Source organism: Thamnophis sirtalis, unplaced genomic scaffold (genome assembly GCF_051295495.1).
Source record: "Thamnophis sirtalis isolate CommonGarterSnake01/CBP01778 unplaced genomic scaffold, rThaSir2_p1.2 scaffold_2, whole genome shotgun sequence".
Taxonomy (NCBI): domain Eukaryota; kingdom Metazoa; phylum Chordata; class Lepidosauria; order Squamata; family Natricidae; genus Thamnophis; species Thamnophis sirtalis.
In genome coordinates, this window is record NW_028261382.1 from 129,590,889 (window position 1) to 129,735,067 (window position 144,179).

Genomic DNA, 144,179 nt, shown 5'->3' on the forward strand with positions numbered 1-144,179 from the left:
ACATCTAGCCAAATCAAAACAGCAGATGGTAGAAAGCAATTTAAAAAAAAGTCATTATGAAGTGTGATCAACACTATTCACCATCATATAACCCAATCCAAATCTGACTAAGTAATATTTCAGGACATACCTCATTGATTCAAAATCAATGGTTTTGAAGGGAAATTTTAAAAAGGAAAATGACAAACCTTTGGGAGATGTTTCCAGAGAAAGACAAATTTCAATTGAACCAGGTACTGGTATAATGGCACCACAGAGCTAATGATAATGGACCTAGAAAATGTTGGAAAATATATTATTTTCTGATCCCTATTTTTTAAGTGTAATAACACAAATTTTTCAGAATTTTTTTTTCCTGGTGAAATATACTGATATATTGTTGACAAGAAAGCCTTGATCTTGGAGCCTCAGACACCCTTGATCTCCAATGAGATTCTAGACCACACTTTTGTTAAAAAAAATGATACATGAATGTGAACTCCCTTAATCGTAGGAATGAAAATGGTAAAAAACCTGATGGGGCTTCAGAAATGGTTCTCGAATGTCAAGTTTTTTCAACACTTTTGCAAAAAAATGTTTTGTTCTTTTTTATGGATTGAACATTTTTTTAATGTTTTGGTTAAACATGGACCACTTTTAGAAGTCACAAAGCTTATTCTAGTAGAACAATTAAATGCCTTTCTTAAGTACAGGTCATTCTATAATAATACTTGTTTTAGTGAAGTAACACTTTATAAGTTAGACATTTCTTTATAGCAATACATTTAGTTTAAGTCCAAGCATAGACAGACCTGCGGTCTTGATTGAGAAATATATAAAAATCCTGTTTTAAATTCCCTACATAGAGTTTCCTAAATCAAGAAAAATGTTCTATACTTTTCTCTCTTCCCCCATTCACCCCAAGATATAAGTTCTTTATATGTGTGTCTGGAATTTATTTATTGGATGTCTGTGATTCCAAGCACATATCTTTAGAAAGAAATATATCAGCCACAGGACCAATTTTATCTGGACACTGTCTATATTCAGTGGGACAGTCTTTTTTTACCTAGTGGCTGCCATGTGATTATGCATGTTTCTTACTTGTCCATAATATTTACTTTTCATTTGTTTCCTTTTCAAGAAATAAACTGATGGAGGTGTCTTATTAATTTTTGTTATGGTTATTGAAAACTGGCAGTTTAGCTATGCAAGACATCTAGAAGTTAAAAGTGACGTGAGTTGTGACAGTGCTGAACAAGGGTACATATGACTGGTTCTTGGAGTTCTGGTGGTCATATGAACATGAGTTGGGTTCTTAGGGAATCTGGTTCACAATTATTCCTCATTGTGAGGTCACGTGGTCACCATTTGTGACCTTTTGCTGGCTTCCAACAAGCAAAGTCATTGGGAAACCCAGCAGGAAGTCAAAAATGACAAACAAATGATGACCTCATTTAATGAGCCATAGGGACAACAATTGGGACTGCTAGAATTGTCATTGCTAAGGGTGCAGTCACATGAGTTGGCATAGAGGAATGTACTTCATCAATTGTTAATCATACATTTTCATAGGTATTTATATGTGATTTACAAAATGTGGTGTTTTCCATGTTTGGATTAATATTAGTTAAACAGATCCTCTCTAGTCATGTTATTGAAAGTGTTTGTTGATATAGCTTAATGTGAAAATAATAACTTACTTCATATAGCTTAATGTGAAAATAATAACTTACTTCAATTCTTGGGACTAAATGAAACTAAGAGCCAGTTTGATGCAGTAATTTAGGTCAGAATAGGAATACAGAGACATAGATTCAAGTTCATCAACTAGGCAGGCTCACTGAATTAATTTGGGCCAGTAACCCTTCTCAGCTCCTTGCAGAGTTGCTTAAAGGAGAACATATAAGTAAAATTGGATGGAAATCAAATTAACCAATCAATAGATCCCATTTTTATAATTGCCTTTTTCCAGAACATAATTTTTTACTTCTGATATTTCATAATGACTTCTCAATTATAACTCATCTAGTTTTCATAGCTTTCTAAGGTCAGATGTGTATGTTTTCATTATCAACTGCTTTTAAATATTTATTAAAATGAAAAGCAATCTATAATTTCACATTTCTATACATCAGTGAGGCTGTTGGGTAGTTTCAATTTATTATTAAGTAAAATTCTGGTTCTTCCAAAGAGAACAGAGAAGAAAGGCTTTCATAAGAGATTTATTTCTATCCCCTCACCCCCCAAAAATGGATTAAAATTTGTTTAACTTGTCCTCCACTATCAAGTTCTTTTCTCCCATAGCTATCGATGATCATTTGTATAGCAGTTTTAAACATTCATAAGTAAACTTCAAAAGGAATTTCTTGAACTTAAAAAAAATAATTGGAAGAAATAACTGGAAAGTTATTTACAGTAGTGGCCAAAATTGTGGAAACCCTTTTGGGAAAAGTACAGTATTTTTGAGGTTTGATGGCTATTAACACCACTTTGTTTCAGAGTAGAACCATACAATTATATGTCAATGGAAAGATAATTTAATCAAGAATATAATGCAACAAAGTTTATTCAATTATCTATATACCATGAAAAGTTATAGCCAAATATAGCCAGCAGTAAAAGCCAGTTAATAGAAGCAATCATTCAATCTTGGTTTCACATTATAACAGCTGTAGTAGTAAAAAACTTGGTTCACTCCATGGAAAGATGTTGTAAGGCCATAATTCATGCTAAAGGTTACCCAACTAAGTATTAACTGACATGGTGATAATTTTTGTATATCTCATTTTTTCTATGGTGATAATTTACATACAAACATACATACATACATACATACATACATACATACATACATACAGACAGACAGACAGACAGACAGACAGACAGACATAGTACAATTTCTAGGTCATGTATAAAATTTCTATATTCACGATAACAGTATAATGTCTGGGTACAATCTCTATTGAATACAGATAGTAAATCTTATACACACAATAGTTGTAACTATTATCTTTCCATTGATACATAATTTTATGGTATTATTAAAAAAAAGTGGTGTTATTTGCCATCAAACTTCAAAAATACTGTACTCTTTTCCCAAAAGGTTTCCACAATTTTGGCCACTACTGTAGATGTAGCCACAGGACTTAAAAATTTGAAAAACTAAGAGCCAATTCCGTGCAGTGGCCACGTTTGATAAAATGAGATACCATGAATTCTAATCAGCTGGAGGACCTTGAGCCATTTAATCTTTCACATCCAAAGGCAGGAGACAAAAACAAAAAACTTCCAAAAATCTTTCCAAGAAAACTGCAGGGACTAATTTCAGCAGTCACCAAGAGATAACTCTACTTTCCCACAAATAAGGTAAAATCTAAAAAAATAATATTGCAAATACTATTTAAAAAGAGAAATCCACAAACTTTCAAAAGATAATCCTTCAGGAAGAAAACTACTTTCAAATATGAGCATTTAATCAAAATCCACATTAATTATGTTTATATTAAACATTTGTATTATATTTGTTTTGGTTCACTACTGTTCATGTTGCAAACCAAACATTTTGGAAATGGTTCTGAAAAGTAAAATATCCACCTTGTAATGATTTAAAGATAAGATTATACTGAAATGTTTTCTTCTAAATTTATGCTTTTACTGTAGCCCTTAACATATTTTTGTCCTGTGTTATAATGAAATGACATTCTTTTAAGGATCTAAGTAATTCTGGCTGTGATTGGATATTCAACAACCTAATGCTATTAATTTCCTGATTTTTTTTTCCAGCGAGAGAGACAAAAAAAGAGACTGCACAGGATGGTTTATTTTGCACAAATATCTCAATATCTCTCCCTAGTAAAGCTTGTTTGAAAATGACAAAGGAAGCCTGATAATATCTCACATTGCTAAGCAGCACTACAAACAGAGAACAATAATGTACTTTTAACTCATGAATATGAATGCTTAGCACTGTGCCATCTCATGTTTTTCTAGGGTACAAATTAAAGATAGATTATTATTCTGGGCTAAAAAATAAACAAATGAGGTATATTTACTCTGAATAATTGAACATTGATGACATCCTTAATCAAGCTATTTGTTTTTACATTTTAAAGAATTAATATATTCATATTAATATATCACCCCAAAAATTCTGGGATATCTGCATCTTGCATAGAAAAGCAACAGGCCAAAAGTCCATGAAGATTTTGCCTTCTAATGTGATATACATTTTGCATCCACCGAAAAGTTAAAATTGTAGATGTGTAAAAATTTGTAAGTTCTATAAAATAAATGTACAGCCGTAGTAGTTATAAGAGCCAGTTTGGTATAATGGTTAAGCATCAAGCTATACATCAAGAAACTGTGTATTCTAGTCCTGCCTTGGGCACAAAATTCAGCTGGTTAACCTTGGGCCAGTCACTCTGTCACAGCCCTAGGATGGAAGGAGGAATGGCAAACTACTTCTGAAAAACCTTGCCAATAAAATTTTAGAAACTTGACAAAGGTTAAAGGTAACATATGTGCTAGTTGTTCCCGACTCTAGGGGGCGGTGTTCATTATCAATTCAAAGCCGAAGAGCCAGCGCTGTCTGAAGATATCTCCGTGATCATGTGACCAGCATGACTAAATGCTGAAGGCCCACAGAACACTGTTACCTTCCCACCAAAGGTATTTTTCTACTTGCATTTTATGTTCTTTAGAACTGCTGGGTTGGCAGAAGCTGGGAAAAGTAACGGGAGCTCATTCCATTACACGGTGCTAAGCATTTGAACTGCTGAACTGCCAACCTTTTTGATTGACAAGCTCAGCATCTTAGCCACTGAACCACCTGTCCCTCTTGTCTGAGGTTACTAGGAGTCAAAAAACTGGCTCAAAGGAATAAAGTAAATAAAAGTAAATTACAGTATATTGTATATTTTAAGGCGCTTATCTGACTGTTTAAACAGTGACATCAAAATAAATAAACAAGATCCACCACATAATGTTTTCTACAAGTTATGATGTGTTTAACATAAACCCTTTAAGAAGAAGAAAAAAATTAAACCAGTCTGTCTTATCTTTTCTAAAAGTTCTAAAACTTTAAGATATATAATTGGCCAGCTTTTTACCAGAAAGCATATGTGCACACAGAGAGAGACACATACACACATGATAACACGTATTTTTGAATCTATTTTGTATGTAGATATTTCTTTAGTCCATTAACCATCTATTAGCAGGCTTCAACGTTCAGCATTTTCAAGTAAACTCTTAAACTCCATTTAATACTCTTCATTCTTGGAACTAGCTATTAAAAACTACTAAACTCAACGAGAGCCCAGTTATATTTTACTTTATATTTGAAAAAATTAATATATTTTTTGTTTTTTGTGATTTCTTTTTTGCTCTATTTAGTTTGCCTTAGACTTATTCTTATATTTAACATTTTAAATAACAAAGTTTACATATAAAATTTTAATTTTTAGTAATGTTTTATGTTGTAGCAATAAGAACAAATACAAAGTATATTTAAAATTCAAATGATTCTTCTTTGTTTTTATCTAAATGTATGTTAACTTTGTGGAAAGTTGTAATTCATGGTAGAATAAAGGCATTTCTTTCATTTTAAAATGACATAAACATGGTTTTAGTCTTCACCAGAGAAACACTTAAAAATAATCTCTAGAAGACTATCAAACACATTTTATTTCCATTCAAGAAATGCATCATAACTGTCAAAAAATGTAACCTACATGTGATAATATTCATTTTATCAGCATGTTTATGTTATCCAGTTAGAAGTTCACATATTAGCTTGCTGTAATTCTTGCTCCTTTTGATAACCTCAAACTGAATATTTTTACAGATTTCACACTTCCATTGGTAACTGTAAAATGTATTCATTTCTTACTTAGATTTATATATGGCCTTTCCTTCTAGAGCTCAAAGTGATTTCTATGAATAACTCCTTTAATTTGTATCTCTATAACATCAACATAGTGCTACATTGAGCTTAGAATAAGAAAATTCCCTAGTTTTCCTGGTCATAGTAGACAGAGTACATCTAAAGCAGTGGTGGGTTTCAACAAATTTTGGAATCTCTTCTGTAGGTGTGGCCTGATTTGTGGGAGTGGCTTGCCAGCCATGTGACTGGGTGGGAGTGGCTTGCCGGCCATGTGACTGGGTGGGAGTGGCTTGGCAGTCATGTGACTGGATGGGAGTGGCTTGCCAGCCATGTGACTGGGTAGAGTGGCCAAGACGATGTCACTGAATTCTTTGTCCCAATGAATGAACCACAGTAAGATTAAAATACATACACAGAACAATAAAAGTGCTACTTACAGAAGGAAGATGACTGTCCCTGCCAGTATCACTGACTTCAATGAATGGCCTGAACAAAGAAGAGACACAGAAATGAACTCTTCCATTGCATGCACTGCATTAGGATGAAACCAGCACACAAAACAATAAAGACAGCTACTTACAGTGGGAAGATTACTGCCTTGCCGGTCTTCTGCACCACCACCTCACCACCTTGCTCCAATAACCTGCACAAAGAAGAAACACAGAAAGGAAGACTTTAATTGCATGCACTGCATTAGGATGAAACAAGCATAAAAAATAATAGAAAAAGAAATTACTGTCCTTTTCTGCGTCTTCTGCCCCACCACCTTGCTCCAATAATCTGCACAAAGGAGAGACACAGAAAGGAAGACTTTAATTGCTTGCACTTACTATATTAAGGATTAAACTGAGCACACCCAGAAATAAAGGCAGCTACTTACAGAGGAAGGATGACTGGCCTTGCGGTCTTCTACATCACTAAACCACACTTGCTCGGCCTGCACAAAGAAGAGACCCAGAAAGGAAGACTTTAATTGCATGCACTTACACCTTACATAAAAATAACACAATGAAAGAGATACATTCAAGTACTTACTTATGTTATTGATTTTCTGGTTGTTGATATTTCCATATTGTTCTTAGGCTTCCAGACTCCTCAGTTGCAGCTTTCTTGGTCTTTACTCATGGATCATCAGCCATATGGTCGTGAGCTTTGAGCCACTTTTTTACTGCAGAAATTGGGTCCCATCTCTCAACAGGCTTGCCAAGAACACTTATCCCATCAAATTACTTACGTTTGGAATAATTAGGTGGGTTCTTTGCTCTGAACATATGAGGTTCATTTTTGAGAACCCCCTTTCCGCCTCTGCTGAACTAACAGCAATTGTCCTGACAATATCTCTAGCTTTTCTGATACCCTCAGGAATTTTGTACTTGTTTGGATTTTTGAGCCCATTTTCCAAAAAATCTCTGTAGTCATTCAAATTAATTTTGTAATTAAAAAATTCACCAAATTCAAACAATGCTGCGTCTGCCTCAGCCCATGGAACGACTACATCTTCAATGTTCCAGTAATCTGGCTCCAAATATGTGATAAAGTGTAGCTTGTTTGCGCTGGCAATTGGTTACCTGTTTTAGATGGTTGCAATCCATCAGCCTTTTCTTCAAATTGGTGATGATGCTTGACAGAATCTTGTCACGAGGGAGGGCAACAAATTGTTGATTTGGAGCTAAATTGATGTTTATGAAGGCTTGTGTTTGTAGCATTGCTTCAAGGTTTGTTTCATAAGTGCCCTTTCTCTATCTAAGCACTTCAAAAGCTTTGATTGTTCTCAATACTAACTTTTCGGCATTGCTGATATCTGTGTCTCTCCCCTGCAGGGCATTTGACAGAAGAGAAATCTCATTTAGAATATTGATCATAAAGGCCAAATCCTTCAAAAAATTTAGATTTTCAAAATGAGAAGCCATGCCTTGGAATCTTTCATTGCCCATAAAAAACTGATGCAGCACTGGATAAGCACGACACACAGCCATGGTTGCCCTTAAACTACAGGCAGCCCATCTTGGTCCCAAAACTCTGCCAACCTTCAAAATTTCAATGCCCAATTGTTCAGAGATTTGGAAAAGGTCATTTTGCAGGATTTGTGGAACGTGGTATGTATTTTATCAAGGAAGTTCTTGAAGTGGTTGAGTTGCTTTATTTCTCTTATTGCATTATCCAGCACAAGTTGGAGGCGGTGGTTCAAGCAGTGCCAGATTACAATGTTTGGGAAGTCTTGAGCTATTCTGGTGCTGACTCCAGATTTTCTTCCAAGCATAACGTTGGCACCATCGGAGCAGAAAGTGATTAAATTCTTCTGCAGATAGTCGGTGGTAAACCCAACTTTACGCAAACTTCCTATCGCTGCAGAATACATGGCCTCCACATCTTGTTTCTCTAATTCCAAAAGCTCAACAAAAATGGCTGCTGTGCATTCTGGATCCTCAACTCTAACAAAAACTATCAGCACTGCTTTCATTGAAAGTGAGGCTTCATCAATTATTAGCCACACCTTTAGATTCTTTGCAATAATCCTGGAAAACACGATGGTTTTGATTTTGTTCACATGAATTCAACTATTTTCACTGCAAATCTCCATGAATACAAGCCAACTCCCACATCCACTCCAACCATAGTTAGCAAATTTACCTGCGCTTCAATGTCTGAGAATGGATTACATCTTTGCGCCAGATCGTAAACTGTACAAAATATTTTCCAAGTACTGGATAAATGTTTGTCAGTTGACTTATCTATGGATTTGGTTAAAGCATCCTGCTCCCGTTGTTTACTGCTCTCCAAACAAATAAGGTGTTAGTGTTCCAAATACCATGTAGAATCAAATCAAGTCAAAGGCAAAACTATGCTTAAGTTCCAATTTAATAAAACAGGCATGTTGGCACATAGTTGTAGGGATTCCAACTCTGGAAGTTACATCAGAATCCCATCCAGTTAATAGTTCATAATCTTGCCCCCACACCCACAGTCCATCACATGGTCCAATCTTCTTCTTCCACACTGGCATCTACGCCTAACTGCTTCCGGTCAGGTGTAAAGGTTTGGGAGACAAAAGATGACCTTGAGCTTCTAGGAAGGATTTTTTTATTTTGAAAACAACACATTCTACCCTTTGCTAAATCCCCCCCTTAATAAGAATGTGGCAAGCCAAAGATGCTTAAAGGAACCACTGCAGGCCTGACATAAGGTGTGCTTTTGATTGAAAATGTTCCTTTAATTTTTTTCTGAGTGATGCCTGTTGATTCTTCTTAGTTGACTCTGCTGACACAACCTGAAAACGTTTCCACTCTCTAGAAAAATGAATGTCTTTCTCTAATGAGAACATGGGTTTTGTACAGTACTCACAACATAACTTTTTGTCGGATACTTCCAGTCCATCATACTTGTCCTTGAAGTGTCTGTATTACTGCAAATTCCAGCAGTCAGGAAGTTGTGGAACTTCAGTGGAGGAGATGGACTTGCTGCTTTCTCCGACCTCAAGTGGTGGAAGTGGTTGTGCTGATGGTGATGGTGATGGTGCTGGTGCTTGTGGTGCTGGTGCTTGTGATGCTGGTGCTGGTGTTGATGCTGGTGACAGCTGCTTGGAAACGAGAAAGACTGTTTCAAAAGAGGAATGTTGACCATTGGTGCCGCGCTTTTAAATGGGTGTTAGAGGCAGGTGGGTTGACTCCAGCCTGCTCACTGTTTGACTGGACTCCAGCCAATCAGTGAGCGGTGGGCTGAGCTAGTTTAGTGTAGACGGGCGGGGGAGAGAGCGAGTTGCGACGGAACAGATGGGGTGAGCGATCGGGAACTTCTGGGTCTACCGGTGAAACCACTTCTGACCGGTACAGTAGATTTGTGGAAGCTCTTTTACTGAACCGGTCAGAACCGGCAGAAACCACCGGTTTGTTTGTATCTAAAGGTACAAACAAAATGTGGAATTTAAAAAAAAATACTTACAAGATATGGATTTGCTTAGTTGGGCAGAGGTAAATACAGATAAAAATTGTTCTTTATTGATCTAGAACTAATATATGAAAATATTAGGGAAGCAGAATTAGCAAAACAAATAAACTTCTAAACAAGACCTATTGTAATGGAGTACACTGTTCAAACAATGTTTTTTTTCCTTGCGCAATATATTTACATGGTATCTGTTGACTTCACCCCGTTTCCTAAGAAGTCTGTCGGGAGAGTGTATAAGTGCACCAGTGTGCCTAAAGTCCCTGTCCTACTGTCTCCATTTATTCATACCCATTTACTGTGTTCATACTTAAATTTATACTTATACCTGTTATATTTTACATGTTTGACAAACTAACTAAATAAAAAAAAATATCTGGACACTATCATGAATGTAGAACCTGCACCCTCTACATAAAGAATGGGAATAACCAGGTAATTTCAAAAGTCCTTTTCCATTCTATAAATCTATCTTTCTGTCAGAAACATAGATTTATAGAATTATATCTCATTACTGTTGTCCTCTGATTGGATCAGCCAGTTCTCTCTCACTTGGGAATATAAAACTTCTGCTTAATTTGTTTCTGAGATAATAAGAATTAGAAAAGATATTTAATATATAACAGTATTAACATTTAATCAACATTTAGTATAATGCATTATTGTTACTAATATTAATAAGAATAAAGATATATTAATTTAGCAATAAAAATTAGGCATTCAATACGTCAGATTGTTTCAAATTTTGTATTTTAAACATTTGCTTTATATATTTTTATGGATTTAAATTGTTTAGTTTTATGTTATATTCTTGTAGAAATTTCAAATCATGTGGTGTTTACCTTCTTTCTGCTTCAGAATATATGCTGTTATTGCATTTACAGATTCAACTGTTCCTTTTTTATTTTTTATGTATTTATTTTATTTAAAACATTTAGATAGCTGCCCATTTTATATCAAACTCTGTGCCCAATCAACAATTAAAACAACATCAAATACAAAACAAAATTATAGAGTGACATTGCTTCCTACAGTGAAAATACTTCAAGGATATGGATCTCTTTCTTGAAAGAAAAATTTACTGTATATAGAAACAAGTGAAAGAGTTCAGTACAAGTCCTGATAAGACTCACTAATTTTGTTTTTCTTAGTTTCTTATGGTCCATTCACAGTTTTAGCTTGCATTATCTCCATAATCGTATAGGATTATATTTTTTTGTACAGCTCACATCAAAATATAGAACTAAGGAGAAATTTCCTGGCAGTGACAACAATTAACCAGTGGAATAGCTTGTCATCAGAAGTTGTGGGTGCTTTATCATTGGAGGTTTTTAAGAAGAGACTGGACGGCCACTTGTCTGAAACGGTGTAAGGTCTCTTGCTTGAACAGGGACTAGAAGACTTCGAAAGTCCCTTCCTGCTCTATTCTGATTGATTGATTATTTTTTTATTGTTGAACAGCATGTTAAATTTCAGAAAATTTAAACTTCTAAACATAACTGAATGCTACTTCATGTATTGATTTTAAAATATGTAATTACATACATTTTGCCTTCAGATATGACCTGAATCAATTTTCCTCCAGGCTCTGCTAGACTACAACTTCCTATTTTCACACAATTGTAACTTTTTTTCCCCTTTCAAATTACACTCAGGTTGAAGCTTTCCAGCTCAAGGTAGGCATTTAAGCTCTGGTAGTCAATTTTTACAAAGCAATCATCGACACAAATCCTGGCAAGCATGAGTCATCCCTAGAAAATTATTTGTTTCTCATAGAAAGAATCTGAATTTGTTTGGTTTTTATCAGAAAACATGCAATCATTCTAAAATTAATGACTGTGGAGACAGTGCAATGAACTGAACTCATACTCTAAACAAACAGAAGTTGCTATCAAGCTACCACTGAGAGAAGTATTAACGTGGCTGAAAATGTCTTTTTATTGTGATCATACCAGATAGCTGATAGCAACTTCAGCAAATGGGAACTTAGAATTTAAGAATTTAAGCTGGGTCAAACCCTCCTTTGTGCTCTCTTGAAGCCATGTTATTTCACAAAGAAAGATTTGACTTTCATTTTATCTCTAATCCTCATGGTGTCGGTTGATGATTGATGCTTGTTTATATTATCTGTGTTCTTGCTATCCTATTCCAATAAATCTGATACGTTAGCTGAAATATTCCAGATGCTAACTAAGTCCTGAAAGTTGATGGCACAGACAAGTTCTTAATATGTAATTACGTTGTCTGTGTTCTTGCTCTCCTCTTCAGATAAGTCTATTAGGTGAGCTGATATATTCCAGATGCTAACTGAGCCCTGAAAGTTGCTTTGCACTGACAAGTTGTTAATCTGTAATATAAGATGTAAAGCTTCATATGAAGTGAGACAGTTTGTGGTTACAGGTAGGCATTGTGAAAATTGTATCCATCTCCAAGTATTACAAGCGTGAAAAATGAGAGAGAGCCAAATATTCAAATTGACAGAAGTCTCTTTTTATCTTCCTGTTGAATAATGGATGTTTGCATGCCTCAGTAACAACTCCCAAAGCTTTCCAATGTTCAAAAGATCCCACCCAATTGGACTGGTTGGGACCTAAGGAGTTAAAAGGAACCATTCACAAAAAATATTTCAGAATGATAAATGGAGCAGACGTTGCACATCACCTCCACTGCCATGTTTCCTTTTTTTTCCTCCCCAAAACAGCTATACAGCATCATAACTCTGAAGAAGATGTAGGTATAGGAAAGAAGCATTATAAGCTGGGGGTGAATATAATGTAATAGGTATAATAATAACCTGATGGGAAAATTTCCATGTCTGGCATGTAGTAATTGGAAGATATAAGTCAGTGTTTCTCAACCTTGGCTATTTGAAGACGTCTGGACTTCAACTCCCAGACTTCCACAGCCAGCATTCGCTGGCTGGGGAATTCTGGAAGTTGAAGTCCAGACATCTTCAAGTGGGCAAGGTTGAGAAACACTGATATAAGTTGTTCAAAAACAACAAAGCAAAATTTACTTCTGCTCAGAAATCTGGAATATAAACTCGGTAGCACAACTGAAGCATGTACTTTAAAGTAAGTGTAGAAAAGCCAAAAGGATTAAAGAAGTAATGAAAGAATATTGTAGCTAGAAGACTTCTGGCAGTTACTTTAGGATCTGATCTGGCATATCCATGATGGGATCAAAGTCAAAATCATGTGCATGATGTTTCACTTAAAGCTCTGCTACTTTTCTTTTTTTTTACATCCATCACGCATATAAGCTGTGAAGTTTTAATTGACAAGTTATGGGCACCTTTCTGACTTTATATTCCCACCGCCATCCCATAGATATTCTGTAGATCTAAGCCATATCTATTATTAATTTGGGTTTGTTTGCACAAGAGGTGGGATGCTAAATTTTTTACTACCAGTTCGGATGTGCGACGCTTCTGCAGGTGGGTAGGCGGAACCTCCCGCCAGCACTACTACTGGTTCTGCTGATCCGGGCCAAACAGGCAGCAACCCTCCTCTGGCTTGCACACATGCCTTAACAATGAAATCATTCTAAGCCAAACTGAAAGACATTAAAATTAAAGAGTTCCAATTTATTGAAATACATGTGTGGATATATCTTCTTGAATAAATTATTGGACTATGTGATTATAAACCATTGATTTGTAGTCACCTGATAAACTATCTGAATAAACATAATGGATTTTTTAAAAGTTATGAATGCAGTAGACATTACCAGTGGCCTGTGAGATAAGGCCACCTTTGTGTGTAATTGATGAACAATAACTTAAGCATTGTGGAAGATAAGTTGAAACTGCAAGCATAATTTTAAAAAAGGAGAAGAAAAAAGAGGGGAAGGGTAACAATGATTTCCTTGAGATCTGAAGTCATACAAAGTGCTAATCTATTTTTTTTAAAAAAAACTAGGTAGGAAATGAACACAATTTCCAAACAAATATTAATTTATGATATCTCTGCCCAGGATTTTATGGAAAATTATAAAGTTTAATATGTCTAAAAAATATAATTCTTCGTCCAGTAATCAAAAATCTCTGTGAATAGCTTACAGAGAATAAATTATGGAAAAATTCAAAGGATGACTAAATTTCAATTCAAGCTAGATAATCTGTGAGCTGTTGAGTCATTCTTTCAAACAGATTTACCTAATATTACCTGAGATCATTACCTAAACAAGAAAACAGGATGACCACAGGCAGGCAAAAAAGTAATGGGATTCAGTCCAATTCCTAGTGGCTAACTCGCTGGTGCTGGTGCTGGTGCTGGTGCTGGTGCTGGTGCTGGTGCTGGTGCTGGTGCTGGTGCTGGTGCTGGTGCTGGTGCTGGGAAGCCGTCAGCTGTGCAAAACTCTGTGTTGACCCATTTTTGAATCAGGGAACAGAAATTAGAATGTGAAGTGGTAAATATGAAAGTGCAATATTCTACTCCAAAAACTCCTGGGTATTTTCATGTACATTTTTCATACATGTAAATTCCCATATTGATTTGTATATGTTTCCTTGAATGAATACACATTTTACACTAGAGACTCATTAGAAATACTCTGCATTCACCAGTCCAGATGTAGATCTTAAATAAGGAATCCCCACCCAAATTCGAAAATGGTTAGCAAAACCTCATAGACATTGTGAAGAGTAGCCAATTATTTTATTGACACACTCTGTTTTCAATTTTATTACACTGCATTTATTTCATATGCATGCTTGTCATACTTTTTAAAAAATAAACCACAAAGTTAATATAAAATTAACTTTGAATATAACTTATGTGCTTATTAACCTAATCAATTTTAGGATTCTTTTGCTGTGATAAAATAGCAGGCACAGTTTCCTTCTCTGATGAAAGTTGCATATATAAGGTGAAATGAAATATTAACATCCCTTTAACATTCATTGTCAACTGAGCCAGAAGATGCTTTGACTTAAGGAAATGTCTCCTTAATGGATTCAAATTACAGCATGAATTCAGTGCAAAACTACTGCTATCATTTGTTCCATTTCTAACGGAAAAAATATAAATTAATAAAGTGAAGCTTAATTAATCTAAATAGGTGATTAAAAAATAAAATAAAGTTAGATGCCAGCATTGCTGTATCAGATTATTTCTGGAATATTCATATTTCAAATAAATAATTTGGTTCATGTCAGCAATACACCTAGAAGGGAGTTGAATTATAGTGCAGTTAGCAATTCTAATTAAATGCACATTTGTGTAGTAAACAATTAATTTCAACTGCAAAAATATGATGAGCATGTAAGGAATATTAAGGGAATGTAGCAATGCTTCAAACTTATCTTTTATAAAGTATGCATAACTTGAAAGCTTGTGCATTTCAAGATACATTTTTAATTATATTAGCCAATCTTTCATTAAATTATTCTCAGTGTGTTAAGGAAGAATGCATAGTTGAACAATCATTTATCTGACCAGTTTGGGGGAGCACAGTTCCAGTCTATTGTCATCTTTTTCTATTTTTTTAAAAAAAACACGAATACAAAATACAAAAAGAAAAAGTTGTCAGACACTATTTAGCTTTGAAGCAAGGACATCAAAATTCATGCCTAATACATTTGAGCAGATGTGGGGATTGTCCCTAACTCAATGCAGCAGCCTATATGTGGATGTGCCAGGGGACTTTCAAAATTGGCAAAATGATAGGTGAAATGTTGATTTAAGACCTTTTATACGAGCTTTGATATTGCAAGTATGTTCAGAAGGGGCTTGGCTTCAATACTTCACACCTCTTAGCAATTTTGATTTCTCCCTGCATATCTCACTGGCACTACTTTAGTAAATTCCAACTTCATTGATATTAAAAGAAAGATAAGGCTACAGAGGTGAGACTGCAGGCCTTTGAACTATGGTGATGAAGAAGACTCCTGCGAGTCCCTTGGACTGCAAAGTGATCAAACTGGTCAGTCCTACAGGAGATCAAGACTGACTGCTCTTTAGAAGGCCAAATCCTGAAGATGAAACTCAAATACTTTGGCCATTTAACTAGAAGGAAGGCCTCACTGGAGAAGAGCCTAATGCTGGGAAAGATTGAGGGCAAAAGAAGAAGGGGATGACAGAGAATGAGGTGGTTGGATGGAGTCCCTAAAGCAGTCAGTGTGAGCTTAAATGGACTCCAAAGTACAGTAGAGAACAGGAAGGCCTAGAGGAACGTTGTCCATGAAGTTGTGATGGGTCAGACACGACTTTGTAACTAACAACAACAACAACAACAAGACTACACTTGGAGACATGATGGCTTAGTGGTTACCTAGCCTGTTGACTGGAAGGTTGGCACATCAAAACCCAAGCATCGCATTATGGAGCGAGTTCCCATCCTTGTTCCAGTTCCTGCCAACCCAGAAGTTCAAAAGTATGCAAATGCAAGTAGATAAATATGTACCATTTTGATGGGAAGGTAACATTCTGTGCTCCTTGGCAAATAGTCATGTCAGCCACATGACCATGGAAGTATCTTCATACAACACAGACAACTACAAAGTAGAGCTAAGCATGGCCCCCTAGAGTTGGACATGGACTGGACAGCGAAAACCTTTATCTTTTTTTTAAAGACTACACTGCTACATACAAAGTACAAGTGGATTAATTTCTGGTGTAATCTAAAACCTTTTTTGCATAAAGATCTCCTAGCCTTCTGAGTGCTTTAGTAATAATATTGTCACCTCCTGACTAGTAAGTCAGTTCCATTTTTTATTCCTGCCTATTAGTGGGGCAAAGCAAGCAAAACATGAAGTGTGTTACTGAAACTGTATAATAATGACAGGTTCCTAATGACCTCTTTTTAATTATTAAATATAGAGCTGAAAAGTAGGTCATTATTTCTTAAGGGTTACCATAACCCCATATTAACCTGCATACTAATTGCAACTTTCAGAATAGATGTGAGAAGAAAAAAACCTTTTCAATTACAGTTCTACAAACAGACACTTCTTACTCCCTTGTTAACTGAACATATATTTGCTGTAGTGTTTTGTGATTTTTACTGGAGGAGCCAAAAGTGGCTGGTGTTGCTTTTGTTTATAGCTGGTTTAAACAAGTTTACCATTCAGGAATATCTGAATACATCTTGTGTAGACACACAGGGTGGCAATGATTTGGACCTTACATGGCAGTAGTTTGGTGAATACATTAGTACTTTTGGTAGTCTGAAAACATTAGTACTTTTGGTAATCTGCATTCAATACATACATTTTATTCTCTCTTAAAGAAAGTATTTCTGTAATAGATTTTAAGAACAATGAACAGCAAAGTTCCACTATTATATCCAGAGGTGGTATTCAGCTGGTACACAGCTATTCGCCCCTGTGCCTGTGCCCAGGTCTTTGGGAGCCCACTTGCAAGAGAGCAGCTGCCCACCAACCCCCCTCTTCAGCTGGACACAGTGCTGCTCACCAACCTAGCGGTATCCCAAAGGCGCCAAGCAATGCAATCACCTTTGCCTCCCGTGCACAGCTTGGCACCTTCGGGATACCACTTGGTTGGTGAGTGGTGTTCTGCCTGGCCAGAGGTGGGGGGTTGTCCAGGGGGCTTATTTGCAAGGGGGGGTTATATTTTTGCCCACCAGAAAAATGTGGCATGGCCTTATTATCCGGACATGTCGTATTTTCAGGGAAACACGGTAGAAATAAGTGAAAGCCACCATTGATTATATCCTTTCTTATATGTTGCACATGTTGATGATTTAAGTATAATTATTATCTGTATCCCCCGCAGTTCTATTGTTAATTCTTTACTGTCACGATAGTAAAAGCATTTTAGTGGACAGCAACGGTGTATTCAAGTAGGCTGAATGACCTTCAGTAAATGATTAATTCTGCACCATCTTGCTGTGAACAATATTCTCCTTTCTCATGTGGGGGTCTTTTTGTTGTCTTTATGGATTTAAAATCAACTCTCAATAGGATTCATACAGATAATCTCTGAAAGAAACTTTTATTAAGAACTACCTATTACCACTCATCAATTGGCTGTATGAAAACTAAAATTCATATGCAACTTTCAGGAGGATCAGAAAAGCAATGATCATCTAGAAAAAGATGATTTATGACTGTATATTAGCATTCATATGTTATATATTTAGCATTAACTCATTAGTTAAAATGTTCACATATTCTGTTTTCCTTGCCCAATGCTGGCCAACTATATGTTTTTTTTAAAATTATAAGCAGATGTTACAGCCATTCTTTCTATAATATTAGTAGACATGAGTAGAATACTACATGATTTGGCCAGCTATTACAAAACTGAGATATACATTATTTAGCCAACCAAAATTATATTTTGTCAAAAAGAAGAAGAAGAGAGGAGTCCCTCTATGTGGCAATTAGATGGAATCAAATTAAACAAACAAAGTGCTTGAAATACTTGGATCGATTTTATATTGGTCTTGATCAAAAATTTGGATTTGTCTGGAATTAGAGGTTGCTGTTAGGTTTTCTTTTTTCAATTTTGAAGAGATTATTGTGGGTCTGTATATGATACAAATATGCTATCTCAATTGCTATACTATTTATGAAATAAATAAACAAAAATCTTTCCCAATAAATTTATGAAATTTAGAAATACTTTCCCCTTTCAAGAAATTTTTCGGTGCACAAATATGGTGGAAAATTGTGAAAGGCAATCTGTGCTGAGTTCCACCTAGCACACTGATAATATTCAGATATTATCACATACATTGGTTCTTGAAGAGCGATTCTGGTCTGTGAGTCTGTCTATATATCTTAACTAGTATATGGAGATTTCGCTCATTGAAATAACTCCCCAAAATAATATCTCATCTGAAGTCTTCCAGAAAGTTCCATGATCCTGAAAATTTGAAGCTGTCTTTTCCTGATTACAGTCTAGTACCATAATCAATCCCTTTCCATGTTGCTCAGATTGCCTATATATAGCAAACTATTATGGATAGATGAACAGCCTTTTTGACTTGGATTCAATTATTCATGGTGATTTTTACTAAAGGCATACCAGTCAGTTTGTCTGACCCCTAGGATTTAGGCAATGGCAAGCCATTTTGAAAAACCTTGCCAGGAAAACTACCGGGAGTTGTCCATGCCGTGTCTGAGAATCAGACAGGAATGAACTGAAGAAAAAAAGTGTTTGTTATATACAGCTTAGATTTTCTATTGAAATGAATGTTTTATAAAAAAAAATGTGCAACAAATCATATTTCAAGAATTTTGCCATAGATTCTATAATACTGATTCCTCCTTCAAAAAAATAATTTCAATCTAAAAACTGATGCATGCAATATTTTCTATGCCTTCAGAATGGCAGATTTGACATTTTTTTAAGGTTTAGTAATGGCATAGAAAAGGTCTTTGGGAAGACCTAAAATCTCTCCAAGGAGAAAAATAACATTTTTTAGTCAATGGTCCTTGTATAGACAGTGCTGACTGTAAGGATTATGTATGTCTAAACCTCTGGAGTTAGATCTGAGTTAGCCTCAGATCTTTTCCATATTGTAACTTTAAGATACTTGATTCCTATGCGTAAAATGGTTGGAAATGAAGGTGACTTCAGAAATTCTTTTCCTGAATTTTTCTCATTTGTCCATATAGATGAAGTGATGTTCTAAGCAGATTTGGTTTACCAGGGACCATATTTGTGGATTGTCCAGCTTCTTCACTTTACCTAACATATTGAAAAAGCAATAACCTTTTCTTTCTATGGGTCTTTAAGGATGTGTAGTTTTTGACGATGGATCTTTTGTATGCACTCCCTCCTTTCCCTATTGAGTTTCACTTGTAATTTGACATTTTCCCATATGTGTATCCACCAGTGGACCAGAAAATGACAAAATAAAGAAGAGAAAAAATTATCATTATTCCTCTCATTGTTAGAGAGAGCTTGTAGCCTGTACCCTTCACAATTCATGTTTGGAAACAAAAAATAAAGTCCAGCATTTCACTAGTCCAGCAGCCCAGGATAAAATGGCCACAGAAGCAGTGACTGCATTTGGGATGCGTATATGTGGATATGACCCTATTATAGCAGACAGTAGCCAAGTGTAACAAAGGGACTTGTTTTCAAAGAAATAAATTGCTGAAAATGAACTGAACAACAGCGTCTGGACCAACTCATAAAAATCCTACTTTTTATGCAGAAAAGGAAAAAAAATAGGAAGAGATTGATCAGATAATTAAGGTATGCTATTTTGTGTCCTTACATTGGTAAATGATTAGTAAGCAATACTTACAAATTCCAAAAAAAATTCTTAAATTTTCTTCCTATGTTCCCATTGTTTTTGTTTGTTTGTCTTTTATCCTGTATTGGATAACAAGCAGAGGTGAGTTGCTTCTGGTTCAGCCTGGATCTGGCGAACCATTAGTACCGGTGGCAGGAGGGTCTGCCCACCCACCTGGATGCTTCTGTGCATTCACAGAAGTATTGCGCCTGCAGACAACCACGTGCAGGAGTGCACCCGAAATGGTAGTAAAAAAATTAGCAAACCACTTCTGATAACAGGTAACATAATAGGTTGCATAAATTTTAGAACGTTGTTTGGAAATAATTACTGGAAACAACTACTTTGCTTGGTAAAATGTTTTCCCGATATTGTAAAAGGATGTCAAAACTTTTATCAAACTAATTTTATCTCAGCCATTAATTCCTCTCCCATTTCCATTGTAAGGACATCTTATGTTTGACAACTGCAGATCCCCCCCCCCCATACACAGACTCTTCTATTCTAATCTCAGTTTTCCAAGGTACAGCTAGGAAAAGTGAGGTAATTTAGTTAATTGCTTTTTCATTGATAAAATTTATTGCTGATAAAGCTTATTAAATTGTTTTATTATGTGAATGCCTTTACAATTTGCACCAGCACTCTGTCAGATAGGTCATAAGAAGAAATAAAAAGCAAGGTAATAACTCACTAAGGCTATTAGAGATGGCAGGACTGAGGTAGGATTAGAAAGTAAATTTCCAACTTTAAGTCCAGAAAACTTTTTAAAAATGTACTACAAGGATTATGACTTCATTAACTGAGTTATGATAAACCTTATCTATACTCTCCTTCTCCAACTTGAGCCCATAATATTGACCCGTTTACAGGAAACAGATGCCTGTTCAGCATACTAATGAAGTTAAGTCATGTTATTCTATAGAAATAATAAAAAACAAGAAGTTTGCACAGTACACTAAAAATATAGCTTTTATTTATAGCATGGGACAGATGGCCTATCTAGTAATTACACAATGCCTCCATTTAAAACACAGTGGATTTGACTTAACACATTATACATAAGAGCAAAGCATATCTGTTGTCAAGACTGTCATATCCAGGAAAAAGTGATATTAAACAAATAAAGATGTAAACAATGAATGCCATTAGATTAACAGTTAATGTTCCATTTCTCTAATATACTCTTCCTGGGCTCAAAGGAAACCAATACTATTATAGAAATAAAGTGATTACATTGTGTGAACTTCTTTCAGAGTATATATGTGTAATCAAAGCTACTTTCCTGAAAGAAGGAATTCTTCAAGCTTCCATCTGCTATATGTTACTTACTCAGTTGCTTGAGGGAATGAATATTATGCATAAGAGAATAGACCCAAAGTTTGCCAAACCTTTAAAGCTAATGAAACTAGTTCTAACTGAAATCTCATCGAAGTCAGAATCTACCCAAGAAAGTGCAAATCAGATCCTACTTAAAGGAAGAGTCTTATGGAATTTTGACAGGTTACCTATTTTTCTCTAAGGACGCCAAATTCACATTTCTTTGATCTTACCTAACAATTAGTACTAGGGTGGAAAACACAGAATTCACCCCCACAGCCTCCAAGTAGGTTGTTTCAAATCTTGGAAAATTATTACCTGTCATGAAAGAAAGTACTTCCCTATGTAGTGATTAATTATTGTCCCAATAATTAATTTCTTCAGTATATGGGAAAGATTAAACTAACATATCAGCCTAGATTACTAATTTAAAACTATAAAGAAACCATACTTAACATTCCAGGTACCAGACGAATACCTGTTGCTGCTGGTTGATACACTTCTGTTTTTATGAAATGGAAAACAAGATAAAAATGCCATTTTTATGGGTGTGCTTCTTTCTCCTTTTCCTGTCTATTTCTGAAACATTATATTTCACTGTGGCAGCCAGTTGTGTGTCCCTGCTAAATAACTAACTTGTGAAGAATGAAGCTGGTAATTCACAACCAAGACACAATCACATTTTCCCACAGAATAAAACACCCTAGCTTGACTACCAGCTATGCCAAAATTCCTGGCACCTCAAAAGATATAATTTTATGTTGGAATAGACTATCACTTGCAGCAGAAATCAAGTTCCTTGCTAGACACTTAGAGGTTGATATGCCATCTTTTCCACTACTTTTTTATCTAGGCTTTAAAAAAGACAGATGGAATATTTCAGACATTTGAATGTGTGTGTATTTGTGAAATACATTCAGCTTGAATGTATGAATTACCTGCTTCATTCAATGTTGTGAATTACCAGCTTCATTCTTCACAAGTTAATTGCTGAATTTTGCAATTTAACGATCTCTAATGGACCAAGAACCCTGGGATTTTTCATCCCATTCTGCTGAAAAATAAAAATTAAACAGCTGCTGACATATTAATGCTTAATCTTGAATTTTGAAATAAATCAAACTGATTTGGCCTTCAATCTCAAATCACAGACTTTGATCAACTCACTCTCTTTGCATATAAAACTTCCATTTGCATTTTAATTAGGGTTGATTTGGACAGGTCTATTAAATGTGTTCCAGAATACATTTCTATGGATTTTCCCCCCATACTAGCAGATAAGTTCTGAACTAATATTATTTGTTAAAATATTTATGGTCAGTTGCATATCAGTATTTTCAGTAGAGGTTCCAGAAGGTGATATGATTCAGAATGAAAAGAAAATATACAGCGAACATAATCATCCATATAAAATCAATAATGATAAAATAACTAAGACGTATCTAAGATGACATAAAAGCATAATAAAAGTCAGGTTTAATTTGATGCCAAAACAGAGGCAGATTTAATACTAAAACACTTATTCTTAAAATAAAAATCTAACTTAAAAAACAGTCTTTAAGAAAGTAAAAATCTGGGGTGGGATTAGAAATTGTATGAACTATTCTAAATATCCAGAATTCAAGGAATAATATGGAAAGCACATACTGTACCTCATATCCATATAGATTGACAGACAGAACATTGAAAAAGACTTATCAAATGGTTAACTGTTAGAAAGAATAGGAGCAAATACATTAAAGTCTAAAATACTTTTTCTTTGTCATAACCTGTTGCTGAATAGGTAGAAAGCTTTGGGTGGCTATAATCAGAAAGCTCATGTCTTCCTACTTTTGGTTTTATTTATTCTGGTTATGAAAGCTATTACAGAGATCTCTTTAATGCAAACATATTAGTGACACCAATAGTCAAAGTACACATACTGTATTACTGGCAATAAATATTTAAAATGAACATTTCTTTAAATTTGCAAATTTCATTTCAAGTACCTTTTCTGTCACTACTGTTTTTAAAAATAGAATCTTTTTTAAAAAAATACATCACAGCTATTCAAACTAGAAGTTGCTTCTTAATGTAAACTGATAACATGGACCTTGAGCTATAATGTGCTCTTGAGCTATCTTCTCGTGACAAAGATAAGTAAAGCATTAATTTGCCAGCAAACAAAACTCACTTTATCAGAAATCAGAGTATCTCTGAAGTAAACCATGAGCCCTAGGAGATCTGAAGTTGGACCAGAATCGAGTAATGAGAAATGAGTGAAACATTGCTTCTATCCTAAATAATTGATGGATAAAGAACATGCCAAACTGAAAACACTTGGTGAGAAAACACAAATAAAGTCCATATGGATATAAATTTCAAGGCTGAACTTTCTATCCTGCTCTTATTTACAATTGTAAAAAGCAAGTCACACTGAGATATTTCGGGCGTTTCTTTCACTTACTGATGAGTTAGGAGTGTAAGAACATGAAAGAGTTCTTGTTTCACAGTGAAATTAAAGTTGATCAAATTCATTATATTATTTTTGCAATGGCAAACCAGAAGGACCTGTGAGAAGGTAATTAATCTTTGATATCAGGATTATAAATTATTAGCCCCTGTTTTCTTTTCACACACTGCCACTGCAGTTTGAGTGACTGTTCAAAATTCATGATATAAAGAATAATGAGGAGCAATCACCATTTAACATTGTTGAAAAAAGAAATGCCACTCTACACATTACTTGCTATATTAAAATAATATAAGGGAAAATAGCCTAGTGTCTTCAAATAGCTTTCCTTTAAAAGTCCAATTATCTCTTGATGTAATGCTAAGAGAGACTAATAAAATGAAAGGATTGAAAGTGATCTTGGAGAAGATCTAATCTGCTTCAATGGCTACAGTGGGTATTCCAGACAAATTAGTATCCAGACTATCCTTAAACAGCTCCACAATAATGGTTACCATTAGTATTTGTTATGATGTTCAATGAAAATCATTCCTTGTAACTTATGCCAATTATTTCTTTTCCTGTCTTCTGGTAGGACTAAGAAAAGCTTTCATGTAATAGAATATAACCATATTATTTCTTTGTAGTCTCCCTATTCTCTAATCACCTTCAGGTGTCCCTCATAAGTCTTTCTTTCCAAGCTTCCTATCATCTTTGTTGCTTAATTGTCATAACTTTGTAATACTTTGTGTTTGTCTTTGTTGAAATGGATTTTTCTGATTTTAACAGATATTCAAGACTCTTGGCATCTTGATCTTGATACAGATTTGATAGAATCTATACATCCAGTGGTTCAGTTCCAATAGTCTTCTCTCTCTTTTTGGGCTGTTCCTTTGAAAGGCAAGACTCAAGAAACACTATCTGTGCTCCCAGCTCAGTCACCCTCTTGCCCTGCAATTCATAATCTCGTACAATGATCAAAACCCTGTCTGTAGTGTTCGCTCTCATGTGGATTAGTCAGGAGAAGTATTTATCAATGGACCTAAGGACTTATGGAAGTCTTTTCTTCAAATCTAAAATGTCTTTCAGGAAGGCAGTGCACTTTTCTTGATAAACTATCTAGATGACAATCCCATTCAGTAGGGTATATCCAATCATTTACTTCCCTTACTTCTTTTTTCTTCACAGCTCCCACAGAATTCTTTCCTCTGATGATGAGCCTCTAAGACCTTCCTCAATCCCTGAGGTTTGTCATAACTGCTCTTTATCCAAGGCTGGCAACAAGAGCTCTTTGGATTTCTGGGAAGATGTTTTGCTAGTGGGTAATGTAACAGAATCTTGAAAGCCTGACAGAACAATTATCTGGCTCAACTGATACCTAACATGATTAAGTCAGAATGTATTTCTCACATTCCCACCTCCAACTTCCCTGATAGGCAGTTTTTGTCTCAGACTGTTCACCTTTATAGTTCTTGACAAAAGCAAACATGACACATCCACTGCTGGCCAGAAGAAAAGGTCCCTCTATTTCCAATTACCTCTGAAGACAAATTCATCTCTATTTTCTCTGCGAGTTTGCTGAATGAGTTACTCTCTGGGCTGCTTCATATGTTCCTTGAAACTGCCACAGCAAAATCAGTGCCAAGGAATATTCCAGTCACAAATAACTGGCAATCAGCAATAGTCAGGAAATAGCCAGCAACAACAATAAGTCAGGAGCTTCCATTTCATTGGCTCTCCAAACTTTTAATAATTAAAATTATTTTAATTATTTTAAAATAATTAAAATAATTTTAATTATTTTAAAAGGTGTGATTTTTAAAAGAGAAATCTCAAAATTAATCCTCAAGTTTCTGAACTGCTTCTCCAACAGAATGGTGATTGCATCTTATTAAGTATTCTCTGAAATATCACACACAAACACACACACACCATTTCTGCTATTAATTCTGCTAATTAATATTTACTATATGAATCAGATGAGGTGTTGTTAGCCACCCAGAATCAATATAATGAGATGTACAGGTATATAAATTGAATTAAATACTCTAATTTTAAGAACCTGAAAAACTAATATGTTATTTAAAGTAAGCTTTCATTGGTTTACCAGAATAATATATTGGCACTTAGCAATAGCATTTGGACTTATAAACCACTTTACAGTGCTAAAACCTCTCTAAGTGGTTTTACATAGTCAGCATATTATCCCCAACAATTTGGGTCCTCATTTTACCTACCTTGGAAGGATGGAAGGCTGAGTCAACCTTGAACCTGGTGAGATTTGAATTGCCAAATTGCAGGCAGCCAGCAGAAGTAGCCTGCAGTACTGCACTCTAACCACTGTGCCACCGTGATTCTTCAAGTTGTCAGCTTCATCAACTCCCCAGTATAATATGGCCAGTTCCTTTTAGGTGATAGTTAGGAAGAATCAAGTCTCTACTTTTTGTGTCAACAGAATTGAAAATAGTTTATTTTCAGTTTCTCTGTCAATGGGATTGGCTGTTACTAAACTGAAGAAAGGTCAAAGATACATAGTATTTTAGCAACAAGGAGGGAGTAGCATCTCTCTTCATCTTCTGTCATCTTGGAAACAACTATAGAAAACAAATCACACTTACTAGATTGGCGCAAGTAATTGATATAGTTTAACACTGGAACTCATTATGAATTTGTTCCAGGAGGCATGATGACTACCAAAAGCTACAAATACCAAACAGAAATAATGTAGAGAGTCATAAGGCAGCCAACACTTACAAGTTCTAGTTTGTGTGTTGAGTACCAGGCAACAATGCACTTCATGTCAAAACGCTTTGAATACCAAATTTTATGAATTTCAAAGCAGTTGAATACCAAGGTACCCCTGAATTTCTGAAATAGTGTAATATGGTGCAATGATTTCTAGAACATTTGTGGGGTATATTTTATTTATTTATTAAATTTATATACCACCCATCTTATTGTTAAATTACATATACATGAAGCCTGTTGCATGTAATATTCCTTTAATTTTGTTTAATGCAAAGCAACCTCAGCACTTACGGAAACAAAAAAAAAATTATAGATGAGTCACTTAATTCCTGCTAGATGTCTGAAATACATATCCCCAGGATAATTTTCTTCCCAGCACCTCCCATCTGCAACTGTCCAGTGAGAACATCTGGGAATAGCAAATTTTAGCTAAAATAATAGTTTTACTTTCCAAATATTGTTAGAGAAGCAAAGATACAAAAAAAGAATCACTATGAATCATGAAAATGTATCAAATATTTTTAAAAGAAAGATATCTGCGGGAAGAAAGCCCAACTTGATATGAACAGCCAAGCACCAATAAAATGATTCAGGTACCTAAATCAGGCCAGGTGACATTTGTTGCCAATAGAAACAAATGAACAATAGAAATAGTTGTTTGGCAGAAAAGAAAATATGCATTAGAAACTGCTGATGCAATTCTGTTTCTACATTCTGATCAGAACCTAATATGTATATAGTGCACTGGCTCAGTGAGAATGGCATCTTCATTTACCAACAGTCTATGAAGTTATTCTTGGTCCATTTATAATCTGGCACTTTGCACAGAATTCTTTCAGAGCTTGTCACTGATTATAAGTCCTTTCTGCACTGCCAGCTCAATGTCTATCTCAACGTATTTTGCTTCATTTAAACTTCCCTTTCAGCCGTGTGCAGCAAAGAAAGCTCTATTGAAATGCTTTCTCAATACGCATAAATAAGAATGCAGTCGTTTCACTTCTCGCCTCTTTCCATGCCATATTTCTGTCTGCATTTGAAAAGAACTAGGACCCATCCTGTCTTGTTCACATTTACAGAAATATGTTAGGGGAATGAATAATGAATTGTGCCCATTCAATGAAATCTAAGATTCATAGCAGAATGGCTCTATATCAGTGGTGGGATTCAACATTTTTAACTACTGGTTCTTTAGGCGTGGCTTGGTGGGCATGGCATGGCTTGGTGGGCATGGCAGGGGAAGGATACTGTAAAATTTCCATTCCTACCCCATTCCAGGGAAAGGTTACTGCAAAATCCCCTTTCCCTCCTGATTAACTGAGACTCGGGAGGCAGAGAATAGATGGGGGCAGGGCCAGTCAGAGATGGTATTTACCAGTTCTCTGAACTATTCAAAATTTCCGCTACCGGTTCTTCAGAACTGGTCAAAACCTGCTGAATACCACCTCTGATCTATATGTATGATTAGAGGGCAATCAAGATCCCCAATCCTGGTTACAAAACTTTTGCATGTAATTTTACGTTGACCATGTGCCTTAAGACATATTTTAAAGATCTGGCTTAACTTGAGATCTTTCTTAAGATCTGGAATCTGTAATGCAAAGCTGATAATAAGATGCTTTTAACTGGGATCCATAATCACTGCAATAAGGTACTCAATCTTTTGATTTGCCAATTCATTCAAAGAAATAAAATATCATAGATGTGCTGGAGCCTTATCATAGTCATCCAAGGGAATAATAATTTCTTTTTGCCAATAGAGTTAAATTTCCTGATATAGAGTAATGTGACAGTAGTTCTTCTGCATTCTTCAAAACAACAAATGGACACAAACAGAAAATCAGAAAAAGCAATATTCAGAATATTTCAGCCTTCCAAGGTGTCTTATCATAAATGAAAATACCATTTCTGTTTCTCTATTGACAAAAAGTACTTTGAAATTTTGTTTCCCTTAGCAGACCATGGAGATTACTTCGAACAATGGGCTCTAACTTTGCTTTGTTGCCAAAACTTGCTTTGCAGTCTTTATTTAGATAACTTATATGGCCAACTATCTCATACAATGATTCCGGATGGCACACAACAAGTAATTAAAAACAGGATAAAACAAAACCACTCTTTTTCCCAGACCCCAGACCAATAGCCTCCCAGCTTAACCCTAGTCCAATGTTTGTGGAAACAGTCAGATATTCCCAAAAGGTTAAAAGGTAGGGATCACTCATATCTCATGTGGGAGGCTATTTCAAAGAGTTCTGACAGCCATCAAGAAGGTTCATCTTCCAGATCCCATTAGGTGACAATATTTAAATAAGGGGACCTGGAACATGCTCTTCTTGTCTAACCTAGCATGATACATACCTTCTATCCATCTTTGCAGGAAGAGGCTGTCCCGCAAATAATCTGGTCTTGTGCCATGAAAGTTCTAAAGATTCTAAACTACATGGGTCACTGCATTCTAGAATAGTTGCATCTTCCAGATGGTCTTCAAGTATAACCTCATATTTAGTGCACTGCAATAATCCAAACGGATTGTGACTTACTTTGACTAAGGTATGAGTAACCATGAGCAAGTAGAAAAAGAATTGTTAAATTTTGTCTTCTTTCTCATTATACTGTAGATGACCAATCTGAACCCGAGGGACGTGACAAATGCATCATCAATCATGAATCCCATCACACCCACAAGGCATCTAAGTCCAGTCCACCTTGACTTCCTTATCCACTGCCAAATTGTTTTGACCATTAGGAATTCAGATTCTTGTAGAGAGATTAAGCTTGCAATAAATCTTTACACCCATTTGAACTGCCTGGATCTCCTGATTTCCCTGGAGCTTGGTATCTAGTGGACAAAAAAGTAGTTCTGTTAATGAAGTTATTTCACTTCTGATAAAATATGGCAATTATCAGTTTGGATCCTGATATAATTTTTAATCCTTTTTAATTTGTTGTGTCCCATTGTTTTAATAATTCTTTTTAATTCTTTTTTTCATTTCTGTAAGCCGCCCGGAGTCCTCCAGGATTGGGCGGCATAGAAATTCAATAAATGAATGAATGAATGAATATAGTCATGCCTTGAATACCCTTAATGACAGTTAAGTTAGACATGACTACCTGGTTCAATTACTTTAAATGGTAATACTCTAGACCAGGGGTGTCAAACGCAAGGCCCAGGGGCTGGATCCAGCCCATGGGGTGCTTAGATCTGGCCCTTGGGGACACCCCGGAAACAATGAAGAACTGTCCCACCAGTGAAATTGGAATTTGGCAGGGCTGCACACAGCTACGTTTTAAACTGACAGAGGATTGTAGGAGACTATCACAACTGAAAATGGAGCTCACGAGGGCATTGTGCAGCTTTCCCAAACTCTGTTTTCACTACAGGAGGCCATCACAGCCGAAAAATGAATCTTGGGAGCCTATTTTCACTGGCAAAGTGCTCGGGCTACCACAGGTGCCCTCAACATGAGTGCCATTGAGCCATGCCCACCCTGGCCACACTCCCTCACTCCTGAGGTCAACACAACCCAGATGCGGCCTTCAATGACATTGAGTTTGACACCCCTACTCTAGACACAACTAGTCAGAATCCAGTCCATAAACTTTAATTAAATGTGGGTGTTAAATATTGGTGGAGCATAGGCTAGGTAAGTAGTTCCATAGTATACTGCTATCTGAACAACCTACGTCACTGCTACATATAAAAACAAAGCAATTCATTTATATACAATGAAGATAAATGAAAAATAAAACATTAGGATAATAGAAATTGTTTTACTGTATGTTGGCTTACTTTATACTTTTAAAGTGGTTTATGCTTTCCACCACCACTAAGTATATTTATTACATCTCCTCCAGATGCACCTTTAAGGATAAATAGTTTGTGATGATATTTATCTACATTAGATGTTTCCTCTAGGACAATATGTTTCAATATTTGTCAAAGGTCTTGTAGTAATGCCTTACCCTGATGCACAATATATCAGTATCTTAAGAGAACAAGAAATGGTATTTTAACAACAGATGCATTTAATGCTGAACTCAGAATATTGCAAAGGTAACTGTTAATGGAACATGTTTAAAAAGGAACCCATTGCTATATGGATTCAGTAATTATATTTGCCACTATGCATTATTATGAACAGTCTTATGCAAGTAAGACTGGATACTTGATTCCAGTAGTTTTAAACAGAACTGTGAATTTTTTTCAATGACCTATCCACTCACTATTGAATTTATCATCTGATGCAATGAAGCTATTGTGGCAGCTCTATCACATCACATTCACTACAACAGTTGTGCAATCACCATTGCAATGTCTTTAAGGATTTTTTTTTTCTCTTCTAAAAGAAGGCTTGGTATTTTTTACCACATTATCACTTACTTTTGAAGTACTTAAGAATTTTCTTCAATTTTCTCTTGATGATATATTTTACTGCTGGTGGTGACAAAAGTTGTTACTGCAGATGTTGTTGTTTTCTATGATATATCCCTAGCCTACCTTGTTGCTCACAGTTTCTAATCTGGAAAGGTCTCATGGGAGGAATTTCATTACAATGCCTGCTCTTGGGATATTAGATGATTGCATAATGCTTACACACATAAACTTACACACAGATATACCTTGATAACCATATTATTCAATAATAAATATTGAAACACCATACACTTTCAGGAAAATTTCACTGGTTTTTTCTATGAAAGACATTTCAAAAAAAAATTTCTTTCAATGGACAACAAGCAACATAACAAAAAAGAGAACTTCCTGAAGAAATTTTCCACATTATTTCAGCCTATGCTAGCTAAAATAATACCATCACAACTAATAGCTTAACTGTAATTCAAGATAGCCAAAATTTCAAGGCCAACTCAAATGGTACATTGTTTCTTTTTCTTTTTTTGTGGTTGACAGAATTTTCTTTCTATATTCCCAAATAATAACTTACAAGACAGATACCTCTAATATATTTGTTGATGGTCTCCTGGTAATTTTGCATGTCATTTTCTATTATATGTAAAGAGAACAAGTTGGCCAGGATTCTTGACATGTTTCTCAGTTCATGGAAAAGAAGAAGCTATCTGCACAAAACCACACAATTTTTTATTGAAGTGTACTTGTAGTGTAATTGATGCGCTTTAAAATGAAAGACAAAAAACTGCAATATGTCTCAGATATAGCCACATCTTTTCTTTCCAGGTCGAATATGTATTAGAATCAATATATATTCTGCTAGGAAAGATGCAGTTAGAAAGATGAGCTGCCATCCAGATTTGGACTGAAAAGCAAGCAAACAACCTTACCATTATTCTTTTTAGGAGACTGAGAATGGGTAACACCAAAAAACTCATTACCGGAGTACAGATATTGTAATGCATTGCAACTCTGTTCTAATTTACTTGAGTCTTATCTATATCTATATATACTATTATACATAAACATTGAAGCAGAAATGTGCTCTTGAGCCACAAACTCTTGGGTTTGTGTGCTTTGCTATTTCTGCTTCCAGGGACAATGACTTTTACACAAACCCTCTCCCCAACAGTTACACATTTACTGTGATGGATCTGCATATTCCAAATATTCACCCTGATGGAAAATATACAGCTATAGGAATTAGTGGCAAATTAGTTCTGAAAATGGTGCTAAGAAAACTGCATGAAGTTAACTCAAGCAGTTGTCAGTACTTAATGCTGACTAGAAGACACATACATCTTTGTACATTGCATTGTAGGAGTTGTTAAGGCTAAAGCAGCTTATAAACATAAACAAAATGATTATTTCTATTTATTTTGCATCTTACCAAGATAAGTCCAACTGAGCAGGTTCATTGCAGGATATTTCAATGAGGAATCAAAACTCTAAATACAGTCAAATGTTACTCAAACATTGTTCAGAGCTGTAAACTATGTGTCTTGGGAGAAGGAAATTTTCAGCACAAAATGCAGATCAGTTTTCAGCTGTTTTACTTTGTTAGGTGAAAAGAGATTTTCAATAGTATTTGAGATAAACTTTGCTATACCACAGTTGCTAGTTTGATTGTATTAGTCCCTGTGAAATGCGCAAAAGGCATCTACTGAGTAAGAAACCCATTTCCCTAGGAAGTGGTATCAAAGAGTTCTTTCAAAAGTAATCTAGCATGCTGTCATTATCCTCATTATTGTGTGCATTAAGTTGTAGAGCTGGAAAATTGGGAATGAGCTTTAGATGACTTCCTTTTTGGTCATGGCTTGTCTGGGAGGAAATTTATTCCTTAGCAGCAATGATACAAAAGTGTTAACTTAAGAGGGATTTGCAATAAAGGCAGCAATAATTTATTAATGCATTCATCAGATTAAATGCGGTACGGTGCAACTCAGTGTATATTCACTTGAAACATAAATATATTCCATTGTGCTCAGTCAGCCTTGTGACTAAACTCTGCACACAATTTTAGCCTATGCATTTTAATTAAATAAAAATTAGATTAATATAGCAACAAAGCATTTTTTAAAAAAAATCAATAAACTTGGTTGGCAGATACATTTATGTTGGCTACAATAACTTGATAGATTCAATCCTGATGTCTTCAATTAGAAGATTGGGGTAGCCAATTATATGAAAGATGTCATGTTCTGTGCTTGGAGAATCATTAACATATAGACTAAAAACAATAAAAAATAAGGTCTTGCTGTGCTTTTGATTCAAGGACAAAAGGTGCTTTTGAGTATTATAGTGAAATGAATATAGATCCTGTCTGTAGTTCCCTAACTGGAATCTTTTCTCAAAGATTTAATTGCAATTGCAAAAGCCAGTCTAATAGTTATGTGGGAATGAAGTTGGGAGACAGGAGGAACAGCTACTAAACAGTCAGGGGAACAAGCACTAGCTAGCACTAGCACTTAGATTTATATACCACTTCATAGTGCTTTTACAACCCTCTCTAAGCAGTTTACAGACTCAGCATATCTGATAATAATCTGATAAGAGGCAGCTTTGTTTGCAGAAGGAATATGGGCATGGCAAACGACTCAGTAGGGTCCGTCCCTAGTTTCTTGGGCAATTAAAGTGATGGGGAAGATGTACTTTCAGAAGTACATAATGGTATTAATATACCCTTACAAATATGGTAGAATTGGTTCGCCTGGGTGTGCTTCCTGTATGTACTACCTGAAAAGGCTGGCATCAATCTTGCAAGTCTGAAAGTAAATTTCTCCCCTATTGTCTTTCAGCCCAAGAAACAAGAGAGAGTCCCTTCTGAATGTTAAAAGATAAAGATAAAAGTTATCCTCACACATATGTACTAGTTGTTCCCGACTTGAGAGGGCGGTGCTCATCTCTGTTTCAAAGCCAAAGAGCCAGCGCTGTCCGAAGATGTCTTTGTAGTCATGAGGCCGGCATGACTAAACGCCGAAGGTGCATGGAATGTTGTTACCTTCCCATCAAAGGTGGATCCTATTTTTCTACTTGCATTTTTACTGCTAGATTGGCAAAAGCTGGGTCAAGTAATGGGATCTCACTCTGTTATGCGTTGCTAGGGATTTGAACCGCCCAACTGCCGACATTTCTGATCGACAAACTCAGTGTCTTAGCCACTGAGCCACCATGTCCCATTATGACTATAACTTTATGAATTTAGTATTATGAATTTAACCTTGTCCATATTCCTGCTTCAGGTTAAGTTACCTGGCTGTAGCTCTTCCCCTGATCTCTCAAGCTCATTCCTGCATGTAATTATAAGCGAGCCCACAATATGCAAAATGCAGCTGCTTTTAAAGGTTGCAAATGAGTGTGGCCCATGGCCCTATGCTTTTTGTTGTTGTTGTTGTTGTTTCACAACTAAAGCGCACCACCAAGGAAATAAAAAATGGAGCCCCAAATAAAAATCAAGACTGCCCGGCTGCTGCTGCAGATGGGAAGGTCTTCGTTGGGGGAAAAAGTATCTTTATTTCAAATAACAATTATGAAAGATAAAGGACATTATTTTAATTAAAAAAGTTTTCAGTTCAGTTGACAGAAAAATCAGCAGATGAGTTACTCTGTAAAACTGTATATTAGCAAATGCTGATGTGCATGAATGCTCATCTTAATTTGTATACCCAAGTTTCTTGTATTTAATTACATTTTGGATACTTTGTAAAAATTAATCATCTAAACCAACAGCTATCTTTTACCTAAAAACAGTGAAGCCTTCATTTCTTTATCAACAATAAGTAGCTTGTGATTGCTTGGTATAGTAGGACTTTAATTATAGATTGGCAAAACTTTTTAAATGCTTTCACAAAACTGATTTTTCTCTTTCACTCTTCCTTCTCTAGAAATATCCTTTTTATGGCTTCCTTTGAAAATCCATTTTCTACATTCGCACCCTATTACTTGGGAGTGCACAAATTCTCTTGTCTATTAATTTTTTCATTGCTCAATTTTGAATCCTTGTTGTTATTTCACATATAGGAAATCCTGGTGCATTACATTTGAAACACAAAATATCATGGATATTTGTGCTTTAACACTGCATTTGTATTAATAAGCTATTTGTAGCACTAAAATTGGCTAAATATTTGAAAAGCTAACCAATGCATATTCTTAAAATACTATGTAGAAATTGACATCTGAGATTTTTATAAACAGTGTATTACCTAAAAATTTTTGATAAGGCCAGAAATAGCATTTAAGAATTGATACATAGCACATGTTACATACTATATTCTGTTTTGATTTACATCTTCCATAACTATATATAAGAATAGAAACACCATAAATGCATGGCATTAAGCTTAATTGGCATTTTAAACAATCAGCAAAAGAAAAAAGAAAGAAACAGCCATGTTAGTTCAAAATTAGACCAATACATGACCATGGAGTTATCCTAACTCATATGGTGCCCACAGATGGAAACAAATAATTAGAAAGGGGAATGGCATGGTTTTCACTTGAAATTAACTGTTCCAAGAGGGACGTGGTAGTTCAGTGGCTAAGACACTGAGCTTGTTGATCAGAAAGGTTGGCAGTTTGGTGGTTCAAATCCCTAGCAGTGAGTGAGCTCCTATTACTTGTCCCAGCTCCTGCCAACCTAGCAGTTCGAAAGTATGTAAAAAATGTGAGTAGAAAAATAGGAACCACCTTTGGTGGGAAGGTAACAGTGTTCTGTGCACCTTCGGCGTTTAGTCATGCCGGCCACATGACCACAGAGACGTCTTCGGGCAGCGCTGGCTCTTCGGCATTGAAATGGAGATGAGCACCGCCCCCTAGAGTCGAGAAGAACTAGCACATATGTGCAAGGGGAACGATTACCTCTACCTTAACTATTCCAAGTTAAATAGGATGTGCTAAATGTCACAAATATGATCAAATTATCACATCATTAAAATCCAGCCAAGTATATGTGCAGAGATGTTCAAAGGTGTGTACTGTTTAAAAGGAACAAAAGCCAGATAGAAAGGTGTAAAAATGTAACATAAAAGGAATCATTTTATAATATTAATAGTAAGGGGAATTTAGACTGGAGTGAAAGCAAGACTGCAGAATTAGAGACTGGATTATTTCATCTAAAGAGTTATTGTCTAGAAACCTAGGATCTTTGTTTGACATAGTTCAATAAAAAAACTTTGCTTTTGATCTTTACTGCTTTGATTCATAATATAATGGGTCACTTTTTCCACAACATGAAGCTTTGATTCCTAGAATGAAAAATCATGAAGTAGAATCTCACACACGCGAAAACTCTACTAGAGAAGCAAAATGGCTGGTTGAGACAGAACTTGTTCCATCTTTACTTTTATACTGAAGTAGAATGATGATGAGCTTGTCAAGATACACAATCTACTCTTGTCTAGTCCAGAACATCTGAATTGGACCCAAATACCCTTTAAATTTTGCACCACATCTGCAGACTGACAAATCTCACAAAAGGGAATCCGAATAGTGTTCAAGTGTGTATACAAGATAAATACATCAGCAGTCTAAGCAGTAGATATAATCTTCCATAAAATAATACATTGAATAAGTAATTTGTGGACTAAGCAACAAAGTTGTCCCTTTAGATGAGCTTTGTTTTCTTTCTTTCTGGCACATTGTGTGAGATCACATTCTAAAATGGGAATTCTTTTCTCATGCTGGAATGCTAATTAGAGGTTGGGACATGTTTGATCACCCTCTGATAACAAGAAAAGAATTACAAAATATGAGTGGGATTTATAGATTTCAGGTAAATAGAAATTAGAGAAAGAGTCATACCTACACGCAAAGACATTTGTTAACCAATCTGTGTTTTAAATGTTTTAGTTATTCAGGGCAATGCTTAGACTAAATTAAGAATACAACAAACATTAATATGGTCTCTTTACTTTGTCTGTGTTATTGGCTTTGTCTGTCTGTCTGTCTGTCTGTCTGTCTGTCTGTCTGTCTGTCTGTCTGTCTGTCTGTCTGTCTGTCTGTCTATCTATCTATCTATCTATCTATCTATCTATCTATCTATCTATCTATCTATCTATCTATCTATCTATCTATCTATCTATCTATCTATCTATCTATCTTTTTGCCTGTCTGCCTATGTATCTATCTATCCAGTCTATCATCTTTCTATCTATAAAATTCATTGACCACCTATCTTATCTCATGGTAACTATCTATGATAGATAGAGCTGTGTGGAATCAGCCCTTAAAATTCAGTATGTACAAGTGATAGCATATAAACTCCTACTCTTCCCCTAAAGTAGCTTTCCATATAAAACAAGCTTCTGTTTTTCTGCCTCAGTCATCAGTGCTGCTTTTCATGCCCATGTTTTGAGTGGTGCAGTGCTGCTGTTGCATTCATCCTGACCCCCTTTTATATTTACAGATCTTACCTTCACTTCTTTTCCCATGAAATTAAAGGACAAAGTTGGGGGTGGGCGGAAAGAATTTTTTAGCACAGAACTAGCAGTAATTGGTGTAAAACCTGATAACAACAATCATGTATCACATTTGTGATATGGGCCCACAGCTTGCACCTCTCCTAGTTCTGCACAAAAGATTTTTCAAGGACAATTCATACAAAACCTTTCTGCATATATAAATTATAATTGGCTTTGGTGCAAGGGAAAATGCCAAATACGGAACTGCAATAGTTAAAGGTGATGGAAAGATCTGATATGCCTCATTTATTTTTTTTGCCTAAACATTTAATATCCTTCTGCTTTACAAATTTATGGGTCTTAGGTTCATGTTTTGTAATCAAAGACTAAAAAAATGCCTCTTATTGTTGTAGACAAAATGTCAGTTTGATTAAATCCCCTTTTTTGAAATCATACTTGGCTAACCATACCTATTATTTCAGCAAAGACTATAGTCGTGCTCTCCATAAGTAATATAGGTTTCAGATAAGAATAGACACCATTGCAGTTGCCTATGAACTATATAAATGTCAAATGCAGCATGACATGAATATTATATTCATCAACTTTCCTATTTTTACTTTGAAAATTAAAATCCTGGGGTATAGCTAATATTTAGATTAGGTCTTTTCTGGAATTTGTGAGTTCCTAATTCATTTAGATGCATGTTGCTAAACGCTATAAAATTGAAATAAGCATAACATTTAGGAAATACCTATAGATAGGAATTTGGCATAATAGAGTGGATGCATGATCCATGAGCTAATATACAGAAGGAATGAAAATTACAGAAAGAATGGGAGCTAGATATCATATGTCTTAAAAGTCTCCATTAAATGGCTGAGTTTTTAACATAGTTCTTGTACATCATAGGGTCTACATCATGCCATCATGCACCAAAGTTAATCACTTTGTCCCCAATCCCCAACTTCCCATGTCTGTTATACATATATTCTTTCATACTGAAAAGGAAATGATAAACCACTCTAGTATGTTACCAAGATAGACTAGATTGTGATTAATGATCTACTGTTTGATGAAAATCTTTCAGGTCAGAGGACAATCAACATGCTAATGAACATCATTGATGGTGAACCAAGGAGACCAAGATATGAAATTTTAAAAAATGATTAAGGATATAATGTGGGGAAGGGAGTCAAAGACCAAGACATAGAAAAAACCCATCCAAAATAGCTGATCAAATAAATGGAAATTGCCAAGAAGAGGAAAGAAGCTAAAATAAAACAAAAAAGAAGGCAAAGGACAGAACAGAGACATTTCAGAGACAGATGTTACAAGAGGCTAGTAGCAGTATTATAATGATATCTATAAATGCATTAAAGATGGAAACAGAACACAAAAAGAAGGAAAGTCTTCCAAAACTCAGAAAAATATTTCAACCTCAACCTCCTATGCTAAAAGATGCTGCTAGAGAGACAGTAACTGATTTAAGGAAGATCAAAACAAAGAGAGGAGGAGTATACTGAAACTCTATGTTGTAGAAATTATATACAAAAAAGTCTTATAAGATATTCCTTATTTACAAGAATCTCTAGCACTAGACAATGAATTTATATCAGCATTTTACAGAAATTGATGGAATAGTTACAGAAATATGGCAAGCAATAAAAGAAGGCTCAATAAACATTGTGTACAAACTGAAGAACAACACAGTGACCAAGAGGCTGGAAGAAATGAGGCTATATGCCAGTACGGTAGTAAAGAAAGGAGATGAAACAGATTGTGCAAACTATCACAATATCCTTAATTTCACATGTAAGCAAATTAATGCTTAAGATCATTTGATACAGATTGGAGCCCCACATGGAAAGGGAAATGCCAGATGTTCAAGTTCATTTTGAAAAAGGGTGAGGAATAGGAGACATTATTGCTGATGTATGCTGGATAATCAAAACAGGAAAAAAATAAAGGTAAGTTAATATGCATTTCATTGCTTACAAAAAAGGCTTTGGTTGACTATATGAAGCAGTGGAATGTCCTTAAGGAAATGTCCTACAATATCTCACTATCATCATGTGAATCATATACAGAGAAAAAACCCAGTCCAGGAAGTATATGGTGAGATACATTACTTCAGATGGATTTTAAAAAAGGAGACAATGCAGTATGCTTTATCCTTATTTACTCCTCCTATATATTGAATATATATTGATGGTGGGTAGATTGGAACAAGATTAACAAGGTTTTAAAATGTGAAGAAGAAACATTGAACCCCACTATGCTGATGACACTACTATGTTAGCTGAAACCACAATATATAGACCAGTAGCTGCAAGCTGTATTAATGAAAGTGAAGAAGCACATGAAAAAAATGGCTAAGATTAAATATAAAGAAGGCCAAGCTAATCAGAACAAGTAAAGCAACCAGCTTTGGAATTGTCAATAAAGATTAACATTAAGCAAGCCTGAGACTTAGATTCAGATTTTTAAGTTAAGTCTTCAAAGAAATCTGCCGGTAGGGATGTTTCTACTAATTTCTTTTTCAACCGCATTATTTAAAAAGAAAATAATACCAGTTTTTTTTATATTTCACATTTATTGGAGTGGGGGAGTTGATAAATGCTTTTAAAAAGAGAGAAGCAAATAACATTGAAATGTCTGCAGGAAAAGAAACAAACTCAGAGAGCAACAAGGACTTTTCAAATAACATTTGAATAATTTGGGAATGACCAAAAGCACCTTCTTGCCATACAATGATGAGTTTGACTTTCTTGCCATTCAAAACTGGTTGTCCAACCTTGCCATCTCTCTGCTCTATGCAATATCCCAAGCATTTAATCAGCCAATAGAACAAATGATTATAATGGGATGTGGTGGCTCAGTGGCTAAGACCTTGTCAATCAGAAAGGTCAGCAGTTCAGTGGTTCGAATCCCTAGTGCCATGTAACGGAGTGAGCTCCCATTACTTGTCCCAGCTTCTGCCAACCTAGCAATTCGAAAGCATGTGAAAATGCAAGTAGAAAAATAGGAACCACCTTTGGGGGGAAGATAACAGCATTCTGTGCACGTTCAACATTTAGTCATGCCAGCCACATGACCACAGAGAAGTCATCGGACAGTGCTGACTCTTCGGCTTTGAAATGGAGATGAGCACCACCCCCTAGAGTCGGGAATGATTAGCGAGGGGAACCTTTGCCTTTACAGTAGGAATGTTTTGCTGGAAATACAATTATTTTAACTTCACAAACTTTCTGAGTGCAGGAGAAAATACTCCATAGATGATCTGAACGTTCTTCTCATTTTATTTTTAAATGAGTCTTTCATTTAAAATGCCAGCAAAAATGGGACCACACTCAGTTTTTGATCTCTGCTAGAGGCTCTTATCACCCATACTGAATCATTCAGTATGGGTGATACTGGAGCAGTGTTGCTCTAGTGTTTCTCTTGACTTCTCTTCAATATTGGTGCTATAATAATGGAAATGCACCTTGTCAGATTAACACTTCTGAGTAGAACCATATCCATACTTCCAAGCTAAAATAAGATCCTTTTCAATATAAAAAATAAGGTTGTGGTAAGTCATCAAAAAATAAGCCACAATAGGAAACATGGAATATACAAGCTTGCTGTAGGGATTAAGGTGTTGGACTTGGACAGAAGTGGTCTTATAAAATTCACTGAACAGATTTATTATTTATTTATTATTTATTTATAGCCTTCCTTTACAAATAACTCAATGGAACAAACATAACTAACACACCTTCCTCACAAGGTGGATTGGACCAAGAGAGACTGATTGGCTCTAAGTCACCACCACCTGGCTTTAACAGTTGGAGCAGGACTTGAACTCATGAATCCCACTTTCTAGTCTGGTGCTCTAACTACTTGACCAAACTGGCTCTAAGATGTTGACACATTGCTCAACTTGAATCTTGTTTAATTGGAACTGTTTTTCATTCTCTGAGACAGTATTGGAAATCTATCTATCATTGCCTTTGAGATTCAGTTTTCAATTTGATTAGGAACAAAACCAGGTAAAGGAGAATATTTATAGTTTAGGGTTGAAGTAAGAGCTCCTTGATGCTCTCTGAGCTTGGTTGTTTTCTTGCAGACATTTCATTACCTAAACTAGATAACATCATCTATGTTAGACTACCACTGATGATGTTACTTAGTTTAGGTAATGAAATATCTGCAAGAAGACAACCAAGCTCAGAAAGAAACAAAGACCCCTCAAAAAAAGCTGACTTATAGTAACCTACATTATTAGTACATATTTCAGCAAAATAAATTAATGGAATTCAGTAGTTTAATTCCATATAAATTTGTTCAGAATTGTTGTGGCAGAGTCAAACAAACCAAAGTTAAGAGATTGAAATTGTTTAATGCCAGAATGAGTCTCTTGGATACAGCAATACTTCACCTCCATTTCTTTCCCTATATTACTTTCTATTAGTTGCTTTGAAAAGTATTTCTATTTTTACCTTTTCTTTCATTTTTCCCAAAGGAGTGAAAACTATTAATATGCCCTGAATGTGCTGTAGGCAGAAAACTTATGGAAGCATGAAGAGACTTGAACTCAACTGACATCTATAGAAAGTTTTTGGAGGGGACCCATCGTTATTTGACAAGCTATCACTGTTCCTATCATTGTCATGAACTATCCATGGTACATTTATATCTGTGAAGTCTCCAAGAGGCGTGTGATATTTTCCAAATACAGACCATATTACAATCCAGTTTGTTCAATAAGCAAACTTAATGATACAGTACAATAATACTTTAAAAACAGTTGTTGTGGCCATCTTCTTACATTGCTTCCTCTTATGGCCTTTCATTTCTCCTGTTTCATTCTGTCTTTTCTATTCCACTGAAGTACAGTCACTCTTGACTTATTGGCATTCCTCTGTTCCCATTCATTGTACACTCTTTTTTGAGTTGTTAACATAGTTCTTGTACATCATAGCCTGTGCATCATGCCATCATGTGCTAAAGTTAATCGCTTTGTCCCCACCCCCCAACTTCCCATGTCTGCTATGCTGCCTGGTTGTGCCAGAGGGATGTTTCTGGGAAGAATGGTGGAAAACATGGTAAGAGTATATAAAGTCAGCAGAATCACCCAAGGTGTAAAAATCATCCCAGCTGCCCACCTAAAGTAATCAGGCACCTTTATTAGGTGGCGGCAATATAGGCAGATGACTATATTGGTAATAATACTGTGTATGTCATTTCATACTGAAAAAGGAATGATAAACCACTCTAGTATGTTACCAAGATAGACTAGATTGTGAGTAATGATCTACTGATCGATGCAAACCTTTCAGGTAAGAGGACAATCAACATGCTAATGAACATCATTGATGGTGAACCAAGGAGACCAAGATATGAAATTTTAAAAAATGGTTAAGGACATAATGTGGAGGGGAAAAAAGTCAAAGACCAAGAAATAGAAGAAACCAAACCAAAATAGATTTGATTAACTCATGTTCAAAGTGTAATGAAGATGATATTCTTCCTTTCTGACTTTTAATCAACACTTCGGCTACAAAATCCTGGCTCTGCTTTTCCACTCAAGAATCCCAGTAGGGTGTTCGTCTCACTACGCCAAAGTCTGTTATTTGGCAATGAGGCTAATTTCTGAGGCAGATGAACCAGGCTAGCAACAGACAATGTTATCTTATGGGAGCAAAAGGGCCAGAGCGCTAGTTCCCAATTAATGACCCATTCATCCATTTTTTCCTGCTGCACTTTTTCCTCCCAGACATTCTCTATTAAAATTTGCATGCTAACTTAAGGAGACAGAGAACAGACATGGTGTATGTGGGGGAGGGGGAGGATATATCATGTTTTGTGGCCATCATTTTGTTCTTTAAAAAGTAGGTTGTCCTCCTAAGCTACCTCATCCATTAATCATCTTCATGATTCTTATTACCAACCTCATTCTTTCTCTCTTTAAAATAGGCTCTTTAACAGGAGTGCTTTCTCAGACCTCTTGGGGCTTGGAAAGAAAAACAAATTAATTCTTTTTAGTGTTATTTCTCCACTTTTACAATCAATTAATTAACCTAGCCATATTACAGACTCTGCCCAGACCTCTCCTGTGATCTTTTGCTCTTTGTATAATAGGAGAAAATTGTGTCACTTCTCTGAAACTTCTTGTGCAATTTACATTATATAAATTGTATAGGCTTCAGAGTAATCAAATCCCACATTTTCTAAGGTGGCTTAGAAGTCATATCTTGCATACTCTGTATTTTGATTGTGACACAGATTCAAAAGACCTGTTTGCAATGCACAGGAACTTGAGTGAAATGTCTTTCTTCGACATTTTAAATCAGCTGCATCTTTTTCAGGTTTATACAGCTGCTTCATAAGCTGTTTCCAGATGTTTCCATATGTAGCTCACAGCCACTTTGCTTCATTTTTTGTGCAGCAATTCTTCACTGTTTCTGTATGTAAGTGTATCACTTACATACAGAATGTATCACTTACATGCAACAACAATAACTTCCTTTTAAATGAAGCAAAATTATTGTGTATACATTAGGGGTGGGTTCCTGCCAGTTCTAACCTCTTCTATAGAAGAGGTTCCACAAATCTACAGTGCCATTTAGAACCGGTTCCAACTCCCTACCCCCGCCATCCGCACATCATCAAGATGAAAAGTGAGGGGAGGAATTCTGGGAGTTGAAGTCCACAAGTCTTAAAGCTGTCAAGTTTGAACACCCCTGGGGTTTTTTTCTCTAAATGGTTAGGGGTGCAAGGGTCTTATAACTTGACAGCTTTAAGACTTGTGTGCTTCAAATGCCAGAGTTTCTGAGCCAACATTTTGGTTGCTAAGCAAGAGTGTTAAGTGAGTTTCACCACATTTTATAAGTTGGCCACACCCACCCAGTCACATGGCCGGCAAGCCACTCCCACCCGGTTACATGGCTGGCAAGTCACTCCCACCCGGTCACATGGTTGGCAAGCCACTCCCACAAAGCAGGCCACACCTACAGAGGAGGTTCTAAAAAAATTGAAACCCACCACTGGTATACATATACATGCAGAGGCAGCTGGGAGCCACTTTTGAGGATGCCACAACAGTGCAAAAAAAGACATGATTCCTTTAATGATTGAAAATGATCTGTGTCACTGGTTGTTTCACATTTGTACAACAAATCCTTCAAAGCATTTGTACAATTCTGCTGACTTTGATTTTGAATCTTTTTCATTTTCTACAAAACATTGTATTTGGGTCAACTATTTTTAATGTTCTTCCAGAAGTATTTCTTTAAAACATGTGTTATAAATAATAACTGAAATCAAACTTGATAAATAAAATGAGAGAAATAGCAGGACAACATGCTTTGTTTAAGTAAGATGAAAACCATATTTATTTATTGTTTAATTCCCTCTGCTTCATCCTGTGCAGATAAGCAGTTTTGTATTATGTCAACAAATGCAATGATTAATTGATTCCTCAAAATAAATATGGGAGAAATCTTTTTAATCAAAATAATGCATAGGCATAGTCACTGGATTCATCTTAACAACATTGTTCAAACCATTTAAATGTATAAAAAATCATTCACAATTATGCCATATCAAGTTCTCATTTTAAATTCTGGATTATAAGTATTTTGCAAACTATATTGAGAATGATCAGGCCTTATGCTAGGATAAATGTAGGGCTTGTATATACTTTCAAGATTGCCATATTTTAACTAGAATGCCCTAAAGAGGAACTGATGACAATGATTATTAAGCTATGTTTTATTTTACTTTATATTTAGTCATGTGAATACTGCTGCATTTGTTGCTATAGGATTTTTTAGGATGATCAATTATTGTCCTCATTTCAGCAAAACAAATATCTGGAAATGTCCTATAAAGTAATATATAATTAAAAGTATCTTTATAAGATTAACACATTGCTGAGAGACTGATGGGCAGTTATTTTTGCATTAAGCATTGGTTAGCCCTCTCACCAAAGTATAATGGTTCCTTCCAAAGCAATGAACTAATCAAAATGTCCTGAGCTCAGTTGGTTATCTTATCTCTGCTAATTGTATTTAGCCACAGAGCACCAGGGGTGGGATTCACTTACCTTCCTTACCGGTTCGCAAATGTGAGAGTGCTTGCACGTGCCTTGTCTGCGCATGTGCACCGCCTTCTGCACATGCACAGTCCTCACACATTACATAAAGATGGGTGGGCGGAGTCTCCCGCAGCCACCGCTACTGGTTCATCCAAACCGGAGAGAACCGGCTGAATACCACCTCTACAGTGCACCATGATCTAATGCACATGTGGCTGCATGGATGTAATCAAGTAACTTATTCACAATAAACCCCGCACTGACAGAAACGATCCCATAAAATGAATAAAAATTATCCAGTAAGATGTTATTAAATCAGAAAGTACAATAGAGACCTTCCCAATTTACATCATTCTGCCCAAAAGGTCTTATTCAATTCTTCTCTTCATATGCTGGAATTTATAAAACCTGCCAATTCAGTTATTTATGACATATAATTTTTTGATTGTTTTTTTTAAAAAACATTGGTTCTGAAAAACCAAAATATTTCAATCAGTAAACTACACCTACATCCCATCTGTATAAAAAATTGAACAGATCAATATTATCTTCATGGTCATAAAAACATTAAAAAATCACACAAAATCCTATGTAATTTCAAACAGGCAAGAATTAGTTGTATGGCAGTGCATTCATTAACACTGCTGACAATAGACTATGACACAATCTATATAATCAATAGTACAATGTTTCTAGGGATAAAGTAAGAATTCCTACTGTGCAGCCATACAGCCTTTTGGAGTTAGTAACCATTTTCTTTAGAATCAAAAGATTCACTGAATTCTAAGACACAATTTTAAGGTTCCCAGCAGACCAACCACTTCCATAATTGAATCCATTATTTTATTTTAAAGAAAGCTAAAGAAACGTTACAGTCTGGATGATAGCTATGTAACTGCTGATCTGCCAAGAAGCCATTGAATTGCAGTTCTTTTAAGTTTATCTCTGATTGATTTCATAATCAGTTCCATGGCCTGGTTCCTGAAGGAACTTTGGGAATCATCAACAATTTCAGATAGGCATATTACTTATTGAGAGGAAATCTGAATGGAAACCCATAGGCTCTAATTTAGAGAATGCTTTTCGATAATTACCGTAGATACCCACAAACCTCCTGTACTTTATACATGGAGAAAATAGACAGGCAATTCTTATGTGTGAATATATATGGTCATTAAAATAAAATAATAAAATAAAACGTATAGTAAAATAGCTTGCAATTATTTGAAATATGAGAGAAGAACAAGCACAATATGTTTATAGACTTTAGAATTCAAATTAGATGGTTGTAAGATAACAAAACTAGAATACAATGGCTGATGAAGCAATGAAATCTTGTTATATATGAACCAAGAATTATATCCCACTTTTTCCATTTTAATATGGTTCTTAGGATGCACTCTTAGTTTATAAGCAATTGGGAGAAAATAATCATACGGTGGCTGACTAGAGAATCACTGCATATGATCTTATAAAACAAAATCATTAAAAGAGGCATTAGACAGTAAAAATTGTATATAAATAAACACACATATGGAATTATATAGTCTAGATAATAGAATATATGTGTGTGTGCATGTAGAAGTGTTTGTATGTGTGTACACATTCATGTGTGTGCGTATGTGTGTATATATGAATGTTTATGTTTATGTTTCAATACATAATAATTTTATTTCTTAACAATTGTCCTTTGTTTTCCTAACATTTTCCTACAAGTGCAGGGTCCTTTTTTCAATCAACCAAATGTTGAACCATCGGTTGTGAAAGGAATTGAATAACCATCTTGTCACCCACCACTGATGTTAAGGGTTGCAAGAAATGACTGGTCTAAAGCCATCCAGCTAGCTTTGATGACTAAGGCAGAATTAGAACTCAAAGTTTCCCGATTTCTACCCATAACCAGTAGATAGTCACACATATACTATGTAAATTACATGTATAGGCACCTGGTTCATAAGTTATAAGTAATATTGGCCTTTAATCCACTAGGTAATTAGTCTTTTCAATGAAGTAACAACATCTTGGCAATGATCAGGGAATAGAGAATAAAAAATCAATTTCAATTGTTCAACTTTCCATTTTAGTAGGTATACAGTTCAAAAGAACACACACACACACACACGAAGCAACCTAGAACTAAGGATGAATTTCCTGACAATGAGAACAATTAACCAGTGGAATGGCTTGCCTTCAAAAGCTGTGGGTGCTCCATCACAGGAGGTTTCTTTGAAGAAGTTGGACAGCCATTTGTCTGATATGGTATAGGATCTTCTGCTTGAGCAGGGGTTTGGATTAGAATTATTTTCTTATTCCATTATTGTAGAAATAATATCAATACTAACTGGATATAATCTAATTTTGAGATAGGTCTACTTAATCCTTTGAAATTAATGGGTATAATATGCTCAAATATCCACAATACTGAGATCATTTGTTTCAAGCCATTCACAATGATTTTTACTATTAACATAATTAGCAGTATTAAAGTTAATTTCAATATAAGAACCACGTGATCAAATTTTCATTTGCTCCCAACTTTTTATGGGCTTTTAAAAAAAAGAACACAATTTATTAGATCCCATAATTCTAGACCAGGGGTATCAAACTTGCAGCATCACGTTGACATCACATGATGTATCATGACTTTTTCCTCCTTTGCTAAATTGGGACTGGGATGGCCAGCGCATAACGCATCTGGTCTATGGACTATGAATTTGGCACCCTGTTCTAGAGTATGAAACAAAATGCTGTTTCCATTTCTAAATTGAGTTGGATTCAATGTAGTTTCCAAATTTGATAGAAAAATAATTCTTTGATGATTTTCTATTTTCTAGATTCCCAATGCTACTTTTATTTCATTCCAAAAAAAGACATACACTATCAAGCAGATTTTAGGAAGAATAGAACTTTCAAGGGGAAGTGATTTGATTTGATTTTGATTTTATTAGTATTTATAGGCCGCCCTTTTCCCTGAGGGGACTCAGGGCGGCTTACATAAAATAAGGAAGGGAGGGTACAAGACAATAAACACAAAACAATACATAAAAGTAAAATAGTAAACAACATTCATTCATCATTCGGGTGGGGACAGATTATCTTTATCCCCAGGCCTGACGGGCTAGCCAGGTCTTAAGGGCTGTGCGTAAGGTCTGGACGGTGGTGAGGGTACGAATCTCCATGGGGAGATCGTTCCAAAGGGTCGGAGCTACTACTGAAAAGGCTCTCCTCCGTGTGGTTGCCAGTCGACACTGACTGGCAGATGGAACTCGGAGGAGGCCTAATCTGTGCAATCTAATTGGTCGCAAGGAGGTAATTGGCAGGAGGCGGTCTCTCAAGTACGCAGATCCACTACCATGGAGGGCTTTATGAGTGACAAGTAGCACCTTGAAGCGCACCCGGAGATCAACAGGTAGCCAGCGCAGCTCGTGGAGGATAGGTGTTATGTGGGCGAACCGAGGTGCACCCACAATCGCTCGCGCGGCCACGTTCTGGACTAGCTGAAGTCGCCGGATGCTCTTCAAGGGCAGCCCCATGTAGAGCACATTGCAGCCCCATGTAGAGCAAGTAAGAATAGATAGCAATCATTCTTTCACCCATAGCATTATCCAATTTGCACAATATTGGTTTGCACCACTCCCAATTCATGAGTTAGATCAAGGCATATAAAAAGAAAGTAAACACTAAAGGTGAGCCAACAATACTTCAACAATTGTTTGGTCCAAGACATAATGTTCTATGGGATCAATATTAGGATTATGAAAATCAATTGAAGAGAAATTTTATGTAGCATGTTGAAGCATGAAGATAGCCAAGTCTTTCATAAGACTCAGCATGGCTGTTTTGAGGACTTTTGCAGATGAACATCTATACCTGCCCTGTTCTGTGGCTTTTTCACACAGGCATCAACTATGCAGACACATGCAGACACAGATTACTTGGAAAAATTCACAAAATAGCTTCACAACCTTTGTAGTTCAAGGATGTATGCTTCATATTTTGTAGAAGCTGCATAAAATCACCTTCAGATTTAGTTTTATACTTAATTAACATGTGCAAAATCTCTTGCAATAGCATTCTGTTTTAAGGTTGCTATCAGAGAAATTGTAAATAGAAAAGTCAGCTTACATAGATTTAGGTTCTACAAAAAGTTTGACACAAAACATTTTTGTTCATAGGAATCTTATGCTTTGTGTTGTCAAAAGAAAAGTGTTATACGTCAAAAAATAACACAACAAATACAAATATCTCAAAAATGAGAACAATATTGGTTTGATAAGCTGCTTTGAGTAGTGCCTTGGACATTAAAGCAGTGTGTCATTCAATCCAATAAATAAATGAATTTCTATTATCTAATAATTAAAAATACTCCATTATTTAACATAAAGGGAAGTAACATAGAGCATTCATTCTGCACTAGAACTTAATGCACACAGTCTGAAAGAATTCCTTTTTTCCTTCTAATTCAGAAAAAGAAGAGGTGTTGCATGCTTCGTTTCATCACTGAGGAATGGCCTAACAAAAGAGCCTGTTCCCCAAGGAGTATGATTATTTTGAGACTTCTGATACCTTGGAGCAACAACTCATCTATCATCCTAAAACAACCAGTCGGTTGCATTTTTGCTTAAAATAACTCACTTTATTAGGCACCAGCCTCTGCTCAAAAATATGGCTTTATGCCCTACAGATATTTAGTCGTTCAACTGCAACTGATTGGGCTTATGAATTGGAGTTTTAAATATGTTATGATTTTGTTTGAAAATCATAAGCAGTAGGGAATGAATTTAATTAGATTGTGAATTGATGAAGGCTTTCTGTTGACTGAGAAGCAATAAATAGAGTTTAAAGTACCTAAACAAGACAGTTTTGTCACTCTTCTGTGGCAAGAGACGATTTTGTGTTGATTTGAAATATGGTATGAATTGAGCAGAATTAACCACAACAGATCCGGAATGACTTTAAACAAGAATATAAGTTATATACTATATATACACAACATTGCCAGTTACTATTATCTAATTGTGCATATAAGATGGAATAGTAATAGTAGTTCAGGAAATACATTTAGTTGCACAATTAATCACTTCTTTCTCTTTTTGTTCCTCCTCCTCCCCTTTCCCCCTCTCCACCATCCAAGGATCTATAAGCAATTTTCATCAGGATTCAGAAAGGAAAATAGTTAAATCTTCCCTCTGCCATTCTGCTGATGCTCATATTTGAAGCTGCCACTTATATTCTTAAAAGGGTTAGAATATCTAAGGTATTGAGTGTAGTTCAAAATATCTGTTTCCCAACTATCAGAGGGACTTACATGGAGGTCCAAAAAGTGAAGAATCTTACCTTGACTCTTGACTCCATCTAAATGCCCCTGTTTAATGCTGAGTTTAATCTTCATTTAAAGAGTACTTTGGTCATGCCAAGACGAAATCTTAGCTATGAGATGTAACATCATTCTAGGGGGAAAATGTTTGAATTGCATTGTCTTATTGTGATAAGAGACAAGCCTAATATATTAGTAGAATAAAGTGCAAGTGTTTATGATTCTCCATTTCTTCATTCTTTCAGCCACAATTTCATTATATTATGTAATCTGAAATCTATTTTAACAAAACAAAAAATATTTCATTTCCATGATAATTAGAGCTAGGAAGAAATTTCTGAACCATAAAGAAAATTAGAGAGTCATGTTGATTTATTTATATGACACATATTCAATAGATAAATTTACTACTGAGCATAAAAATGAAGGAGTGCTATTTGCAAGCCATCTCATATCACAAAATAAACTAGAATTAGTAAATACCTGATTTGTTAGAAAAAGTTTCTGATTTTGCTAAAAAGATCTGAATGAATATTGTTCTCAAACTAAGTGACAGCTCTACAGTCTTGTTTGTGGCTATTAATCCTATTTTTATTCTGATTTAATTTTCTATTGGACCTATTAACATTGCAATAAAATATTTATTCCATTTTAAAATACCACTAACAGTCATACTATAACTTATTATAGTATATTATAATACGTTGTGGAGTATTCTGTTTTTTCAGATTGATACTAATTACTTATTTGAGATAGTAGACCATCAAGATTTTCTTTAACCAGACTGAGATTAAAATTTAAAGAAAGTGGTTTTAATCTACAGCACAATATCTAATCTGCAAAAAATATAATTGTGTTTATCTTTTATCCACTGCGACAATGAGGAATTAAATATAGTGGAACCAATTTTTTTACTACTGGTTTGGGTGCACTCGTGCATGCGTGTGACGCTTCTACGCAGATGTAGAAGCATTCAGGCGGGTGGGCAGAGCCTCCCACCATGGCTACTACCGGTTCTCCCGATCTGGGCCAAACCAGGAACAACCTACCTCTGAGTGAAATATTACAATATTTGTACTGATCAAAGGATAAGGCAATATATACTACTTTGGCAGAGATTTTGTGATATTTTAATAATATTTTGTACTTATTATATTATAGTAGCCTGTGATATTAGTAAACCATTGATTAGTTTAATATATTTATTTTTAGTTTGATTTTTTCAAAGTTAAAGATTTTACAGTTAAAGATCCTGTTAAAAATTTTACTGCAAAATTTAAGACTTTTGTGTATCTTAAAGTTTATTTGCTATGAAATAAGCTTTTGAGTAACCATCTGTGTATTGATATGACTTATAGATATGACTTTATCACTTGATGAATTTTGTGCTTATTTATATTGTCTCAATTAGGCTTACTTTTCCTTTTAAGGATTTGAGTCCCATTACTGGCTGAAATAAGAATCAAGACACCCACACACCACATCACCATCTTACAATATAATATACACAGCAATCCCCCTTCCCAAATTAAAAATGTGAGAAAGAAAACAGATTTCTATTTTGCTGTGTAAAACCAGAAAATTGGAGACATACTTTAGGCACAGAATTAGTAATTATACTTTTTGTATATTACTATACAAATACTATATATATTTGGGCACATTAAAACAAAGATCCAACTCTTGGGAAGTCCCTAAGGTGTAAGGAAGGAGACAACAATGACCATGAGCAAGATGGATGAATTTGTGGTGATAGATGCACCATTGAATAACTGAAGGGTAAGGTAGGTATGTATGATCTTGGATAAAGTCTACCTTCATGTACACTTTGAGTCAACAATTTGATGGCACATATTGTATCAAAAAATCAGTTGTGAAATAGGGAATTAGATGTTTGCCTTACAAACCTCATTAAGCTGAAGCTCAGGATCCTGTTTGTGTTTTGTTCTATGGTTTCTTTTCATTACATCTAATAGAGTTAGTGAATGATAGTGAATACTATCTCAATTGAAAGGGACTGAATTTTACTGATCTGCCACAATCCTACTACACGTTGCTTTTATGAATCATCACTCAGATTATTTAAATGCCATTTCACAATTTTATGACCAAAAACCACTGAAGGAGAACTATAGGATAATAATTGTCCCAAGAATGAAATATGCAAATCACAAGTTACTTACTGAACCAATTGATTAGGAAATTGCAATCAGTATTCTCATTATGTACTTGAAATAATTAACCCAGCATGGTATAATTCATCTGTTGATTAAAGGTATTTGCTTAATACATTTGAAATGTGCAACAAGATTACAGGATTCTCTCAGCTTTTCTATTATATAATATATTCTTATGAGATTGTGTCACAGCCAAGCTTTTAATCACTCCTTTTCTAAATTAGTATCAGATTTTTACTTACATTTAGGGAAAAATGCATGTACTTGCAAAACATAATTAAATGGAACAACCCTTAAATTTGAAAAATGGAAGCCAAACTAAAAAGGAACAATTTAGAAAAACTTAGAAAAGAGGAAAGTCTACCTTATATATTAAGCTTCTCAGTAGTCAATAGTTTACTAATAAATATCATATAATGCTGTAGCATTAAGATTAGTATTGGGATCCAATATTGTATAACATATACTGCAGACAAAAGAATAAGCTGAAAATGCATGAAGAAATAGCTTTCTGAACAGGGGCACTTAATGGGAAATTGTTTGAAAACCCTGTATGTTTTAATATGAGCACTTCAAGAGAGTGCTTGGAGAAAGATTACACCCAAGTGAGGTCTTGAAAAAAAGTATTGTAGTTTGGAATCCCTTCCTCCCTTCCATAATATTCCCCAGTTGCTCAATAGCAATAGCACTTAGATTTATATACCACTTCACAGTGCTTTTACAGCACTCTCTAAGTGGTTTACAGAGTCAGCATATTGCCCCTAACAATCTGGGACCTCAGAATGATAGAAGGCTTGAGCCTGGTGAGATTCGATCTGCCAACTGCTGGCAGAGATCAGCAGAGGTAGCCTGCAGTACTGCACTCTAACCACTGCACCACCGCGGATCTATTCAATGAATATACTTAACCACAACCAAGTTAAGATTTCAAGTGGGAAGATACACATTTCAAGTGGGAAGATACACATGTCCTATATCCAAGCAATATTCATTTCAGCAATGATTGTGATATCAAGAGAATTCTTAGAGTTGAGGTCCACTTATCTAGAAGTACCCAAGCTGAAAGGGCTGATCATTTTTTTAATGTCAGTAAATATTGCTGATTAGTTTCTGTTTTGAATACATGTAGAGCTAAAATGCATTAAAAACTAACGGAATTTGAATTTAGTGGCAGTTTAGAAGCTTTGCATTTTTCTATCAAGTTGCAAATTCCTTAATAATTTGATTTCAGTTACTTTCTCTGAGGAATATTATAATGAGCCAAATACTTGAACAGGCACAACTTCAATCCCTCCAAAACTGAGTGGCTGTGGTTCCTGTCATCCCGATTTGTGCATCTTGTACCATCTTTGATGATATGGGGAGAAATTTTAGTCCCTTCAGAAAGGGACCGCAATCTGGGAGTCCTCCTGGATATGCGGCTTAGTTTAGAAGAACACCTGACGGCCGTGACTAGGAGGGCCTTTTACCAGGTTCACCTGGTATGGCAGATGCACCAATTCATGGATTGGGATGCCCTGTGCACAGTCACTAACGCCCTCGTCTTTTCTCGCCTGGACTACTGTAATGCTCTCTATATAGGGCTGCCCTTGAAGAGCACCTGGAGGCTCCAGCTGGTCCAGAACGCGTGGGTTGTCATGGGGGTACCTAGGTGCTCCCAGGTTACACCCCTTTTAGGCGGCCTGCACTGGTTGCTGGTGGTTTTCCAGGTGCGATTCAAGGTGTTAATTATGATCTTTAAAGCGCTTCATGGCTTAGGCCAAGGGTACTTGTGAGACCACCTACTGCCACCGTAAGCGTCCCACCGTCCAGTACGATCCTACAGAGTTGGCCTCCTCAGGGTGCCGTCGGCCAGGCAGTGTCGGCTGGCAATTCCCAGGGGGAAAGCCTTTTCTGTGGGAGTGCATTCCCTTTGGAATGAGCTGTCCCCAGAGCTTCGGATAATTCCCGACCTCCGGTCCTTCTGACGCGCCCTAAAAAGTTGGCTTTTCCAGCAAGCCTGCCTGGCCTGAATAAAATAAATTATTAATTTAATTGTTAATTTTAATTGTTAATTTTAATTTAATTTCTAAATCTCATTGTAAATGTCTATTTGGTTTTTTTGGTTATTCTATTTAATCTTTCTTTTTAACTTTTGTAATGTGTGTTTTTATGTTATATGCCGCCCTGAGTCCTTTGGGAGAAGGGCAGCATATAAGTCCAATAAACCTAAGCCTAAACCTAAACTTTATGTTGCTCTTTGCAATTATATAGTTACATATTTTTTCATTATTAAATTGATATTGTTTTTTTTAGAAAACTGCCTATTCTGTATAAATATATCACACGTCAAGAATGATAAAACTATATTAATTTGCACTAATTAGATAATGATATTAGTTTTGTATGACTATAGCTTTTATTTAAAAAGTATTAGAAATATTATTTTGCTATTTCATGAATAGATTTATTTTTTAAAAGCTTGAAGCAGCCAAAGGACAATGTGGTCTTGGCAAACAACCCTAAAGTTATTTTGTTCAACAGCTGAAATTTATAAGGCTGAAGTAGCAAAATATGTGATCATTAGACATCATTAGACAGAATATTTCTTTTGTCCTATCTTAATAAGTTAGCATAGTGTGAGTTGATTGACCTATGTATCACCTTAGATTGGGCTAACAAAGAGTTAGAAATGATCATCCATCTTATAAGGCTTTATTTGCTTTTACTGCACTATATAAACCAAATAATGTGTTTTGCAATAATGGTGAATATCTATAGCTCAGATGTAGGATGAGGGTTCATTCTCAAGCTTATGGATTGGTTCCTGAACATTTTGTTATCGGCTAGGTAACATCTTATCAGAGCCAACTCACAAGCTTAGAGAACAAACCTTCACCCTCCTTAATGTGGTTAATTTATTTATTTTATTCAATTCGGATACTGCACACCTCCAATGACTCATCTGTACATCTCACTTTTTTGCACAACTAGATTGTCATCAAGTATTATTGTCTAATTTAACAATGAATTTGCTAAATTTTGTAATGACATAGTGGAATAAAAGTTGACTTCTGCTTACCACATCTAATATCAAAGTACAAAGGAATTTTTTCCACTAAACTGTTAAAAATTGGCTCATATCAGTGGATACCAGATTGATACCAGTTGATACTGGTTGGTTTTTAAGTTGTGGACATGGGTTCTGAGTTAGTAGAAGTATATTTTCCTTATTTCTATTAGGCAATGTGACATTTCTTACATTGTATTTTACATTATAATGTTTACCTTACTTGCAATAAAGAGCTGTTGTTACTGAAGCCTTTGTGTGCCTTTCATTACCCGATCTAACATTAATATCCCAACAATATTGTAAAAAATATAAAAACCTCTTTATCTATGCTTTTGATATGGAAATGATTATGCAATTTAATACATACAAATTGACTGAAAGCAGAAGTATAGATAAGACAAACTTTTCATAAGAAAAGAAACAGCAACATTTCAGTAGTTAAAATTTACTACTAAATATCATGGGAGGTGGGGGGGGAGACAATGGGATTTAGGATCGTTTTTATACTTTGTCAGAGTTTGGGAGGTATTTTTTTAGCTTTTATGAGTTCACAAAGCCTACTGGAAACCTAAGATAAATTTTGGCAATTTGAAATTGAAAGGATTTTATGACCATCAGATGACAAGCTTGGAGACCGCACATATAGACTCCATAGCAGGATTTGTCTAGTATTATTACAAAGTTGTCTTAATTATAGAGAAATAAAAAGTGCGCATACTCCCCCACACATAAAATGAATCTTTCCCCCCATTTTAGAATGAACAGTTACTTCTGAAATGCATTACATTAAATACAACATGTTAACCCATCCATAATATCAACGCTTGAGTAGATAACTTTGTTACAGATGCAGATGTTGATGCATTTTTCTTAAATTGTTTTCTAAGTTATAAGCAATGAGCTAAACCTGTCTGTAGGTTGTTTCAGATGAATAATTCTCAGTGTCTTCACAGTAAATTGAACTTCTTAGCTGTATTTGCTTTGCCAAATGGAGCATTGCTTTTGTGAATGCATCACTGCCTTTACTATTTATATCCACACATGTACATTATTAAAAGAAAAAGTAAAGAGACCAGCTACACAAGACCTTTGTGTATGTACAGATGAATAGATTTTGCCTTGAAGAATAGTCAAGACATAAATCATAGAAGAAAAACTTGTAATGTTAATAAGAATGTAGCAGCAGACCTGAAAGATGAATTGTTGAAGTACCAACCCGTCCTGTCCCCATTTCAGTGGGAAAAAAGAAAAGCAAATGGAAGTGAAAGACACAAACTACCCAACAATGAGTAGTCAATCCTACCCAACAGTCAATCCTCTCTCATTGTTTCAAAGGAAGGAGACACAACATCCAGGACATAAAACTAAACAGTTAATTGATTCAATTCAGGCCAGAGAAACTTTTGTTACAACCAATGCACATTTGCAAAAAACTCAATCCTATTGATTAATCAAAATAAATGTGCATGAGTCCAAAACTATATTGTTTACCTGTTTCTTATTTCCCAGCAAGTAACAGCATCTGCGCATATGTTCTTATTTTATCTTTCAAATATAAAAGATGTTGGCACTTACCACAATGCCTAACAGGAGAAATGCTTTCAAAACAAAACATTCATTTCAGTGGAAGCAGCTAAATGTCTTCCTTTTATTCCAAATACATTAAGGATATTACAGCAATAAACCTCTCTGTATAGTGGCCATTGTTGTATTGATGTCATAGTCTGCATTCTTTAAAGGCCAAGAAATGCAACAAATGAACTGTGATTGTATATTCTCCATTTGGAATTACACTAATATTCTTAGAGGCAAAAGAGACACTTTACACATTTTAATGCTACTAATATTATTTAGTGTTAGAAAAGACACCTGAGAATGCCATTTATAGCAAATAATAATAATAATAATAATCCCAAACCATTGGATCAATGAATAAATCAACTGGGAGTTCTCACTTGTAGCACAAATGGCCAAGCTCAAATTATCTGACTTTGGACACATTATGGGAAGATCTAGCTCTCTGGAGAAGGCTATAATCTTGGGAAAGGTGGAAGAGAACATGACCAGCAGCAAGGTAGGTGAACTGAGTTATAATGGTGATAGGGGCATTGTCGGAAGAGCTGAAGAGTCCAGATTAGGGACAGATCATCATAAAGAGATTCTATGTGCTCACCAAGAGTTGACAACAATCTGATGATGTTGAATCAGAATAACTATTATTCTGTTCAATTAAAGGTACCATTAATCCATATTTTATCTCCCATTATTTAGATAACATTCATTTATTATTTGCCTTAGCAAAGGCCAATTGGGATTATTTTTATAGTTCACAATTTTGTTTTAGTCATACATAAGAATGGATTATCAGGCTGGATGAAGGCCAATAAACTGAAGCCATATCCTGACAAAACATATATGATTCTTGGATATAAGTTTAAAATCATTTTGTATGAAGGAGATAGGTCTCTAAAAAAGTAAATGATTGGAATGAAATACGATCCAGCATTTTCTCTTAAAGTCACCATTGGTTTAACAAAATGAAATGCTTATCATCAGCCTTCTTAAACATATATAATGCAGTAGGCTACTATAATTGTTCTTGAAGTTAACCCAGAGGCACAGTTGAAGAATTATATGCTTATTATATGCTGATTGCTTATTTTAAGTGAAAATACTGATAACACATCAGAACTACCTCCTTCCATACCAGACAATTCTGTTTAAAGACTTGCTTTCTATAATGGTCACACATTTTGTATGGACTAAAATGTATACTTATGCAGAAGACTCTGGAAGATACTGATCAGGGTTCCCAAATCTCAATTCAAGGGTTGATCAATGATGAAAGGTTGATTGGGGTTAGTTAATCTTTTGGGCTCTCTGTAGAGCTCCATGCCAGGTCAGCTGCCAGCAGCTGCATCCATTATTGCCGTTATCAATGTTGATCACACAGTCAGCCAGATATTTACTCTGGATTTGGCATTTTTGTCTACCTATCTAGTCTTTCCCAAGGACCTAATATGGGCAGAAATTGTTGTTCAATATTTTGCAGTATGTAACCTGTTCCAAGTAAAATTGCTTTTGGCAATTGATTGTTGATGATTTTGTGAATGGTGTTTAAGTGATGCTTCAGATATTTCACAATTGCACCCAAGCAATCTATCACTACTGGTACTATCTTCACTTTCTTTTGCCATAGCTGTTCTATTTCTATTTGCAAGTCTTTGTATTTTGCAATTTTTCTCCAGTTCTTTCTCTTTTATTCTGCTATTTAAACATTTAAACATTTAAACATAATATTAAAACCAATTCTATTAAAAACCAATTAAAAACTTGACAAAAGAGATGTGTTTCTGTCATGTTGCTAAGTACTGGAAAAGTGGGAATAAAAGACATCTTCCTATAGAGAACATTTCATAGTCCCATCTGATGGTGACCTTAGTGCTCCAGGACATTTTCCCCTACCCTGTCAGGTCCAATAATCTCCTGCAAAGTAGCTCAATCTGGAACTGAAATCCAAGCACTTCTTGTTCTACAAAGAAAACTGTTTTCCCAAATCAGCAGGAATATGAATTAACTGTGAGCTAAAGCTTCTTTCCTCTAAAGCTTCTTTACTTTCTCACATCAGTCAAATTGTTGGTTGCAGCCTCCCTCCCTTATTTATTTTCTTTAACTTTTACAATGTAAAAACACTTTTATTGTTAATTAAATTCTGCATTAAACTTGGTTTAACTTGCTGGCACATGTTTAAAATACATTTTTAAAGAATTTTTGGAAATTTCTAGAAATTTGAGTGGAAGGTGACTATAAAATATTTTAAATGATAGCTAATACAAATTGCAACAGTTTTTCAGATGCTGCCATATCAAAATATATCTAATCCAATTCTCCACTAAGGATCAAGTTTTTTTCTTTTCTTTTCTTTTCTTTGGTAATTGTTAAAATCTCTTCAGTGTACTAAACCCGCAAAGCATGTTTGGGCCATACTTATTCTTGTAAATTCAATTTGTAAATTTAACATATTTCTAAATGCCACTGTAATTTGAAAGGAGGAGGAGGAGGAGGAAGAGGAGCCATTTTCAGTGCATGATTTAGGTTCCTAGTGCTGCAGATATTACCTTCAAAATCAGAAGCTAAAACTACCACGGTCTTTCACCTGATCTGTACATTGGCTTTCTTTGTAAGGCAGATCAGATTGTTCATATGAAGCTGATTTCATGAATTATGTTTCTAAGAGAAGGAGCTTAAAATATTCTGCTTTGGGTGGGTGGGTTTCTCTTAGATGCATATCCCATTTCAGCAATGCATTAACTGTTAAATGTTTTATCAATTTTTATATGTATGATTATGCAAACCACCCCTTCTCTAAATATATTCCTGATGTATCATTTCTGAATTGAATACCTTACTTTTCACTGTGCCTATGTGTGATGTTTTGAATTTAAATTTGAATCTATGCAATCGTTCTATCCATTTCTTTTTGAGAAGCTTGAATTAAAATGCGATCATTTGGATTTCTTTATTTTTTTTCCAGATCATGTTTATGACACACGATCTAATAACAAATCTAGTCCATTTACATATGGTTAAACACATAAAAAAGAAAAAATAATAAAAATAAAAATAAAAAACAGAACAAACACATAATACAGGATGGCAAGTGAGTATATTGCCATTATAGTTCTGGATCAGTGGTGGGTTTCAAATTTTTTTAGAACCTCTTCTGTAGGTGTGGCCTGCTTTGTAGGAGTGGCTTGCCAGCCATGTGACTGGGTGGGCGTGGCCAACTTGTAAAATGTGGTGAAACTCACTTAACAATGCTGTTGCTTAGTAACCAAAATGTTGCCTCAGAAACTCTGGCATTTGAAGTTCGCAAGTCTTAAAGCTGTCAAGTTACAAGATCCTTGTACCCCTAACCCTTTAGAGAAAAAAACCCAGGGGTGTTCAAACTTGACAGCTTTAAGACTTGTGGACTTCAACTCCCAGAATTCCTCCTCTCACTCTTCATCTTGATGATGTGTGGACGGGCGGGGGGAGGGAGCTGGAACCGGTTCTAAACGGCACTGTAGATTTGTGGAACCTCTTCTATAGAAGAGATTAGAACTGGCGGGAACCCACCTATGTTCTGGATGTAGTTATTCAGCATTCTGGCCAATGTCCAGGAGAAAGACCAGGTTTTCAAGATCTTATGGAATGCCAATAAGGCTGGAGCTTTCTAATCTTGGGCTGAATGCTATTTCATAAGGCAGGCACTGTGACATGAAGTAAATGTCTCCTAGGACCATTTAGGTGGTTCTAAGCCATATGTGGCATTCTGTCTGCTGGATCTCATGGAATGAATAGAGACAAATTCAAGTGGTCCTAAAAATAGCCTAGCCCTCTGTGGCTCACCAATAGTGGTGTTGCATGGCCTTATGGTGGTATATCTATAACTGCTGTAGCTCCTGGATAGTATTCAAGAGTATCCCCAATGTGAAGGGCATTGCAATAGTTAAAAAAAAGTTATCAAAACATGAATTAATAATGAGTTGGGAAGGAAGAAATATTTCAAGAAAGTTGAAACGTTCATGAGTTTACTTAGAAATAAGGTTCAAGTCACCAAATGGCATTTTTTCCAGGAAAAAGGATATATAATTATAGTCCTTCACTATAAATACTAAGTGGAATATTAACATGTTTGCAAGATTGTTGGAAAGAAAAGTTAAAGAGATATACTTTAACATGAAAACAAGCAGTATGATGCTATTAGAAAATAAATGTTACCTATCAGAACCTCTGATTGTGAAGAATTCATATTTATATTGTTGAATGCCTAATGCAATGTGAGTGAGGAGTAGTACATTTACTGATTGGAATGAGCTGTTTACATTACTTTGCAATATGCCTGCTATAACATTTATGAATGTAAATGTATCCCCACAGATATTTATGGAATGGCCAGATAGGAAAAAGTTTCAATAAGTCTAGATTGATACTATTTATATTGTCATAAATCTGTATGGATGGAGAAAGTTTCCAATGCTATATTACAGTAAGTTCCATTGTTAAATTACTTATGGAAATATATTGGTCATAGAAATAGCTATGTGACACATTGTTGTTCTGAAATAACTTACAGCTTTGTTTTTGGATATGTAGTATTCATAACACTCATATTTAGGCAAGTATTTCTCTATTTTTTGACTTATCACAGATCACTGCATATCTGATGTAATTCTTATGGATCAGTAAAACATTCTTCATTGACTTGATGCCACTGGGCAACATCTAATATTTCAGTGCAAATGTTAGTGCACTAATGCTTCAGAATATAGTGTGTTCACAAACACACCAAAATTAAAGTCTGTTTATTACTCCTTGCATTATTTGAAAAGCTAAGCAATTTTATAAACATCATAACTGTTTTAGTGTTAATGCATATGCTATAAAATTTGGGCTTGCTCTTCAGTTATTTGATTAAAAGAATTTCAGACAAAAATCCATTGATGAATTGCTGTCTTGTACAACTGTTGTCTCAATAAATCTCAAAAGAACTAGGTGGGAGAATGATGTTGCGTAACAAGCTTGTGGAAAGCTTATTTGTTTGTGGTCTAGGACTTTTGTCGTTGATGGTTCTTTTGTGTTTGGAGCCCACAAAAATGGGTATAGTTAACCTCTGATGAACATTTATACTAACATTAATAAAGGGTTGAAGAAAGACTCTTCCTTATATGCCAGTGATGCCCATCAGACACAACTGGTCCTGCCCGTTCTAAATGTGGCTTTTTAATGATTAAATGAAACATTTTTACAACACTTTAAAAAAACTTGTTTAATTTCATCGTCAAACAAATTGTCCACCTAACCTAGGATTCCTCACCCAATTCTTTACAGATTTATTGAGATAACAATATTTCAAGAAGTTTCCAAACTTAAATATTGCTGAAATATATGAGAGTGGGGGGACTTAAATATATGTGCAAGGAGGAATATTTCTGAGCCAAAAAAAAAAAATGCTATGTAACCTGTAAGCTGGAAAAGCTTCCAAAAGTAATGACAGGAAGACTTGTAGCAAGTTCCAAGAAATGTTCAGAAGATTCTGTTTTGCCAAATGAGGTGTTACAGTGAAGACTGGAAGGCTATCCAAATTCTGCACTTACCAACGGTATCCAGTATTTCCTTATTTTGAATTGTTAAACAACTGGTCATAAATGCTTGCAAATTTGCAGAAAGATTGCGTAGCTTTTAACTTTGTACAATGTTATGGGTTGTGTCAGTTCCAACTCTTGTATTCATTGACACATACAATTTGACCAAGGGTGCCTAAACTTTTGTATACTGCACAGCCATACATGCAGGGGTGGGTTCCTGCCAGTTCTAACTCTTCTACAGAAAACCTTCCACAAATCTACAGTGCTGTTTAGAACCAGTTCCAGCTCCGTCCCCCCGCCCGTCCACCCATCATCAAGATGATGGGTGAGAGGAGGAATTCTGGAAGTTGAAGTCCACAAGTCTTAAAGCTGTCAAGTTTGAACACCCCTGGGATTTTTTTCTAAAGGGTTAGGGGTGCAAGGTCTTGTAACTTAACAGCTTTAAGACTTATGTGCTTCAATGCCAGAGTTCCTGAGCCAACATGACTAGAAGAGAAATTCTGGGAGTTGACATCCACAAGTCTTAAAGCTGTCAAGTTTGAACACCCTTGGTTTTTTTTCCTAAAGGGTTAAGGATGCAAGGGTCTTGTAACTTGACAGTTTTAAGACTTGTGTGCTTCAAATGCCAGAGTGTCTGAACCAACATTTTGGTTGCTAAGCAAGAGCATTGTTAAGTGAGCTCCACCACATTTTACAAGTTGGTCATGTGACCCAGTCACATGACTGCCAAGCCATTCCCACCCAGTCACATGGCCGGCAAGCCACTCCCACCCAGTCACATGGCCAGCAAGCCACTCCCACAAAGCAGGCCACACCTACAGAAGAGGTTCTAAAAAATTTTGAAACCCACCACTGCATACATGTAAACAACATATTCTATGTAACCTAGCTCTAGGTTCTCATCAATCCAGGCATGTTGGCTACATTTTATAGGAAATGAGTTGAAATCAATCATTCACAATATTCTGAAAAAACAAACAGCTGCTTGTAATGCAAGCTGTGCTTAAGATTCTCTGCCAGAACAGAATGCATTCTGCCTCTTGTTTTCCATAAATAAGAATATAAGAGAAAATGAAATAAAAAGGGCACTCTGTTTATGAGAGCAGCAAAGCAAGGTCCTTTCTTCTACCCTCCAACTGTGTCTCACACAGCACAATTTAATTTCATATTTAAAAAACAATATGCTCCCTCAAATGGTGAGCTCAGTGCATATGGTTAATAACACCGTTTTCATTTGGAATGAAAACTAGCTTTCTGGGAAGCCATTATAAATATATTTATATACTTCATAAAATATATTATATATTTTGTAAAAAAAAAGATGTTGAGACTCTAGAAATAGTGCAGAGAAGAGCAACAAAGATGATTAGGGGACTGGAGACTAAAACATATAAAGAATGATTGGTGGAATTGGATATGTCTAGTGTAATTAAAAGAAGGGCTAGGGATGACATGATAGCAGTGTTCTGATATTTCAAGAAGAGGGAATCAACCTATTCTCCAAAGCACCTGAGGATAGGAGCAATGAGTGGGGGGTTTCAAATTTTTTTAGATCCTTTTCCATGGGTGTGGCCTGCTTTGTGGGAGTTGCTTGCCAGCCATGTGACAGAGTGGAAGTGGTTTGGCAGTCATGTGACTGGGTGGGCATGGCCAACTTATAAAATGTGGTGGAACTCACTTAACAACACTTTTGCTTAGACACCAAAATGTTGGCTCAGAAACTCTGGCATTTGAAGCACACAAGTCTTAAAGCTGTCAAGTTACAAGGCCCTTGCACCCTTAACCCTTTAGAAAAAAAACCCCAGGGGTGTTCAAACTTGACAGCTTTAAGACTTGTAGACTTCAACTCCCAGAATTACTCCTCCAGTCATGTTGGCTCAGGAACTCTGACATTGAAGTGTGCAAGTCTTAAAGCTGTTAAGTTACAAGACCCTTGTACCCCTAACCCTTTAGAAAAAACCCCAGGGGCATTCAAACTTGACAGCCTTAAGACTTTAAGGTTTAGATAGGTCTCTAAGAGGTGGGTGGGGCAATTGATGAGCCAGCCAATCAGTGAGCAGCGGGTGGGGAAAGCGTGGTGCGGACGGGCAGGAGGGAGGGAGCTGGAACCGGTTCTAAACAGCACGGTAGATTTGTGGAACCTCTTCTATTGAAGAGATTAGAACTGGCAGGAACCAATCCCTGGGAGCAACGGATAGAAACTAATCAAGGAGAGAAACAACCTAGAACTAAGGAGAAATTTCCTGACAGTTAGAACAATTAATCAGTGGAACAACTTTCCTCCAAAAGTTGTGAATGCTCCAACACTCGAAGCTTTTAAGAAGAGACTGGACAACCATTTTTCTGAAATGGTATAGGATTTCCTGCCTAAGTAGTGGGTTGGACTAGAAGATCTCTAAGGTCCCTTCTGTTTGTTATTCTATTATATTCTATCATGGGGAAAGGAGGTTCAGTAATGTACTTGGTTATATTTTCTTACAGGTAGTCCTTGATTTACAACTGTTCATTTAGTGATGGTTCAAAGTTACATCATCATTTAAAAAAACTGATCTATGACCATTTTTGACATTTACAACAATTGCAACATTCCTATGGTCATGTGATCAAAATTAGATGCTTCGCAACTGACTCATACTTACTGATGATTGCAGTGTCCCGGGGTTATGTCATAACTTTTTATGACCTCCTGACAAGCATAGTCAATGTGGAATCCAGATTCACTTAAGAAACATGGAACTTAACAACTGCAGTGATTTAACTGTGGCAAAAAAGGTCATAAAATGGGGGAAACTCACTTAACAAATGTCTCACTTAGCAACAGAAATTTTGGGCTCAATTGAGATAATAAGTTGAGGACTACTTGTATTGGTAATAATATTGTCTTCAAACATTAACATAAAATATAATTAATTAAACCAGCCAGTCAGTAGAGAAATATCTATTAATTGTAAAACAAACGAAGTTCCATTAAATAGTACACTAAAGGTAAAGGTAAACTAGCACATGTGTGCTAGTTGTTCCCAACTCTAGGGGTGGTGCTCATGCCCATTTCAAAGCTGAAGAGCCAGTGCTGTCCAAAGACGTCTCTGTGGTCATGTGGCCAGCATAACTAAATGCCAAAGGCGCACAGAATGCTGTTACCTTCCCACCAAGGTGGTCCCTATTTTTCTACTTGCATTTTTACATGCTTTTGCTAGGTTGGCAGAAGCTGGGAAAAGTAATGGGAGCTATTAATAGAGTGTAATAGAGTGCTATTACACGGCATTAGGGATTCAAACTGCCGAACTGCTGACCTTTCTGAGCCATTGCGTCCCTCTAAATAAAAAGTACATTAAATAAATAGTACACTACCTGTTCTGACCCCCCTCGTCCCACACCAACACACTCCGAGCCAAAGATAAGTTACGGCATTTAATTAACAGACAGACAGGTCCCTGGCAGCAAACCGGCACAGATAAGCCATGGCAGCAATTCAGCCTGCCAAGCTCACAATAATGTTCTCCAACATTAGTTTCTGCCTTGACTTCTGCAAAAGGGACGTGTGCAAAAGCATTCCTTTTATAATCTGGACAGGAGCCTAAGTACCACCAGCTGAGTGCAATTACCTCCTGTAATTGCGTAAACGTTCCTTATGCCTATTAGCTAGCCAGTGCCGGGCATCTAGGAACAACTCCCTTGGCTCCTCCCCACTGCTGACGTCCGGATCACACTCCCTTGTCTCCTCCCCACTGGTCCAAGGTTCAGGTGCCTCCTGGTGGCCAACCAGCCTCTCTGCGCCCCGCTGGGAGTTGGAACCCTGTCCAGAGTCCTTCACATCATCCAGAGCTGACTCATAGGGCCCCTTGCTGTAGGAGTCTGGTGGCAGCTCCAATGGTTCCTGCTGGGCCACAACAACTACCCATGGATAATTAGATAAACAGCTATATGTATACATAATCATACACATATATGGTTTAATGATAGATTGACTGCCAGAAGGAAGTCCTCACTTAATGCCCACTCATTCAGCAAACATTCAAAATTACAACAGTGCTGAATAATGGTACTTGCAATGAGTCCTCATAATTATGGTCATCGCAGCATCCCCTAGGCCCATGATTGTGATTTGGGTACTGGGCTTACAATTATTATGTCACATCATCCTGCATTCAGGATGTAAGTCAGCATGATCATATCATACAACGGTATTGTTTAGCAATAGCGTTCCTATTCCCAATTACTATCAGTAAACAAAATTACCTACCTACCTATTCTACAGACTCTCCTTCTCTTCTCTCTTGATCTTAGTGAGAGAAATCCAGTTTCTTTTACCAAAGAACTTGGCTCTAGAGTCAAATAGAACCACTAAAATATAGAAGATTATGCTTAATGTCTCAATATTACCATTTAATTTTAATTAAGAAAAGAGGTTTATAACTCTTCTCTGGTGTGGCACATTAAACAGCTATTTCGTAGCTGGTCACATCTTAGTTCAATTTTTTTTAATGACCTTTTATTCTATTCTTTAATTTTAAAGCCTACTAGAGCAAGATGGATCATCAGTCACCTGAAGCATGAGTGTATTACTTTCATTTATGAAGCAGGATGTAGTTCACTTTTATCTCTACAGCTCTACTTCTTTTTCTCTTGTTTTATAGAAAAGAAGACATATATTCATTAAAGCTGCATAGTATAACTCTTTGAATCTGAAGGCAAAAAAGGTGATTGAGAATTCAACTATATAATCTAAAAAAAAAGCCTGGCTGCTTTAACATATCGTAGACCAGTGCTTTATCCAAATACATCTAAAAACTACTTGGAGCATTTTTTGGGAAGATGCATGAGATTTACATTAAGAAGGAAAGGACATATGCTCATAGAAACAGTCCTCAACTTACTACTGGTCACTTAGTGACCATTCAAAATTAAGGCGGACTTCCCCAGGGCTAGTTACAATCAAGATTTGAGTTTCTGATGGCTGTCTCCCAACCCTACAGTCATATAGACACAAGTTGGGCACTTGGCAACTGGCCCAATTCACAGTCATTGGCAGCATCCCACGGTTTATTTAATGGAAGTAACCAACAGATTAATGAACAAATTTAAAAAATTAAACCTATTATGATTCATCCTTGTCTTACTAGATGCATTGGGATTTGATGTATTTATTCAGAGGATTCAGAACCTAGCTGTTTTAGAGTGGCAAACATGGTGTTTACCGTATTTTTCAGAGTATAAGACACACTTCCCCCCCCAAAAGAGGGTGAAAATTTGGGAGCGTCTTATACACTGAATGTAGCCAAAAACACAAAGCATGGTGGAGGCAATGGTCTGTGGCAATCCCTGCAGCCTGATTGGGGATATTCTGGGAGGCTTATCCACCCGCCAATCAGCTGCTCATGCTGAATCAGCTGCAATAATGTGCTGAAACTGACTTGGCTGTTCACTATTTGCTGCAAGGACGTGTCAAAGTTTGCAGCAGCAATCACATTCAGAAAATACACACAAGTAACTGATTCAGCAGGATTCAATAACTTTTCGTTATCTATAATATAACACATTAAGTAAATATACAATAACAAAAGCAGGTTTTCCAACGTGGTAGTTCAGCAGAGAGAAGTTTCACTTTCACTTTTAGTGTCAGATATCAGCACAGCATGCAGCTTTAGTACAGAATCAGCCACGCTCTGGCTCCTTGTTGTCTCCTTCCTTGTTGCTCACACAGCAAATACTGTTTGTTTCCAAACAGCCCTCAACTCTCTCACACACTGACAGGATGCTAGCCAGATGAATACCATGGATACTGGTAGGCAGAGGCAGATTTTTTTTCTTATTTTCCTCCCCCAAAACTAAGGTGCATCTAATACTCTGAAGCATCTTATACTCAGAAAAAAATGAAAAGTAACTTGGACCTCTCCCTAGGATTAAAATCAGAAAACTGGTTTGAGAGAAATATAATCTCAGCCCTCAGGCTGCCATCCAGGGGGAACCTGTCCATCACCATGCCCGCTCGGCCATGCTTACACGCTACTCACGCTGCCACGTTGATGTTGCCTCTCTGATGTCGATTGAGCCTGTATCTGTATGTGGCTCTTCTACTCGGGTGCAACTGCCTACTCTGATGTAACTCTTCTATTCGGATACGGCTAACCAGGGAAGAGGCTATGATGACACTGAGTGGTGGTGTGGCTGAGGGTGTGGGTCATGGTGATTGGTGATGGAGGGTGGGTGTCATCTAGGAGGAGTTGTGGGTGGAGCTGGGTGGGGTAATGGTATATATATATATGGGTGATGGTCTAAGTTGGTTAGAACTGACTTGGATTTGATTACCTTTGTATCATTGTCATTTAGTGCTGGTTATCATGTAGTTTCTTAGACAGAGATAAAAGTTTTTCACCAAACAAACTGAATCTCTGTTTGTATGCAATGTGAACGCCGGAACGTGACATATAAATCTTTTTCTTAACTAAAGCTACATATTTATCTGCTAGACGTGTCAATATAGAACTATGATTTATTGTACAGCAGCCTGTTCTAAATTCCATCTGTTTTGAGTCTCTAAATCTCTCAAAATATTATGTTCTTTTTACTCCAAACTTGAAACAACGATAGCAGGCATAAAGTTTGCCTACAGTGGACAGCAGGCTAATTAACATATAATGATCCGATTTATTTCCTTCCTTATGGATGAAACAAATGCCTTATGCTAAATATTGGCTATTATTTCAGTTTTATAATACAATTAAACAGTGGAATATAGCATTGGATATGGTTTTATTTATTTATTCCTGCTGATGAAAAAAAATCCCTTTATTTCAATGATCTATCTCTTGCAAAATATATTTTGCACTTTCTGCTCCTGATGTTAGCATTTTGGAGCTGAAACTAGGCCAGCTCAAAAACTGCAAAGCTAAGTAGGTCATAGGATATGTTTATATCTCCTTTCCACCTGATGAGAGATGGAGAAACAAGTAATAACAAGGCTATAGAATACCTAAATGCAGGGAAAAAATGGAAAAGAGTGAAGAATTTACCACTGTTCTTAGATGCTGTACATTTGCCTGGGATGTTCACAAACTGCAAAACATTCATTAATCAATCCTGAGATAGGACTGCTGACTAGCACTGCCAAGTGATCAATCTGAAAAACATGCAGAGTAAGGAACCAGTCAGAAATGTAAACCAGTATGCAGTGAATGGCAGACTGGACATCAGCAGAATAAAGGGACTGCCAGTGAGAGTTCTGGTGGATTGTTTCACGTTGCTACATGAGCACATTCCCCTCTCAGTGCTATCTGATTCTTGTTTCCTGCACCTGTGTTTGCAACTCATCTCAACAAGGCTGGGGACCACCTAACTTGATCCTCCATCGTAGTAATTTTCTTACACTTTGAGAATTAAGTTACTTTCTTTCATTTTTCTAATAATTTATTATTGTTCAAACCAGGGGTGGGTTCCGGCTTCTACTACTACTACTACTACTACTACTACTACTACTACTACTACTACTCAAGAACGTGCTTCTGTCGTGCGTGCGCTTTGGTTGGTGCGCAGTAGGTAAAAAAACAGAAATAGAAAATAGAACTGGTTCGGGGAAATAGCCAGCCGAGTTACTACTTATTCGGCCAAACTGGGCCGAACCGGTAGGAACCCATGTCTGGTTCAAACATATCCATTTAGGATTGCTTGCTTGCCATTTAATTAAAGATTTAGTAAATCATCTTTATTTACCATATTTTTGGACTATAAAGTCTCCAGATTATAAGACACATATTAGCTTAAGAGGAGAAAAACAATTTTAAAAAATCTGTCTCTGCCTCTGCCTCCGCAGCCTGTTTGCTGGTGCTATGGCCCATTTGCCATGGTCTGTTTGCCACAGCCCATTTGCTGCTGCCAGAGTCTGTTCACTGCCACCGCTACCCATTTCCCACCGCTCATTTGCTGCTGCCCTTTTGCCCCCCTCCCCCTGTTTGCCACTGCCCGTTCACCGCCAATCTCTGTGAATGGGTTACAGCAGCGATAGGCACCGCCGATCCCCTCTGCTTAGAACAACTTATTGGCGCTGCACCAACCTCCCTTCCCCCACTACAATATTCATTGTATAAGACATACAGACATTTCCACCCACTTTGGGGGGGAGAGGATGTGTCTTATAGACTGAAAAATATGGTAAGTAAAGATCTCTAGTTTTTGACTTCTGCTATTTGGTGCTTAGTCCAAAATTGGAAAGTTGTCCCCCCCTTCCCCACACACAAATGTTAATTAAACATAGGAAGCCAGAGGAGCAAGGAGAATGATGCATTCGAAACTAACTTCTAACTAACTAACTAACCCTCACCTAACCCTAATCTTACAATCAAGATCAAATGATATACTAATACCACTCTATAGAAACATAGTAAGACCATACCTAGAATACTGCATCCAATTTTGGTCATCACACTATAAAAAAAGATGTTGAGACTCTAGAAAGAGTGCAGAGTAGAGCATCCATGATGATTAGGGGACTGGGGACTAAAACATACAATGAATTGTTGCAGGAACAAGGCATGGCTAGTCTAGTGAAGAGAAGGACCAGGGGAGACATGATAGCAGTGTTCCAATATTTGAGGGGCTACCACAGAGAGGAAGGGGTCAAGCTATTTTCCAAAACACCTGAAAGCTAGACAAGAAATAATGGATGGAAACTGAACAAGGATAGATTCAATCTAGAAATAAGCAGAAATTTGTCAGAAATGGTGCAGAGTCTCCTGCTTGGGCAGGGGGTTGGACTAGATGACCTACAAGGTCCCTCCCAACTCTGTTAATCTATTAAAAACCTGAATGTGACCTTAAGGGAAACCGGTTTGACAATCTAGCTATAGGCTCTTTGCATAGGAGTGAAGATCACCACTACAGCCAAAGTTTTGCTGGCAGAAAATTATATTTCTTGCCAATATTATATCAATCAATACACCTTTGGATTTAGTAGACTATCACTAAGCTTAGAAACAGATTTATTGAATAAGCATTGTGTTCACATCATAAGCCTAATGATGGAGCCACCATTCAGCACAGGCCTTGTTTTAGTTTGCAAAGACAATGTTCAGACCAGAAGTTTTTCCACAATTCAATTCTCTCATTTTTAATAGCTGTCTCTTCTGTCAACCTTGACATCAACATAATCTATTTGCAACTTCTTTAAAAATTCATATAGGACTTGTATTATATTAAAGGTTTATTCTTTTTCATATTCTTGATATAATCACTTTAAAATATAAGTCTTCCATCTTCCCCTTACAATACAGCTTGAAAAAACTGCCTTTTAAGATAATAGTTTAAATGTTTTTGAGAAGCCAGCCAAATTTAACTGAAAATGACAGCACAGTCCAGTGCTTTTTTTAAAAAAAAATCAATGTTTAAAAGTTTAAATTATAGAGATAGTAAAATTAATTAATAATCAACTAGAGCTCATTAAACTGCTGCTGTTCTAGTCAACATCTTTTTGGAAGCATATTCCAAGGTCTTATTTATTGTATCGATCAAAAGATGCATTTGGATGATTTCCATATTTCCTATGGCAACTCTGGGATGATTAAGAGAATACTGAACAAAATATGAAGCAGGAATTACTCAGTTGTTTCCCTAGTGTGGAAAGAAGCTATATGACATATTAAAACATTGTTTATTATTTCACTTGGCTAATTATATTTTATTATCTGAAAGTAATAATAAACCAGAGCTTCTTGTTTGAATATTTGCTTGGTTGAGCACTGAATTTTTTTTATTATCACAATGAATTCTGCAGCAGTTTAAAACAAATCACCTTTTTAAAATTTACATTGAAATAATAGTTACTGGAATTATGTGTTTCAACTGGCATTTGGGCAAGTGATTATTAAATTAATATAAACAATCATCTTCTCATGCAATCAATGCATTGTCATTTCCATTATAATTCCTCCTTGTCTTCTTTCATTCTGGAAGTATTTGCATCACAATTGCTCAAAATCGCTTTGGCTACATGGGAGCTGAATCCTGCTAGCTGGGTGATATCAATAGCAACCCTCTCATGTTGAAAATGCTATTGTGTCTTTATAGCTAATAGTTCTGTAATATGCCATGATCAGGCAAGCTGAAAAGATGGTATGGAAATATTGCCTTTGTTTTTTCCCCCTATTTGGGGATGTCAAATAACTCATGCTTTGAAATATCAGCTGTGGGGAAAAAGAGGGAGTCAGCAGACTGAAGACTTACTGCTCTGGATATTATGAACATGTCTGGGTGAAGATACGCAGAGCAAAGCTTTCTCTTGGTGGCACATTATTGAAATGCCACAAGATGAAACAGGCAGCTAAGATAAACCCATTGCTGCATATAATAATGTTCCATCTGCCAAGGCTGACAGTCTTTATCTGTGCTTTCCCTCACACAAGTGCTTCTTCACAACATTAATAGCATTATTATTCCACCATAGATGCAGTTTTCATACAAATTTATTAATAACCCTCTTCCTTAAAAGAAAGCAGGATCATCACAACGACATTAAGCTTTTAACTGTGGGATGCCTTTGCATTCAATGGCTTTTAATGTGCTGTCTGACCACATTACATCTTTTTGAAATAAGACTGATGGATATTTTCCCAGGCCAAAATGTCTACTAAAGAATTTTCAGACAAGAGGAAAATATTATTAATAGAAAATCAGGTGTACAGGACTGAGGTCCAGCCTATTTTCCATGGGACTGTGCTATCCCTCCCCTAGAAGAACGGGTCTACAATATAACAATATGCCTTATTTCAAAGCTTTCCTGAATTTTGAGATAAGCAAGAAGAGTAGTGCCTATAAATATAGACTCTGTATGGACAAATATAATTAAATATGCCACACATTTATGCAAAATACAGTAGGTTAAAAAACATGATGATTTTTTTAGAGATATATACAGTATATATCAAGTATGTGTCTGTATATATATCTATATGTGTGTGTATGTGTATATGCATGCATACATACATACATACATACATACATACATACATACATACATACATACATACACACACACTTTATTAATGATTGCATTATATATCTATATATAAAATGGTAACTACAGCTAAAATGACATATATCTTTTTGGTGTTGCATTTTTTTATTTTTATGAATAAACACATGTGGGTTTTTTTTCCTTTCATAATGCATGTACAATAAATGTACATGTATGTACAATAAATGCATTCACAATGTATTTATCTTTGATACAAAATAGTGCAGTACTCAAGTTGTTTGATTGCAGGATATATGTTTCTTGTTGAAATGTCTGCAGTGATTACCAATACCTTTCTGAACACAATTGAGTTTACTGGTTCTAAACTTTAAAACCTTAAACTAATTAGACCTTGACCATTTGATGGATTTTCTCTTATTAAAACTCTGTCTGGAGTTACTTCAAACTTCAGGAAAAGAAGCCTCTGAATTTTTAAATCCCATTTATCAGGCATGCAGGAAATGCTTTGTCCAATATTGCTTTCCCCTCTGGAATATGTTTTCTTTTAAAAAACTGTTCCCCAATTTTAAGGAAGGGTTAGGGTTAGGGTTAGTTCAAGGTGTGGGAAATGATCATAAATCAGTGTTCCTTCCAATAAGACCGCAGATTAAAAACCATAAAGACCATACAAACTGAAGAAGACCAATGCAGAAATACAACAGCTGACATGAATTGGTTAAAGACATAGGTAACTCCTCCCCAGAAGTTGTATTTAGAATGGAAATCTAATGAATAAATGAATGAAAATAAATGCATCAATACATAAATAAGAGATTAAGGAAGAACTATAAGCAAATGGCCCAACATCATAAAGCAATAAATGGCATTTATCTAGGCATTTATATTAAGAAACACAATAAATAGAATACCACAGATTCTTCTACTACATGAGTAAAAGTTAGCTCTCAGAGAGAGTGCTGATGACCAGATAACTGCAAAGTCATATAATCCTTCCATTCCCCCCACCACCACCATCTGGTCAGAAGTATCTTTCATCCTCCCCTCCCATCCAGCCTCAACTGTCAGTACCTATCCTCCCTTCTTCCCCTCCCCCAGCATCACAACTGATGAAATTTCTTGGGTGAGAAATAAAACATTTTGCTCTTCTTCCTCAAGGGGAAAAAACAGACCAGTTGCCTTTTGAAAAAGCACCTTTGAGATACTATGTGCATGATTCATAATACAAATTCTGTAGACTATTACTCAAAAATACGAAAATAAAGTTGAAAAATGTAGGAAGGCAAAGCAGGAAATAACAGACTTCTACAAACATGAGATATGATCTCTTAAAGATGAAAATAGGGACAGATTGGACAGGAAACACAGCAACATCTCCAATATCAAGTATGCTTTCGACAATAGAAGACAAGTTGTTGGTTGGATGAGCAGAATCAATCACTATAGTCACTTCAAAGAATAGATTTTCCTCATTAATAATATACTTCTAAAATGAAAAGTTGTTGAAGATTACCTGAGCTATCCCTTTTAGAAAATTTTCTTTATATATTTTAATTTTTTTAATTAAAAGTTTTACAAAGAACATAAAAACAAACACAATCTAATAAAGACTAAAGGAAGCAAAGAAAGATTCACCTTTAAGTAAATTTTCTAGGGCATTTTTGATCCACGGGGACTTAGTCTTAATAGCAATCAAGCATATCAAGAGGCAGTATATCTAAGTCAGCTACTTTCAGATTAGGCATTAATTACACCAGAATTTGAGCCTTTACCGCAAAACAATCAGGAGAGCACAAAGTTGATACAGACAGAAATAATTCATCCTCATGCCATATTGATATGAAGCACTCCCTGTTGAGGAACTTGCAAGAGCAAGAAATCATCAATCTCCAGTATGGCCTTAAAAAGTGATGGCACAAATATATTCAGCAGCTTCTATGCAGCAAGTGTTATTATAGATTACTGAGAACAATTAACCTCATGGAGTGCTCTATAAGCTACTGATAAGGGATACTGGAACAGCAATGGTGAGGGATAACATCAAGGCTGTGAGTCAAGGGTTAAATATTACATTTGAATGAATTGTATTATTATGTGATCACTTGAAGGGTGGTTTTTGTTGATGCAAAAAACCCTGATTTTGCAGAGGGACTGCAGATTGTATTAATGCTTAGTGCAATGTGTGAACCCAGCCAACAAGTTGTTTGAATTATAAAACAGTTTCATGTTACAATTAAAATGTCATATAGAATGTATTCAGGTGGTGGACCTAAGATAATGTCTTTATTACTAAAAAAAAATCTGTTACAAGAATGTTCATATATCTGTATCTAAATCCTTATAGGGACTCTGGTATTCATAATATAGTACAATTTGTAAAAGTTAAAATGAATGGTTTTCAATAGATATTTAAAAACAGCCCCATTTAATCACTTTTTAAATGTTTCTATTTGCATTGTTTCCATTAAGAAAAAAAAGTTGATTATGCATCCCTTTCATCTTGAAAGACTTTCAAATCCCCTTATGATTTTATTCTGTTCTTTTGATAGTATTTATAATTCTTAAACATAACCATGCTATTATCTCTTTGACTTCGTATCAGCAGAAAAAAGGGAAGAATTTTAATTAGCGTTATCAGCTAGCAAAAGAAAAGCAATGAAAATTCAACTATGGGATTTCAAAATAATCTTAATTTGGGATTTAGCAAATTCATTGAATGCCTTGTAAATTATACTTTTCTCAGGAAATTAATTGGCCTCAAGTCTGTGGGCTGCTGTAGGTTCCTGACTAGGAAATAATTGTGCCTCTATAGTACAAATAGGTAAGTTACAGATGACTTTAACTTCCACTATTTAATGATAAGAAGGAATTTTCATAAAATGAAGAGTGGACTATTATCAGTGTTATTAAGTGATATAAAATGTAAAATAATAAGTGCTTGGCATTTCACATAGAATTCTGGGCCCATAACTATGGGTTTCACAGGAAGACAAATGATAAAATATGTGTTATAGCATCATCATACAAGTTGCTGTTATGTACTAGTTTCAGACATCTAGGAAATATGGTATCAATAGTGATAGGCACTTGGGTGCAATTCCAAAACATCTGGAACATTATTAGAACAGCATCAACATTGATCAAATCACCATCATGCAAAAGGCAGTTTTTCATGGAAGAGCTTTACATAAGTGGATTAAAATGCCAAAGATAGTTTAAACATACACTAACTATGCAGTGTATATTCAAAATAATCATGAATTCAAGCATGAATTGATAACACTTCGTTATTTCAATCATATGGAAATTTCAACAACAAATCTTTTTTAAAAACCATGTTAAAAGCATTTTCTTTTTTGATCACAGAGAAAGTAAAAAAAAAGGTCATTTCATTAAGGAAAAAGCATTCTGGGCAGTGCTAATTAGAGGATAGCATCAGTTATGTTCTGAAGACTGTTCAGCAAATATTGAAGGTGTTGAAGTCAGGGGAAAAATATCAGCTAAAACCTTTTCAGCATTTTCAATTCCCTACTGAAAAAGTTCTTTATTGAACTCACAAGGATAGCAGCTCAAACTGAACCTGAATTTATCATAGCTCTTGCTTGCCTGTGCCAGAGGCAAACTTTGTTATTAATACTGTTTTGTGACCCAAGAATTCTGGATACTAAACAGATGTGATCCATGTCTGACAGGATATCTTGAATATTTCAGTAGAGTTTGCCCTGTAATGTGAACTTCATGGTCCAATAGCATTTTAGCATTTAACTGATTGAGTGTATTATACCTATGTAAATGTTTTTATTTGTAAAGGCTTTTGATGAAACAATGGTTTAAGTTCAGAATGTTGATAGATGAAAGGGAAAACAGAAAAATGAAATACAATACAAAGGTTGTCCCAGTGGTGGGTTTCAATTTTTTTTAGAACCTCTTCTGTAGGTGTGGCCTGCTTTGTGGGAGTGGTTTGCCGGCCATGTGACTGGGTGAGAGTGACTTGCCGGCCATGTGACTGGGTGGTCAAGGCCAATTTGTAAAATGTGGTGAAACTCACTTAACAACGGTCTTGCTTAGCAACCAAAATGTTGGCTCAGAAACTCTGGTATTTGAAGCATGCAAGTCTTAAAGCTGTCAAGTTACAAGATTCTTGCACCCCTAACCCTTTAGAAAAAAACCCTTAGGGGTGCTCAAACTTGACAGCTTTAAGACTTGTGGACTTCAACTCCCAGAATTCTTCCTTCGCTCTTCATCTTGATGATGTGCGGACGGGCTGGGGGCTGGAGCTGGAACCGGTTCTAAATGTAACTGTAGATTTGTGGAACTTCTTCTATAGAAGAGGTTAGAACTGGCAGGAACCCACCCCTGGGTTGTCCCCAAAGTTATAACCAACCTGGTAAAGGAGACAAACAACCCAGTTCAAAGTTTGACCGTCCTATTCTCTCTCCAATCACATGATTGAGACTTCAAGTGCTTCATTTAGGGTGCCTTGCAGCATCCCATGGTCACATGACAATATTTTTTTTAGGATTTTAGGATTTTATTGAGGATTTATATGCCGCCCTTTTCCCTGAGGGGACTCAGGGCGGCTTACAACAATGAGGGGAAGGGAGTGCAAGACAAGACTTAAAAAGAAAAAATCGTGAATAAAAAGAAAATTATCCATAAAAACACAACATTCACTCAACATTCGGGCGGGGTGAGAGTAATCCTATCCCCAGGCCTGACGGGAAGGTTCATGAAGGTTTTGCCAAAAGTCTGCACTTATTTCTGGTTTTCAACATAACCACACCACAGCAAACCATTGCTTTATCTAATGACCATTGTATTTACATAATAACTGTTTTACAACTGCCTTGTTCATTTTTTGACCACTGCAAAAAATTGTATAGAATCAGATCTGTCACATGACTGTGACAGTTTTTTAACCATAATCATGACATATGACTATAATGAATAGGCTCCATTACGACGTATATCAAGGATTACCTGTAGTTTCAATTCTCATAAATATTTCTTTCCAATGAAAAAGTATTATAGATATAAATGATGTATTGTTTGAAAATATTTATTTTGAAGAGAATACAGTAAACATCAATTTTGAAAATTATATTTCATGTTATAATTGAACATAATTTTCAATGTGTTGAAAATTCAACAGCCTGAAAATTATGTGTTGAAAACAGATCCTAGCATTTGTCAGTACACAACATCACAAACCCTGGGTTCAGCCTCATCCTATGTTAATTCTCAGAGGAAAATCTAGGTTTTTAAGGCTTCCCAGAAAGTAGGAGGACAGAAGCCTCCTGGACAACAAAAGATAAAGAAGTCCCTGCATATTTTACTCCACTGGTCATTGCCAACTATATGAGGCTCATCTCCATTTCAAGCCATTGAGCCAGCGCTATCCAAAGATATTTCCATGGTCTTATGGCATAATGTCAGAGAGCATTGTTACCTCCCACCTATTTATGTGGTGCCTATTTATCTACTCACATTTGCATGCTTTTGAACTTCTTAGTTGTCAGGAACTGGGGCGAGGATGGGAGCTCACCACATCATGTGGTGCTCAGGTTCAAACCCAGGCTGCTAGCTTTCCAGCCAACAAGCCCAGTGTCTTAATTGCTGAGCCACCATGCCCCCCACAAAGAAAGTGAATTGTCCATATTTTTTTAGTAGAGTGTCCAAAGTGAGATAAACAATTCCTAAGGAAGAGGATATTTGCAGTTGGACTATTTCTGCAATGAAATGCTTCTTCCAGACAGTTTAGCTGTGGAAATTCATATTAGAATTTTTTAAAAAGTTTTTTTTCCATAATCACTCTTATATCATTAATCTTACAGTGTGTCATCTGGGTACAATCTTTGTGTCATCTTATTTAACAGTTACATCATTTTAATGTATTTTTATCTTACCTTTACATTTACATTTCAATTGTCTTTTAATTCAACTCCTCCCCTATAATTCTGCGTTCTTTTCCAAATTATTCAATTTTCTGTTTCTTTTTGTCTATATTCATTTTCTATCCAGTGATTAAAAACATCTTCATGTCTTATAATACTCTGATTTTTCCTTCTCTTTAATGGCCAATGTTAATCTGTTCATTTCTGCACAGACTAATTTTTTTTAACTACCTCTCCCTCTGAGGGAATTTTTTCCAATTTTGTGAAAATACAATTCTAGCAGCAATTATTACATGAATAATTAAATATACATTTTCTTTACTATATTTCTCTGATAAAATACCCAACAAAAACAGTTCCGGAATTAAATCAATATGCTGCTGTATCATCCTTTCCAACCACATACAAATTTTTGCCCAATATTTTTTTGCCTCTGCACATGTCCACCACATATGATAATATGATCCTGGTGTATAGTGACATTTCCAACACTTGGTTGATTTGACTCTAAACATTTTTGCCAATCTTTCCAGTGACATATGCCATCAATAAAACATTTTATACAAATTCTCTTTATATGATGTTGCTATTGTTAATTTATAATTTCTTTCCCATAACTGCTGCCACTTTTCAAGTTCTATTGTATATCCAAATTTTTTTGCCCATGCTATCATTGTTTCTTTTACTTTTTCTTCTAACTTAACATGAAGTAAATAATTATATAATTTTTTAATCATTTGCTCTTGTGTTCCAGTGAGTATTTTATCCAATTCTGCCAATTCTAAATAAAAACCATAAAGCTTTGCATCGTTTTCATATCTCGGTTGTATTTGCAACTTTGTATACCAAACTAGATCTATCCCTTGTTCTTCTAACTCATTTCCTTTTTAATTCTCCCTTTTCTGATAAAATTGGAAATTCATATTAGAATTTAAATGGGAATCAAATGCAGAGCAAAGAAGCACATAATAATATATACTAGTAAAGGACAAAAAAGATGAAATTACAACCAATTTCAAAATGATTCCATGATGAATTAATTTATTTTTCCAATTTTTGTATAAGGAAAGAGCCAAACATATTGGATTGCAACTGCTAGGATTATCAAACATACCCAATAGAGCTGGAGGGTGCCATGTTGACAAAACCTAAGCAGGCTGACAAAACCTGAGCAACAGTCTTATAGTGTTGTTGTTATGGGAATAAAACACAGATCTCCTTATAAATTGCCTTGAGGTCTTGGAAAAGCTCAGAATATTCATCCATTTACCTTCAACCATTCATACATACCTACATGAGGTTTGTTGGTTTTGCCTGAGGAGGAAACAGCAGCAAACTTAATGTTAGATACTTTACTCTTTCAAACAGAAGCACACTGTAGATATTACAATAAGAGCTTTCTTGAACGTCTATACATAAAGATAATGTTCTTCTTCTTCGTTTATAACACATACTCATTCAATGTCTTTCAAATTACTGCAAAGAGATCAGAGGCTAAATATGTAAGCTCCAGTATTACAGGACATAGAAAAGGATTATTTTTGCAGATAGTAAATCCAAACCGGGGAATTGTGATAAAGCAAGTGAATAGCTCGAAAGAAATGTCAAATGATACTATAGATGTTCTAAAGTGTCTTTATGTGGGATTAAATTTATCAGTAATAGTCTGTGGATAGTATATGTTTTGTCACTTCTCTATTTTATTACTACTTTTTACCAAAGGTGTATAGATTAATATAACTGAATTAAACTATCAAAGTATGCTTAATAAAACATAAGTAAAATTAATGAAATACCTTGTGAAACTATGAAGCCTTGGGTTGCATGTTTAGTTATTCACTACATTTGTGTTTAAATTTATATTGTTTATAAATGTACTTTATATGCTGCCTATCTTGCTATTCGATTTTAACTTTGTTACCCGAATTTATCAAACCATTTATTGAAATAGTTATTTTAGTTCAATCCAAGCTTTTTTGAAAGAACCGAAAACATATAGAAAATAATATTCAATGGTTAGATCCTGCTGATTTAACAACCAGTTCAGGGATCATGTGCTTTGCGTGCTTTGTGCATTTTGTGCAATATTAAGAAAACTTACCTTCTGTATTATGTTGCTGGGGAGTAACACAGATGAGGCGCGGCAATCCACTCTGCCATGCAAATCAGCTGAGAAAATATAGGTCAGTAAAGCGCATGGGCGGGCAGGCCCACCTGATCATCAGAGCTAGCGGTTCACCCGAACCGGTCTGAACCAGTAGAATCCCAGCCCTATAATGGATAATATCCATTAGAGCAGACTCTGAAAATTGAGTTTGCTCTCAAGTCCAACATTTTAAAAGTCCAACATTTAAGAGAATCTTTGCAATATGTCCTCTGAATGGACTTTGCGTTGCTGACTCCCTCTGATATTGCAGACCAATCGAAAAATGAGGATTATCAGAAAGATTAAAGTGTAGCCATTGAAATAATAAGGGCACAGATAAACCTCCAAGTAGCCTCAATGACTCTCAGAAAGAGTGCTAATGACCAGATGACTGAAAGGAATACATATCTTTCTATTCTCCACCATTCATTCAGAACTGAAGAAACTTCTTGGATGAGAAATGAAAAGTCTTCAAGAAAAAAAGTCCAGTTGCCTTTTAAAAAAGCACCTTTGGGACGTCTTTGATAGGTTTTTTTTAAATTTTTAATTTTTAAAATTTAAAATAAATATAGGTAATTTTCAGTTAACAGCCGTAACTGAGGCTGGGAACTCTGTTACTAAGTGATATGGTCATAAAATCACACAATTTTATGTTGTGCTGACTTACAGTGGCCGTTCAGGCAGTTCTGGTTGCAGTCATTAAGTGAATCATACCTAGTTGTTAAGCATGAAGCCACTTGACTGTGACTTGTGCCTTCCTACCAGCTTCCTTATTGACTCTCCTTGTCAGAAGCTGACAGTGAAATTCACAAAGCGTCTGGAGATGGGATGCTGTAACCATCATTGAATTGAATTGAATTGAATTTATTATATTTCTATGCCGCCCTATTCCCAGAAGGGACTCAGGGCGGCTCACAACCAGGTCAGGGGGGGAGGGGATACAAATACAATGATTGCATACTGCTTGCCAAACACCCGAATCGTGATTATGTGACTGCAGGGATGCTACATTAACAACAAGTCTGAGGATAAATCATAATTCCCCTTCTTCAGTGCCAGCATAACTCTGGACACTGAATGAGTGGTTCTTACGTGAGTACCATCTACAGTGATGGTTTTGGCATGTAGTTCTGAGAGTCAAATCCTTATTCTCATAACATTAAAATACTTTAAAAGTAATTTGGAATTTGGAGGTTAATTTCTCATTATCAACATATTGAGCACTAACTGTACAAGTTTGAAAATTCATTTGTCTACTTATAGATGCTAAATCTCTGTATCGATTTTTTTCTTTCTTCTTGTTTGTTCCATTTTCTTCTTTTAAATACATAAATAGCTCCATAAAGTGTGTTAGACTGAAACAGTAATTAATCCAAAGTACAGCCACATGAGTTTCTGTCAAGAAGGTTTTAATTTGGATAGGCTTTACTGAATAGCAGTGTGCGGCTAAAGGCTTGTGATTCTGAGATATCCATTTAAGGTCCAAGGTCAAGTAGAAATTTTCAGTTCTGTGTCTTCTGTCCATGTCCATCTTAATCACCACACTATATTCCACCTTTGCATTTGTGAGTTTCTCATTGGTGTTTGGTGGACTACTGTGAGAACAGTTCTTTCTGTTTTATATTTTTGTATGCATTTTCTTCAATGCAATGTATACGCTCCTTAGTTCACAGCTCAATAGTCACACTAAGATCAATTCAGATCCCTTATTGTGAAAGATATTTGGGATTATAATACTATCCTAAAAAAGGCAAAGAATGCCGTCCCCTGCTAGTTATTGCTTTTATTTTAAAATTGGATTCACATTTGACACTGCAGGGAGTTAGAATAGCTAGTGCAAGTCATTACCTGACTGAGATAACTGCTGGTTTCCTAAGTGATCATTTTCAAAAGATATATACAGTGACTGGCAATATTTTGTATCATAAACCAGGAAGTGTGAAGATATATTTAAGATGTGTTGAGTTTTCCATTAGAACAGCTAAAACTGCTCAAGAAGTTCTATAGTGAAAATGAACCTGTACCAAGATAATGAATATTACTGTGTCTTCTTATAAAAGAGAGAAACTTTATTTCAGTCAATAACCAGCAAACAGCAAAATAAAATATAGTAAGATACAATAGGGTATATATGGATACCACTAGAAATGTGATAATATAATATAACAAACAACTATGAGCATTACATCAATAAAATTAATACCTCTAAATAAATAGATTTAAAAGAAATGTAACATTAACTAATTAATTCAAACTAATGCTTAAAGTAGCATATAATAGAAACACTTACAATAGAATGGAAGTTTCTTCTCTGAAATTAGCAGAGTTTAGGGGATGTCAGTATTCCTCAAAGTCCTTATAAACAGAGGAACAGATTCTGACATCCCCTGAATTCCACTGAAGATGTTACGTGGCCTGGTAATGAAATGTTTGGAAACCTACCCACAAGCTCGGTGAATGAATCTCCACCCTTATACTAAAAGAGCTGAGATGGCACAATGGCTAGAGTGCAGTACTGCAGGCAACTTCAGCTGACTGCTAGCTGCAGTTCAGCAGTTCAAATCTTACCAGTTCAAGTTGGACTCAGCCTTCCATCCTTCCGAGCTGGGTAAAATGAGGAGCCAGATTATTGGGGGAAAATAAATGAAGGCATTATGAAGCGGTATATATAAGTGTTATTGCTAAGTGCTAAAGCCTTATTGGATGTAGGTGTTAATTTTGGTCTATTATTGTTTGACAGCCTTGTGATTACTGAATTGTCAAAGGTTACATACATAACACACACACACACTCCAGACAGCTGATTTTTGTGAAGAAACAGCAGAAATAATTATTTTTGCAACCATTTATGATCAGCTGGCAATTGCTGGTTCCACCATGCTCTGAGCCATCAATACAGTTTTTTACGAACTTGAGATTCAACCAAGCCACATCCTTTTCAACACTTTGGAGTTTTACTTTTTTAATTGCTTTAGATTGAAAAACCTTTGAAATGACAAATCTACCAGTCCTGAGGTACGATTCTCTTCAGTTAAAAAGAAAGAAAATCACGCTTTCCAGCTTTGTAAGATCTGTATTTATTAAAATTTCTTGTAATACACAGCAAAGAGATGATTTAAAAGTTTAAGGAAAGCTTCATAAACACTAAAGCTTTGTGAAATTGACTTAAATAACAACTTTAAATTAGAAGGAGCCTTTTGTGTGGCAGAAAATCTGTATTTACATATCAGTTGCAAAACAGCATTTTGAAGGTCGATTACTAGAGCACAGGATAGCTACTTTAAAGGAAATGTTTGATTTGGCTGGTGCTTGAAGTTTTTAACTCTCTACTGGAACCAAAATGTTATTAGTGTAAATGAACAAATTTCTCTGGAGATAACTGAAATGGATTATAACATAGATTTTAAAATTACAATTTATAAGAAAAAAATGGAAATATCAGATTTACAAATGCAATTTGATGATTGATTAAAAATTGAAAAGGACATACAAATATTGAATCAAAAGAGTGATATGGACTACCCTTTAAATTTAAATATAAGAAATTTATTTGAGTCTCTTCATAGAAATTACAACTGGACTTGGAAAAGAATGAGTTTTCCAGAGAAGAGGCAATACTAATAGAAGTAAAAAGGTGTTATAATTTTATTTGTAGGAGTTAAGGATGGCCTGAAAGAAGAAGACAAGTTTTGGACATGAAACAACATGAAAGCATAAAGCCAAATCAAAGTGAGAGCAAATTATTCACACAGAATGAGTTATTCTTTTAATCCTATTCCATAACTGACTCCTTAATCGCAGTATGGATAATGTTCAGTTAGATTTTAGTCTTTAACTTTTAGATTTTAGTTTTAGGTAGCCCTGCATGGCATAGCTCATAGCTTCATTGAGCTACACAAGCCCCTTCTCCAAAACAAGGCAGTAATCCATGAAGGGGGTATAATTCTATCTTCTTATAAATTGGAATATAGGGAATTTGGAAGTAGGTTCCTTGGGAACCATATAAAGATTGCGAGACTTTATAAAGAAAAAAATGTGCAATTCTATACACAAAATTCAAATCATGATCAGAATAAAATGTTCTGTTAGATGTTCTAAAATAGCTGTGTTCCAAAGAAACAAAATTCAGATCAGCTTAAATAATTTGTCCTTTTGATGGAGCAAAACTCAAAAACTCCTAGTATTACATTCAAATCTTTTAGCCTTAGTATAGCACAATGATAGATATTTGAAATGCCCTTGCCAATGAAATTTCAGCATGGAGCTATTTTTCATGTTAATACCAAAGTAAGTTTTCTTCATCATGTCTGCTGTATTACTTCCTGGAAAAACTGATTTGGGATAAAATGTTTTTATTGGCACAGGAAAGCTTTTGCATTATCTCAAACATCACCACAATGTAATTATATAGAGGATGTATGCCTGAAATTCCCCCCCCCTCCGATTATATTATCATCTGGTTTAGGAGATTTTAGCCACACTTGGTAACATGATGTTATTCAACAAGAGATCAATGTTTATCATAATAGAATAATTCACATAGCAGTCATACATATTCAGCACTGCAGAACAGAGCTTGTGATGGATGGTAGGCGGGTACCATGGGAATCAATAAAATTTGGGATAGTTATATTCTGGGCAATGACTTTGCTTCTTAATTCCTCTATAGGGATTTTAAATTAAAATGTACAACTAAAAGTCATCCCAAGATATTTTAAGATTTTGAAGTTGTGACTTCTTGCTCAAAATAATAATGATGGGCAATCTGGCAGACCAGATTGGTTGCCCAAAACTGAAGCAGATTCATAGCACAGAATGGAACATATAGTAGTGTTACCTAAGCCCACAGATAGCAACTCTTTTCTCTTTGATGATATACGAAACACATTGCCCTAAGATATTCTTGAACACACCAATAATTCATATGCTAGAATTAGAGGGCCAGTGACTGTTGTTACTGGAATATAGCACCCAGTGGTCTACTTAGTCCTGTCTCCTGGAGTTAGCTTCATTTCTTCTCTTCTTCCTGGACCATATCCATGGGGAAATTATGACAGTCTTTTCATCCTTGTGTCATATAGGCTGACAAGCACAAATGGATCCTTTGCATGCAAGGGCCTTGTCTATCCACTACTCCGTGAAATCAGACTGCCAAGGTTATGTTGCTTTCAGAACTATTTTTTTCCTAGAATGTACCCAGATATTTTTTTTATTTAAAAAAGAGCCAAGAGACTAATATAGCAGGATATTGTTTACTAGTTTGTCAGAAATAATGTGCACAGAACTTGCTCAGCCTCGAATTTCCATATCAGTGGTCAAAGAGACCATAAATGAATGTCTCTCTGGGCCCTAAACTCTGGCAGAAGACTTCGACAAATTTAAAAGTAGAGTGGACTTATGAAAAGCTATAAAAGATCAACATTGATCTCACATATATATACATTTGCCCCATGTGCCCTGTCTAATGCACTCTTGAGAAGCTTATGACTATGCAACAAAATGCAATTAATGTTGCATGCTTCTGAGCAAGCACCACCTAAATTAGACTTTTATATATTTAAAATTTTATTTCTTATATTTCTCCTTATGCCCACATATAAAATCTTAATAATGATGCTTCTGAATAAAGAAAGAAAGAACTCTGCTATGGTGCTATCTCTACTCCTTCAGAGTAGAGCTATTCTACTCTGAGTACAGGACCGGACCCCCAGTAGTCCCCACCTGTCAATTATGCCCACTACCTCAGACAATTGAGGTGAAATGTACATATTTTATCTTTCTCTCATGGCAACACATTGCTGGTGATGGGACAAGACCAAAGTCATGTCTACGACTCTTAGCAATTCACATGCAAGATCTAAACATATGTGGTACATCTTCACAATTATCTCCAGTACCTTGTTCTTTTCATAAATGAAAGGAGTGTAGCCATTAACTGCATAGTTGAGGGTTTTCAGTCTGGGAAATTATAGAGTAAGCATGGTTTCTTTATCATGGATAGTAAAATCTACATATAACAGGCAACATTCTCCCTGAAATGTATATCCTTTTGCTTCAAACTGAACATGAGGTGGTATTCAGCCAGTTCTGACAGGTTCTGAAACCGGTAATGGAAATTTTGAGAGTGGGGACGGAATGGGGATTTTGCAGTATCCTTCCCCTGCCACGCCCACAAAGCCACGCCAACAGAACCGGTAGTTAAATATTTTGAATCCCAGCACTGATCCCAACTCATCCTACCCAGCCTAAATCACGAACAGTAGGGATATGGTGGTTCCTGCTGCTCACAATCCCCATGCAGGCAGTTTTAGAAGGCAATATATTCCATTTTCAAGAGGCAAAGCATATCCCCAGTCATCTTTTAAAGCAGCCTGGCACATTCATGGAACCAGGCATCCATAGTTTCATTCTTGAAATAAAACAACATGCTTTGAACTGTACATAAAACAGAAACTGTGAAACATGTGTTTTGTTCTGAGCACAGCACACTTTAAGTGCCGATTTTGTGATTGAAATTTTCATATGCACAGTATTTGTTGTTTCCCAAATTCAATTCCCTTTGAGTGCAGAGATAACCTAAAGAAGAAATTATTTGTTTAAATTCATATTCCCAAAAAATATGACGATATTTAAGGTAGATATTTAAAGGTAGATATATGTATCCATGCTTGCATATGTGTTTGTATAGATAGATGATAGATAGATAGATAGATAGATAGATAGATAGATAGATAGATAGATAGATAGATAGATAGATAGATAGACAGACAGACAGACAGACAGACAGACAGACAGACAAAGACAGACAGACAGACAGACAGACAGACAGGTATTAGTGTGTTTTCTTCCTCTGGGAAGCAACTGAGAAACACTTTCCTTCCCATGGTTTCAGTTGCTACATCTTTTTTTCTGCCACCATTATAATGAATAAACTATACGAAGGATGTTGCTTTTAGAGTCATAATCCAGTCCAATAAATGTTGCTTCTTTGAAGACAGATTGACTTCCTGAAGGTTACTTAATACAATTGAACCACGCATCCTACTAATCTAATTATTTTTATGAATAATGAGGGAGGAAGAGAAGGAATGTTGTAATAACATTTTGATTCTTTAAAAAAATATTTCATTCAAAAATGCAATTATTTCTTGTAGCTTTTATCAAGAGGAAACAGATAATTGTAATTCACACAGGATTCATTAAAAACAAACTATCATACCTTAAGCTTTCTGCAGAATGCATTTAATTTTTAAAAAATCAAAACAGGAACAATGCTCTTCCTTTTTATGGCATAATTATTATTCATGATATATAACATCTGATTTCGTTAGTTTCTGATCATTTCATTGACTCTTTTTTATATTTATTATATATAAAGCTGTTTGTGACACCTAACAACCAGGTTACTAGCTTATCAACTGCATCGGGGTAGGTTCCGGCAGTCACTACTGCTGGTTCACTTGTGCTGCGTCTTGCACGCCCTTGATGCACGCTGCGCGTGCATGCACAGTACAATAAAAATTGTTCTGCACATGTGCATAAATAATAATTAAGATGACGGTGCCATAGGGGCTGCCCGGAGAACTGGTTCAGGGGCATGGCAGGCCTAGGTCACTGCTGATTCCAGCGACCCAGGCTGCCAAACCACTACTGGTTCAGCCAAACCGGTTTGAACCGGTAGGAACCCACCACTGAACTGCATTGATGAACTTAACAACTGTGGCAAGAAAGATTGTGAAATGGATCAAAACCTATTTAACAAATGTCTCACTTAACATTAGAAACTTTGGGCTCAATTGAGTCATAAGTAGAGGACTACCTGTATTCATAAAAAATAAGTAAGTTTCAAAGGATCTTCTGAATTCGGTGTAATATACAACCCAGGTCAGAAGCTCAGAAATCAGAACTACGTGTCTCAAAACTCAAGACAAATGGCAATAACTTGATAGAATACTCTACCAATAGCTTTACATATACAATAAAACTAATATTTATTAGGCTTTCCAAGCAATGATGTCCATACTTTGTCTCAGCTATCTGCAGGCTGTAAGGGTATGGAGGCAAGAAACTCTTTCCATCTGCAATATTAAGTTCACCAACCGTCATCAAGGAGCAACTCTGTTGCAAGGAGCAGATGCTCTATGTGGCAGTGTTAGTTTGACATCTCTCCCACGTAAGGAAGCATAAAGACTGTTCTGAACTGTCCTTTTCCATTTGGGGTTCAATTTTTCTTCTGAGTAATAATACAGTGCAGTGATATCTTGATACTCAACTGCTTTGAAACTCATTTTGACAGTACTCATCTTTTGTTCAACCCAGAAAAGCTCAACCCAGAAAAGCTAGAACTTATCAATGGGGACTGCCTTGTTATTATCATTGTTATTATCCCTTATGGAGAAAATTTGTTTGGTACTCATCCCGGAACCAATTAATGATAAGTACCATCTTCAGACTACATTGCAAGCTACAAGAACCACTTCTACTCAGGTGACCCTGAGCACTGCTCAGGAGTGCACTGCTCAGGAGCACTACTTAGGTGACCCTGAAGACACAGATAAACCTCCAAGTGCTTCAATGACCCTCTAAAAAGAACAGATTACCAGCTATCTGCAAGAAATCCTTTCATCTTGTCAGAGCTGAAGAAGCTTCTTGGATGAGAAGCAAAATATCTTCAAAAGAAAAAAAACAAGAAAGTTTAGTTGTCTCCTGAAAAAGAATCTTTGGGACAACCATAACCTGGATGATTGAGAATCTCTACAGATGATGAGTACCAAAGTATCTCTGTACACTATGCTAGATTCATTAAATAACTTAGCATAACTGCAAATGTTATCTAACCTCCTGATTAACATAATCACAACATAAAATTTGATTTCAGGCCATTTTTATATAGGGCTCTTAAGAAGTACCTGTCAAGACCAGTCATCAAACTCATCAGTGGTTTACAGATATGCCATGATATATACAATGTTTGTAAAGGCTATTTGTAGTGAGGTAAATATTATATCAAAAGTCAAACTGGATTGAAACATTTGAAAGAATCCAAATCATTGGTGCTCTAATAATCCTTCATTTTTTGCCGGAGTTAGAGAAAGTATTATTTCCCAATATGCGATTGCACCATTGATATGCTTGAACTATGCATTTATAGTGAAATCCACAATAAAATAAAAATATAGCTCATATATTATACTTCTTACTACTCTTTATGAGATAATCAAAACAGCTGAGGAATATTAACAGTAATTGAAATCTTTTCTGGAAGCAATTTTGCTTCCAGGAAGGTGGAAATCAAAGGAAAATAATAAACCATAACTTAAAAATTTCTTCTGATCTGGATATCATAAAAATTTGCACGATTTAGATATACAAATGTTAAATACAATAGTTCTACCTAGCATCTATGACACATTGAAAACAGTTTTTATATTGTTGAATTCTGAAGAGTTAATTCTGTCAATCCAGATGACAAAGTAATTTTCATTCTTTCCTTAAAACAGTAGAAGTACATTGTAATAATTATTTTTGTATATATGTGTCATCACTAAGCATATATTATTAAAATGCATCTGAAAGAAAACAGTTTAACAAAGTAACAATTAAGTACACCCTTTAACAATTGCTGAAATTAGAGTGCTAATAATTTATTACTCTGTCATTTTTGTTCAAAATAGATATACAGTAGTTTATAATAGATGTAGTTTTAGAGGAAAGATATACCTTTATTTAGTTCATTTAAAGTTTTTTTATTTTTAGTTTATTTAAAGTTTTATTTATTTATTTATTTTTAGTTAACAAGTATAACCTTGGAAGTACATCTACAAGGAGGAAAGCATGCAGTGGGGTACCCAAGGTTCTACTTTAGGTCCAATAGTCTTCAACATCTTCATATATGATTTGGATATGATAGAAGGGAAACTCATCAAATTTGCAGATACATAAAGTTGGGGGGTAATAGCAAAAACCTTAAAAGATAAGCTCAATATTCAGGAAGATATTGACAGACTTGAACACTGGGTCCTAACCAACAAAATTAATTTCAGTGGTGGAAAAGTAAGACATTAAATGTAGGCAAGGAAAAAAAATCAAATGCAAAGGTATATAGATGGTGCCTAGTTTAACATCAGTAGTTATGAGAGACATCTAGGTGTCCTAATAGATGACCACTTAAGTGTGAGCTAGCAGTATGCTGCAGCTGCCAAAAAACCCAAATGCAAGACCTAGGCTGCATGAATAGAGGAATAATATTAAGATCACATGAAGTACTAGGACAGCTTTACGCGGCACTGGTAAGACCACACTTGAAATATGCATCCAGTTTTGATCTGCACAATACAAAATACATGTTGAGAAAAATTCAGAGATCAGTAAAGTTAGTAGAGTGAGGCTAAAGCATATGATGAACAGTTGTGGGAACTGAGTATGTCTCATCTAACAAAGAGAAGGACTAGGACAAAAAGTAATTGATGATAGCTTATCAAAGAGTGATCCAACTTAGAACTGAGAAGAAATTTCCTGTCAGTGAGAACAATTAATTGGTGGAACGGATTGCCTCCATAGGTTGTGGGTGCTCCTTCACTGGAAGTTTTTAAGAAGAAATTGGATAGCTATTTGTCTAGAATAGTATTGGGGTTCCTGCTTGAATGGAGAGTTGGATTAGATTAGAAGATCTCCAAGATCTCTTCTGACATTGTTATTCTGTTATTTCACTAATGTCTTTCTTGATTATATTTGACTCCGTATAATAAAATTTAGGGGGGGGGATAAATGTAAATTTATTGAGTCACAAACATGATATATTTTACCCTGAGTAACATTTATAGTAGAAATTGCTTGTGTTTCAGCCAAAATGCTAGTTATTTAACAGGTTTTTCATCTTTCTCCTAATGTATTTGGTTTATGTGGTTCAGTGAACATTCTGTTCAAAACAGATAAAAGGAATTGGCTTCTTATTTAGCAATCATAAAAGTTTTATGTAATTTTGATGTAGATCCCATTATATATGCTCCCAAAGATCTTTAACCTTTTTCCTAAGTTATTTAACTTTTGATTTTTCTTTTTTCCATGACATATAAAGCAGTAATAGAACTATGTGTCATGTGCTTTAATGCTGCCTCGAATAATGAATAAATGTATATTTATATGGAGAAAAAAATATTCAAACTCTTGTTATTAGGTTGTTTTTAATACTCCTTTTTATTAAATAGTTTAATAATTTCATATTTAAAAAAACATTTTAAAAAGTATTTTAAAAAATCTTTATTTTAGTAATCAATATTGTTTTTGGAATACAGTCGGATATATCAATAGTTGTTGCAGTGTTGACTCAGGGCCCATCAGAGTCTGAATAGGGAAGAATTGGCTCTGACTCAATCCTGGTAAAATAAGAGACTTTGGATTTCTGGAGCCTCAGCTCTGGTAATGTGTCATTTTGGACAAATTACCAGAGGGAGAGTGGCATTCCCCCAGACTGAACTGGTACAGTTTGGGAGTTCTCCTAGATTCACAGCTTCTGTTCCAAGAACAGATGGAAGCCTCAGCTAGAGGGCTTTGCACAGATTCATTTTGTATGCTGATTGGACTTGGACAAGGAAGGTTTCTCATGATCACTCACTCCTTGATTAGTTCCTGGCTGGACTACTACAATGTACTCTATATCTGGCTTCCTTGAATACCACCTGAAAGTTGCAACTCCTCCAGGATGTGGTACTGTATGCAACAGGGATGGTATTCACTTACCTTCCCTACCTGTTCACAAATGTCTGTGCATGCACTCAGCCTTACATGTATGCGCCTTGGCTTCAAAACATGCCTAAATGGGATGGCATAGACCTCCCCGCCACACACAATTTCCACTACCGGTTCGGGTGAACCGTCAGAATCGATAGAATACCACCTCTGGTATGCAATATTTGATGCCATACCCTTATTTTTTTTAATATGTCACATTTTATTATTGTGGTTGTGACTGCCATCTTGACTTTTTTAACTGTGTCATTAAAAAAAAATTAAACAATTGACATTATCTTACCATCATCATCACTAGATTTATATATCTTTATTTGGTAGCCTGGTTATAAAATTATCAGCTCAAAGAGCTTCTGTCTATTTTTCTACATTATTAATGGCCAGGAATTTTTCAAATAAGAATTAATGGTTGTTAACACTTCACACATCCCAGATGCCATGTTTGCTTCAAAACTCAAGTCCCAGTAATCAAATATGACTCCTTAAAATTAGTCTACATGCTATCATCAATGTGGCAAGTTTTATTTTAACTTTTCTAATTTCTTAACAATGATATTTAACATTCCTTAAAGGAGATGTTATACAGGAGAACAATTTCCAGTAAGTCGAAAGCTATAAAATTCTCTTCTTTGAAGAGCTATTATGTCCTACTGTGCAGTGAAAAGAAAAGCGCTGGAACAAATTCCTGACCAGGGTATAGAATTGTTAAACTAAAAAGAAGTATTCTCTCAAGTGTAGGTCTGACTGGAAAGTCATTTAATCCTTATATAAGCAGATTCTTATTGAACAAGTTGTTTTTTTCTTTCTTCTCTTTCATAGGAATGATGATGCAAAGCATAAAGTTTAGAGAAGCTAAGCTGAGACCTGCAGGGGATACCAGCAGCAAGATATTCCAGCGTGAGAGTTTTGTCCTTGTGTTAGCAGAGCTTCAGTTCTATCCTTGTCATCAATGTGCAAATCTATAATACTTCAACCTTTGTATAATGTATGCTATATTTTTACCCTGAAAGGCTTGGGATGATCAAATGCCATTAATAGAAAACTGACTTCAAATTTAAAGTATAGCCACTGGAAAGAAAAAGAATATTAGAAATAAGACTAAGAGCCATAGGACATCAACCATAAAATTACTTTTATTATTTATTTGAATTTATCAGCCACCCAGCTCCAATGGACTTTTGATAATCCCAAGCCTTTCGAGTGAAATTGTGTTCAAATATCTACAGTCTCAAGAGCTGCCATGGCCAAGAGCATTGGACCGAGTTTTTGTACCTGCAATTGTTGATAGCAGAGAACTCAGACAATTGGTACCTGGAGCAGAGCGCTAGAACCACAGCTTTTTGGGCTCTCGGTGAGATGGAAGCTTCAGCCTGTTCTCTAGCTAAGGATGCACTTGGAAGAAAGACCCTAGGCAAGGCATCACACACAATACACAGAGAATTGCAACAATTTCTTTCATGCATCATCCATATCTACAGGTAAACCAATGGCTGCCTTGACACCATGAAGAATCCATAAAGCCTAGTGATCCCAAAGGTCCTTCCATTGAGTAACATTATCGGTGGGGTTTCCACTGAAATCGGGAAAGTTTCTCTGAAGCCTTCTATGTCTCTTGAAAAGGCTCCCAAGTCATTGTGGAGGAGAATGACACCTTGTAAAAGGCCTTTGAAATGTTTACTTTTAAAATGTCACTGTCATTTTAATTTCTTTTTTTTTACATGACTACCTCCTGAGCAGTGGCTTATTCTTTTTTATTATTGTTGTTATTATTATTATTTTATTAATTACATTTCTTATTGCTTAATACACATCGTATTGACTGGGTATTTAATTTGCTTAGCAATACATATTATGTTCTTAATCTCCACCCCTTTTTTCCAATCATTGATAAAATAGATTTTTGTTTGATAATATTTTGTATCTTCTTTCTGTTTCATTTTTAATGTCAGTCTGTTCATTTCTGCACACTCTAGTACCGTAATGACAAATCTATGGCATGTGTGCCACAGGTGGCACTCAGAGCTATTTGTTAGGGCACACAAGGCATTGCCCTGTCAGCTCCTGGGGAGGGCAAAATATGGGTCCATCACGTGGGTCCATCACGCACCAAAAGTACGTGGTGGAGGTGGGGGTTGCATGTGCAGGCACACTAGAGGGTCACACACATAGACTTATGGGTGTGGGTGCACACCCACACACATCCCCCCTGTGGTCCCTCTGCTTTTGGCACACGATAGGAAAAAGATTAGCCATCACTGTTCTAGTATCTTCTTAATTATTTCTTCATCTCATGGTATTTAATCATTTTTCCAACATTGTGCAAATACAATCCTTTTTGCTGTCAAGACATGCAATATTAAATACATATTTTTCTTATCAAGTTTACCTGATACTATACCTAGTAAAAATAGTTCGAGGCAGTGGGTTATTCTTTGCAAATATGGAGGGGGTTGGATTACTTATTATGTAATTAACAAAGCAGCAGCAAAGTAAGAGAATGGCAGATACATTGTCTAGTAGTCTGATTGTGAGGCTTGCCCTCTTCGAAAGTCTCAAGTGCAGAAAATGATCGCATAAATTGTACTTAAAAGTAAATGTAGAGTTCAAAATAATCAGACTCTCTCTGGATTACAGGTTTTCATATATAGTACAGATAAAACATCTGTGCAGGTATTATTCCAAGGGCTTTGAACTTAATCTTTTACAACTTTGCCAAGCTGCTGGATAAAAATTATATTCCCATGAATTATGTAAAGAAAAAATGTGGAATATTTTAAAGACCAATTTATTTTATTTTACTGTCAGGCTTGCATAAAAATGTCAAACTGGGTGCATTTCATACCTAAGAATATCTGGGAAAAACAATTCTTCAAAACTTAACAGAAGGTAAAGCAGCTGTTAGACTGAGACTATAAATTTTAATGTCATGTTGAATTAATTATTGGTGATAGAAAGTTTATAACTAGAGTGGACTTTCTCAATGGAATTTCTTGTTTAAAAAATAAATTCTCTGCATATTCTATACTAAGATCTCTGAGTATTTAGCTTAATACATTTTGACAGCAATTCGATAACTGTATTTGAAATACCTGTTGTCTGAAAATAGTTTTCACTATATGACAAGAGATTAATTTAAAATTCATTTGAAAGGACAAAACTCAAACTCATTTTCAAACACTGAATCTCTACACATATGCACCCACTTTTTTCCCTGTCAAGGTGGGTAGTCAATCAGTCTTTGAATCAATGTCAGAAACCAAGGTCAAGAAAAGAAATGAAGTATTTCTAATCTTATTATCTTGGAGAATTGTGTAGATCAGAGAGCACAAACGTTTTGAAACTAATTCTGCATATATTTAACAAAAGAATGAAATACATTCACACAAATGTCTAATGAATTAATTTTTGATTATTTATGTAGCTGCAATATGAGTAAAGTGCTTCTCTGCCTACAGATACTTATTTTGGATCTGAATGGAGAAAAAAATATGAACTCTCACTGCATTTCTTAGATTATATATATATATAATCTATTATATTATATAATTCTCTTTTATATCATGTGCATCATGTGTATGTATTGAAATAGAGAAACACCCCCACAACATGAATAAACGTGACGATATCTCCTGCCTACCAGACATCTGGACACCAGCCCTAGTCAACGAGCCCCATGTACTCTATGTGTGTGTGTGTGTGTGTGTGTGTGTGTGTGTGTGTGTGTGTGTGTGTGTATATGTTTGTGTCTGTGTGTCTGTGTGTCTGTGTTTTTTGTGTGTGTATGTGTATATACTGTATGTATGTGTGTGTGTGTGTATATATATATATATATATATATATATATATATATATATATATATATATTTAAAGTCACAACCCCTGGTATGCCCCAATTATGGGAGGAAGCTAACTGCTTCCATTCTCTGTCCATTGGCTCATCACAAGAGACCATCCAGACAGAAAGCCCAATATTTTACTGTTGCCTTTGTTACATTTGTTGTATTTGTGCTGATAAATAAATAAAGGGAGACTAGTATAGATCTATTTCAAGCTATTTAGCTCTCATCAGCTAGCCATACCCTTACTGCCCAGGTTCAAATCCCAGTAAGGGTATGGCTAGCTGATGAGAGCTAAATAGCTTGAAATAGATCTATACTAGTCTCCCTTTATTTATTTATCAGCACAAATACTACATATACATACATACATACATACATACATACATACATACATACATACACACACACACACACATACACATATATATACATACATACATACATACATACATACATACATACATACATACATACATGTTGCATTTGTGCTGATAACAAGGCAACATAAAAAAATGGCTTTCTGTCTGGATAGCCCCCAGAGTGAGTTGATGGACAGAAAAGGAAAGCAGTATGCTTCCTCCCATATTTGGGCATACTAGAGGTTGTGACACAATACATACATACATACATACATACATACATACATACATACATACATACATACATACATAGACATACACATACACATACACATACACATAAACATGAATTAATCAAAATCATTCATTCATTCAATTAACATATCAAGGATGGAGCATGTCTCCTGAAGCCTTCTCTGCATGTAAGGATTATGTGAGATAAACAGCTACAGTGAATCAAATAGGAATGCAAAATGCTAGCACAATATCCCACATAAGAATTGAGCCGGGATTTCTTACCTCTATCTTATTTTTCCGAGGAAAGGGAATTTTGATGTTTTTTTTTTCTTTTTAAACTATATCAATAGAATTTTAGACTATAATTTTTGTTTCCTACTTCAAAATGTTGGGAAATCTCACTGATGGATTTTTATTCCATTGCATCATTATGAAAAAAAATTGTCAAAAAGGAATAGGAGTAGTTAAGGAAATTCTCATGATTCCTGCTGGATTATCAGGTGCAAGACATGGTGAGATGGGTCTACACCCAACCTCAATAGGTGCAACACTTGAGACATTACCTGGGACACAAGAACTAAGCAATAGTAACTCATACCTTTATTTAGATAGATGATTGATAGACAGCAGTGACGTGTGGTGAGGTTTATGGCTGGTGAGGCAAGCAGGAAAAAGCCGCCCTATGTCGGACACAGCGGCAGGGCTTTCGGACGCCCTGGTGCTGTGTCTGACATAGGGGCGGGACGCCTCTGTGGCGGACATAGCGGCAGGGAGCTTTTGCCTCTAGCGCCAGGGTGGCAGGCCGGCTTTTGTGCAAAAGCCATCCTGTCACCCCAGCGCTAGAGGCAAAAGCTGCCCTGCTGCTGTGTCTGGCATAGAGGCGTCTTGCCTCTATGGCGGACACAGCGCCTGGGTGTCCGAACGCCCTGCCACTGTGTCCGCCATAGAGGCATCCCGCTATGTCCACAAGCACTGCCACTATGTCCAAAAGCCGTGCTGCTATGTACAAAAGCCCTGCTGCTATGTCCAACATAAAAAAAAGTGCCAGCCCGTGTGCCAGCAGAGGTGGGTAAAACACACACAGACAGACACAAATTTCTTACAATAATACAATTACTTACAAAATTACATTAATTTTGAATTCCTCTCCCCTCCCTCTGACCCACATATCTTTTCCAGCTGTTTCACAGAGAATTTCAACTCTGCTCTTGTCTGCCATGATGAAAATGTAAAAATGTAAAAGGAAAAGGGCAAGAGCTGCTGAGGTCAGGCTGGATTAGCTGCTGCCAGAGTTCCCAATGCATGACTCTGCTTAACTGTTTAAAAAAGCCTAAAAAAACGCCCTCTACAGGAGAAGGCAAGAGAACCAAGTGCCTCATCTACATAAGGAATTTTTTGGCTTTAAATCCTTGTTTAACTTTGCTCGAGTGATCATAAAGATAGACTAAATGAGGCACGTGGTTCTCCCGCCTCCTCCTGTAGAGGGCACTTTTTAAGAGGCTTTTTTAAACAGTAAAGCACTAAGCAGAGTCATCCACTGTGACTATGGCAGCAACTACCTCAGCCTTTTTCCTTTTACATTTTTTTCTTTCCATGGTGACAGTGGTGAGGCCCCTGCCTACATGTCACTGATAGACAGATAGCTGGATGGATGGATGGATTTATTATGAAACCTGTCAACTGCTGAACTTCTCTCTGCAGTTTTCTTGGCAAGGTTTTTCAAACGTGGTTTGCCATTCCCTTCTTCCTAGGACTAAGAGAAGGCAAGTGGCCCAAACAGGACCAGAACTCACAGATTCCTAGTTTCAAGCCTCATGCCTTAAATACTACATTAGAGTGGCTCTCTAGTTTTCATGTTATGATGGCAATTGGGAATAGAATTTTCCAAATTTCACTCTAAGCAATGTTCCTATAAAGTGTGACATCATAGTACCACATCATTTAGTGACAGAAATCCCATCAATTCTGGTTGCTATTGTAACTACATTTGGTGCAAGTTGTTAAGCAAAGATTTCACATGCCCGTACCATGGGAAAAGATGAGAGTTTCAGGCAAACAGGCTGGCAAGTGGATGGGTACTAGAGCCAGGTATTACAAAATGGAGACAGATGGATAGGTGTTGCAGGTGTGTGCGTGGTTAGGTAGCTATTGTGGGCGGTTTAATTTTGTTTGTGGGAGGCCATCAGGGGAGGCTACAAATAAAAATTATGTGATAGTGGGAAACCATTGTAATGGTGAACCAATTGCCTAAATTATGATGTCATGACACTGCAACAGCTGGAAGTTAAAGAATGTTTGAAGACAGCAGTTGGTTTAAAATGCAAAGGCCACATTCTTATTGACTCAGGACTAAAAACAAGGGCAAAGTAATACCAGAGCATTTAAAACTCACAGGATACTTGGTTGCAGATCTCAAGATAATCATTTTGGAAAAATAAGAGTTTAATAAAACCTCTGAGTGAGAGATTCTTGAACTCACATAAATTAAAAATATCAGGCTATCTGAAAGGGCTTCAACAAATACAAAGTTTTATTTAACACACAACAATGTTAATTAATAAGGAAGTTGTAATCTGTCTCATATTAATTTATGTAATTATTCTGGTTTCCCCTCTGTTCCCCTCCCTTTCTCATCCCAATTTTTATCCTACATCAGTTTAACCAATCTATGCATCTGACGTTCCAGCTCACAGAAGCTTATGCCTTTTAATAAAATTGGTTAGTCGTAAAGAAAAAAAATCTACCTTTGATTTTTTGCTACTATAGACTTATTCTATTCCCCTCCTACAGTGTTAAATCCTGCTTCTGATTCATGCATGGAGTTTGACAATAAGAGGTAAAAGGAGGACATAATTTATCAAATTCATCCTAATCAAAATATAATGATGTTTTGTGGCTCCTAAAATACTTTTAAAAAGGGGAAGATAAGACATAATTTTTGTTAAATTACCAATCATTTCATCAGATAACAAGTCTTTAAAGTGTTACAAGACTCCTGGTTCCAATTGCACAACTAATTAACACAATTAAATCTCCGAAACTTAATCTTAATATAATCTTCAATTTCTATTCTATTCTTTAGAATTCCCAATGTCTTAGTGATACATCTGATTGGACTAGCTGTGTTCAGTATTTGTTTAGGGAAAAGGAATCAGTGCAGAAATGACTAGGCTACCCAGCTTCTGCAAATTAGCAAGTTAATCCTTTTATTTGCTGGATCTTCCATAAATTACTGCCTGAATAAACCTGGTGTTTGCCAACAGTTCATTGTGTTTCTGACAGAATTAACATTCTATTTGTTGGTTAGAAAGAAAAAGAACTGGCAGGGAGAGGAAATCAGAAAAACATGTAGGAACTTGAGTAGGGCAAGATTAGTACGATTTATGGTTTCTATATCTTAGCAACAAAAAAGCTGTTTTTCTGAAAGCATTCTTAGAGTTCTTTCTTTCTATCAACATAATAAAACCTGATCTGCATCTTAAGTATGATATATAATTGTATCTTTCTTGATCTGTGACTTTCTCTGTATAACATTAATTTCATCCCTTTTTATGACCCTGTTGTACCTTAATTTGGGGTAGAGTTGCATTAACATTTAGTGAAATGTATTGAAGAACTTGACTTGTTTACATATTTACATCCTTATTAACTAGTCCTAATCAAAACTAGTTTAATTTTCATACTGCTTAATCTGTGTGGAAGTGTTACAAATCAAAATAACCACTTGCGGTTTTAATATTAATATTAATATCTGGGGGACTTTAATATTAATATTAATATCTGGGGGACTTATAGAAAACCTTTTGTCAAAAAAAACTTCCACAAAAAAAAACAGAGAAAAGCTACTGTAAGAATGGGGAATAAGAGTGAATATTTGGAAACCATATTGATACTCACTTAACTACAGATCTGCTAGATATCCTGTTGATATTTTTGCCTGCAGACTAATGCATGAAAACGTTATCTGTTTAAAACTGGGCATAAATGGCTGGGCCTCTTTTCAAGTATTGCTTGAGCCCATAAATCTCTCCCAAATGTTTTTCCCTTCTACAAAATGAGGAGATCCATTAGATACATTGAGGTACATAACAAATGGGAACGACTAAACACTGGCATAAGTTTAAGAGGGAGCCAACCCCATGTCAGGAGGAGCAATGAAACATCAATATGTCTCTGAAGTTATTGTATCTATGGAATGCTAGTCAGCAACCTTCTACAAGTTATAGGACCTTCTTGTCATAATAATATACCTGATTTCTAATTTATTTATTTATTCATTCATTATTAAAAAGTCAATAAACCTGCCCTTTTCAGATAAGGTTATAAAGAAAGTGATTGGGAAATAAGTACACATCTATCTGGATAGCCTGGATAAAACAGATTATCTAGATCCCTTCCGGTAGAAAAGCCAGATGGGTGATTTTTCAGAATAATCTGTGATGGGACCTGGATGGAGTGGTCCACCACTCCTACTTCTGTTAGGACTTGCAGCAGTATTCAGTATTGAACAAAACGCTCACTTGCTAACTGAAACTAACCAGTTCAATGGTCTTTCCATGGAATTTATGGAATAACTGACATACTGGAGGAGTATATGCATTTTATTGGTCTTTACTGATTATGTTATGGATCATATTTTGATGTTGTTAGAAGTATAAGCTGCCTAGAGCTCAGTGGTAGGCAGGATATAACAAATCAGTCAAAAATGAGGAAATAAGTATGTCCTCTAGTTTTCTAATTGCTATCAAAATACTTACAATTCTTTCCAGTTACTTTGGTTTTCATCTTAGTTTACTATTTAGGTTACCAACTGTCCTTCCTTATTATCTCCCTGTCCATGTTCCAGAACTGAAAAAGCAGTTAACTGAAGCATGAGAAAACAAGAAAATGTGACAATACAATAAAAGACAGGACACCATGCATGGCTTCTTTCTATTTAAAATAAACAGAATATCCATGTGAATTTTAATTTATTTTATATCTAATTAAATGAAAATAGTTAAATGCAATTTCTTACAACACTGTGCTGTAGCTTTGATCAATAGCTCTATAGTTGCTTTGCACTGAACCTAAGAATTTATCAACATATAAAAATTCCATGTGGCAAAACAGTAAAATAACCTCTATGTGGTGGGTGGTTCTGTGGCAATTACATTTAAAGTATATTGCATTTTCCTTTCTATTACATTCAATTATATATTTTAAAAAATCTGGCTTTATGAAAAATACAAAACAAACTATTTACTTGGCATTACTACTGAGAATGTGAAGAAGATAAGCTAGTGAAACCCACTGGGAAAAAATAATATAAATTGGCTTAATAGTATGAACAGTCATGCGAACATTTTTGAAAGATGAGCTGCTGTTTAATAAATATGACCTCTTTGGTAGTATTGCAATTATTTGCATCTCTCTATTTTCTCTATAAAGAGACCTTTACTGTGAAGATGTCCTGTTGCTATTTTGATAGAAAAAGCTGAGCCTGCATGTGAAGACTTAGGAAAGGTATTAAAAATGTTTCACTCGCTGACAGGTTTCATTTTTTAAAAAAATTACAACACATGTAAATCTTATATACATCTGTCACCTCCCATAATGTAATTTTCAGTTTCTTTTTCTTTCGTCAAATTTATTATATTTATTAATGTAGTGTTTCTATTTAGATCTATATGGAAATGTAAAAATAAATAAATGGACAACTCTGTAAAGCATTTTCCTCAAGAAGGGGGAATATTTCCATTATAAGTATATTCTTTGAAAGTCTATTTAATCCAGGATAAATTTAAAACTGGAAAAAATGGGAAACAAATGGTATGTGAATATTATATGTGCTGCAGGGGTGGGTTCCTCCCAGTTCGTCCCGGTTCGCGCATACCGGTTGGTCGGTGAACCCGGAAGTAATTAACTTCCGGGAACGCCGGTACCAGTCCTGGCCCCTGTCGCTGCAAAGTGCCCTTTTGCTGGCCCGTCGCAGCTTGCTCGCTCGCTCCCCCGCCTGTCCGCACTAAGCCCAGCCTGCCGCTCACTGATTGTCTAGAGTCCAGCCAAACAGTGAGCAGGCTGGAGGTGAAGCGAAGCATTTAAAAGCACTTGACCTCCATTTGAAAATTCCCTTCGGCCTTCGCCTTCCAGGAGCTTGCTGCTTCCCCCTCAGGTAAGCAACTTAGCCCCGGTGGCGGGACTCAGGAGGTTTTGGGTGTGTGGCGGCTGCCCAGCTTTCGTGACGGAAGGCCTTCCCTCGCAAACGCCGTGGGCTTGCGTACGCTACACGGCTGAAGGCAGGGGGCAGTGGCCTAGCTTTTGCAAGGAAGGCCACCAGGCCTTCCCTCATAAAAGCCGCAGGCTCGCATATGCTATGCGGCCGAAGGCGGGGGGCGGCGTCCTAGCTTTCACCAGGGAAGGCCTCCAGGCCTTTCCTGGCGAAAGCCATGGTCTTGCATACACTATGTGGCCGAAGGCATGGGGCGGTGGCCTAGCTTTCACCAGGGAAGGCCTCCAGGCCTTTCCTGGCGAAAGCCATGGTCTTGCATACACTATGTGGCCGAAGGCATGGGGCGGTGGCCTAGCTTTCGCAAGGGAAGGCCTCCAGGCCTTCCCTCACGAAAGTTGCGGCCTGGCGGTGAAGGCAGCCTACCTTTCGCAAGGGAAGCCCCCTGCCCCCCCTCTACAGCCTTGCCTGGCTGGCTAAGCCTGCCAGGCGACCTGCTTAGTGACCCTAGCCTTGTCTGAGGGTCCAGTGTCTTACCTGTTCCTTCTGCCTGCCTGCTCCCTGTTGCTTCCATCCATCATGACGAGGATCCATCCATCGCATCGGAGTGCTGCTGATTCTGCCTGCTGGTAAGTGACCCATTTTTTTTCTTTTATTTTTTTTAATGTATTTTAAAATAATATTTTATTTAATGCACAGAATTTTTTAAAATAGTTTTACTTAAAAGTATTGAGTGTAGAATATTTTAAAATGGTTTACTTCAATTTATTGTGTGTGGATTCTTTTTTAAAATTGTCTTAGACTATTTAAAAAAAGATTCTATCCAAAATAAATTAAAATAAACCATTTTTAAAAATTCTATACTCAATACTTTGAAATGTATTGTGCATAGAATTTTCTAAAATAGTTTTACTTAAAAGTATTGAGTGTAGAATATTTTTAATGGTTTCATTTTAAATTATTGTGTGTGGAATAGTTTGAAATTGTTACAGTGTAAATTATTGCTGGTGGATTGGACTAATGGTTACAGTATACTACGGCTGGTACAATAACTTAAAATTGTTACAGTGTAAATTATTGCTGGTGTAATGCTTAACAATGGTTTTTAAGGATTTCTTTTATTTATAGAATATCTTTTTTTAATTATTTTTGGGGGAATTTTATTTTTTAATTGTTTATAAAATATATTTACTACAAGAAATGTTATTCCTTTTTGCAAATGTTTTCTTTGTGATGCAATATGTTGCTTTTAAATGTTCAGACCAGGTTTATGTGTCTCAAAGTGGCTGCTTTTCTATGGACAGGCCAGGTTACTTGCAAGGCAGCTTTGCCAGATTTAGTGTGTTTCACCCTCGTTGTTTAGGTAATTCTGAGGTGGTTGATGGTTCTGTGAGCACCTGTCCTTTATAATTTTCCACATTGCCTTGATGGTTTTTATTCCAGTGACTTTCTCTTTCCTGTCCTTAGGCTTAGGGAAAAAAAACTGGTTTCATTGGCAGTCTTTTTTTGGGGGGATTCTAATTGTTTGGTGTTTTCCTGGCACTGTCATAGTTTGTGTGTGTGTATGGGTGGGTGTGTAATGTCCCACAGTTATCTATGCATTAATAATGATCTAGTAATATTAATAATATCTAGTAATTAGTAATATCTAGTAATAACATCATCTTGGCCACTCCCACCAGGTTACATGGGTGGCAGGCCACTCCCATCTGGTCACATGGGCGGCAAGCCACTCCCACAAAGGAGTCCACGCCCACAGAGTAGGTGCAAACAATTTTTGAAACCCATCACTGATGTGCTGTTAGTTTTTCAATTCCTCCCTCCCAGGTCCTTCTGTGCTTCCTCATAAGAGAGTAGAAATGGACATTATTGGAAGCTCTGAAAGACCATGCACTGAAAGTTAGAGGAGGAAATTGAAAAAGTTCAAGGATGGATGGATGGATGGATGGATGGATGGATGGATGGATGGATGATATGCTATCATGTCAGTATTAACATTATTATCTTTACAAATAGCTCAAGGCAGGGGACATACAAAATATTCCTCCTATTTTCCATACAACAACTTTGTGAATTGCATTGGGCTGATGACTTGCTCAGAGTATATTATTATATATTATAATATATGATATAATGATATAGTCTGAACCATAGTAACAACAGAACTGTGACTGGCCCAGAGTATATTATTATATATACGACGTACTTTGGGTCAATCACTGGTTGCATTGTACTTTATGGCATTTTATGGCATTTGTATCAAACTATTATTCCTTTTTATTAAAATAAATATTTACAGCATCTATAGCTTTATACTTTGTAAATTGTATAATGACTGGTGCAAGATGCTTTTTCCAAATTTTAGAAATATATATTTTTAATACAAGAATCCCAAACTGTGATCTTGATTCCATTTTATGGAGGTCAAGTAAAGTTGAGTAACAATTTTAGTAACGAGGAAGATTTTTATATGGGCAAAGACAAAGTCTAGGATGTTATCTTTTATAATGGATACAGTATATTGATCCAAAACTGTTCTAATTTTTTCTGTTGTATTGAAGACAATTTAAAAACAAGAGTTTTGCTTTAAGACTTTTAAACTAATTTTTTTCTAGACCAAGAAAATTTTGCCAGACTCACATTTTGTCATAATTTTATTTATTTCTCCAAACATTTTAATATCAAATATTTGTCTATGAGCATATGGGCTTTGCATTCAGGTCTCTGGATTTTTGGCAGAATGCTCTCTAACATACCAACTTTTCAAAAGAAGATAATTTTGGCCCTTGGGAAATATTCTATTATGCAATCTTGTACTTTTGGAAGGTATGTTATATACTTATAAACATATAGTACAGATTGATTAGGAATAGATGTTTAATCAGCAGAATGTCTATGGAGATTCTCAGTCATGCAGATCATAATTTTTTCAAAGGTGCTTTTCAAAAGACAACTGGAGTTTCTTGGTTTTTTTTCCTGGAAAACATTTTCGCTTCTTGTTCAAGAAGTTTCTTCAAAAAGCTTCTTGAATGAGAAGTGAAACATTTTCAAGGAGCAAACCAAGAAACTCCAATTGCCTTTTGAAAACCCATTGGGTTTAATCAGGGAAATTTTACAAAAAGCAAAAACTGATCAACTTCAAAAATACAAGTTGGATTAAAAAAATGTATTATGCAGTTTGGTATTGTATGTTAAACTCCTAATCCTGCAATCTTTTTTTAAAACATCTTTCTTAAAACTTTCTTTTTCCACACAAGTACCCAAGATACAAATAAAAGCCATAATGGAATTACAAAAACTCCCAAATAAGAAAGAAATTTAAAGACAGAACATTTTAGCATCCATTTAAAATGCATTACATATCAATTATAATTGTGGCTCAGATATTAGGACTGACCTAGTTTAGAAAATGACTCAAAAGTACTTTGGATCTCATGTGGGCACAGTACTACACCCTCTCTGCTATATACAAAAGCAGACCAATTTTTTCATGCTTCCTTCAGCTACTTTTATGAGTAGCAGAGAATATTCCTTCCACACTTTGTGTCAGTTTCTCAGTTAATGCCCACCTTGTAAATTCTATCTAAATGTAGATGGAAACCAGTGGTGGGTTTCAATATATTTTACTACCGGTTCGTTTGCTTATGCATGCTCGCTCATGTGATCTTCTGTGCATGCACAAAAGCATCCAGGCAGGTGGGCAGAGCCTCCCACCACCACCATTACTGGTTTGCGCAATCCGGGGTGAACTGGCAGAAACCCACCTCTGATGGAAATGACTTTTATTATGTCCTTCAAATCCATTGATAAATACTGAGCTTGGTAAAGGTTAATTGTAATTTCTTTTCACTAGTTTTTTTCCCCCTCTACAGACTCTTGCACAGTATGAGCCTTCTGCATTTGCATGTTTTGTGGAAAATGTAAAAGAAGTTCAGATAGAAAAATAACTGAAATAAGCATTCTCAACTGCATAATTCACGATCATAAGGAGGCCCAGATATTGCTTATACATAACAAGATCTGTTGTATGTTTAGCTGAACACAAGGACCTCTTGGCCACACCACTGTTCTTTCTATACAGCCTAACATATAAAGCATGGTTGTCTTTCCTAATAATAAAAGCAATCTTATTAAAAAGGCAATAAACGCAACACATATACACACCAAGAAACAGCACATTGCATTATTGGTTTATTTTCTGAGTCATGCCAGATTTATTGCAATGGTCAGTGAACCATACAATTATTTCTACTACGTGTTCAAGGAGAGCTTTGAAAGCAATTTATAATATGGTATGGAAAGAAAAGCAGCACCCTGGATGCAGCCGTATCATTAGGGTCATCAAAATATTTTCAGCCCTAAAGAATTTCTTATTTTCTTCTGTCTCCATCATTTGCTTTAATACTGTCCAAATATCTTCATTCATTGTCTGGGTTATTCAACTGCTTTTAAGGTCACACTCTGACTTTCATTATCTTGCCTATTCTAACCCCAGTCACAGAGCAGTGAAAAGCTGTTGACACAAAATAGAGTAGAATTATTGTTGTTATTGTTATTATGTGGTTAATCTTTGGTGAGATTCACAACCTTTGGGGCTGGTTGATAGCTCAACAGCTTGAGTCCTAACCAAGGACCTAGGAACTGTTAAGGTAATGTCAGAGGACATAAGCTGTTCCAAGTAGGGTGGTTTTTTGTAGAATCAGAATTTTGTTGTTGTTGTTGTTATTGTTTACATAAAAATATAAAATCATACTAGTTCCTTAGCTGGTGCTGGCTATTATACGCAACAAGTTCTTGTCAATAACCTAGGAAGTCAACATATTAGGAGAATATATGTGCAGATTCAAAATTATTAACTGTTGTTATTATCTCGGAGCTAGTATTTTAGTTGCAGTGCTAACTAAAAGAAGAGATAGACCTAAAAGGAGAGTAAAAAAATGGGAGATTCTACTCATATATTTCTACACATTTCAAGTCTGGCCCTTTGTTCGAATCTACATATAGTTAGTTTGTATCTTTGTGTAATTTGAGCATCATAGTTCACATCATTGTGCACTTTATATCTATCTTTTACCTTTGGCAGCCTTTTCTCCTTCCCTTCCTTCCCCCCACTCTTCTTTTTAGAAAGCACGGTTCCAGCTAGGAAAAACAAAAAGATGAAACCATACCAAACTCGATTGCAGAAAATACAACTTCAGCAACAGAATGGTCAATGCCTGGAATGAGTTACCCGACTCTGTGGTTTCTTCCTCAAACCCCCACAATTTTAACCTCAGACTATCTACTGTTGACCTCACCCCATTCCTAAGAGGTCTGTAAGGGGCGTGCGTAAGCGCACCCAATGTGCCTACCATCCCTGTCCTTACAACCCCATTTATTTGTATCCATTTCATGTACTAATAATCTTGTAAATACGTATATTTATTATACGTATATTTATTATCCTATACACGCTTGACAAAACAAACAAATAAATAAAAATTTACATAGAATCACCTCTTATACATGATCAGAGCAGAGGAAATAAAACAGCAAGAACGACGCCACACATTTGCATTAAGTTTTCATATGCTAATTTATTTGCCCAGATGCATATTTAAAAATAATTATTGTAACTTAAATTAAATTACAATTTATTTCTCCCCATAGTGGGAATAGTCAGACCAGTTTTGCTCAGCTCAGTTACTAGACATCCACAAATCCAAATCACAGCATTCTCTTGTTATGATTCATTCTCCTTAAATCAGGCTTAAATGATTTCTTCAAATATAGAAATATAAAATGGATAACATTCCTCAAAAAAACCCTCTCACAATATTGAACTGCTGTTTGGAAAAAAATAGAAGCATGACCATCTTGTACACTGCTCATTGATTTCACTTCTCAGTATTCATGCTTCTTTGTAAATATTAACATCTTAACACATCTTACTGTGACTCTGGCATTTGAATCATCCTTATAATTCCGACAGGGACAAACAATCCTTGGAAAGTTTCCAGAAATTCAGGGTGTGTTTTTTCTTTCTTTCATAGAACAAAGATGGCAAACAAAAATGGAAGCAGTCACTATGGAAACTCTCTTTTACAAAAGCTTCCCGAGGCCTTCCCAAATGCTCTAATTAGCTGTGTTACACAGATTGTTCATCTGGTCCTACAGTTAAATCCTATCTGTGATGGAAGTGTTTATCAGTCCAAGACAATAGGAAACCTAGAATTGACTGAGCAGTACATGGCTGTGTAGTGTTTGATTTTGGCCTAAGGACCTGGCTCCTCAGGTGACTACCATCAATTACGTTATCAAAGAAGATTAGTAAAAATGACACTTATAAGATGGCTGGGAGCAGTGAGGCAACAGAGGATGCCTCATTTCATCAATGAAGTGTGTAATGCTGCTCAAGGTCGTAATCCTGCTGCTATGTTAGTTATTTAATGTACTCGTTTATTAAGAAATAAATCACATGGATAGTAGTTTTAGGGCTGAGGGTTTTTCTACCCCTGTGACAATACAAAAATATGTCTTGTTTCTTTGTTCATTTCATTCCATCATTTTTGTCATCTCTTATTTTATTGCTAGAGCAATGTATACCATTTCTAAAAAAATCTTATGGACTGTCAATTAAACAATGTAACATTTGGATAGTATTGCTAAAATGACACAGGGAATAAGGGGAATAAGGGAAAATGAAAAGGGCATTCTGTAACAGGTGATGTAAAATATTGGATTTATAATTCAGAAAGCTGGGGACACATGAAAAAGAAAAGGTAATATTTCAGAAGGGCATGGAGTTCAACTTGTTTTTTCTTTATTTCCTTTTTTTTTTTTGACCAAGTGTCCTTGGAATAACACAATGCTGCAGTCACATTCTGAAGATCCTCCAAGCAAAGTCTGGATCAGGCAGTGCTACAGAGCTAGATGTCAAAAATAGAAGAACTATAAATTAAAACCAAATATCAATATAACAGAAGAGTTAAGAATACAGATCAAGAATATACTAATATATATTTAAAAATAAAATAAAACATGGAATTCTTGGTGCTCTCTTGGCTACTTACTTGCAAATTTTTCACAACCTGACTAGGTAACATTATTGGTGCTAGAAGGGAATGATGTTTGCTCTGTTTATATACATTATAATTACCCATCAGCATTGGTGGGGTACTTTGGTGTTGGTGTTTTGTCTTTGGTACTTCCTTGATTAAGATGCTGCTTACTGCTGGATTGTTTGTCCAGTATTGGCCTTCATGTAAATATCTGCCTACTTGGGTATAGATTGCTGGCAAGGTGCCCTGGTTCCTTTATTTCCTTTTTAGCTTTCTTATTGTCTCTTTTTTAATGATTTATGTCCAGCACAAGTAATCAGGAACAGGAATTGTGTTAAAAAGCACTAAAAGTTGATTACTTGCTACCTGTACCTCAGAATATGATCTACTAATGGTCAAGTCAAATTGGCACTAGATAAGAATCAAAGGAATTCATGGAGGGAGGGGCTGGGCTTAGATCTCTTGTGGCTGCATAAGGATTCCAAATTGATCGGCATATAATCCCGCTTTTGGGTTCTGCCTAGTCAACTCTTACAGCTTGTAAATATTGTTTATTTCTATATGCTTGTTGATGGCTGATTTATCTGAAGGCCAAGCTTCCAGGAATTCTTTTGGGATGTAGTTTGGTCCAGGATGCTCACAGTAAGATGAAACTATGATTAAGTCTGTCCATAAATGAATGAGTTTCCATCATGTCTTCTGACTGCTAGCTGGTGTTCATAAACACATTCTTTTAGACTTATGCTGTACCAACTGCCAGGGAAATCAGAAAATTCAGGCAACTGAAATGAGTAAAAAGATTTTACTACAAGCTTAAGCTCTGAACTACTAATGATCAAAGCAATTGGCAGTCAATGAAATTCAAGGTGAGCTGGACTTAGATCTCTGTGGGTGTGAAGCAGTGCTGGGTTGCAGGTGGTACACCCTGGTTCGGGCGTACTGGAGCCTGCTGGAGCACCGGGTATCGTTCCGGTATGGTGCTCCGGAGGGCCCGCCTGCCCAAGCTCCTTACCTGTCCTTTAAAAACTTCAGCACTTCCATGCATGTGAATGGTTTGTATAGCACCTGCGTGATGCTCCGCCAAGCAACTGGAGTGTTGCAGAGGCTTGCGGAAGCGTTTCTGGAAGCTACGATACAAGCGTGCACCATGCGCATCCATGTGGGCAACACCAGGCCCATTTCAACTGTACTGGTTGGAACAAGATCCGGAACCCACCACTGGTATGAAGGGACTCAAAACTGATAATGTGTTTCATCCCCTCACTCAGGCTCAGCCTGGTCATCACTTACATCCTGTCTGTCTGTCATCCAAGTGACTGTTACAGTCCTTACACAGTATGTTGTAGGTGACTCCTGTATGTTCCTCTTGGCTACTGATTGATTTGCTTAAGTTGTTTCAGAAGCTTTAGTTTGTGCTGTGGTGTTGCCATGTAGTTGTAATTGTCTGTTAGTTGCTTTCAAGATGGAATGAAGCAGACTCAAGTATAATCTGGAAGAAAGGGTTTTAAAAGTAAGTTGGGAGTCAGGATGAAAGATAACGGATATTGGATTCAGGTTCAGGAATCTAGTAGATTTCCACATTGAAACATAAGTACGCTAATCATCCATTCTTTCTTAGAGTATCCATAACTACAAGTCTGAGTAGCAAGGTTATTCCAGAGCTTAAGAAAATAAAATTGCCTAAGCCAGTGCTTGTAGCTTTTGCAGGGTTGTTTATCCAGAAACAATTATGCAGTGTGGCTTCATCAAAATGCAGCACTATTCCAAGAAAACTCTGATGGGGGTATGATGAAATTGATCTAAAGGTCTCCAAACAACAGGAAAAGCACTGCTGATGTCATAAATGATAAGAAGACAATTTTCAGGATACAGTGTGAAAAGATAGGATTGTCCTCTCTTTATCAATGATATGAGCCCCAAAAGACTGTCAGAAAATGTCAGATATGTTTGACAATATTATATGGTTTTGTGAATTGTGTGGCACTATTTGGCGTCAACTGTTAGGGATATCAGAAAGGTGTCCAATTTTGTCTCAGTCTACTCTTAGTGGTATGTAAAATATGCTATATGAACATTGATTCCTCTCTCTTTTTAATAAATATTGTGCTACCAAGATCAATATTAATATTCTATATGCAATGTTACCATGAGGTGAGTGGCAAAAGGTGCATTCAAATAATTGGTTTGTCACCATACTCAAAAAAAAGTAGAGAAATAATGAACAGATAGTCCAAACTTGGGCATGTTCATAAACTAATATCCCAAGGAATTAATTTTTATACTTGCACTTGAGTAAATGCCTTATTCAGGTGAAAGATCGAAGCATTATTTAAATGTGTTCTATTCTTCATTAAACAAATGTGGGTGGTAAGGGTGAGCCTACTTTAAGCTCTTAAATTTTTTATTGGTCTGGAATTTAAACCCATAATTTTGGTGTCCCGAGTTAACATTCTACCCTTTTATTCAGGAATCAACTTTTAAAAATTAATATTCCTTCCAGACAACCACTGAATTTTTGCAGATTTTAACATTTTTGCAAGTGTCCATAATGAAGACATTATATTCTCTCAGTCAGTGGAAAATATGTTATACTTAACTGTGTGAAATGGGACAAGATAATGTATATTTAATATATTAACATTTTGGTTTGGTGTACAGAAAGATTGAGCAGAGTGATTCCTGTTTAAAAATGCAGGTTGTGATCCCAAGAGTTTCATTGAGCTCCTTCTCAACCCATCATATAAATTTACATTTACACATTCGTGTGCTGTGGTGTGTCTTTTTTCCTTCATAAGCAGATTTTGCACACATTCAAGAATAATTACTAATTGATCAGTGATGGGATTCAAATTTTTCTCTACCAGTTCTGTGGGTGTGGCTTGGTGGTGGTGGGTCATGTGACTGAGTGGGCATGGCCAACTCGACATCACTCCCGGCAAGGTGGGGCGGCAGCACCCCACCAAGCTACACCCACCCAAGCTATGCCCACAGAATCCACAGAAAAATTCAGCCAATACCTCTACTGTTCAACTTGGCTGCTTCTCACCTCCTTCTCATGTTTGCTCTGTGTGTATGAGTTCGAGAAGGAGGTGAAAAGCAGCCATGTTGAATGCTGCAGCAGAGAGAAGCTGAACTTTCCTGCCTCCCTTCGCAGTGGATTTCCCCTACCGGTTCGCGCAAACCAGCTGAATACCACCTCTGCATTTGATATATGTTTATAACCTACTGAGGTCACTTATCATTGATATAGCTTCACAATATACCTATTGAGTATATTTTTCTATTAATAATGTATTTCACTTAATGATTAACATTCACTGTAAATATATTTGCAAAATTCCTGTCCCTTGATTTTTTTTTTAATTGAGAGCCCCACATTTGGCCTTGGAATGGTGTCGTGGGACTATAAGAACTTAATTTCATTTTATTTACATGCAATTGAAGTGTATATTTAATATGATTACTAAGCAGTCAGGTATTTTGTAATGTTTCCCTAACGTCAAATAAAAAGCTACAATTTAGTAAGAAAATCTGGTGCTCTGGGACTTGGAGCCTGCTTTGTGCCAGTCAACCCAGAGGCATCTCTCCCATAGGAGCAATCAATTAAAAATGACAATGCTGACTCGGAAAATAACTGGCATCAAAATATTATGCACAATATAGGTGCCATCACATAAAAGTGTCATGTGAAAATATATTATGAGTCTTATTTGACAAATAATTGACAACCATTTTATCAATTGTCTTTGAAAGCATATTTTTGCTGAATTTTAAAGATGTTATTAGCTAGATGGAACAAAAACTGGGGATGAGGAGGGGCAGTTGGTATTATTACAGTGTCTTTGCAGTCTATGATTTTGATAAAGCAAAAACTTCTATTCAAAGGGAATTGTTGTACAAGTTTCTCATATAAGGAATCAACATTTATTTAAATCGCTGGAAGAGAATCGTAAACATTACTGATATTAAACTTCCCACCAGACTCAGTGAGATTTTATTTTGAATAGGCATGAAGAACATTTTAAAGTCTTTGAAGACTTCAACCTTTCCAGGTTAAAGAGTTTGTTTAGGAAATGCTTCCTAAGGGAAGCATGTATTTTAAAAAAATGCACTCTCAAGTTATAAATCTTCAATTGCTTGATGCATGATAGATTCAAATGTGAGCGACAGCTCTGGAATTTTCTCCCATGACTGCATCAATCCCTAGAGATTTATGACACAATCTGACATATAGAGTGTTTACTAATTGAAATCCCACCTTAATTCAGGACCTTCCTGGCAGTATAGGAAAGGAAAACAAAGCATTTTAAATGATGTTTGTCTGGTAATTGGATAAATTATTTAAATATTTGACATTTAAAGGGCATTCATGCCCTCACAAAGTGTTCTTTTTAGGATGTCCCAGGATATTCTCTGGTCTCCCCTGTCATCTCCAGATTTGAGGGTCACACTGTTTTATTACTTTGTAACGGATGCAAAACCCACACAGTTGTGATGCAACTATGCAACACCTTTAATTAGATTTTATTGTCCTCTTTTCTTTTTCTAATAACAAATCATTGTATTCAATTATTTCTCTTTTTTACTGTAAAAACTAGTCAAAGACCGTAATAAAGGTAATTGATTTGATTTGATGTTTAATAATTAAGGTCATTCCTCTTTCTCTCTCTTTCTGATTCTACAATAATTGTACAACAATCTCTCTCTCTCTCTCTCTCTCTCTCTCTCTCTCTCTCTCTCTCTCTCTCTCTCTCTCTCTCTCTTGTTTATAAGAGGAAGATGGAAATCATAGTGATTATTTATGACAAGTTATCAAAGAGCCGAGGTGGCAGTCTCCTAGCTGCAGTTTGGCAGTTCAAATCTCACCAGCTCAAGGTTGACTCGGCCTTCCATCCTTCCAAGGTGGGTAAAATGTGGACACAGATTGTTGGGGGAAATATGTTGACTCGATAAACTTTTTAGAGATGGCTGTAAAAGCACTATGAAATGATATATAAGTCTAAGTGCTATTGCTGTCAATGGCTACACTGCCTCTGATGGACATCTGTTAGGAGGCCCACGTGTTTTCTTGTGGTTGGTTAGATCCACTGCTGATGTTCTTACATTCTCATTCTCAGGTGTATGCAACTAACGTTCTATTGCTTATCTTTGACACATTTACATGCTTAGCACATCAAAGCATCTTCTGCATTTGTAAGTAGACACTATTACTTTTGGTTCATCTAAAGCAAGGGTGTCAAACTCGTGTCATCACAGCAGTATCATGTGATGTATCATGACTCCCCCCCTTTGCTTATCCGGGTGTGGGCATGGCCAGTGCATGACGCATCTGGCCCATAGGCCACAAGTTTGACACCCCTGCTATAAAGCATCTCCTTTTTTGTCAGCCTGACCATTTCACCTCAATGAAAAATCTTTGCAACTCTTTTAAGAACTCATGGGAATTATTAAAATACTGGCTGCCTGTATGAAACAATATATACACAATAATATACTTTTTCTGAGATGATCAGTTTTTTTGTGATTGAATAGATTTAATTAATATGTAATTTTGCTAAGAATACCATGAAACAATAATAAAGTTTAGATAACAAACTACAATTAAATATGGTCCACAAAATCAAGAGCACGGGATTATAATCTGCATATTTCAAACATGGATTTATTTTTAGAGCTATAGTGGTCACAATTTTATGCAACATTGTGATCTGGATCATATAAATCAGGTTTTTGTCTTATATTTTTATTTTATTTTATATGATGCTCTGGAACCAGGTGTACCAGCAGCTTTCCAATACTAGTATTGATTTTGATAAATTGCTAGGAAATTGGACTTCTGCTACTATGTGAAGAGTTAAGCTTTAACCTTTAAAATTATTGATTTTTGTTCACAGAAAAATAGAAAAATATTTTCATTCAAGATTAAAATTATTCTTTATGCTACATGGACCATCTATGGTCCATTTAAAAAGATGTATAAACACGTTTTTCTCTGTTTCCCCAACTCAACATTACTTTGATTTGTTTTCTTTTATTTAAACAATTCCAAAACATAAACGTAAATCAATTATAAACATTGCATGCAAAATAAGTTGAAACTCTAATCTGGCCTTAAGTACATATCTTTGAAGGAGTGCTTCATTTTGACAGAGATTCAAGTGAAGTACCCCTATGAAGCACTGTCTGAAGCAAAGTGACATCTCATTTCTAATCAATGGAGCAGAAGAGCCACAACAGCTTTTGTGCATGTGCATTGCATGGTCAGAAGCTGCAGCTAATCAAGACAAATTGTCCCCATCTCAACTCTTTATCAAGGTGGAACAACCTGCCTCTTCAAGGCATTACACATGGCCATGGTTCAGCAAGTCTCTTCTACATGACAAAGCACCTCATTGTGGCAGATCATTTCCTGGTGGGTCAAATGTGAGTCCTATCTAGTATTGCTAGTATTGCCATGGTTGCCTAAAAATACACACAATATAGTTCAACACATTAGAACGAATACAGTTGTATAAATATTTTTATATACATTCCTAAAACATATTTACACACACACCTACGTACCCTTACACACATATCTATCTATCTATCTATCTATCTATCTATCTATCTATCTATCTATCTATCTATCTATCCATCCATCCACCCACCCACCCACCCACCCACCCACCCATCCATCTATCTATCTCCTACCTACCTCTATATATTTCTATATCAATATCTATTGATCAATTGATAGATGATTGATTGATAGATATAGTTATAGATATATAGATAGATGATAGATATATAGATAGCTAGATAATAGATAGATAGATAGACAGACAGACATATATGTTTTCCTGTCCAATCCTTTCCAGCTCTAGGGTGCAGACCTCTTCTTCATTTCTTGATCAAGGTGGCAGCGATATTCTAAGACACTTCCGTAGTCATATGTCAAGCATGCCTATATGCTAAGGGTTACAGGACACTGTTACCTTCCTACCAAAGTGGTGTCTATTTATCTACTCATATTTGCATACTTTCAAACAGCTAAACAGACAGCAGATGGGGCAAGTAATGGGAGCACAGCACATCCTGTCATGCGGCACTTAGGTATTAAATGTAGACTGTCAACTTTCCAGCTGACAAGCCAGCTTAAGCACTGAACCATTGTTCCCCTAACTAATATATACTTGAAAGATATTGAGCTTTGTTTTATTTTCTCAGTATTGTTTTAAACTGTGCGCACGCGCACACACACACACACATGCACACATTAATACAACAAATATGGAGAAAAGGAAACAATGCTTGCTATCTTTAAGTTATGTGCCCTCTAAGTGAGTTGAGTCTACAATTTCCAGAATGTTATCATAATGACTGGAAACTCTTAAGATTTACAGTCTGCATATACACAGAGAATCTCAAAAGGAAAAAGCTACACTATGAAAACTATTAAAGTGATAAAACATGTATCACATATTTTATTATTTGTTTGTTAATTTTATACTGTATTCTTGTATTCTTTCTTCACAGAACTCAAGATGTATGTAGCACTCACTCCTTCATTTTCCCCATAACTGTAACTTTATGAAATAGATTGTGCTATTATGACAGATTGTGCAGAATAATGATTAAGAACCATATAGAATTTTACCTGTGAGATAAAGCTGAATTTCCTGTTTTCTATATGTTCAGAAAGATGATTGACAAGTCAAGAGGAATAAGGGATAAAATAATAATAAAGAAACTTGATATTGACATAATTTGCTATTCTTATGATCTATTTTTAAAGGTGCAAGCTTCAGCTTTTGGTGTTTATATGATTTTGATTCACCTCTATATTCTATTATTTTGATTTCAGGTAGAAATGTACAGAGATGGCTAAAATAATGGCAGTGGGGTGAGCTAGGATTCAACCTGGTCCTCTCCCAAAATGGCCTGGTCAATGTTGACTCATTCCAGTCTAGTTCAGTACCCAGATATGAAGTCTGGTACATAATTCTGTTTCCCACAATCTGGTACACAAGCTTCAAAATTTTGTTTTCCAACAAACTGGATCAAATTTACAAACAAATTATAGACGAGATTAATTTGGAACATATTCTGAAAAATCTGTTAGGAAAGAAAGAAGGAAGGAAATTTGATGGAATTTGATGAAATTACTAGTGATAACAATTCCTACAACAAAGAACATACTTGCCAAATTTCAAATGTATATATTCAGAGAATTTTGTGCAAAATGAAAGGAAATATTATATAACTGATGATCCCTTTGGTCTTTGTAAATCAAATCAGCTAGCTAAAACAGCTGACAGAATAGCATCCCTAATTTTCTCAAGTCATGAGTTTGGCCAACATCAGGTGAATGTTCAAGATCTCTCTTTTTTTCCTACAGCTGTTGCCAAATAGCTTTTTAAGCATTCTTTTACAAAACAAATAGTTCTTTATAAATTATTCTATAGGACTCTGAAGAAACAAATCAGGATCATAGCTTTGCTGAAATCCTCAACTAAAATGAAGCAAGTGTATTCCCTTCTCTGTTTCACAAATGGGTTTTTGACCTAGACCAGATATGCATCTCTAGAGTATGCCATTTATCATTCTAAAACACAAAATCGAAAATGTTTGCTTCATAGGAATGAAAGTATCATGTATGTCCAAGTGTGTCAAAATTTTGGGCTTTGAATTTCACAGAGAACTATTTTTGCCTGGGGCATTTCAGTGGAAGTATCATGAAACTTTGAAGACCAAAAATTTCTTACCTGATATAGTTACTTTAAAGTGAAAACTTCATAGACATTATTTGATTTATACACTTTCCTTGAAGTTACCAAACCAAAAAGACTTCCACTGTATCACTTTTTCATTATTTGTGTTATTCTGCTATGTCATAAAATGTTGAAATATAGTATCTCATACCTATCAAACTGATAGCTCCATGATCTCCTCTTCTTCAAACAGTTTAGCCTCCAAAGGGCGCTAAGCCCTTGCCTTTATGTGCCCATGCCTTCTTAATCCAGCTCATCAATCTGATGGAATAGACTGTCTCCATCCAAACTGAAATTGCAATAAATCAATTAATTACAAAAAAGGGTTTTGCACTTCTTAGTATATCTTGGATTATTGAAAATGAAATGCACTTAAATCTATGTGGACTCATGAAAAATAACACTGCCCTTATTCAAAGTATTTTATTTTTATTGGAAGGGAAATGGAGGGCATTATCTACTTACGACACTTTTTATGAGCATTGTTTAGAATATATCACTGAAACTGTTTTGCACAAGGCATTGCTATAAAATCTCAGGCTTCCCATATTTGGTCTGAGATGCTCATCTTGAAACATGGTTAAAAATAATTGACCCTACCAAAATGTGTCTGTCTCTACAATAATTACAATTCACAGTGAATCCTTCCTTCTTAAAACAGAAACAGTCAAAATAAGAAACACAATTCTAAGCATATGTATTTATCACAGGTTCAAATCTTTGGTGATGGCAACAAACTCAATTTTGCATAGAAAACTGGTGGAGCAACCAATTTTATTAACAGGTTATTTCCAAAATAATTGGTATTTAAAATTGTTTAGTATTGTGTGAAAACAGTGAATTATATCACCAAACCAAACCTATTTTCCTAAGGGTTTTATTTTTCTTAAATATTGTTGGTTTTTTATTTTTTTTCTATTTTTCCATTTCCTTCCATGATTTGGTATTATTTTTATGAAGCTCAGTGGAAAGCCAATAACTTGTTTAAATTGTGAGCCTTTTTCTTATCGGGACAAAGATAAATAATTTACTACATTTTAGTCATTTCAATGTCTTCAAGAGAACTGCAGGACAATACTGAAGGATTTGACTGAATTTGAAAATATTATATTGCATACTACTGAGAATCAGTTAGGTACAATTTAAAAACTGTTATTGAAATATAATTCAGAATTCTTGTTTTATTTTTATTGTAAAAAACCTAATCAAATTACGAGTGTATGTTCAATATAATGTTGACTTAAAAAGTAAATCTGATATAATTTTGTTTGGAAACCATTTTTGGATTATAAAGTTATGTATGATTTTGTGCCACATCAGAGATTTCAGTTTTCTTTCCAATAGAATCATATTTCTACTTGATTTATAATTCTCGGTATTGAATTATTGTATTGATTTTTTTTATGTCTTCAAGTTAGTCTTGATTCTTGGAGAAGTCCCTGGAGTAGTCACTGCAGTTTTCTTTGCAATATTTCAGAATTGGTTTCCCATTGCCTTTTTTTCTAGGTCTGAGAGATGTGATGGCCCAAGGTCATTCTAGGTCCTTTCTCCATTGCTTCTTTGCTTTCCTTATCTGGAAATAACAGTGGCCACCTGTAATGGTAAGTATGTGAGCTACAATGGAAAAATTCATGTCCAGGAGATCTTTTAGTCTGCAAAGCCACTGAATATCATTAAAGATGCAACATAGAGATTTTGTTTTGACAGATTTCTCATAAAGTGTCTATCATCCTGCTATGTCTTGAGTCTATTTCACACTCTAAGCCAACTGAAAGGTGATACTAATAGATTGTGTTTGTAAACGAATGAATGAATTGCTGAACATGCTTACAGATCCTGTGAAAGCCAGACTCTTGACCTGCCGGTGTTAATGACTTAACCAATGGGAAGATGAGCGTGAAAGCTAAGCAGAATTAATTGATTGCTATGTCAGAGACCGGGTTACCTTTTGCTGTGCAGTAGATTTAGTCTGACAGTACAAATGAAAAAGGGAGAGAATATCATAGAAGGGAACATCAAAGCCATCAGTTTGCAGGGGAAAGCTACTGAAAACAAGACAAGCTAACAGGGGGATAAAGGTATTGAACTAGCTACTAGTTCCAACAGTATGACAGAATAGAAAGAATAGCTTATGTTTTCCCTCCAAATTGTCCTTAACTATGAGTAGTGAAAGCAGTTACATACAGTTCTACAAATGTGTTCAGCACAAGAAAACCTTTAATAACTGAGATAAATAAAAGAAAGTGTTCTTTGCAGAAAACGATCCGCTACATAATAATCTATGCCATCTTCCTGAAATTTTAGTTTTTATTTTAAGTAATAGCCTTATGTACATCTATATGCAAAAGCTTCCACTGAATAACATTTTTATCAGTGAGGAAAAACAACTAGAATTTTACTCAACTTCTACAGAAACATTGGGATACATATGCAATAAAATACATACACAGCCAGAATTGCTCATACAGCTGAATCTGTTGGCATGCAAACTTTTGCCATTTTAATTTCTCTTCATGTGTTTCCATATATTTTGTTTTTATTGTTGGTGTTGGTTTTTTGAGTTGCTTTGAACTCTCATGGTATGATGGCCTACAAGAACAATTTTGAATTAATTATGAATATTTTATTCTTATTATGGGTTTCTTTTAATAATTCGGTAGGTGAGTGGCTGGGTGGGTGTGTGCATACATGCTTGTTGGTGGGTGTTTTATATGATGTTTTAATTTATTTTATTTTAACCTGCTAGGAGTCAAAAATGATTTAGTGGCATGCTGCTATTACTATTACTACTACTTTTACTACTACTACTACTACTACTACTACTACTACTACTACTACTACTACTACTACTACTATCGCCGCCACCACTTTAGAAAGAAATCTTATCAAGATAATTTCTGAGTTTCTGAGCCAGGATACCAAATACAGGCACTACTACTACTGCTGCTACTTCTACTACTACTGCTACTACTACTACTGCTGCTGCTGCTACTACTACTACTACTACTACTACTACTACTACTACTACTTTAGAAACACATCTCACCAGGTTCATTTCTGAGCCAGGAATATAAAAGACAGGTAGTTGCTTGAACCATTGGTGAAGTTTATTTCCAAGAGTGCAGTGTTCATAATCAGCAGTCAGAAGCAGAGTCACTAGAGTCTTTTCTAAGGCCTCCTTATAGAGAGAAAAATGGCCTTTGTTCCTGGAAAGCAAAGCGTGTCCTTTAGAAATCCACAAAAGTGTACTTAGCCCACACTCCAGGAAGGAAGAGCTTTGCAATTAGGCACTCTGTGAGTTGCAGTTTCTGCTTGTTTAGCATCTGTTGGTTGAAAACATAAATTTCTTCAGGGGAAAGAAATATTTTCTTTACTTGATCAAAGAGACCAGGCCAATGGTGGGTTCCAGATTCTGTTGCAACTGGTACGGGACCCGGCATCCTTCACACAAATGCACGCAGCATGTGCGCGCACACGCGTGCAGTACACACATGTGTCTTACCATCCAGCAATGCCTCCGTGAGCCTCCGCAATGCTCCAGCTGCTCGGCAGAGTGTCGTGCAGGCACTGTACGCACCGTGTGTGGAAATGCCGAAGAGTTTCAAGACAGGTAAGGAGCGAGGGTGAGCGGATGGGCCCTCCGGAGTACCATACTGGAACGGTACCCAGTGCTCCGGTCAGGCTCTGGTACACCTGGACCAGGGCGTACTGCCTGCAACCCACCACTGGACCAGGCCAAGCTCAAACTGAGAAGAATGATTATCTGATTATTGGTGTTTCCTGCTGCATTTTAAAGTTTGTCTAGAACTTATTCTAATTTTGGATTTTAAACCTTTTGTCCTGTTTATAGAGGGAAGAATGTTAGGTGAAAGGACTTGATTTCCTTCCTATAATCTCAAAACCAAGCAAAGATAGTGCCCATAGAAATAGGCAGCTTGGGTGTGATCAGTGGTGGGTTTCGGATCCCGTTGCAACTGGTACGGTGCAACGGGAACTGGCATCCCCCACATGCATGCGCACAGCAGGCACTCACACCTGCGCATGCGTCCCTACCTCCCTGACACGTCCGCAACACTTCAGCTGCTTGGTGGAGCATCGCACAGGCACCGTGTGCTGTGTGCGTGGAAGCGCCGAAGAGCTCAAATACAGGTAAGGAGGTCAAGTGGGCCTTCCGGAGCACTGTACCGAAACGGTACCTGGTGCTCTCAGCAGGCACAGGTACACCTGTACCAGAGCATACCGCCTGCAACCAACCTCTGGGTACAATCCCAAAATATATATTGAATACCATTGCCATTGACAAAAGCACCATCAGTCAATTGCAAGAGGCAGCTTTACTTGAAACAACTTACAACCTGTGACGATAGTTTTAAAACCATTAAACAACACCTGCCTATCCCAAATCCTTGAAAAGAACTCAGTAAGAGGATAAAGCTAAAGGTGTTCAGTTGTGTCCATCTCTAGGGTACAGTGCTCATCTCCATTTCTTAGCTCAGAGAGCTAGTGTAGACACTTATGTGGTCCTGGGGCTAGCATGACTATGCACCAAGGTGAAAGGAAACTGTTATCTTCTTACCTAAGTGGCACAGTTATAAAAAAGCCAAATCTAAATATATGGTTGATTGTGCAATCAACCAAAATAATAAATTGATACAGATATTAATGTTGATAAATGTATAAATAGCTGGTTAAAATTTCCAATGAAATTAAATAAAAAATAGATGTAAAATTAAATTCTGCTCTAAGAGAGATATATGATCTTATATTAAGATCACATTAACATAATTTAAATAGATTGGTGAATATTAAGCAATTTTTATTTTATATTTATCTAAATAATTACTTTCAAACAATTATGAAATTTCAACTTTCTCTGCTTTTAGATTTAGCACAGGCATATATTTTTATTATCTCCTTACAGTATATTATCTAAGAAATCAATTTCAAGAGACATTATAGGCTCATTTATAAAAAATATTATGTCACTTATCTGGTATCTTGGCAGAAACCTAATTCTCTTCTCAGTGAAAATGTTTTCTTATTTCCTGCACTAAAACCTCCAAGATATATTTCAAAGGTAAGGAGGTAAAAACATTTTAGCCAAAACAAATTTACAATTTGGGATAAATTTGAATTGCATGTAGGTCTTTTGGGGAGGAAGACTGGATAAATCAAGGTGAGTAAGAGTATTAATACTTTAGATCTTCTTGTTGGCAATTTTGGATTTAAATTGATTGATAAAGCATGTTTCCTGAGTTGCCTGATCCAGAACAATTCTGGGGGGCTTACAAATTAAAAAGGGGAGAAAATCATGGTAGTTGCCCAAGAAAATGATAAAAGTACGCCAGACAATATCCAACCTAAAAGATATGAAAACCACCCTAACCCAAGGGCCTAAGAAAGATCCAGGGTTTCAAGGCTCATTTAAAACCAGGCAGACCAAGGGCAGTTAAAATTGATAAAAGAGAATAAAGGTAGTTCTCAACTTATGACAATAATAAGCCTAAAACCTCTATTGTTAAATGAGACATTTGTCAAATGAGCTCTGCCTCATTTTACGACCTTTCTTGCCACAGTGTTAAGTGAATCACTGCAGTTGTCGAGTTAATAACAAGGTTGTTAAGTAGATCTGGCTTCCCCAATGACTTTGCTTGGCAGAGTGTCGCAAAGGATGATCACATGGTTACATGCCCTTGTGACCTCTAGACTGGACTACTGCAACATGCTCTACATGGGGCAGCCCTTGAAGAGCATTCGGAGACTTCAGCTTGTCCAGAATGCAGCCGCATGAGCGATCGTGGTGCACCTCGGTTCACCCACGTAACACCTATCCTCCGCGAGTTGCACTGGCTGCCTATCGGTCTTCGGATACGCTTCAAGGCGCTAGTCATCACTTATAAAGCCCTTCATGGTATTGGACCTGGGTACTTGAGAGACCGCCTGCTGCCAATTACCTCCAATAGACCGATTAGATCCCACAGATTAGGCCTCCTCCGAATTCCATCCGCTGGCCAATGCCAACTGGCGACCACCCGGAGGAGAGCCTTCTCTATGGCTGCTCCGACCCTCTGGAACGAGCTCCCCATGGAGATTCGAACCCTCACCACCCTCCAGGCCTTCCACAAAGCCCTTAAAACCTGGCTTTTCCGACAGGCCTGGGGCTAAAGAGCTTTTGCCTCCCCCCCTCGAATGGTATGGTTGTTGTGTGCTTTTAAATTGTGTATTGTTTTGTTCGTCTTTTTTATTCTTGACTTGTACCGCTTCCCTTGACTTGGATTGTGAGCCGCCCTGAGTCCCCTCCGGGAAAAAGGGCGGCATATAAATGAAATAAATTCAATTCAATTCAATTTTACTGTGATTACCCTGAATATGTGCCAGTTGCCAAGAATCTGAATTTTGATAGTGTGATCATGGGAATACTGAAATGGTGATAAATGTGAAAAACTGTCATAAGTCAGTTTTTTCAGTGCCACAGGAATTTGAATGGTCACAAAATGAACTGTTGTAAGTTGAGGACTACCTGTATTTGTTTCTCAGTCATTCAGGTCCTGGTTGTGCCAAAGGTGCTTTTTCAAAAGGCAACTGGACTTTGTTTTTCCTTTTGTGAAGGCCAAGTTGGGATAGCCACAGATTCTAAGGTTGAGGTTGAGGTTTATTGGAATTATATGCCACCCTTCTCCCAAGGACTCAGGGCGGTATACAACATAAAAGAAAACACATATTACAAAAATTAAAAGGGACACTAAATAAAGTATCCAAAAAAACCCAACTGATATTTACAATAAAATTTTAAAAATTAAATTTAAATTAACAACCAAATTAATCCTGTATTTTATTCTATTCAGGCCAGGCTGGCTTGCTGGAAAAGCCAACTTTTGGGGGCGCGCCGGAAGGACCAGAGGTCGGGGATTGTGCAAAGCTCTGGGGCAGCTCATTCCAGAAGGAAGGCTTCCTTGATGTGTTAGAATAGAATAGAATAGAATGGAATAGAATAGAGTAGAATAGAATAGAATAGAATAGAATAGAATAGAATAACAGAGTTGGAAGGGACCTTGTAGTTCTTCTAGTCCAACCCACTGCTTAGGCAGGAAACCTTATAGCATTTTAGACAAATGTTATTCAATATCTTCTTTAAAACTTCCAGTGTTGGAGCATTTACAACTTCTGGAGGCACTGATTAATTGTTCTGTCAGAAAATTTCTCCTTAGTTCTAGGTCGCTTCTCTCCTTGTTTAGTTTCTACCCATTGCTTCTTGTCCTGTCCTCAGGTGCTTTGGAGAATAGCTTGACTCCCTCTTCTTTGTGGCAACCCCTGAGATATTGGAACATTGCTATCATGTCACCCCTAGTCCTTCTTTTCATACCCAATTCCAGCAACCGTTCCTTATATGTTTTAGCCTCCAGTCCCCTAATCATCTTTGTTGATCTTCTCTGCTATCTTTCTATAGTCTCAACATCTTTTTTACATCGTGGCGACCAAAACTTAGTTCTTCTTTTCCATCCTTGCTGGTAGCTCGATTGTGTAGGGTTCTGATCACTCCCATTTTGCATTCCAGTGAGAATCAAAATGCAGATATTGATCTGTTTGTATCGGTTTTCTGTAAATTTCAAAGTCTTCTTTAAACTTCAAAGTCCAGTTGCCTTTTGAAAAAGCACCTTTAGGAGTTTGGGTTATTTAAAGTTTGGACAGCCAATTAATTTGAGCTTATTAATATGGCTTTGAGAAGAGCAGTAAAATTGCAAAATATTAAGGTGAATTATGTGCTCAATATTTTGAACTCAACAACATTTGAAGAACTTTAAGTTTATTAACTGGGCTGTGCAGAAAATGAAATTACTTTGTTATGATGAAAAAGACATGTTTGCTCTGGATTTACAGTTGTGGATTGTTGGTGTTTGCTTTCTGATTACGAACTAGTTCTATATCGACATAATGAAAGGACTGATCAATATTACTCTGTATGGCCAAGGATTGATTCTGTATTAAACATGGAGCTGTTTTTCTATATGCATTGTAGTATCTTTTGGTCCTTTTTTATTCTTTTTATTTTTCTTTTTTGTACCTTTTCCCATTTCATTTTTGAATGAAGCAGGCAAAATGATTTTTAAGACACATTTGTCTTTGCTATTGGTAGATATTGGAACTCTAAGTTAATTCTTTAAAAAATAATATAGTAATTGTGAGTTTTTAATATTTATTCTGGAGGGCAAACTATTGCCTTCATTAGCAACATCATTTGAAGTTCTTCATACTTTGATTTGCTCATAATACAGGTAGTCCTCAACTTTGTTCATTTAGTGACTGTTCAAAGTTACAATGTGACATAACCATTTTTCATAGTTACAACCTTTGCAGCATCTCCATGATCATGTGACAAAAGTTCAGATGCTTCACAACTGGTTCATATTTATTCCCACTGCTGTGTCCCAGAGTCATTTGGTCATTTTTTGTGACCTTCTAACAAGCAAAGTCAATGGGGATGCCAGTTCATTTAACAACCAGGTTACTAACTTATCAACTTCACTGATTCACTTAACAACTATGCCAAGAAAAATTGTAAAATGAGGGAAAACTCTCTTAACAAATGTAAATGTCTCATTTAACAGAAATGTTGGGCTCAATTATGGTCATAAGTCAAGGACTACCTGTATTGTTAATGCTGCCTGCAATAGGAATTTCATGTCGTATTCCCTAAGCATACAATTTAACTCTGTGTATCACTCATAGTCAATCAATAAGAATTCTGGACATGCTCTATCTCATAAAGAATGTGTAAGTTCAAAAGCTTATTATCGGTGTTGAAGAGTACCATATTTAATCTCAGTTTTTCATTGCACTGGGCCCATGTAACTACTAACACTCCAGTTTTAGCCAATGGTGAATTATATTTCTGAAAAACACTTTCAAAGTTCAAGAGGAAAAATGTGGTCTGAATTAAATGCTAAAGAGACAGAAGACTGAAGCGCTGTGCTTACTAATCCCCTTATTTTCTTTCTCGTTTTCAGGGTGAGTCATCAGAATCAATATCTTACAAGGGGAAAAGAAAGAAAAAGGACAGACGTATAAAAGAACAACTGAAAAACTTTTATAGGCCAACACAGGATAATAAAACATGATGTAAGCTCAAGGTTCATATGAATTTTCTTCAGCTTAAATGAGAGAGATGAAATACTAAATTAGCCTTCCCAACCAAGTGCCTCTTAGATGTTCTGAACTATACATATTGGAGATGAAAGGCCAGGAAAGCTATGTTTTTTGCTTCTTTTGACCATTCCTGTATTTTAACCTTTATAAAGAGAAACAAAATCGTGGTGGAAGTCAACACCAACTAGGCACACCAGTCTCCTATCATTCCTAAACTTACCTTTTATAAACAGACATAACATTACAGAGAATCTCTAACAAAACTTTTCTATTTGGCTACAAGTCCCATAACATTTCAAAGATCACGGAATGCAGACTGGTGTGAATGTGGGAGGAAGTCTGAAATAAAACTTTATGTCCTAGGACAGGAATGGCTAACCTTTGCAATGCAATGCGCACTCAACCATGCGCCCTGCACCCTGGACATGCATGTGTGCCCCCCAGCATTCACCCATGACCCCCATGCATGTACCCTGCCCCCCATGCATGTACCCTGCATGTGTGTCTCCTGCATGCATCCCACCCCTCATGCATGTGCAACAGAGACACAAAAACCAGTTGGCCAGTGGGAGGCGTGCATGGGAGGCATGCACAGAAGGCACGCACGGGAGGTGCGCATGCATGTACAGCAGAGCTGAGCTGACATGCCCAGAGAGAGGGCTCTGTGTGCCATAGGTTTGTCATCAGAGTCCTAGGACACCACAAATATCATGATTGTGGAATTATTGCTTATTATCTCCTTGTGGTCTTCTGAACGTTCTAAACCTGCTTTAGGGCAGGGGAGGGCACCCTCACTATGATATATAACCTTGGATAATCTTATGGTCATGATTGCCAAACATTATGACACAGTCTGCCAATGTTTGAAATGGGGAAGCAAATTAAAACTAAATTTCTATCTTAGATAGATCTTGTTTCTACACAATTACAAACAAAATCCTGGCTTCTATAAACTGATTGACTAGTAGGAAAACGTAACAGTGAACTATTTGGATGATTCATATAGTACCATTGATGGATACCACATTCTGCCTTGGCATTTTTGCCTTCAAAAGATCCTTAAAATAACTCTCTCTGCTGTACTGCATTACAAAATATATTGTACTATATATTATTGGTATGACTTTCTCCCAAGCTCATCTTTTTTATTCATACTAAATATGAAATGACCCAGCATTCTGAAATAGTTTACGTTAGAAATAAATATGATAATACAAAATGAAATAATAGGACACTGCTGAATATAGAAAGTTCTTCATGCGTTATTGAAAAATGCTAACATGAATGATTTACAGGTAACTTTTATAAATGGGTAAGAACAACAGCACACCCATGTAGTGCAACAAATATGAGCAGTTCCAAACTGAATGGCCCAATGGAATTCTAAATATTGCTATTGAACAGGGTTTCCCAAACTACCAGTTGTATCCTCATTGAGGAGATGCAGGCAGAGTCCAGGAATGGTTAGAAACACCTTTTACTTATATTGTAAAAATAAATCCATCTTTTCAAAGTTTCATTCTATTGTTTTCATTGTTTATTTATGTTCATTTTGGTAATTGAAATTTTATGGGACATATGTACACTAAATGTAAAGGTTTCCCTCACACCTATGTGCTAGTTGTTCCTGACTCTAGGGGGTGGTGCTCATCTCTGTTTCAAAGCCGAAGAGCCAGTGCTGTTCGAAGACGGGTCCGTGGTCATGTGGCCAGCATAACTAAATGCTGAAGGTGCACGGAATGTTGTCACCTTCACACCAAAGGTGGTCCCTATTTTTCTACTTGCATTTTTATGTGCTTTAAAACTTCTAGGTTGGCAGAAGCTGGGACAAGTCACGGGAGCTCATTCCATTATGCGGCACTAGGGATTCAAATCACCGACCTTTCTGATCATCAAGCCCAGCATCTTAGCCACTGAGTGCACAAAAGGGAGATAAAAAAAATTAGAAAGACTTGGTTTAGCATAAGAAAAATCTTACTTTTGAAGAAAAAGGTTCGGCAAAACTGCTAACTGATTCAATGTATCAAAAGGATGTTTCTCATAATATTCCATGAAAACAAAATTTAATATGGTACCCAATATATAAATATTTATTTTGTTCGGTTACTTTGATTTGTAAAAATATAGTTCCTTTGATAAAAGCAGATATTCCTCTACCTATTTATTTTAAATGTATATGCTACCCCAAGGATAAACTCTGGGCAGCTCACAGTAATCTAAAATAAAACCAAATCATAAAAACATTAAATCATAAAAACCCAACATAAAACTAAGAGCAAAAATTCAGTAACTAGGATATGTTTATTATTCGCCAGACTCAGCAGCTCCACTTTGAAATACTGGCAGAAAAGAATAGCTTTGATATTCTTCTTTTTTAAAAAAAATAACCAAGGCACCAATCCTGACTTCAGAAGAAAAGTAGTTTATAGAGTCAAGAGAGCTACAGAAAAGGTCCCCCGTTTCCAGCCCTCTGGAACCTCTGGGAGGGCAATTTTCCCCCTCCCCGAGCCTCTGCATGGGGCCTCCGCTTAACTCGCATCCAAAATGTGCTTGGAGACTCCTGGGAAGGGAGGTGGAGCCATCCAGGGGTGGTATTTGGAGGTTCTCTGAACTAGCCATAACGTTAGCTATGGGTTCTCCCGAACCTGGGCAAACCCATAGCAGCCCACCCCTCAACGTATGTACATGTGTGTGTGTGTGTGTGTGTGTGTGTATCCACATATAACACACATATACAAATGCTATATGAACTCATGCACACTAACATGCATGTGTGTGTGTGTGTTATATGTGGATACACACACATACATGTGTATATGTATATACATACATACATATACATACATACATGTGTATATGTATACACACACACACACAAACATTAATGAGCAGACTCATGCAGAGAAGAGGTTCCACAGATAGCAAGCACCTGAGCTGTAAGTAACTTTATAGGCCATTGTCAAGGCCCATAAGGAAGGGTGTGACCAAGGAATGAAGCCTAAGATAGAATGCAATGAAGAGCTTTAATAGCTTGTGGTATAGAGTCTTTCAAATCAGAAGGAGAACTTTGGTCCTCATCTATCTGTGAAATTATTAAGGTAGAGTCTTTTTACATGTTTTGAATAGCTTCTTCCAGAGACTTCTACAGTCTAGGCTTAGTTGTATTTAGGAGATAAGCTTCTAACAAACCCCTCTTCCATCTGTTTGTTGTATATATCTAGAATTCTTCCTATTTCTTTCTCAGCTTCTTCACAATCTCTCACAGTCACACCAAGACTTTGAATTATATCTGGCAACATGCTGGTAACCAATTCAGTGCCCACAATTCAAATGCTCTCCTCCTAAATCAGCTGTCATGCATTAACATGCAGGCAACTGGATTTGAATTTTGTAGTTTTTGCCTTTTTCATTGGAAGTCCTGAAAAAAGCACATTATAATAATCCAAACTAAATTAGGGGAATAAACTACACTTGCTCTCTTCTGTGGGAAAAATGTTTTGCAGCATGATATTTTAGTTATGAGTAATTATTTCTTTAAAAGATTATAAAGTATTTACATAGTATAAACTTTAATGAATTATTTTAAAAAAAACATATTTTATAATGCCTTGATACATACCCTGTTTTTTTCTAGTTGCATCAGCATCTAGATCAGAAAATCACAATATTGCAATATATATGTCATTTTTTTCCTAGCCTTCTCCCATGGATGCCTATGAATGTGGACAGGAGAAGGCATATGACATCATGAATGTGATAAGGAATACAGTGATTTTATGTCACTATTTCACCATGTTCTGATGAAATTGAAGCCTTGGCATAATTACTTTGTCACACATGTTGTGATTTTGGTACCACTGTCATCTTGGAAGATGTTGCTCAATATCACCTCCGAATTGTTGGATAGCCCTTCAGATTGCCAACTCTCCTTCTCACAGTGTTCTGAAGCAGTAATAAGACAAATATCTCAACGTCTAAACTCTGAATCTCTTAAGACATGCATATTGTGGCTTATATCTGAAAGTTTTTCCCTGCCAACTTAACTAAATATGCCACACAGACACACACACACACACACACACAATCCAAGTGTATAAAGCAGATGATTTTTTAAATACTTGAGTGCTGGAAAACTCACCAGCAGCTTGCAAGGCCGGACTAACTTTAATAATTTGCTAGAAGTGGTACAAAAGAATAAATAGGTAAGTGGTGCACTATTTAAAAAGATAAAGGAGAAGGGGAATGTAATGTTTATGGTAAACCAGTCAACTTCATAAGATGTAAGATGCTCTACATGGGGCTGCCCTTGAAGAGCATTCAGCGACTCCAGCTAGTCCAGAATGCTGCCGCGCGAGCGATTGTGGGTGAACCTCGTTTCACCCACGTAACACCTATCCTCCGCGAGCTGCACTGACTACCTTTGGATCTCCGGGTGCGCTTCAAGGTGCTACTTATCACCTATAAAGCCCTTCATGGTAGTGGGCCTGGGTACTTGAGAGACCGCCTACTGCCAATTACCTCCACTAGACCGATACGATCGCATCGATTAGGCCTCCTCCGAATTCCATCTTCTAGCCAGTGCAAACTGGCAACTACCCGGAGGAGAGCCTTCTCGGTGGCTGCTCCAACCCTTTGGAACGAACTCCCCGTGGAGATTCGGACCCTCACCACCCTCCAGTCCTTCCGCGCCGCTTTAAAGATCTGGCTGTCCCGGCTGGCCTGGGGTTAAGATTGTAGCCCCACTCGAATTGTGCGACTGTTGTGTTTTCTTTTTAACATGCTGTATTGTCTATTGTTTGTCTTCTCCCCCCCTCTCTTTTGAATTGTGAGCTGCCCTGAGTCCCCCCAGGGAAAAGGACGGCATACAAATAAAGGCAAAACAAAACAAACAAACAAGATATCACAAAAATGAAAAATGGCCTAATTACAGAAGACTTATCTCATGAACTGGATGTACAGAAACAGAGATGATGATAAAATAATTGCTGGCCAAATAGAACTTGAAGATAGGAAAGATCAATGGGGAGAAACATGTTAGAAATTACCACCTACATTCAGGAAAGATGGGAGCCCTACTGGAGAAATAACTGAAAGTACGGTCAAATGGCATAATTGCTGTGAAATCAGCAAAATAGTCTGACATTATGACTGAAGCTGATTGCAATAGGAAGCTGTTATTTTAGTATTGGACTTAAGTGGGTCATTTTCGTCAAAGCAGCATGCATTTTCAGGTATAGGAATTGAAGAGTGACCAAGGTAAGGTGACTAAAGAAGAAGATAAATGCCTCCAAAAGTTAAGAAGTTTCTGGGGTGAATAACTGGAAGAACAATTTAACTTGAGAAATCTATTGGGCAGTTGCATTGCAAAGTTATGCTGTTGAAGAGAACTTAGGTTTACAAGAGCACAAAAGAATTAAGTATAAAAATAACAAGTTAAAAATATAACATATCATCTCCAAATAAAGATGAAGACATGGTCATCATTAAGGATGGCCACTATTAAGAATAAAAAATAATTATTTCTCCTTAGGAACTCTTCTGGATTAATAAACTCTTTGTGAAACTCTACCAGAAAACTGCAGGGGAAAATTGCAATCTAATATCTTTCTTTAAGTACTTAAATCAGGATATCAAAGCAATATTAAAATGTTGTTGGGGCAGCAGGCAATCAAGTTTCTTTTTAAGTTTTATTTAGCTTATTTGGGACCAAACAAAATTTTCCAAAGTGTTACTCATTCAATTGTGCTAGCAACTGTGCATTAAAAGTTTTTAGAAAAGGGGATATAGCTAGGGATGTGAAGCTAGACATGTGGATTGAGTATGCGTGAATAGTTCCTTATGTTCTTTTATTTTTAATTCTGCTTCTTTATTTATTGCTCAGAGTCTCTCGAACTGGAGAAATTTATTAGTACTTTAAATAAAGAAAGTTGCTATAAACATCTCAAGGAGGATCAATTTCTTTCTCCAAAGCTTCTGTATATAGAGATTTGTAAAGTTTTGTTTGTTTGTTTGTTTGTTTGTTTATAGAATTTATATGGCTGCCCACTCACTTTCAGTGATTCAAGTTTTCTTATAAAAAATAAAAACTCCAATATACAAAGAGTAAAAACAATATGAAGAATGGTTGCAGGAACTGGGTATATCTAGTTTGATGAAAAGAAGATCTAGGGGAAACATGATAGCAATGTTCTGGGGCTGCCACAAAAAAGAGGGAGTCAAGCTATTCTCCAAAGCACCTAAGTATAAAACAAGAAGCAATGGGTGAAAACTAAGCAAGGAGAGAAGCAACTTAGAACTAAGGAGAAATTTCCTGATAATTATAACAATTAATCAGTGGAACAACTTTCCTCCAGAAGTTGTAAATGCTCCAACACTGGAGGTTTTTAAGAAGATGTTGGATAGCCATTTGTCTGAAGTGGTGTAGGGTTTCCTGCCTAAGCAGGGAGTTGGACTAGAAGACCTCCAAGCTTCCATCCAACTCTGTTATTGTATTGTATTGTATTGTATTGCATTGCATTGCATGGCATGGCATGGCATGGCATGGCATGGCATGGCATGGCACGGCACGGCACGGCATGGCATTGCATTGCATTGCATTGCATTCTATTCTATTCTATTCTATTCTATTCTATTCATCCCACCACCGGCAACAATAAGCAATCAAACACTCTGGGTTCCCTAGGCCCATTGGCAAAACCAGGTCTTCAGGGCCTTGTGAAAGAATATTAAAGTGAGAGTCAGTCTCATCTCCATAGGAATGATGTCCCAAAGGGAGGGAGCCACCAGATGTACCTCCCTAAGACAGAGGAAATTGCACTATTCCCTGCCTTCTCGTGAGCCAGGTGGATGTAACCTAGAAGAGATGATCCTTCAGATAACATGCCCAGAAGCAAACTGGCAGCCAATGCAGCTCCCACAGTAGAAGTGACACATGGTTCACTTCTACAAAACTATACGGGCTGCTATTTTTGAATCAATTGGAGCTGCCAGGTGCTTTTCAAAGGTAGCCCCATGTTGAGCATGTTGCAATTGGGTGGTGATTAGGACTGGAGTGACCTTGAACGGGGATTGTGGGTCCAGGAAAGGGCATAACAAGCCCAAATTGCACAAAGGTTTTGCTAGCCACAACTGCCACCTGCTTCTCAAGGAACAGCTGAGTCAAACTGATCCCCGAAGAATCTCCACTGGACCAGCAACCACAGCTGCGAATTGTGATACAATATCTTTTAAGTCTTGTTATACCTATATATTTCCAAAGTATCAACTGTTATTTCATATCCCTTTATGCTCAGACAAGTGATTAGTCCAATTAAAATTGATATGGTGATATTCAGGGATGGGTTCTGGCTGGCGTTATTGCCGGTTTGCTCATGGGCATAGTTTGCACACGTGTGCTGGATGCACGCTGTGTGTGCATGTGCAGTTCAATGGAAATTGTTCTGAGCATGCTCAGAACTAAAAAAAAAAAGATGGCAACGGTGGCGACCGAGGAACAGCTGGGCGTGCCCAGCCTGGGTCCTGTTGGTTCTGTGACCCAGGCCAGCATACCACTACCAGTTTGGCCGAACCAGTAGGAACCCCCCTTTGGTGATAGTGAGGAACAATTGGAAAATACTACAGTCAGATTCAAATAACACAACTACATTATCATCCTGCACATGCCGGAAACCAGAAGAGCAGCCACCCAGTTCACATTCATGTTCTGGGAAGATGATCTTCCAGTTTCCAACATGCGTATTTGCACCAACTAGCTGGTCTTAACGCATGCATGTGCACCAGAAACTAGAATACCAGAAACTAGAATACTCAAAACCTGAGAGAAAATTTTTACAAGATGTTCTATAGATGGCATTTAGATCCTAAAAAGCTGACTTCTATGTATCCGAATTTACAACCCAAATGTTGGAGATGTGGTTCTCTTGATGCTACCTATTTCCATATATGGTGGACTTGCCAAAAGGTTAAGGCATTTTGGATAAAAATATGGTCGATTATACAAAATATCTTTAAAAGAAGGATAAAGTTTACTCCTCAGTTATTTTTGCTAGGTATAAGTACTGACTTTACAGCGGTAGAGACTAACTTGATCCTGCACTTAATAACGGCAGCAAGACTGTTGGTGGCGCAATACTGGAAGAAGGAAGACCGGCCTACAACTCAAGAATGGACATTGAAAGTTACAAATTTAGCTGAGATGGCTAAAATATCGGCATATCTTAAACATCACTCAAATGAGAGATATAAACGAGACTGAAAAAAATGGATTGACTATATACAAAATAAATATGGGACCAAGAAATTCCAGTTAGCCTATGCTTAAGAGCAGGAATGATTTAAATTGTTTAAAGTTAGCTTAGCAAGAAGAAGCTAAGATCAATGTAGAAATGTTATTAATTTTTTTATTTCTTTTTTCTCAATAGATTTTAGACTGTGTTTGTTAAAAATCTATACCGTGTACGGGTTCTGGGAAGTCCAGGGGGGGGGGGTAAAGAGGTGGGGGGGAGGGTGAGGGTGGGGGGGGAGGGAGGGATATATATTAGGCTAGACATGATGTGTTAGATCTCAATGCAATGTGACTTCACATGTATACTGTTTTTCTTTAATTTTTTTTAAAAAATAGGATAAGCCAAGTACATTAACATATAGTGGAAATACACCAAGGGGAGGAGGAGTAGGAAAGAAGAAAGATGGGTAGAGAGGGATGGGAGAGAGGGTGTGGGGGGAAGGTGAAAAGGAAGTGGGGGAGCGGATCTGGAGAGAGGAGTGGTAGAGAGGGAGGGGAAGTAGGGTAGAGGGGGATGATGGAGGGAAGATAGAAAGTAGGAGGGTGGTGGAAGAAAGAGGTGTATGGAGAATGGAAGAGGTATATTGAGCTTTTATTTTCTGGGGCATTGTTGACAAGAGGAATTGATGCAATTATTGTTTAATACTGTATGGTGTATACATGTGAGTGTATGAAAATGAAAATAAAATATACTAAAACAGAAACTAGAATACCAGGTGGCCGGTAAGCATGCACATGTGGGAAACTGGCAGAGCAGCCGCCCAGCATGCACATGCTCACCGGGTGGCTGCTCTTCCAGTTTCTAGCACTCCCACATGTGTGAAGACCAGGTGGCTGGCATGCCAGAACCCAGAAGAGCAACAAGCAACAGCTCATGTGCCCGGAGAGATGGTTCTGCATACCACTCCGGCACACTTGCCATAGGTTCCCTATCACAGTCCTACAGCATGAGGTTGCAAAACACACATAATGTGGGCTTTGTGTGTCTAGCCAAAAGGGAACTCCTGCAATAAGATAGATGGATAAAAAATGAGAACTGCATGCATCATACCTGCATCTTGGAAATAACAGTGGAATACATTTATTTTATTATAATATACTGCTTTCATATGGTGCAATAATCTATCAAAAGTACTGATGTCTGAATTTTTCATTGTGAAATGATTACCGCATATTTTTGTTCATTCTGCTCATGTTCTATACTATGCACTAAAATAGGTCACATATAATATAGTCTAATTTAATACCATCTTATTTCCTATACATGTTCACAATGTAAATATTTTACAGTGCCCAAGTGTTTTACCTATCCATTCTTATTAGTCCTGAATATGTTTTCCCATGTTTGTCAAGCAAATATTATACTACACTAGAAACAATATGCTTGGTGGTACTGATTACCCAAGCATTCAACTAACATGTTTTGCATTAATAATAGCTAGAGGGCATCTGCAGCTTAAATCTGGCAAAATGAAATTATTTGACTTTGCTTCTTAATCTGTTGTGGCATTTTGCTAACTGAACCACTTGTTACAAATCATGTTCCTAAGTTCTTTTAAAAACTTTAGAGTTTACAAATTGTTTTTTTCTCTAAATATGAAGCTATTTCTAAATATGAATTTAAAAGCTGTTGGATCTATATTTGCATTTCAGTTTTAAAATTTCTGCAGAATGGGAGAGAAAACTTTTTTAAAAGAAGATTTCTAAAATAAATTGACATGAAAATGCAAAAGGGGGAAATATTGTTTTCTAGGCAGAATGTTTTTGTTCCAAAGACAATAAATACAATCCATTATTGCAGCCTAAAATAATCCCAAGTAGGAAAAACTGTGAGCTTTTATGACAAATGAATGGTAACAGATACATGAAGTATTTTTCATTCCAGATCATGTCTCACTGCCTTCCAGTTTGCTACATTTATTTAATGAATGATGAATTCTCACTTTTTCTTGTGTAGCCTATGCTTAGTGGGACACCTAGTTCCCTCTCACAGTTACTATTATTGAACCAGGTACCATCTATTCAAATATACCCATACCCATTTGACTTTTCTTGCCTAAGTGTAGAATCTCACTTTTTTTCATCACTGAATTGCAATTTTTTAATAGGGCCTAGCATTCAAGATCCTTTGGAATATTAAATTTATTTTCCAAAGTGTTAAATATTTCTTCTAGCTTGGTGAGTTCCACTTCTATTCCCTCACCTGGGGTGGCCACTGAAAAGGCATGCTTCCAAGATCCTATCAGATGGCAATGTTTAAGGAAGGGGACCTGCACCATACCCACTTTATCTAACCAAATAGGATATATGAGAGGTGATCCCGCAAAGTGTGTGGCTACCTTTAAGCAGCTTTATTCCTTGCTTTCACTTTCCCAAATACAGTTTTGGTGCTCTGGATCAGCAAACAAATGAAATAACGAACAGGCGGCATAGAGATGTTTCTGATCTAGAGTCTAATGGTTATATGGGTATGACCTCGGGTAACAGGAAAAGGAGTCACAGCCTAGAACAGAGTTCCCTAACCTTTTGGCTTTGCAGACCAGTTTTTTTGGGGGGGGAGGGAGAGGAGATGGTTATGCATGAGTGATCAGCAAGTGCATGCATGCATAACTCCATTTTCATGAGCGGCGTGTTTTGTGGACTGTAAGTAGGGACGCCACCACAGGGTGAACGGAACAGTCTTTATTAACTCAAGTAAGTATGACAGCGATTCAAGGCAATCCGGAGCGCGCCAAACTATTTATACGAACGCTTCAGCCAATAGGAGCCCGGGGCTTGGACAGCAACAGCTGTCAAGCTCCCAGGTCCAATTAGAACTCACTCTCTGCCGGCAACAGCCTCCCTCACGTCCTAACCAATCAGGACGGAGGAGGCTGTTGCTGACCGTCAAAGGTGCTGAAGTAACTTTAACCAACGTAGGCCATTTGCATGGGCCTCATGAATATTCAATACCCCTTCCCCCCAGTTCTGCGCATGCTCCCCGGGTGGAGCATGCGTAGTCCTGTAAATAGGCGGGACGGTGCCGGACCCGCCCTGACCTACGCAGTTCCACCAGAGTCGTCGGCGGAGGAGGACCTCCTTGTGGTAGCTCCTCCCAGAAGGGGGTGTAGCTCCAAGGCACGCCTTCTCGGGATGGCCCAGAAGGAGGGCTCAACGGCAATGGTGAGCAGGGGCGAGGTGGCGTGTCCAGGACGACAGAGTCAGGTCTGGGAGGCGTGCCAGGGGGGAAGGACATAGGCAGAGGTGGGGACCGTTCTGCGGCGGCTTGAGATGTCGGTTGGAGTCCCCTGCAGGGGGCGCCCGGGTAGGCTGGGCCTGGTGTGGTGAAGGCCCAAGGCTTTGCGTCTCCGGATTGAGTTCCATATTTTTGGTAGGAGAGGCCTGGTGTGGCGAAGGCCTCTAACTGCATCCCTGGACTGGCGGTGCTGACATCGGTTGGGTCCGGGCTGTCGGCTGGTGGCGGGAGGCGCCTCCTTAATTGATCCAGGTGGCGCCTCCATTGGGATCCGTCAGCCAATCCGACCCTAAAAGAACACGGGCCTGTCAGGGCAGTAACGGTGGCTGGAACCCATTTTGTAGGCCCCGAAAATGCTCAGGCCCATACCGTGTTCCCCAGTTTGAATGAACAGGGAGGAATAACCCCCAGGTTGCTCGGCTGATCCCCTGAGTACAACGGGTGTAGCTGGTCCAGGGGAGTCCGCAGACGCCGGCCCATCAAGAGCTCCGAGGGGCTTCGGTTGGTTGTTGGGCAGGGAGTGGAATGTTGGCTTAGCAGGTAAGCCGCCACTTTCTCCTGCCAGTCGCCCCGGTCCATGCGGCCCAGGGCCTCCTTCGCTGAGCGGACCGCCCGCTCCACCCGGCCATTGCTGGCCGGGTGGTACGGGGCTATGGGCGCATGTCGAATCCCTTGCCCGGCCAGAAATTCTTGAAACGTGGTGGACATAAATTGGGGCCCATTATCCGAAACTACCAGGTCCGGCAACCCATGGGTTGCGAATAGCCTCCTCAAGGCCCGGACCATACTCTCAGCTGTGGTGGAGCCCATCAGGACCAGCTCCACCCAGCGGGAGTAGGCGTCCACCACAATCAAGAAATTCTGACCGTGGAAGGGGCCGGCAAAATCCAGGTGGAGGCGTGACCACGGGCCTCTCGGAGCCTCCCACTCACGAGCAGGCCCAGCTGGGGGGTTTGGCCTAGATTGTTGACATGGGGTGCAGCGGCCAACATAGGCCGCTATCTCTGAATCCAGTAAGGGCCACCAGACATAGCTACGGGCTAATGCCTTCATTCGTGCTATGCCCGGGTGATCCTTATGGAGCAGGGACAGGACTTGTGGCCGTAGCGCCGTGGGGATCACCACTCGATCCCCCCAAACGAGGCATCCCCCGTGGAGGGAGAGCTCCGCCTGTCGGATTTTAAAGGGCTTGAAGCCCTCTGCCACCTTGTCCATGGGCCATCCCCTCAAGACCCAGGAAGCGACCTGGGAGAGGATAGGATCGGCCTTAGTGCAGGCCGCGACATCTGCGGCCGAAATAGGGAAGCCGGAAGACGCGATGGACAGAATGGAGAGACTGGGCACCTGGGCGGTATCGGTCTCCGGCAATGGGCAGCGGCTTAGGGCATCGGCATGCCCCAGCTGCTTGCCCGGACGGTACTGCAGCGTATATGAATACGCTGCAAGGAATTCCGTCCATCTAGTCATGCGGGGCGAGAGGATGGGGGGGGTCGGCTTGTCGCCTGCCAGAAGCCCAAGGAGTGGCTTGTGGTCGGTGACAAGAGTGAAAGGCCGACCATAGAGGTAGTCGTGGAACCTCTTAATCCCGGACACTGCAGCCAAAGCCTCCTTGTCGATCTGGCTGTAATTACGCTCCGCCGAGGAGAGTGTCTGGGAGTAATAGGCCACAGGGGCCTCCAAGCCGTTGGGGAGGACATGGCTTAGGATGGCCCCGACTCCATAGGGGGAGGCGTCACACGCCAACGTCAGTGGCATCCTGTCATTGTACTGAATCAGGACTGCCGCTGACGTCAGAGTTTCTTTGACAGCCGCGAACGCATGCGCTTCGCGGCTCCCCCAGCGCCAGGCCGCAGATCGGTCGAGCAACCGATGCAGCGGCTCGGCTAGTGACGCCTTGTGCGGTATAAAGGGGGCGTAGAAATTCAGGAGCCCTAGGAACGCCTGCAGCTCCGCCTTAGAGGTGGGTGCCGGGGCGTTCCTAATGGCTGCGACCTTAGAAGGCGTGGGGTGGATGCCTTGGGCATCAATCATGAAGCCCAAGAATTCCACCTTTGGGACAGCAAATGAACATTTGCTGCGTATCAGTTTTAAGCCCGCGCCCCTGAAACGACTGAGGACCTTCCGAAGTACTTCGATGAGTTCTGAGTGGCTGGAAGCAGCGATCAGGACATCATCGAAATACGGAACAACGCCCGGCAGCCCATGGAGCAGCCGCTCCATGAGGCTTTGGAAGATCCCCGGGGCCACGGAAACGCCGAATTGTAGGCGGCGACAACAGAAAGCCCCGCGATGGGTGACGATGGTCTGGGCAGCCGCCGCATCGTCATCCACCGGGAGCTGTTGATAGGCCTGCGCCATATCCAGTTTGGCGAATGTGCAACCCTGCCCCAGGGAGTGGAGCAGGTGTTGCACTACAGGGACTGGATAGGGGTTTGCCTGAAGGGCCAAGTTGATCGTCGACTTGTAGTTGGCACAGATCCTCACCGACCCGTCTGGTTTAATTGGGAGGACAATGGGTGTCTCCCAAGGGGAATGATCAACAGGCTCGATGACTCCCTGCGCCAACAACTTATCCAGTTCGGCGTCAACCTTGGCCCTTAAGGCAAAAGGCACCCTGTGGGCTTTCAGCCTAATGGGAGCAACCTGAGGGTCTAAACTTAAAGAGATGGGGGTCCCCTTGTAACAACCCAACTGGCCGTCGAAGACGTCCGCAAAGTCCCTTAATATGTCTTCGATGGTACTGGGAACCACCCGGTGGACCCCTCCAATAGACAATCCCAGGGCCGGGAACCAGTCCAAGCCCAAGAGGGCTGGCAGGTCGTCCCTAACTATTAGAATGGGCAGTTTCCCCCGGAATTGGCCATAGCGCACTGCGATAGAGAAGGATCCTAGAGTAGGAATCAACCTCCCTTGATAATCCCTCAGGGAGACCTCAGATGGTATTAAGCGATTCTGGGGCACTTTGGGGCATAGCTTAGAGAAGAGAGACCAGGGCAGGAGGGACCGTGAAGAGCCAGAGTCCACCTCCATCCGGCAAGGCTGACCTTCCAGCTGGACGGAGGCTGAGACCTTCTGGGCCCCTGCAGCGGCTTGGCTCGCCGCGCTGTCAGAACTATTAGGTTGACTGGTGGAATAGCAATCTTCAGCCCGCCTCGGGGGCCGCTGCTGCTGGCGGCGCGGCTGCGCCTGGGAACGGCTGGATGATTGAAGGAATGAGGGTGCCGGCAATAGGGCCCTGCAGACTTTTG

General features: G+C 36.9%; 1 long non-coding RNA gene and 1 pseudogene across 2 annotated transcripts; one reads left to right on the top strand and one right to left on the bottom strand.

The window, feature by feature from the left end:
* Positions 1–9,315: 9,315 nt before the first annotated feature.
* On the top strand, positions 9,316–54,911 carry LOC148049159 (uncharacterized; annotated as a pseudogene).
* Positions 54,912–110,521: 55,610 nt separating this feature from the next.
* Positions 110,522–120,552, bottom strand: LOC148049160 (uncharacterized). Of its 2 annotated transcripts, XR_015695381.1 has the most exons (4): positions 120,420–120,552; positions 119,155–119,183; positions 112,806–113,004; positions 110,522–111,383 (listed from the first exon to the last, which is right to left on the bottom strand). It is a non-coding gene; the product is annotated as an uncharacterized LOC148049160 (long non-coding RNA). The 2 variants fall into 2 exon arrangements; XR_015695382.1 differs by lacking the exon at positions 119,155–119,183.
* Between the last annotated feature and the right edge of the window lie 23,627 nt (positions 120,553–144,179).